The sequence below is a fragment of the Ylistrum balloti genome, unplaced genomic scaffold, assembly GCF_031769215.1.
Source record: "Ylistrum balloti isolate Yb309-2 unplaced genomic scaffold, AGI_CSIRO_Ybal_v1 Utg370824, whole genome shotgun sequence".
NCBI classification, from domain to species: domain Eukaryota; kingdom Metazoa; phylum Mollusca; class Bivalvia; order Pectinida; family Pectinidae; genus Ylistrum; species Ylistrum balloti.
Genome location: NW_026782476.1, coordinates 284,677 through 428,855, shown reverse-complemented (window position 1 = coordinate 428,855; position 144,179 = coordinate 284,677). Strand labels below are relative to the sequence as shown.

At 35.7% G+C, this 144,179-nt stretch overlaps 5 protein-coding genes across 13 annotated transcripts in view; 3 read left to right on the top strand and 2 right to left on the bottom strand.

Moving 5' to 3' along the window:
* Positions 1 to 11,076: 11,076 nt before the first annotated feature.
* Positions 11,077 to 28,285, bottom strand: LOC132558780 (cilium assembly protein DZIP1-like). Of its 2 annotated transcripts, none has more exons than XM_060223385.1 (23): positions 28,196 to 28,285; positions 26,679 to 26,944; positions 25,403 to 25,474; positions 25,043 to 25,108; positions 24,583 to 24,720; positions 23,688 to 23,906; positions 22,729 to 22,773; positions 22,039 to 22,236; positions 20,990 to 21,097; positions 20,491 to 20,580; positions 20,096 to 20,179; positions 18,942 to 19,044; positions 18,572 to 18,623; positions 17,946 to 18,075; positions 17,119 to 17,196; positions 16,289 to 16,394; positions 15,778 to 15,982; positions 15,047 to 15,295; positions 14,092 to 14,227; positions 13,408 to 13,470; positions 13,030 to 13,100; positions 12,498 to 12,583; positions 11,077 to 11,880 (listed from the first exon to the last, which is right to left on the bottom strand). In XM_060223385.1, exons 2-23 carry the CDS (start codon positions 26,937 to 26,939, stop codon positions 11,780 to 11,782), a joined length of 2,661 nt encoding a protein of 886 aa, XP_060079368.1. In that variant the 5' UTR covers positions 26,940 to 26,944; positions 28,196 to 28,285; the 3' UTR covers positions 11,077 to 11,779. The 2 variants fall into 2 exon arrangements, with proteins under 2 accessions (XP_060079368.1, XP_060079369.1); XM_060223386.1 differs by having other exon boundaries at positions 18,942 to 19,041.
* Positions 28,286 to 41,485: 13,200 nt separating this feature from the next.
* LOC132558773 (ATP-binding cassette sub-family C member 5-like) lies at positions 41,486 to 84,711 on the top strand. Its single transcript, XM_060223375.1, has 31 exons — positions 41,486 to 41,634; positions 42,345 to 42,464; positions 42,911 to 43,069; positions 44,232 to 44,379; positions 45,103 to 45,253; positions 47,671 to 47,756; positions 48,296 to 48,469; positions 50,104 to 50,166; positions 50,611 to 50,695; positions 51,633 to 51,781; positions 52,952 to 53,059; positions 62,029 to 62,168; positions 62,957 to 63,110; positions 63,429 to 63,500; positions 63,848 to 63,972; positions 64,100 to 64,172; positions 64,718 to 64,921; positions 65,640 to 65,805; positions 67,704 to 67,901; positions 69,123 to 69,310; positions 71,313 to 71,471; positions 71,825 to 71,954; positions 73,131 to 73,413; positions 74,021 to 74,207; positions 75,843 to 75,932; positions 77,240 to 77,429; positions 78,471 to 78,630; positions 80,082 to 80,160; positions 83,071 to 83,184; positions 84,054 to 84,218; positions 84,502 to 84,711. Exons 1-31 carry the CDS (start codon positions 41,486 to 41,488, stop codon positions 84,598 to 84,600), a joined length of 4,368 nt encoding a protein of 1,455 aa, XP_060079358.1. The 3' UTR covers positions 84,601 to 84,711.
* A 7,028-nt stretch (positions 84,712 to 91,739) lies between these two features.
* LOC132558782 (rhomboid-related protein 4-like) lies at positions 91,740 to 99,051 on the bottom strand. Its single transcript, XM_060223388.1, has 7 exons — positions 99,009 to 99,051; positions 97,891 to 98,504; positions 97,528 to 97,677; positions 96,860 to 96,940; positions 94,865 to 94,933; positions 94,177 to 94,353; positions 91,740 to 91,992 (listed from the first exon to the last, which is right to left on the bottom strand). The coding sequence occupies exons 2-7, from the start codon at positions 98,348 to 98,350 to the stop codon at positions 91,922 to 91,924; spliced, it is 1,008 nt and encodes a 335-aa protein (XP_060079371.1). The 5' UTR covers positions 98,351 to 98,504; positions 99,009 to 99,051; the 3' UTR covers positions 91,740 to 91,921.
* A 3,110-nt stretch (positions 99,052 to 102,161) lies between these two features.
* Positions 102,162 to 132,838, top strand: LOC132558779 (monocarboxylate transporter 12-like). 4 transcript variants are annotated; one of them, XM_060223380.1, is made up of 8 exons: positions 102,162 to 102,298; positions 120,860 to 121,089; positions 121,696 to 121,839; positions 123,345 to 124,079; positions 124,342 to 124,392; positions 125,114 to 125,297; positions 126,238 to 126,275; positions 129,040 to 132,838. In XM_060223380.1, the coding sequence occupies exons 2-7, from the start codon at positions 120,867 to 120,869 to the stop codon at positions 126,269 to 126,271; spliced, it is 1,371 nt and encodes a 456-aa protein (XP_060079363.1). In that variant the 5' UTR covers positions 102,162 to 102,298; positions 120,860 to 120,866; the 3' UTR covers positions 126,272 to 126,275; positions 129,040 to 132,838. The 4 variants fall into 4 exon arrangements, with proteins under 4 accessions (XP_060079363.1, XP_060079367.1, XP_060079365.1 ...); XM_060223382.1 differs by lacking the exon at positions 102,162 to 102,298 and adding an exon at positions 111,174 to 111,283; XM_060223381.1 differs by lacking the exon at positions 102,162 to 102,298 and adding an exon at positions 111,314 to 111,388.
* A 2,823-nt stretch (positions 132,839 to 135,661) lies between these two features.
* Positions 135,662 to 144,179, top strand: part of LOC132558766 (RNA-binding motif protein, X chromosome-like) — a 20,968-nt gene continuing 12,450 nt past the window's right edge. For 4 of the 5 annotated variants that reach the window (XR_009554569.1, XM_060223368.1, XM_060223367.1 and 1 more), the window contains exons 1-6: positions 135,662 to 135,702; positions 139,302 to 139,367; positions 140,922 to 141,048; positions 141,433 to 141,539; positions 141,871 to 142,160; positions 142,324 to 142,469. Coding sequence is in view for 4 of the 5 variants with exons in the window: in XM_060223368.1 (XP_060079351.1) it covers positions 140,928 to 141,048; positions 141,433 to 141,539; positions 141,871 to 142,160; positions 142,324 to 142,469 (664 nt within the window). In the remaining variant the exon portion in view is untranslated. The remainder of the gene's footprint in view (positions 135,703 to 139,301; positions 139,368 to 140,921; positions 141,049 to 141,432; positions 141,540 to 141,870; positions 142,161 to 142,323; positions 142,470 to 144,179) is intronic. The other variant, XM_060223366.1, reaches the window with a different exon arrangement.

Below are 144,179 nucleotides of genomic sequence, written 5' to 3'. Positions count from 1 at the left end.
ACACTGCGATAGACATAAACACAAGTAAAATGGTTAACTATTAGATATACCCACCGTAATACAAATTGCTTAACATAACGTATACTAAGTAGAACTAAGTTATCTAAAATTTATCATTTTCATTTCCGATTTAAAGTAATAGAGTGAATAGTTGAAAAAATTGTCAGAAAAATTAAGATAATTTACTAGGATTAAAATAATTTTGAGCTACTAGATCGTAACATCCGATGAAGTACTAAAAAGTAAATTAACATGTTTTAACAAAAATACATTGTCACTGTAGTTTCTTCTACTCTCCATGATTGGTAAGTGAAAATGGCGACATATCTGTAAATAGGAAATGTTGTTATTATCATAATTTGGTTTAAAACATAATTTTTTAAGAACTTTTTTTACACTGCTTCAAACTGGTGAATAACAATGGATTGGTATGGTGACCACATTTTAACACAGTGTTCCAGTTGACTACAAATCATACTTATATACAGAGATCGCATTATGGTGTATTTTAAAAATCCAGTTAACACTGACACACATCTAATGAGTGTGGAAAAGTTAAGATTTAAGTCGAGCCACACACCTATATATTTAACACATGTTTTCTTTTTATTACTTTTTTCAATCTCCATTCGTAATCTTAACTTATTTAAAAATAAAAACTAATGTAAAAACATTTCTTAATATCTACAGACATCTTCCAGGTATAAAACCAACCATAAACTCAGTCCATGTCTGACAACAATGGGAATATTACAATCAATAATAAAATATGTTTCCAGATGTTTTCCCAGCCATTCCTCTGATTTAACGCCCGAGCTGTCCCGTTATAGATTTGTCGATAACATATGGATAACGTCAAGATATTGGGACACTACTGTAGTGTAAACTTAAAATAACCACCATTATATACATATGATACGTACTGACAGAGTTAGAAACATTTTGTGTAACATTTCTCAGAGATGATGCTGTGGTCATTGGTTATCACAGTGATACTGATGTCATGTAAGGTTTCGCCAAGACCAGTGGTGACAGAATTAACAAGTAAGTGTTATCATGATTTACTTATCCTTAGTGTTATGTTTTGTACGGGAGATAACTCTAAAATACTGTTGTCAATCTTTAAAAATAAGTACGGGTAATATAAACGTGTCGACTTCAATTCTAACTTAAGGCTGCGGTTCGTAAACGTGACGATTACTCTCAATAATGCTGGGAAAAGTTGGACACAAGTTTGAAAAATATACATGTGTGTTTGTTTATTATGATTTGTTGACATCAAAAATAGCTTCACGTATTGTGTGATAGTACCGTCTTTTCCTGTTACAGGTGTATAAGCATGTTCATGAAATACAAGTAGATTCTAAAGAAAGTGATTATCGTTTGTACCTTCATTTTTATAGGTGATGTAGCTAGTGACGAACAGCCGTCGAGTACTGTACAGGATACATATCTCAGGTTTCAACCTAAGACGAGTTTTCATTATTCTCAGACAGAGAATACAGCTCAGGCTACCCTACCGTACAAAACTAAAGATATCAGTATCAATAATAATGTTAATGGCACACAGAACGCCCATACTAACAGTGGCATACAAAGCAAATCTACAGATGGAAAGATATCAGACGTTCCCAATAGCAGGAACGATAACTCTAACTATTACAGTTTAACAGAGGACACTGGACGAGAAAACTCATTGGCGGTAGTTCCAAGTAGTACGTATTATGATAACACAATAGCCTCTGTCGAAAATGGTGAGAGCAGAGCTACTTATAAGGCTGGTGATGGAAACGCAATCACAAGTAACACACCTCAGAATGTTAGTGATAGAAAGGTGTATAGCGATCAGGACACTGACGTGGTTGTCAGTGGGGATGACGTCATCTCAAGTAATATGGAGAGTAAAACAGAAGATAGGGAATCAATCCAAGGGTCAAATGAACCACCAGCTATAAACAATACGGAGAATATTGTCAATAGATTTATGTCTGACGATGGAGAGGTGAGGGAGGTCTACCAGGATACCACAGAGAAAGAAGATTTCCCTGGAGAGAACAGGCTAGTTACTGCAGAAACCGAAACGTCATCTAGCAATAGCGAAAACGATGATGAGGATTTGGAATTGACAGAATTTGGGGAACCGTTTGATATCAAGGACCTCGTAATTGCAATAGATCTATTAATTGATGGCGGAAAAGATGAATATGAAGACAGGATAACGATTACAGATACAGAAGGTCAGACATTTGTTTACTCTGATGATGACCTAACTGGCGAAGGACACCAAGATTCAGAACAAGTTTATTTACATGAACAGAGCCATAGCACAGAACCACAGGAGATAATACAGAAACCCATTAATGAGGAGAAGGCATACAAAAACGATCAACAATATCCGATTTTACATGTCATGATAGATTTTAATCAAGACCAGGGCAATGAAGTTGTTAATCTTGAGGATCTTTCCGAAACCTTCATTTCTGATGTTGAATCGTTCGCTAGACCACTTCTAGAGGTTGCACAAGACTTTCTCCCTCAAGAAGAAATTGATGAAAGCAGTAACGATGAACAAGAGCCCAGCTATGGAATCAACTTAGAATCAACAGTTGGCACTGAAGAAAATAACGAGAAAAGTGACGAAACTGTAAATACACCTTTTCATACTTTCAACGAGATAGCAATTATTTATTGACATTGAAATAACACATTCAAACTTATATTGCGCAATTATCATGACAGTGGAATAGATCTGTGCCAGATATGAAATGTTTTGGGTTTTTTAAGTGGATGCCCATAATTTTCAATTATCAGTTCGTTTTCGAAGAAACATATACTACTAAAATCGGACAAAAACTTTTTCCATCGTGCACCAAAGTTGGTTTAGATATGTTTGACGTCGAGATGTCAGTAAGGCTATTTAAAAGACCACATAAATACACTTAGTTGGATAATTGATAAGGGAAGACACGAAGTTAGGTACAGGTATGCGATCACGGATATCAGTATTTAAATAAGTACATTAATATATTATTTATACATTACATATATATGTACTACAATGAGATTGATAGGTGTCGTGTGAGTTTTCGTTGTTCATTTTTCCTTGTGGTGTGTTTATGTATGTAAACTTCAGAACAGCCGAGTGTCCTAGTGGGGGATATCATAGCGGTGTGATGGTTAAGCAGTCTGGGATTTCTTGCCTAAGCGATTTGGTGCCGTAGATCGCGAGTTCGAGGTCTTATCCATTACTATCCCGATGTTTTCATTACAACTCATATCCGATTATTTACATCTTCTATATAAAATACTATATGTAACACAGATAAATTCTTCATCACACAAATGTTCATAAACCCTTTTTTATAAAGCAAAGAACAAAAAGAAATACGAGTCCATTTTATTTTACGATCAGGTGTATATCAAGGTACATGTAAATATATCAATGATAAGTTAGATATGTAGGTGACTGGTTTTATCCTGGAAACGTTCAATATACTTTGCTAAACACAACTGCTACATATAAACGATATTCTGACTACAATTTGTCTTTAAGTATCGTCCGTATTAAAGTGAAGAAAAATACCAGTGTTTAGTTATTACTTAGCGAGCTTTTCTGAAATGTTTTGAGTTTGTAGGTTTTAGGGATTTAAGGGTTTTGAATTGTGAACAATTTATTCATGGGATTTTCACGTCAGATTTAAGACAAAAAATAAGATTAAGTTCTCTCCATGATAACGAAATTGGTTTTCAATATCAAGAATAGTAAAGTTGTAACAAAACAATGGCGTCTATATTTTCAAACGATTTTTTTTTCTATTTTCTTTTCTGATAAGTAATTTTAGATTGAAGAAATCTGAAGTATTCTGACTTTGTTTTCGTTTCCGTTTTTCTTTTCTTTTTTATGAATTACGCAATTGAGTATCAGGATGTATTTCTTCACATTAACCACAGCGGTCCATCCTATGCTACAGATATATGTTAGAGTGATCGATATATCACAACAGCTGTTGATTGCACAGCTTTGTCCGACGTCAGATTATCGATACTGTCGGATGACGGGGCGACGACACACGTAGCTGTCACCACGTATACAGACATTCAACGTAAACAACACAGTTAACAGTATGATAGCGTAACTGTTATTATACAGTAATAACGTGCTGAGACAGTTTGGTATAATCATATAAAAGGATTATCGACATCTATTTGGGGACGGATCTTAAATCATTGACGATGTGGCAAGATTATATCAGTGTGATTTTGGTTTTATTTCTACTGCAGTGGTCAGTTAACGGAAAACCAACGATAAAAGGTTCGTATGCTTGTCAGTAGTGATATAAACAACAAATAATTAAATGTCTTCTGTTTATATTCTTTGTAAGTTATCTCACCTTAACCTTAACGGCTCGTCTTACCGCTTCCCTAGAAGTATGAAATACTCTAGGAGATATTCAGAGCTCGTCATAAACTTATTTACGCTAGATAATTCACAACCCCAGGTCTCTGAAGTTCATTATAAACGTATTTATTCTAGATAACTAATACCTCCCAGGTCTCTGAAGTTCGTTATAAACGTATTTACTCTAGATAACTTGTATCTCCCAGGTCTCTGAAGTTCGTTATAAACGTATTTATTCTAGATAACTTATACCTCCCAGGTCTCTGAAGTTCGTTATAAACGTATTTACTCTAGATAACTTATATCTCTCAGGTCTGCGAAGTTCGTTATAAACGTATTTACTCTAGATAACATATACCTCCCAGGTGTGTGAAGTTCGTTATAAACGTATTTACTCTAGATAACGTACACCTCCCAGGTCTGCGAAGTTCATTATAAACGTATTTACTCTAGATAACTTTTATCTCTCAAGTGTCTGAAGTTCGTTATAAACGTATTTACTCTAGATAACGTACACCTCCCAGGTCTGTGAAGTTCGTTATAAACGTATTTACTCTAGATAACTTTTATCTCTCAAGTGTCTGAAGTTCGTTATAAACGTATTCCCTCATGATAAACTATATATCTATTACCTATCATTCTATTACTTGTTACACGACATTCAATGTAAGCTAAATACTTCGGGTTTCCTGGTGAATGCTATGAATTATTTGTACCTGTATACAATATGTTGTCAAAGCGATCTGTATAGTGTTTGTTTAATTCAGGGAAACTGGTTGGGCCGTGTGCTGACGCTGATGATCCCATGGCTTGTATGCATGGGATACTTATGCATGGAGACAAAACAAAGGGAGAGCAACACGACGCTGAGGATGCGTATCTCAGATTCAAGTCTAACCTAGAAACAGGAACAAAGGCCAAAGTAGGGCCTACAGATGCGGAAGAAATGTTCCATGGTGTGTTAATGCACGGCGATGACAACACGGATGCTGTACACGAACACAAGGACAATGCCGAGTTAAAACCAGAAAGTCCCAACAAAATCAATCTTCCTCAGGATATTGAGAATTACATGCATGGAGTGTTAATGCATGGCGATGACGAACCAGGACTTGACCACGAGAAAGAACACCAGAAAATGAAAGCAGATGAAGGTCAAAGTTCAAATATTGCTAAAGGACCTGACGATCTAGACGATATGATGCACAAACTCATGCATAATGATGGCGACAGATCACATGATCACGAGAAAACCGAGGTTCCAGATATTGCTAAGGGGCCTGAAGTTGACAACATGATGCACAAACTGATGCATAAGGATGGCGACATATCACATGATCACGAGAAAAACGAGGTTCCAGATATTGCTAAGGGGCCTGAAGTTGACAACACGATGCACAAACTGATGCATAAGGATGGCGACATATCACATGATCACGAGAAAAACGAGGTTCCAGATATTGCTAAGGGGCCTGAAGTTGACAACATGATGCACAAACTGATGCATAAGGATGGCGACATATCACATGATCACGATAAAGATTTGGACTCCAAAGTTGCGAAAGTGCAAGCCGACCTTGAAAATATGATGCACAAACTCATGCACGCAGATGGAGACATTTCACATGATGACGAAAAAAACAGCGACCAGAAGCAAGATTCAAAATTCGACAAAGGACCAGATGATATGGATGATATGATGCACCGAATGATGCATAAGGACGGGGATCTGTCCCATAACAAGGATAGGAACACAAATTCCGGTGAAGTCAAGAGTCCAGTGGACCCGGAGGATATGATGCATAAAATGATGCATAAAGATGGCGACACGTCCCACTCCAGTGATAGAGGACGTGATCGTCCGGTCGAAAACATAGGGCCTAACTCTGACGACCTGCACGGCGTGTTGATGCACGGGGACGAAGAAACCGGGCATGTGCATGAACACTCAAGCTGGCAAAAACCTTTCAAGATGGACAAAGATGCATTACGTAAACTAAATATTGACGAAGACATTTTGAAATCCGTAGGTTTGGGTGATATAATTCAGGATCTTGAAGATTATGACCAATGGAAGAAGGCCAAGGCAAATGAAGTTACAGACGATATGGATGATATATCCGAAAACATTTTGTCCGATATTGAGGCCATGAAGAGACGTTACCTCAAAAGGGCGCGTACAGTCGACTTCAAAGTCAACGAAGGAATAACAGAGAATGATGTCTTAGATCAAGTGGTGAAAACATCTAATCATGAGCACGTGGGTGATGACGCGACACATAACCTGGAGTTAATTGGTAGCACCGAACCACTCAGTGAGCGTCGAAAAGTATTTAAGGAGGGTAACTCCTGGGAAGATTTATAAAATGTAAAATTGACGATGTTAACGATTGAATACATTTATTGTCAATTCCAATATTATTATATTGTTTATACTGTTTTCATTGAATTATTTTTATAAAATATTACCTACAATCATGATGTTTCACTGTTTGACTGGTTTGTTTGTTTTCTATGTGTAAACTTATCAGAAAGCTTTCAAACTGGCAGGATAATCTCGTTAGTCTGCCTGTTGGTTCTGTAGTTGTATACTTTGTTCTCATGACGTGATATTACTTACTTGAATGGACCAAGATGTATATGGCAGGTATCATCAATGAAGCAAAAAATGCTTACTCTTCTGGAGCACCTGGTCTTTTTCAGAAAATCTTTCTTTTGTTCATATTTTGTCCCAGTTTTATTGAATCTGAGTTTGAATTATGATAAAGTTGACATGTTGGTATTTTCTCGTTATTTTTTCTGATCCTTGGATGTGTTACAATGCTTGAAGCATAAAAATGTTCCTTTACCGATACATTACTTCAGTGGACGTTTAGTGTCAGTGATTTGAAATAAGGAAAACCTATTGATCTTACAATGTATTGTTTCTGATAAGAATTGACAAAGATTTCTGAGGCCTGTATTAGGATCTCCAGATACTTCCCAATTTATGCCTGAAATGTTGACAACAATTTTATCTTCATAAACCAGGGTGGACAAAGTAATGATGGTGAGTAGCATCTGGGAATGAATATGTTATGAAGTCATAGTTGACGACTTTTTAAAAGAAGGTATATATAGCTAGAAATGAAAGAAAATGACATTTACCAGAAATAACACTACATTATGTATCCAATCTTACTGAAAGTCACACTAATATGCGTTTATCAAAGTCATACTCTTCATATTTACATAATCTTATATTTGTCCAAGTCTGTCATGGTCTTTCACTTAAAATCTTATCAAAACTCACGCTCACTCGGTTTATTCCCCGTCAACAAAAGCTCGTTACATATAAAAGTCACACTTTACATTGCATATGCATTAAAAGTTTCTTAAAAGTTTATCAAGTCATATTCTTAAACTCAAACACATATTCTTAAAGTTTATCAAGCCTTACTCATACACTCAAACACATATTCTTACACATTAATTAAAATCACACATACAAAAACTTATTTCAAGTGACAATCTTCAGAGATTATCAGCAGTAACACTCCTAAACCCATATTATAACCATACTCTTACCTATATGTAATTTGTACATAAAGTGACATTAAAAACAACACAAATTAAGTTAGAAATATTTGCTAATAATTTTATTAACAAATCAATGATCAGATGTATGTGTGTATAGATACAACCTATGAATAGTAAATGTATGGACTTGTGACCGCATTGTTTGTGATCATACATCATATATATTGGACAAGGCTAAATCTAAAATTCTAAGTTAAAGTAATCAACTAAAATATCATACACAAATAACTAAATACAAAAACTGTTTATTAAAATAGAGTTGACGAGTCCATTCAAAAATCTGAAATATTTCCATGCTTTTTCTTTTTGATTATGATTTTTAAGATTAAGTGTTCTGATAATGTTGAATTTGTTTTCAGGAAGTCATACAATTTATATGCAACAAGTACCTTTGCAACATTAATCGATTTCATTTAAGATAAGAAAGAGTATTCAATTCAAATTACAGAGAGGAATATGAGTTTATACACTAAAGTGAGAGCAAATTTTCTCTTTTATAGCATTTGAAGTTAAATATATTCAATTGGGCAGGTAACATATTTGTAACGGTGGGGAAGTCTAAACTGATAATTCTGGAATTGTCTAAATAAAACTGGAAATGTAAAATATTTGTTTATGATGTTACATCAGAAGTCATGTGACTCCTTAGTCAGAGCACCACAATATGTAATACCAGTATTTAAACACGATATAACGGCAACTGAGTTAAGTCTACAATTACAATTGATATGCCATTCAAACAAAACCAGGCCTAAAAATCATCAACATAATCGACATCTGAAAATACGGATAAAACGAAATTCCATGTCACCTATACAAGCTTTCAGAATATTGTTTGTTTTTTTTTAATTTAAGCATGATAAACATCAATAATAACAAAGCAAAAGTGACAACAACAGAATGTGATATGCATGTATGTACAAGTTATGATATACATCAACAGGTAATAGACAAATAGGTATCACAATAACAGGACAATATCATTCTAACAGAGAGTGTAAACCTTACTCATTGTTGGACGGACAAGTGGCGAGTAGGTAAAGGCAATAAAAAGTTTGTGAAATTCAATAAACAGGTTAACAGATAATTAATAGTCAGTATATCGTCATTAATGTGTAATAGTACCCTTTAATTAATCCAAATTTTCTACTTTTGACATATCATTTATTTAATGATGAAATTCCAGTATTAAGTTCAAATCAATCACATTCTTAAGTTTGTATTTGTTTCTAAAAGATCAGAACCATCCATAATCCATGTATGATTATCACTAAGAAATGTGTCACAGCTGATATGTAAAGCCAGTAACTTAATCTGAATGTATAATTATAATACCAGGCAATCCTTTACACATAATTATTGATTCTTATCAGTTTCACATAAATGAACTCGGAACTGAGAATTTAATGTTTGGTTGCATAATAAATTAACCTCAACAATATAAAGTTAGAACAGCCATGAATTACATGATATTAACAGAGGTGGTGATTGGCTGTCACACAATGGATGGAAGTTGTAAATATCAAGGTCATTCACAAGAGGCACAAAGGGAACAAAATCTGCAATAAATCACAACATTGCAATTTTAAGAAGAGTAAATATTAAAATCCCATTCAAATTCATTTTAAACACTTAAAGGAAACACTTTAAAATCAAAATTCAAAACAATTGTACATAAAAATTGTATGTAGAAACTGGAATACCAGTCAACATGTTATGTAGATAATATAGACACCACTTGTTAGGCTAATGATCACAAAACTCAAGGCCTCACGTGGTATTCCTAGAAATTTCCAACTATCATCTCCATACCAGGATATCTGTATTGTACTGAAGCAGGACGGAGCGGTAATGTTTACCCAGAAACTTTCTGATATGTATTATCTAAAATCTATTACATAACTGAAAATAAAAATTCACTTGGCGGAGGGAATCAATTTAAAATCATAATTATAGATAAACAGTATTTTGTGTAAAATCTGTATAACTTCATTTAATTCATCAAAAATGTTTGCTTTTATAAAGATTTTAATTCAAATTCTTCTTATCCCCAACTTAATTTTCTTTACAAGGGAAATTTATCAAGAACTAACTTAACAAATGCTAATTCAGAAACCATGTTATGAAAAATATCTATCACACAATTCAAAGGCTAAAACCACCTGTAAAAAAGAACATTTTGAGTATCACATTTTTCATATTAAAATTCTGATTGGCAAATGTTAAAAGCACTATTATGGCCAATGCACTTTTTGTGATATAAATAGAAATAATTCATTCAGCCCTTTATAAAATCACAAACAACTTATTTTTTCAAAGTTCATATCAGATAATGGGCATTTTTTTTAAAAAGTTAACCCATAAAAATATCTTTAACAACATATTTAAATTGAATTTAATGAAATAATTGATATTTCATTAAGGTTTACTTTTTGTGACACAACATTGATAGTTAACTACATATTGATATAGCTAAAATCTCTATTATTTACATATCTTATATTGTCTATATTTTGCAGTTGTCGTAACTGTACAACATATGGAACAACTTTTGAAGTCTACTTTTCAGATTTACAATGCTCCTCTAAAATACAGATTTTTTAGTCTGTAATTAAATCTATAGGTAAAGTCATTTGTACACAATTTTGGCTGTAACTACAGAGATTTGCTTTGCTCATACCTTAACAACATCTAAAGGCAATAGTAACTCATGCTGAGAAACATGCACATTACAGACAAACTAAGATATAGAATCAGTGTTGTCAACAAATAGCACAGCTTCACGTAAATCTGTTGAGGACAAAGTGTTCTTGATAAGAATCTGCAATAGTAATGTATGCATACAACAATCGGAACGGATAATATCTATCAGTCTTTTTCTACTGCAAAATACTTTATGTAGTTTTTATCAGACGTGTAGTCTCCCCAAAATACTAAGATAATCATTTTCTTCATAACAACAAATAAATATCATGCAGAAGGGAGATAATTCACAAATATTTCAAATTATTTTAATACAAATATCACAAATTTATCTTTAAAACGAACAGATTTTTAAAGGAAAAAGCTTCAAACTTATAAACTCCTTTTTTAAAAAAAAAAAAACATAGTATTGTTTCTGATAGTTATTAAATTTTTTTTTACCTTGAAGTAACATATTCAGTGAAGCAGTTTAAATTTTGTGTGCATAAAATTGAAAATTACGAACCTAACTCCAACTATGTTTGTAGTTAGATACCCAGAAAAGTCAGTCAATTTCCTATATAAGGATTTTATAAGTAAAGTCAGTAAGTAAACTTACTGTATAAAGTTGCACATAAACTAAAAATGAACTAATCTCTAATCATTAATTGATGTTGTATATGTATTGGACGGTATGTTGTAGCACAACCATAATTCACAGGAAATACAAATACATTTTCTAAGATTTCTGTAAATTGTCTTCTCGCTGAACTTGAGGTGAAAAGACAAGGTGAAAGAGTACAGATATCTGTCTGTCTCAGTACTAAAACCAAGTTTTACTGTACAGTTAATTAATCCATCTCTGTACAGGTATTTTTTCCATCATTGTACCAAATCATGAGTCAGAGAACTGGTATTCTGTCTGTCTCTGTACTGACAATGTGTCTTGGTGTAGGGAAGCTGTCTGTCCTTGGGTGGTTGGGTATATCATTTGCCCAATAAGGAAGGCCAAGAACCTGAATATTTCACAGTTTCATGCAAGTGGGCCATGACTGGCCACTGAGAGGTACTTTTTCTTGATATGGGAGTAAAAACATGGCAAGTATGTTGAACTTGGGTCTATATGTTGTCTAGGTCTAACTCATCATCTGAGCTCACATCTGTCACGCTGAAGTTTGATCCTCTAACAGCACTCGACCCAGCAGGTACAGTACTGGCAGCTGTAGACACAATGAAAAAATAGTCACAGGTGTGTGGACAACACCTAAACATATAATAAACTAAAAAGCAAAACATCACAAAAACACTGGTAAAAAACAGTATGTCCTGGGAAACATCATGAAAAATATAGTATGTGTTGAGTATTTGCAATGAGCTAATGGTTGATTATTTTACTTAAGGCTACAGGCTAACATACTTTGAAATAATTGGACAATCTACATTACAAGAGTTCTAAATAATAGTTAGAAAATGTAAACAAACCAAAACAATAATTTGAACCATTATAACTGTGGTATGATTTGATAACAATAATAAGAATATGCGATGAAGGGAGGTAATTTAATCCATACAATCATCTTATTGACGTGCGTTCCTGGATAGCACTACAATTTTGGTAGAAAATTAAACAACAGGAACTGTTAGAATCAAAAGTAACAATCATCGACAAGCATAAGGTCACACAGTAGGAGGGAAAATCTTACATGGTCAGGCACACAACCCAACACATTTTCATGTCAAATCCAGGATTCATACCTGGTTGTCTAGAGAAGAACTTAACCTTTAAGAGATAATTCTATTCTACTACTGGTTCTATCAGGTTTTGTAGGTGACTTACCTTTAGATGAGGACCCCCAGACACTTGTCCCATAGGTGTTAGAGGTGTCCGAGGCATGACTTCCTCTCACCGGTAATGGTGCTTTCCTGTAGAGGACAAAAGAAAGTAAAATCTACCAACTACCAAGCTATGAAGTTATAAATATATTTACACACTATGGATTAAATGTTTGAAAGATACTAGTAGTAAATAATGTATATACACATACACTTTTTGTGTTATCAAAAATCTAACTTCTGACAAGGATGGCTGAATGTTAACATTGGACTTACTTGGTAATAACTCTATTAGATATCTAATATTTGATTTACTTGAGAGCAGCTCTATTGGGCTTGTATGTCTAAAATTTTACTTACTTGGGAGCAGCTCTAGTGGGTGAGATATCTAATATTTGATTTACTTGGGAGGAGCTCTATAGGGTGAGATGTCTAATATTTGACTTACTTGGGAGCAACTGTATAGGGTGAGATGTCTAATATTTGACTTATTTGGGAGTAGTCCTATCGAGTTCAATGACAAATATTTGACTTACTTTGGAGCAGCTCTGGTGGGAGAGATGTCCTCTTCTACTGAAGATACATCCCAGTTACTATCAGACTCCTCCTGATGAAAGAGATAATAATTGTTATCTGTGACATTAGCTGAAAATTTTGTCACATGTTTTTGGGTTGAAAACAAGTTTGTTGAAGTGAAATACATCAAGTTTATATGGTAAGAGGATTTTCAGCCTGTGATATTGATGAAACTCTGTGTACAATTGCTGATTAACATAAACCAAATAACGCTTGAGTGTGCATCTTATTATGTACATGTGTTAAGTATATGGGGGTATCAGATAACAATACTATATCAAGATCCAGTGTGTGCTAACTATTGTTATCAGAGACACGTGTCAGGCCAATTGACCTACCTCATTGTTCTTTCCTTTAGACATCACATCTATCCCTCCTACCGGCTTTGCTGCTTTCCTCCCCTGCATCAGCAAACATAATATATTCTAAATTTTCTGAGTATAAGTATCAATTGAATACATAATACTTTATATCTTTATTTTAAAAGTTTACTTTGTTGTTGGTGAAACATTCCCATTTTTAGTTTGTTGATAAATCTTTCATAGCAATAAAAACTAACACTAAAAACATTCCAACAACAATACTTGAAAGACCTAAATGCCCCGATTACTAGGTCGATAGAAATAGAGTTTAATGCACTGTTAGGCAAAACTAAGACTGCAGCTTTTTGAACCAAAAAGGGTTTAAATGTCGAATATCTGAGACATTTTTCTAAATAACTTTACATTATAGTTAGTATATGAACAAACTCCATGCCAATACTGTATTACAAATTGCCAAAGTTGTTACATAGCTGGTGCCTAACTTAGGTCATATCACTGGAAATCTGTTAAATTCCTGTTGCTCATTTATAAAATACATGGCAGTACTTTTAAGTAAATGTGGTTGGAGATACTGACAGATGCAGTGCTAACTTCCTTGTACTGACTGATATTGCTGGGAAACAAGTTTCATCAAAAACACTTGAAACACATGAAGGAGTAACACCTTTTAGTACACAGATAACAACGGTGACAACTTACAGCTAACTGATACTCAATAGAGCGTGAGAGTTCGGCCACTTTTTGACCCTTGGGTTGCACACTGGATGGTCCTTTCATTGGCATGCTACTTGACCTCTGAATGGCTGGCTTACCAAATCCTCCATGATCCATTTCACTTGAAAACAAAAATTAAAATTTAGTTTTTTTTCATCATTTCATTTAATGAACCACAGAAATATAATTTTTTTGGAAGTGATTCTATCAACATTTTTCTTTCTTTACATTTCAATTTCATGTTATACAGATTGTGCCATTAATACCTGTGACTTACTTAATCTGAAGATGTGACATATCTAGATTTCATCCATACTGTTAAACAAGTACTTGTCTACCAACTCCATGGGAAGAAACCTTAACAGCCATTTTCATAAATGTCATAAGTGACTTGAAAACTGTATTTTGAATTCTGCTACATTGAGATCGGACTACATTTAGAAGACCAATATATTACTGATAGTTACTTAGAAAATGTTCTATTTCATTCTTCAATCTTTTGTTGTACTTTAATCAGGATTTATTAGATTATGATATCTAAATTAGGAAATGTTCTGCCAGTCAGAAGTATGGATGGTCATTTTACAAATCAGTTGGTGTAGTTTAACAAAACTTTCTGATTCAAAAAAGATTGAAGCATAACAAGGTTAATGTTTTCACAGGCCTTGTTTAGTGATAAACCTTTTGTAGTCATCAAATGAAATTTTTAAACTGCAAAAAGTTGACAGGACACATAATAGATGACAGATACTGATGATTAATCTCACAGACACTTCATAATAAGTGATCTTAAACATACATTTTTTATGGTTTTTTTCTGAATTCATATTGGAAACAATTTTTTAATGAAATAAGTATATGATTTAATTTTTGAGTTCTGCAAGAAAAAAATCTTTTAGATAAAGAAAGCTGAATCTTTGTTAATTTCTATTAAATCTACCTTTCATCATCATCCCAGTCATCATCATCATGTAAAGGTTTAGACATAACTGTTTTGACCTGTGGACCAGCGGTACGAGTCACAGGAGCTGGCTGATGGGGTGACGTTCTGGGCTTGGGTGATGGCGAGATGTTACGAGGTCCTGATTTTATCTGTGTAACATGTCTGAAGGCCTGTTCATCTTCACTTTCATCCTCATCATCATCATCATCTGAATCCCACTGTGTGCTGGTCCAGTCTACACTAGATCTGTCATGTAATATCAGAATAAGACATTAGCACTCATAAACAGAATGTCCCCTGTTCTTAGTTCTAATATGAAACAATTTCAAATCATATCATAATACACACCCAATATTTCATTTCAACAATTTTTTATTTTTTTAGTTGGGTAAGATGCTGTCATGGAGAACTTCAGAACACATACATAATATTCAGATCTGACAATTCTATAAATCCTCTACACTGGAACCTGCCTATGATAATCTAACTCATCTGTATTTCAGTTACTGTCCAAATGCCATGATTTTTTAATGATATGGCATGGTTGTGAAAATTGAATTCATGTACAAACATAATGAATAACTGTTTTCTTATAAAATAAAAACCCAAGAAGTACTAAAAATTACTTCACCATTTTCTTCATTCAAAAAATCTATAAGATATATTTGCTGTCATCAACCTTGATAACCTTGAGAAGGAAGTTTGATACAGTAAAGAAGCTAACATACCCAGTACGTCCTCCACTTGTAGTTCCTGTTGACTGCATAGTTCGTTGTGGGCTAGGGACTCGGGGTTGAGGTTTAGGGGCAGGGTGTTGATTCGGTCGAGTAGGACTTGCCTTTCCTGATGATTGTGGGGTCCTGCGTTGTGCTGCAGATTGGCCAGGTGGACTTACAGCTTGTGGTCTTTGAGGGCTTGTCGTTCGTGATCCAGCTTTGAAAGAATTTGTGAAGATTTTAAAATTGTGCCAAGGTATTTCACTGTCAATAAATGTTAGACATGAAACATCCATTTCTCAGCCTTCTGAGAAACACAAACTGCCAATGGTAGGGAGTGTCAAACCACACACCTTCGATCTTCACCTAAGGTGACGTAGGTCACCTGACCATCTAAGCAATCGTGGCTCTGACCCCCTCCCTTTAGTCATATTACTATACAATTAATGACATTTGAATACAAAGATATGAGATGGACAATTTTGATATCAAATATTGCAACAAATGTCATAAGGGTTCTCACCTGGAGATGTGACTGGAGAACGCTTCATCTCCTTCAGCCTTTCTTTAGCCTGCTGTTCTGCATAAGCATTACATTGTCGTCGAAACTCAGGAAAGATTGGGTACTTCTATAAGTCAAAAACAATTTACATATAACAATGTAATACTATTTTGAAATCCATCTGCAGTAACATTGAAATGTAATCATTTTTTTCACATATAAAATATCAGTGAATGTTTAATTGCCTGGTCATCTCTTTGCTAAGGGAAGCCACATAATAATTATGAAAACTCTCAGAATCAGAAAAACAAATGCTGCACGTCGATTTTCTATCAACAGAGAACTGATCTAGCAACCATTTCCATAGCATCAAAAAAAAAACTTGATATTCTTTAATATCTACACAGTGCTTAATTCAAAGACATTTGTTAATGAGATTTCTTGGCTTTAGTGACAGAATTTTTATGTTTTACTTGTAACAAGCTTTCATGAGTTACTTAGATCCATCAGCAGAAACATTTTAAGACTATGATATTCCAGGTTGTGTACCAGAGAAGACTTCAATTCATTACCAATCCAAAACTCAAAAATATGATTATGTAGGCAGACACACCTTCACAATAATTTGCCCCGGGTCGTTTTGTTTTATATTTAGAAATAGATATATCACTAGACTAAAACTTTTGAGCAAACTTCAAGAAACAATTCTCAGATCTGAATTATATTAATTAGATAACATATTATTTTTGTAGTATTCTTTCACTATTTCAAGTGAAAAAATAAACAAAATTTGTCTATTGATGACTTTAGATTACCTCCCTTTACCAAAATCCTCCCAACAATGTACAAACCTTTACAGTATCCAGTCGTCTAGTTTTCAGAAGACTCATCTTACTGACTAAAACGTCATCAGGAATACCTCTCATTTCCTAAATAAAAGGAAATATATATATTTTCAAAATATTTACGAACAAGTCCAGTAAATCAATATAGACACATTCAATTTGATTTTTTAATCAGACAGCATGCAGGATATAACAAAGTTACTGTTCCTTTCACATAATATAACTATTGTGTAAGCCTTTTAAGTAAAACACCAGATACAGGTCAGGATCATGGCTTATCTGAGGAATATTCAACATGTCCAGTATAAAGGGTCAGTTGTACTCGCTAATTTCATGTCTACGTTACCACACCACTCTAGGACGACATACACATATATTTCCAGGTAGTTGTATTCAAGACAGGTTTAAAAGCAATACATTTTAGGAATGTTCTGTCATTTTATCCTCTGCAGCAAATTCTCAAAGTGCACATTATGGCCTATAAATGTAACATTTGCCATATCCAGAATAGGTGTGTTCATTTACCTCTGAATATTTCTTTGCTGCCTTGATTCTTCAACTTGTTTATGTGAAAGCAGTTTTGGGGATGTTTGGGAAGATTTCTTGTAACATGACAGCTAGAGCTTGGTGTATAACTACACCAGCAAAGCAATGTTAAATCATACTTCACTATCAGGCCATTTTGTGATGATTATTAATAATATGACAGAGCCATATCTTGTACAGCAGCCTTACTTAGTAATTTTTCAGAATATTGGGGTCATTGTTTACCATTTGAAACAGGTGAGGGTTTATGATTAACCCAATCGCAGTATAATGTACAGGAGACTTACTGGAGGAATACCAATCTTCTGAAGATGGTCTTGTAGTAATGAGGCTAGTTCATCACGCATCACCTTCAGTGTAGGATTCTTACGTAATTCCTCCAGGAATTGGGTAGTTCTCAAAGTCAACTCTCCACTCCTACATAACAAACATAATCAATTACACAAAAGCTTTGAAACTTGTGCCTAGACATATTGATAACCACTACATCTTGTTTGGCAGAACTTTTTAAAGAGGCAATGTGACCCCTACTTTTCTATCCAGATCATGACAGAACGTTATAAATGCTAGCTAGAAACATCACACTCAGTGTTAATATTATATAATTTATTACTATTATTTTGTAATTTTGTTCATCACCTTGAGGCCTTGCATCAATTCCATCATGTCTAAGTAAGTTTATGTGTAGGGACAGGGTTGGACTACACATTCTCTGACCCACCTGTAGGTACTGTGTAGGGATTAGGTCGGACTACATTCTCTGACCCACCTGTAGGTACTGTGTAGGGACTAGGTTGGACTACATTCTCTGACCCACCTGTAGGTACTGTGTAGGGACTAGGTTGGACTACATTCTCTGACTCACCTGTAGGTACTGTGTAGGGACTAGGTCGGACTACATTCTCTGACTCACCTGTAGGTACTGTGTAGGGACTGGGTTAAGCTCTGGGATGCCGTGGCCATTTCTACAAAGATGGAAAATTATATTTCATGGTTAGAGAGTGTATAATTAAGAACCTCATTTTAATATAAGTATCTACATCATACAACTGAATCAGACTCAATGTCATTTGAATATACTATGTCATTTATCTGTTACAATTGAATGGAGTTTCAATGAAAGGTACAAATAATAAGTTGATCTTCAAATAGACAAACAAAGGTTTATCTTTAAACTAATTTTAATGGGGAAAACTGTAATGTCCTCAGTGTTCAATTTTTATCTTTTGAAAAAAAGATTTCAGGTCTTAATTCCCATCTGAATTCAAGTGATTCAATTTTACCTGTGGTTTCATCGTCTTCATCATCACTCGGCATCATCATACTCCTTCGTTGACTAGAATTTTCAAGACGAAGAGGCGTCACCTCACTCTGGGCTATTAACTGCTGAATAAGACATCAATATCAAGTGATACATTCACTTAAGTATGAGTAAACATGAACTGTGAAGTTCAGGAAATGGAATGGTGTTGTATAGCTATATAATGACAGTAGTAAACAGTACTTTTCTTGATAGTGAGGTTCAAGTTTACATCTTCATAATGAATAAAGTCTTACATTTAAGAGTAAAAACTGATTGTGAGATTTGTACTAAAAATTCAGTAAAATATTCACTCTACAGCTATATTAAAGTCTTGATATCTATAATGAAGGAAAGGAAAGTACAAATTTATAACATGGATTGAAATGTCTTTTCGATATATATATGTAACCTTAATGAAAATATCAAATCGCATTGATTCCTAACATGACAGAAGTCTGGTGGAGACAGTTCCTAACATGAAAGAAGTCTGGTGGAGACAGTTCCTAACATGACAGAAGTATGGTGGAGACAGTTCCTAACATGAAAAAGTCTGGTGGAGACAGTTCCTAAAATGACAGAAGTCTGGTGGAGACGGTTCCTAACATGACAGAAGTCTGGTGGAGACAGTTCCTAACATGACAGAAGTATGGTGGAGACAGTTCCTAACAGGACAGAAGTCTGGTGGAGACAGTTCCTAACATGACAGAAGTCTGGTGGAGATAGTTCCTAACATGACAGAAGTCTGGTGGAGACAGTTCCTAACATGACAGAAGTCTGGTGGAGACAGTTCCTAACAGGACAGAAGTCTGGTGGAGACAGTTCCTAACATGACAGAAGTCTGGTGGAGATAGTTCCTAACATGACAGAAGTCTGGTGGAGACAGTTCCTAACAGGACAGAAGTCTGGTGGAGACAGTTCCTAACATGACAGAAGTCTGGTGGAGATAGTTCCTAACATGACAGAAGTCTGGTGGAGACAGTTCCTAACATGACAGAAGTCTGTTGAAGACAGTTCCTAACATTACAGAAGTCTGTTGGAGACAGTTCCTAACCAAACAGAAGTCTGTTGGAGACAGTTTAAGTAATGACATTCGTAACTACATGACAGACAAAAAGTAGGAAATAGATATTATACCTCTTCCCTGTACATCTTTTCCACTTCATCCTCGTATCCCTGGCTTCCCTGACTCCTCAATAACTCCTCCTGTTCCTTGGATCGCTACAAAAAACAAAACAATAAGATTTGAAAGTGGTGATAAAAGTTCTCGAGATGCCATTTTACTAGTGGTCCTCAGCATAAAACCTTGTCTATTATCCAGTTACATTTGAACTTTAGAAAGATGTGCATATATTTCAGTTTAACATTTGATTCTCACAAAATCAAAAAGTCACTGTGACAGACATTCAATGTGTTCCTCTATTTGCATATATCAGATTTAAGAATATCTCATGATATAATAACATAATGCCAAAATATAAATATTGTCTCCCCAAATATCATCTTGATATTATTAATTTTTAGCTACTAACCTTAAGAACAGATTGCACCTCCTTTTGATGCTGGCGGCCGTCTTTATCATGGGCCAGAGCTTGCCCGGCTTTCTCAAGGACGATATTCAGCTGAATGAGATAGTTATAATCACATACATATTTTTTACCTTACAAATACAGTATTGTCAACATCACTATGTCTATACAACATGTTTTAAACATTAATGACTTCTAACCAGAACAGATACAGTTGAACAGTTGTTTGCTACCGGGGTAACTGCACAAGATTTTCAAATCACAATAATCCTTATCTTGATTCTTATATTTTGTTTATACTAATGTAAAAGAAAATATTGAGGTACTGACGATCAATTATAAAAATTTACAATGACTTAGCACATCAGACTAGGTTACTTTATGAGATATATGAATAAAGCTGATCATTGTCCCATCACTAGGTGGCACCCCGTATACATTTCTCCACTATATATTGCCTTCATCACTTCCTGATGACCAGTTGACTATATTACAGCCTTACCTTTCCTATATCATCTGCATGTTGGCGTGTCAAATTTTGAACCTTTTTCTGCCATTTTTTCTCCTGCTTTGCAAATCGAATCTCTACATCTGACTCGACAGATTTCACCTGTAATAATAGTATGATATATGAAAATAAAAATTAGTTATATAATAGAAAATTTTGTCTACCATTTTATTTCTTTTTTTATTTTTGCCTTGTTTGAGTCGAGAGTTATACTATGATGCACTCGCTGGCATTATCTCATGAAATATAGAAGATGAATTTATTCTGATTGGTAACAAGACAATGTAAAACCTCAAACTAGCTTACAATATCCAGACATTATAATAAACAGAACTTGTACAGGGATTGAAAATGTGTTCCAGATCTGATTATATAAGAAATAACACTTTAACTTATGAATGAAATCCTGAAGTAAAGCAGTGTGATGGTTCACCTCCAATTCAATGTTACATTGCATCTGATATATCCTATTTATTCTATGATATTTCTATAGCCATATGAATTTAGGAACAATACCTGGCTATCAGGATTTATCCTTACACCAAAAGCACATATACTGGAAGTCCTAGTATTTCAGTTTTCTTTTCACATATGTAAATTTTAGTAATTATTTCTGATGAACAATAGAATTGATATAATATTGTACAAACCAGTCCCCCCTCCCCACCTTGCCAACTTCCCCTTCCCCATGCCCTTCCACCCATTTGAAATGAGATAATACTTGTGAAATGACTTCCCTCCACAGCCTGAATACCAGATGGTACATGTATGCACAAGTGTTGCACCCGCAAATCAAGAGGTCATGGGTCATACACGATGAGCAAGGATGATTGATAGGTTGAAGTGATTATAAACTTTATCTGACAACTTCTTTTGATCATGATAAAGTCACACCTGACAAAAAATAGATCACTAATGAACTCCAACTACTACTAGTTATAATCCACCATTTTCTCTTATCTTCTTTCTGTATTAAAGAAAATCCTTCATAATTGCCTTTTTGATATCAACAATCCTAGTTATTATTAAGTTATTAAGCCTACCTTAGCTCCAAGCTCTTCTTTCAACATGGCAACTTCCTCACGCTGCTTGTGCAGTAGTTCTTTTTCAACTTCAATGTCATCTTCTAATTCACCCAGACCTGATCTCTTTGACAACTTCTCATTAAAAGCTCTTTCAAGCTCCCCAATTTTCTTATTAGATGCATTTATTTCTCTCTGGTACATTTCTTTCTCTGACTCCTAAATATCAATAAGAAAAATCCAATAAAAATAAAATTCAGTAAGTCGTAAAATCAAAATGAGAACAAATTACAGTGACTTGCTGTTGCCTTGATAAAACATAAAATGTAAGAAATAGAAATTGAAAAAATACTTCCAACTTTATTAAATAGTTCTTTAGATATACACATATCTACTGATAGATTTGTTTCATCTCTAAAATGATTTTGTACAATCACATACAGTTATTTGTTATAGACATGTAGCCTTTAAGACAGGTTCGTCACTAGATTCATTGAAAATGACATTTTGTATAACTTTCACCAGATCTAATTATGTAGGTACAGGTTGTATATTTTGTATCTATTGTTGTATGAAATGTAGTATAAATACACAGCTAAATGTACGTGTTTTGTTTCTTCACACTTTTATCATTATCTTCATCAAATGACCTGATCGCACTGTATTTCCAGAATGTGTTGCTACTAAACAGAACCATGATGCAGTACTTACAGAGATACCTTCTACTTGCTGTAGTTTCATTTTTCTCTCTTTTTCCTGGAAATATCAAATCAAATATTGCGATATAAAATCTCACTTGACAAAGCATTTTTATCGTTGTATATTAATTTATACAGATGTACACATACTATAACTTTCCTTTTTAACATTTCTCAAGTTGTGAATCTGTACACTTGTTTTCAGGTCAGGAAAAGTGCATAAACCAGACTAGGATTCAAAGTCTGGTGGTTAAAAGTTACAAAGAGACCAGGATTTGAACTCTGGACACCTAAACCATAGACAAATATTCTAACTAACAGTGCTCAGCTAGTTGGTCACAAATGACACCCTGTTCATCTCTGTTACATTCCACCCTCTTTCAACAAAGACTACAAATCCTGTGACACATGAAACTTTGTGTCACCTTTCTTAGATATATTAAATGTGATGTCAATGTGATATCAGCTATATCACACAACAGTAGCACAAATAAAAAAGTCAAGATATAAACTTAAATGAGTTTCCATTTCATATGTAATCTATGAAACAAGCCTATGAATTTTTCGTTTTCGTGAGCCTTTTGCAGGCTAAGATGAAATTTGTTTGAGTTTCGTAAATTGAATATCAATGGGAAACTCATTTCAGATTTTTTTATGATATGAGCAATGATTGTGGTAAACATTTCAGAAAAGATATTTTTTCATGTCAAATTTGAATTCCACTCAACTTTATTTAATTCTATGGTCGCCACTGTAACCTCCCTGTGTGTGAGGTCACTTCAATAATTAAGTTTAACATCACAAGAGTTTAATTAACAGGAGTTAACACACAAAATTATTACACAGTTTATTTACCAAATAAAACAGTACCCATGTAATAATACAGCTATGTCATATTTAGGACTATGTTTCAATATAACTACATGCATAATAATAATAAGGTATTGCTACTGCACAATACTTATACCATACCTGTTTGCGTTTGACTTTTTCCTGTTGTAGTTGAGTTTCAGTGGCATGTAGCCTCTCTCGGAGTTCATCCATCTGCAATTGGAATTCTGAAGGTTTCTCCGGCTCTGGTTGAGTTGGAGCTGTAATCACTGCTGAGTGGACAGACTGATCACCATGACGACGATTAATGTGAGATTGAAGGAAGGAACTGTTCAGAAATGCCTTTGAGCAAAATGGACACTGTAAACAAAAAAATGGATGCTTCATCAAATCAATGAAGAAACCAGAGAATATTTTCTCTGTGCATTGGATGTTAAGAATAGATTATAGAGCTGACTGATACAACCTTTATCTAATGTATTATAGAGCTGACTGATACAACCTTTACCTAATGTATTATAGAGCTGACTGATACAACCTTTACCTAATGTATCATAGAGCTGACAGATACAACCTTTACCAAATGTAGAGCTGACTGATACAAGCTTTACCTAATGTATTGTAGAGCTGACTGCTACAACCTTTACCTAATGTATTATAGAGCTGACAGATACAACCTTTACCTAATGTATTATAGAGCTGACTGATACAACCTTTACCTAATGTATTATAGAGCTGACTGATACAACCTTTACCTAATGTATTATAGAGCTGACTGATACAACCTTTACCTAATGTATTATAGAGCTGACTGATACAACCTTTACCTAATGTATTATAGAGCTGACTGATACAACCTTTACCTAATGTATTATAGAGCTGACTGATACAACCTTTACCTAATGTATTATAGAGCTGACAGATACAACCTTTACCTAATGTATTATAGAGCTGACTGATACAACCTTTACCTAATGTACTATAGAACTGACAGATACAACCTTAACCTGATGTTATACATGAATGATGCCTTTACCTTGTTATAACTACCAGAACCAGCATGAATCAACTGTTGTTGGGCCATGAGTAACTTCTTTCGCTTATGACTTTCTTTCTTTACGTCTGCTAATTGCTGTTTCAGCTTGTCTTCAGCCTGTTTCGTCTCATTTTGTTCCTATAATTTACAACATTAATTGTAAAATAGGTTAGAAGAGGGTGGTCATTTAGTACTGTGGCAACACATAGTTGTAACACACACTAGCAATATACTTGCCTTCCACCAAGTTGCATATATGTTCGGGTCAACAAGAGTGATCCTTTGAAATTGTTCTACATTATAACTTGTTTTAGGTTTAAAATTTGTAAATTTTAAAAAGTTGATATTCAAAGATATTGAAAAATTTGAAGTGCAAGTCATGCTTAAAGTAATAAACAGGGTCATAGATAAACAATTACATTTAAAATCTGACATCAAGTTTTTAAATAAATGTACAAACCTCCTGTGATTTCTTCACCTTTTCCTCCATAGAAGTTATCACACCTGTGAGGTATTCTTGAGAATGCTGTGAAAATTCAACTATTTCTTTACCCGAACCATGCACTTAATCATTACATCTCAAACACTTATACTGCTCTGTATAATTTTGTGAGATATATTACCTTATGATCTTCATCTGTTCAAATTTAACAGGCCAAATTTCATCAAAAGTTATTGTATCAAATAAGTATTATGCAGTTTTATTCAAGGCCTATACAAGGCTTGTAACTGGATGTTATGTTTTTCAATTACAATAAAACCCTATTTACAATGAATATCGAAAGCTTGCTATGAAGTTTGCTTTAATCTTTCTGCTTACCAGTAAGTACTCGATAGACAGCTGGGCTAGCTTGAATAACTTGACAAAGTTTGGGTCCACCATACGTAAATCCTGTCAAATAAAATGATGCTAAAAATCATAAAACATTCAACAGTTTGCATCAACATACTGAGCAGGTGTCAACAACATGTTTACAAAGTCAACAACATTTATTCCGAGTCAGCATACTGAGCCAACATCCAGTACACTAAGTCAAAATCATATTAACTCAACAACATTGATACTAAATCAATATCATATGTATTGATTCAACAACATACACTAAGTCTACTTTATGTATACTGAATCAACAACATGTGTATCGAGTCAACAAAAATACATGCCGAGTCTGCATCATGTATCTGAGTCAACAACTACATTGAGTCAACATCAAGTATGCAGAGTAAAAAGCATGTTTATGTATACTGAGTTGACAACATGTAAAATGAGTCAACACAATGTATACTACTTCAACAACATATGTAATGAGTAGTGATTTTTTTTTACTCAGATATTTGAGCACTGGGCTCATGATTTTCTTCTGGAACTCATTCAAACTTTTAGGACCAACCTTATCTCTTAGTAATGAGACTCATTGATTTGGAAACAGTGATTTTGAATCACTCAAAAATTCCTACAAGAATTACTACTGAGTGAACATCATGTATACTGAGTCAACATTATGTATACCGAGTCAACATTATGTTCACCGAGTCAATATCATGTATACTGAGTCAATATCATGTATGCTGAGTCAATATTATGCATATTGAGTCAATGCTATGCATAGTGAGTCGGTGTTATGCATTCTGAGTCAATATTATATATACTGAGTCAGGATTATGCAAACTGAGTCAACATTATGTATACTAATTTACAACATGTGTACTGAATCAACATTGTATTAGCTGAATCAACGACATGCATACTGAGTAAACAACACATAGAACTATATTGCAATTGATGTTGTAGGAGAAAATCTTTTCTGTGGTCTTGCACATTTATAGTGAAGGGTTACTTTAATTAGTCCCACTACTAACAGATATATTTATATAACAACTTGTGTCACATATATATATCCATTCAGTAGAATAAAAAAGAAATGCTGTTTCATTGTTCTGTACCAAGCTGAATGCATGACTGTTGGTACTCTGGGTTATTACAGGATTGCTATGTAGTAATATGTCATCATAATATGAGAGTTAATGTAGAGATATCTAGAATACATAAACCCTGATACAAAGATCATAAAAATTACTGTAGACTTACAACTTACCAACTCTGCTTCAATATTACAAAAAGTAATGTTCATGATGTTTTCTTGTAGGGCATTGAAGTCAAGAGTCTGTGCTATCTGATTTATGTCTACAGAAGCAATCTTTCTCCAATCCACTCTCTCAAATCTTTTCCTGAAGGCAAAGCTCTTTCCATTCTGCCTTGATCCATAGCCATTCAAGTGACTACCATAACTAGAGTTGCTGTAAGGACTCCCCATTGAAGGGTTGTGTATGTGGGAATACATGAATTCTGTTGCCATCTTTTCTGAAATTAGAGATAGTGTGCAATAAAAATATTAAGGATTTGAATACAATTCAAGAATATTATGTATACATTTTCTCTATATATTTGACGAGCTATGTTCATTGAAAATTAAGGCGAGATGGTTGTGTTCCAGGTTTAGTGAGGATTAATCAACAAACTATCTATGATAGTCGAGGAACAACTTATATATATTATATCTATCATTCATGGGAATCCCTGACAATAGCTATAAAGCAAGCCATCAAGATGATTAACAGGGCATTTGTGAACTATTTATGAGGAAAAGAAAATACACGGTAAGTCAGACTGTTAAACATATAAGCGTTTCAACGCTTCTTTGGGAAATCCTAGGATATATGTACTTTTGGCTTTATTTATAAATATCACTAGCTGATACATTAAAGATGTAGCAAACAACTTATTCATGATTATGTATAACATGTAATATGTGCCATTTATTCATATGTTTTGTATAAAAATCTGTGCATCTTTATTCTGAAGAAATTTTTTATTATTATAGATAATATCAACCTTTGATGTACTTCACCTTTCCTAAACTGTATTTAACATTGTTAGTTCTATATTTAAGTAGCACCAATGGTACATATTAAAGTGAATTTCTTTAACAGACATTAAAACAGGCAATAGCATTGCTCTGTATTAACTCAAAATTATTTATAAATACTGCTTTACAGTGCTAACAGATTGGAGTCAGTTGGAATTATAATTATGTACATATATGAAAAATCATGTTTAATCTGGTAACTCAGATGAACAGAAACTATACTTAAAAATCAATAATATAGTAGGTTATCTTTCATTCTTTTATAAATACTTACATTAAAAGTCACAATAATATTCCTCGAGTAAATTCATGCTATTCTTTGCAAGACGTCGTGTTGTAACATAAACATAAGGACATCGACACTTCGACTGCTAGTTGTTATCATGTGAAACGAGTCTCAACATGAAAACAGGGGCGCGTATTGCAAATTTCATAAACCAACCGTAATCTTTTTGTTATTAAAGATTGCTAATTCGCACTATACTTAGATGAGTGATCAGTTCCTTGAATCGCTGTAAGAAAATGACAAGGCAACTATCTTGGGCGGAGATAGCAAAACACAGGTAACATGCGACAACACCGTAACATCGTCACTCACAGGTGCGAATTTGACAGGTGTTGACAGTTTTGTAGCATACACGAAACATTTTACCTGAATGATATAACTAGTGTATGATATCACCTACCTGATCACGTTGAACCCATGCACTGCCTTCACAATCGGATTCCAAGTATCAGAGGGAAACAATGGAGTTTTCAGCGGGTGAAGCCGCCTTCGCGACAATCAACAGTTTTTAAGATTCCATGATGGAATTCGCATCTCGCTCACAACGAGATTTAACGTGAGTCAAAGTTTATGTTGAGTGCGTTCGATTCACAACATCTAGTACTAATTAATGTATGTCATATTTGCATGTAGGCCCTATACCACGGACTTAAAATCTAAATCCGTGTTGCTACAGTGTCTGAGAGATAAGATGTTGGAATAAATATTTCAAGACTGTACTGACTTAATCAAAAACGCAGAAACTTTAATAAAAAACTGGGTTTTAACAGAATGAACCCGTGTTTTTTTCATAATTACAATGTAACAAATTTTTAATATAATCACAGTAAATGCATACTGTATGGAAACAAAAAGATATCCCGACTATAGCTCGAACTTAGATCTATTTACGTCTGTGTTCTAGCTACATATTTGTAGAGCTATTCATTTTACGTCCAACGCGAGTAAATTGATATAAAGTGAAATATCCCAGCATGTAACATGAAAAAAGTTACAATACCTACAGATAGTAAATATATATATCATATGTAATTAAAGTTTCTTGTTAGTTATAAGGGCTAGGCAAATTGAACTATATTGTTTGATATATATGATTATATACACTGTACATATATTTAGATAGATAAGATCAAGTCACCATTAGACTTAGTCAGTGATAGCCTTCACACTTATAACTGGAATGAAGTACCTGAAGTGAATGCAATGTAGTTATATCATAGTAGTCTTCATATACATGACTATACATAGAATCAATAGCCTTGCAGTATATATAATACAGAGCATCTACAGATAACAATTGGAACAGTTAAGCCAACTTGTGTTGCCGTAAGGTACGAATGAAGTTGTGTAGACGAAGACGACATATGTGAAGTTAATTATTGATAGTCTTCCTAACACTGAACAACAAGTACATTATGATGTCGTCTATAAAGGGTTTATAGAACATTGCTGGTAATATCTATATATTTGAGTTACATCTCCGAATCGGTGGTGATTTCTCACTAAAACTACTGGATATTTTATCACACTTTTTCTCTCCCTTCCGTTTTTGTTTTAGTAGCTGTTAAATGATAAATCAAGCTAGATATACCATGGATACATAATTACATGTTGACAAATACCACTGTATACATTATTCATGTAGTCTAGCACCACGAAGATTCAGAAATGAAAGCACTAATACTTAAATCTACGTTTTCTTCAAGTTTATATATATATATATATATATGTATGACCACATCGTATACATAGAACAAAGATGAAGTCCTGAACTATATTCGAGAATGGCACTTGTGAATATATACTGACCGATTCACTTACAGTAAATAAAACAATAATGACGAATCCTGCAAGCATTATTGAAGAAGTGTACAATGTATTGGTGTTGATACTTACATGTACAATACTTTTTAACGAGAAGTGTACGATGCAGACATGATTATGTCAGGGACATTCATTCTTGGCATCGTTTTACCTGGGTTCATAATGTTTTCATATACTTTCGAGAATTTTAAAGAGGAAGGACGAATAGTCCATATAATATAATAATAGATATGAGAGCTATTCGATCAGATTTTCTGAAAAAGGTGTCCTGAAGTTATTAATTACAAGTCACTGCTAATTGCTTTGTTGTCCATTTGCTTTGTTTGTTTAGCATTTGTTTCTCAGTCAATATCCACGTTTCTATAACTTATTTGTAAAATCAGTTCCGTGTCAATAACGATCGGACGAGGTGGTCATTAGGTAATGACTGTTATTGTACAATTATTGCACTGTGCACGGTTATATAAAACATTTTCTCATTCGAATGATTTCATATCCGACTTTAATGAACTTATAGTCAAGTGCACACACATTAAAAATTCATTATATACCATGCCTATTTATATGCCCTTCCTATGAACGCATGTCCCTGTCCCGCTCCTCTGAAAGAGTAATTATTTTTCTTAAAATATTGTCATCATCTGTGCACAACTCATATTTCAAAGATTTGTCAACGCCACCCAAAAAAATGGCCCATGTACTGTTTGGCTCATCACCATTAAGTTTACCCTTTCCCCCAAAATACTAAATCGCCTCAAAAGTTTACTCGTCTGAATATGAATATTATCAGACATCGAATTACCATAACAAATGACACAGGGGAGCTAACTCTTCTGTATTTGTTGCCAAAGTCACTCAATTCGATTTTCCTTTTAATTTTTGAATTTTGAAAATTCCATTTTGGATTTCGAATTTTGTTTAACTATAAAGAATATAATGAATAGCCAAAAGTACCTTGTGAATGATATGAATTTGATATATGTCAATTAATTTTCTGCCCTTTACATGGCAATGAAGTAAACAATACATTTGTTGAGAGGCAAAAAAGCTCGTCATTTAATTATTTTTACAAATATATAAACACACTACTATAAAACATACAAATGTATAAAACATACAAATGTATCTACACAAAGACACGGAGACTGTTATGTATAGTCTGTATGTTTTGGGTATATGTTACACATTTACATAACAAGGCCGTTGATGTTGGAAATGGCATTCAGCAACTCGGAGATGATATCCGAGTCCTACTTCAGCCTGAGTCTCAAAATCTTCCCCTGAATTTCCTTAGTCGTGTTAATGTTCCCTCCGCTCCCATCTGTCGCTGTAGAGGAAGCCTGATTGCCTCCCGATGTTGATAGATGTGTATCTACTTTATCTTTAAATAAATTAAAACGCTCGATAGAATTGAATTAATTAGCTTCATATATATCGATTATTATGATGCAGTGTTTGAGTTCATAATTTTAAGTAATGACAACCTTAGATTTTTCACAATGATACAAATCTGAAGTCCAACTTCTTGTTCCTTTCTCCGTTTGCCTGGTTCCAGTGAAAGTTGCATCGTCGGATCAAAATCCCGTGGATGGTTTGTTGTACGGCTGCTCACGTGGCCGTTTCAAAATTGGCCACCAGAGTCTGTACAGAAGCGCGACGCGGTCACAAAGTAATTCCAATAGTTAAACATAAAACAGATACAAAGTTATAAACTAAAATTGAGATAAATAGTTGAATCACCATCTTTCATACCTTATCTTAATGGGATTTTTTTTCTCCCTTATAACGGGCCTTCGACGTCCATCAGCCGAAGGGATTATCGAGACACCTAAATCTACTCAACCGTTCTCTAATTTAGTTTTTTTCTTTGTTTTATGTTCTATGTATGTGATGTGATTTATGTATTATTTTGTGTTATATTTTGTTTCTTGATAATGAGACATATTGCCTCGAGAATTTGACTTGAAAATTCACTTGTATATAGTTCCAATCGAGATACGATTACAACATGATATAGTATTAGTGTGTCGTAAAGGTGGGCAGCTGGGTTAAAGAAGGGTTTGCCTTTCACAAGGTCAAGAAAGGAAAGAAATTAGCAAAGCTAACCCTATTTCCAGATGAATGTCTCTTGCTCACGTGTAATACTGATTATATGATAATAGTAGCATGGTAAGGCTATTACAGAAATATGGAATGCATACATTTTTGTATCCGTCAAAATATGTCACCAAATGGATTGAATTTAGATAATATTGAACCAATATTGCATACATGGTAAACAGCACGTCTTAAATATGTCGATATTAGCCTTTGTTGTCTGTTAAATAAAGAATATCATTATCAATATTTTTATTATCATCAATTAATTTCAGTATCAATAAGTGTTTACATTTATTCGATTATTCAAAAAACATTCATGCTCGTGCTTGTACCAAATTAATGTCGCCCTTTTAATTTGGCAAATTATGCTAATTTGGTGTGATTTTATTTCCAATTCGTAGGAAACGCCTATTTCTACAACATATGATAAGCTTTAATGCATTTTATCTCCATTTATGTTATGCATCATTGATCAGATTGCTGTCATACGAGTTTCCTTTTCAATGGCCAATTGTGTGACGTCACTCCAGGTATCGGTCTTGTAGTTAGCATTTAAATCATTATATAGTACATGTATATATGCATTATACAGGGCGTATGTTTCACATTTAGTCCAGTTAGCAATTATCTTTATTACACTGATGGCAAATAGGATAGGAAAAAATCTCAGTATGATTTTCGTGGCTTTTATTCTGTTCTAAATTTATAAACCAATTATATGTATTATGATAAATTATTAAAGTAAGAAGTAAATAAAAAAATGAAGTATTTTTTATAATAATATTTAATTTTATGTTAATGGCGGTAGTGATTATACAACAACTTATCTTATTACATTATGACAAGATTGGATGATCTGAGAACTCAGGGACATTGTACATAGTTTACCTGCCGAAATATTTAAATTCAAATCCATGCTGTCTGGAACTACCTTCATTTAACAAACGTTAATTGAACATTTCATTTATATTGATAACCATTAAATTGTTGATGACGAGGTAAGTGTAATCAAAAATCATATATTACCATAGTTTAGTATTATCTTTTAATGGATATTATAATCATTTGTGTATGTATGTTGTAACATGTTTCTTGATAGTTTGATAAGTGGTGTAATGAGGCAAAATATACCGCTACTCTCAGTTCTGGAAAAAAACTGTCTTCGAGATAGTTTATATGGGCCTTGAAATCAGCGTGGTAGGGAGATATTATAATGTAAATATTTTTCCATCTTAGTTATTATTAGAAAAGATGTATTGATATTTTGCTAATTGAAACATAGTCTAAAACGCTAACGGATGATATGTCGGAGATTTTTTTTTTTTTAAATATTTAAAGAAAACAGGGGATAGTCACGTCGATATTTAGATACAGCAATAATGTAGATACAATACATTTACTTAATGTGAATACCATAAGCTCTAAATTGACTAAACTAGTGATGGAGTAGAGGGACACTAACATTTCTTTTTAGGATGTAGTTGAACTGCATACAATTACTTTTAACCATTCTTCATTAAGAAGACTCATTGTCCCAGCTAAACAGGCTCTTAAATCCTCATAAAATAAAGTCGACTATTATTATTATTCAATGTGTATGAGAATAGATCGTTGATACAATTGAATACGTATGTATAACGCACGTCCCTGATGCAACAGGGAAGTTTTTTTTGTGTGTGTGAAAACCCTGGGGTTCATTATCCAGGATAATCGGTACGGGTTTGTGAACCAGATCTCTGGACCACGTGCAAGATTTCACATCTCATCGTAAAAGCGATCGATAACTTGATATCCCCTTTACTATAGACAGGGACGTATGATTTTAATTGGTTGGTTGTTTTGGTTGGTGGACAGGTTTTCTGTCACCGTAAATCCTCCCGTTGCCGGGTAACGTCTTACCAACATCCATAATGTACAATGAAAGTCAACTAACCAGTTTAAAAAGTGAACTACAGTGCACTACTTCCAACTCCATGTAATATATAACAAGTGCTCGAAGGAGATATCTCTTACATCATTTTTGTTCTAATTTATAAACTTTAACATACTGTTGAACGCCTGGTGGGTGTGGAAAGATTCACTAACTCAAACTATAATATTATTTATTAAACTATTCAAAGTTATCTGCTATTTTTATTTAGGTGTTGTATAATTATTTTGGATAGAGGGCTTGATGTAAGTTGGAAAACTTGTGTCAAAAGTAGGTTTTAATCAAAACACAAACAAGAGAGTTAAATAGCCCAAGGGAGGCAACTCTTGATTTTCAGACCACACACTATCTATATGAAAGTCCGTGTTCAAACACAGACAATATAAACTAAATGCTTTTACACTTCACGAAAAGAGTGTATGATTCATTAAAATCAAATTCACTTTCAATATATCATTTTTTTTTGATGAAGGTTGGTAATTTCTACAAGGCATAGCTTACCAACAATGTTATACAAATAATTCTTGTCAACATTCCCGTTTTTAGTCACGTAGTCGGTGACTCCCGATACAATGACCCTTGACCTCACAATGCAATCAGCAAACTGAAAGAAAAGTTCAGGAAGCAGGACATGTCTTCTTATGCTGCTGATGAAAGGCGATTGTCTCTTGTTTAAAAAATTGATCTGTGTTGGATGTGATCAGCTGGTGTTAATAAGATACATCGACCATGAGATGATTTGATTGATTAGCGTACTGAGGTGACTTGTAAAAAACAGCAGCTTGACAGGTAAAGATCCAATCTCCACCCCTTGTGTAAGGCTACGATGTACATGTGTGCAATGCACCAGATGACATGACCGTGGCCCGTCAACAATGTTACGGTCAGGTAACACACTGTCCACATTAATGATCAGGCGATTTTTACATGACATTTGTAGTAATTTTACGATATTACACAGTAAACAGATGCTGCTGTAGTAAGATGGTGTCACGTACAGGTACGCGTTATGTGGAATAATTAACTTTCTTTTTGTTTTGTTTTTGTTTTTGCATTGTCAGACAGTGGTGCATGTCACGATGATAAGAATTATGTAATATGTAACATATGTTTTACGAGTATGTCTGATGACCTATCTATAGTGTCTGCATAATATGTTCAAAGATTAATCTTTTTTGCAGACCAAACAAAATTTAGCTGCAGGTCATAAATATCACAATTGTTTAAAGTGTTGATAAGATGTTTATTGCAAATGTAGATCATAGGTAATCAGTGAGGATTACACTACTGAGGTCATTATCTATGTAATATAAGGGACAGACACCAGAGAATTACTCATGTAGTATTTTGTGTTTAAATTATTCTGATCTTCTGTCAGCATTTTTGTATTGATCTCACGCAGCACCAGTCAGATGTGGAAAAGGTTGATAAAAGTTCAACATATTTATTTGGACTATATATATATATTGTGTTTTTGTAATATTACATTGTCATTAAGTAAAAATGATATAACACTCATAAGTACAAGCATGAAAAGATGAGAAGCATGCCTGTGTATACTAATTACATTTATTTAATATAAGCATACATGATATATCCGCTTGTGTTTCAAAAGGAAAAGAAAAAACAAAATGTCACTCATATTATAGTGTTATAGGAATGGGTCGTGACTTGTATATAGTGTTGAATATCGTATCTGTCAGTCAGCTGATGGAGCATGCTTCTTTGCCTTAGTTGGTAGAGCTGGTTGATTATCACACCAGAGACACAGGTTGGATTCCTGGTGAGAGCACTCGATAAGAATGTGTATTTTCTCTGTTCTTTCACAATTGCAATAGTGAATTTAACAAACTTTTCACTTCACATGACATATTCTCAAGGTTTTAAATGTTAGATTTGAAATATTCCATGCTAAAGTACATCCTATCTAATGAGATCTAAATAATACCAAGATTTCTCACGACTGTTACCTCAAGTTTGAACAAGTTTTTTTATCCTATATGAGAGATGATTAGTAATTTAAAGAAAATGTCGCAGATTTGAGCTGAGAAATTATCAAAAACTCATTTCGGTTGCATTTCAAATAAGGATTTTAGGAAAACATGGATGTAACCTATGAAAAGCTCAAAGTTTTTATCCTTTTTGGGAGAATATAGTGTGAGTGCAAACTTAACAGAATTTAACTTACTTTTGGACAATTTACTGCCTCAACTTCAGAGAATTTCTATATTATATGTAGTGCATTCAATAGACAGTCACACATAATCTAGATATATACATGCAGATCTAGAGGCCCTGTTTGAGTTATGTCTCTTTTGAGAGTATTCAAGTAATTAATAACTTCTGTTACAGAGGTAGAAAAATAAAAAATAAATGTAGGTGTCAAGGACAATAGTTGGAAGGGACATGTCATAGACAGAGGTAAGAATGTATGTGTCACTGACAGTAGTAGTGAGGTATATGTCACAGACAGTACATTATGCATTTGGGAAGAAGGTGTCAAAGACAGTAGTTGAGAGAAACATGTCACAGACAGAGATGAGAATATATGTGTCACAGACAGTAGTAGTGAGGTATATGTCACAGACAGTAGTTGGGAGATAGGTGTCACAGACAGTAGTTGGGAGATAGGTGTCACAGACAGTAGTAGTGAGGTATATGTAATAGACAGTAATTGGGAGATTGGTGTCACAGACAGTAGCTGGGAGATAGATGTCACAGACAGTAGTTGGGAAGAACGTGTCAAAGACAGTAGTTGAGAGAAATATGTCACAGGCAGAGGTGAGAATGTATGTGTCACAGACAGTAGTAGTGAGGTATATGTCACAGACAGTAGTTGGGAGATAGGTGTCACAGACAGTAGTTGGGAGATAGGTGTCACAGACAGTAGTAGTGAGGTATATGTCACAGACAGTAATTGGGAGATTGGTGTCACAGACAGTAGTTGGGAGATAGGTGTCACAGACAGTAGTTGGGAGATAGGTGTCACAGACAGTAGTTGGGAGAAACATGTCACAGACAGAGGTGAGAATATATGTGTTATTGACAGTAGTAGAGAGTTGCATGTCACAGATAGTGCATTATGCATTTGAGAAGTAGGAAAACATTGTCAGAGATAAACATGTGTCAGAGATAAACATGTGTCACAGAAAAACATGTCACAGATAATACATACACAGATATGTCTCAGGTTAACATATGTAATAAATAAACATGTTAATGATATAAACATGTTTCACTGATAAACAGGTGTCACAGATAAATATTAAAGACAGACAGATAACACAGATAAATGTGTCACAGATAAACAGGTTTCAGATAAATATCAAAGACAGACAGATATCACAGATAAATGTGTCACAGATAAACAGGTGTCACAGATAAATATCAAAGATAGATAGATATCACAGATAAATGTGTCACAGATAAACAGGTTTCAGATAAATATCAAAGACAGACATATATCAGAGATAAATGTGTCACAGATAAACAGGTGTCACAGATAAATATTAAAGACAGACAGATATCACAGATAAATGTGTCACAGATAAACAGGTTTCAGATAAATATCAAAGACAGACATATATCAGAGATAAATGTGTCACAGACAAACAGGTGTCACAGATAAATATCAAAGACAGACAGATATCACAGATAAATGTGTCACAGATAAACAGGTGTCACAGATAAATATTAAACACAGACAGATATCACAGATAAATGTGACACAGATAAACAGGTGTCACAGATAAATATCAAAGACAGACAGATATCACAGATAAATGTGTCACAGATAAACAGGTGTCACAGATAAATATCAAAGATAGATAGATATCACAGATAAATGTGTCACAGATAAACAGGTGTCACAGATAAATATCAAAGATAGATAGATATCACAGATAAATGTGTCACAGATAAACAGGTTTCAGATAAATATCAAAGACAGACATATATCACAGATAAATGTATCACAGATAAACAGGTGTCACAGATAAATATCAAAGACAGACAGATATCACAGATAAATGTGTCACAGATAAATATCAAAGATAGATAGATATCACAGATAAATGTGTCACAGATAAACAGGTTTCAGATAAATATCAAAGACAGACATACATCAGAGATAAATGTGTCACAGACAAACAGGTGTCACAGATAAATATCAAAGACAGACAGATATCACAGATAAATGTGTCACAGATAAACAGGTTTCAGATAAATATTAAAGACAGACAGATATCACAGATAAATGTGACACAGATAAACAGGTGTCACAGATAAATATCAAAGACAGACAGATAACACAGATAAATGTGTCACAGATAAACAGGTTTCAGATAAATATCAAAGATAGACAGATATCACAGATAAATGTGTCACAGATAAACAGGTGTCACAGATAAATATCAAAGACAGACAGATATCACAGATAAATGTGTCACAGATAAACAGGTTTCAGATAAATATCAAAGACAGACAGATAACACAGATAAATGTGTCACAGATAAACAGGTGTCACAGATAAATATCAAAGACAGACAGATATCACAGATAAATGTGTCACAGATAAACAGGTGTCACAGATAAATATCAAAGATAGATAGATATCACAGATAAATGTGTCACAGATAAACAGGTTTCAGATAAATATCAAAGACAGACATATATCAGAGATAAATGTGTCACAGATAAACAGGTGTCACCAATAAATATTAAAGACAGACAGATATCACAGATAAATGTGTCACAGACAAACAGGTGTCACAGATAAATGGGTGTCTACAGATAAACATATATTTGTAACCTGAGTATAAAGTCTGGTAAGTTCCCTAGTGATTGGAAACTTGCAAAAGTTTTATTAATTTATAGAATGGATCTAAATCAGATGTGTACAATTTTAGACCCATATCTGTCTTAAATGCATTATCTAAGATTCGTGAGAGGCATGTACACCGTGAATTTTACAAATATCTATGTGCAAATAACCTGTTGGTGTCCTCTCAATCTGAAAAGATCACTCCTGTGAAACTGCCTTATTGAATATTGTTACCTCATGGACACAGGAAGTTGATCAAGGTAATATAAATGGTGTTGTATTTTTAGACTTAAGAAAAGTGTTTGACTGCGTAGATCATCATGTTTTAATCCAAAAAGTTGAAACTCTACCAGTGCAATGATTTAGCGGTGAGCTGGTTTAAATCCTATTTCACAAATAGACTACAAAAAGTAAGTATTTCAGGTGAATTGTCCCAAAGCATGACTATTACTCATGGAGTCCCTCAGGGATCTATATTGGGACCTCTTTTATTTTCTAATTTTATAAATGATCTTCCCTTAGAAATACAGTGTAAAACTGATATGTACGCTGATGACACAACTCTATCAGCTTCTGATTCTTCTATTTTAAATGTCCAAAATAAATTACAATGTGACCTAAATGCAGTCGAAAACTGGTGTACTGAAAATAGAATGATTATTAATGCTTACAAAACAAACTGTATAGTTATAACCATAAAGCAGAAACATAGTAGAAATGATTATGTCTTGGATCTGTCTTTAAACAATACAGAGCTTGGCCATGTACAATCTGCTAAACTGCTGGGTGTAAAAATTGATAAGTATTTAAGCTGGGAAGATCATGTCAACTATGTAATAGGAAAAATAAAGAATTAAGAAATACCTTCGAACTAACGCTGGAATCAAATATTTCAAAGCATGCGTTTTTCCCCACTTCCTGTATTGTTCAACAGTCTGGAGTGGATGTTCAAAAAAATCTGTCACAAAAGCTTTACAAAGCTCAAAATCAGGCAGCAAGGGTGATTTTAGATGTACCATATGACACTCCATCTGCTGATTTGTTTTGTGTTTTAAACTGGTTGCCTTTAGCTGATTTTTATCGCTACAGGACAGGTTCAATGGTATACAAATGTGTCCATCATCTTGTTCCAGAATATTTATGTAGTTTGTATAACTTATAGTCTGATATCCATACCAGATGTACAAGATCAAGCCATAGCAATATTTTACATATTCCTAAACATCGTACCTAGTTTTATGGCAATAATTTTGTAGTTGCAGGAAGCCAACTCTGGAACAATTTGCCAAATGAGATAAGGACAGCAACACGTTTTGCCTCCTTCAAACGTTCCCTCAGCAATCACCTCATGGAGCATTGATGATCACATTTCATAATAAAATTCTCTAAAGAACTGTTTTAAGTCTATTCAATATTTTAGCAGATTACTATCCTATTGTCTTACCTATAAAACTTTTAACCCGAAATTAACTGTTTATCCTCCAGCGTATTTTTTGTGTCAACATTGTAAACACATATTTTTATATTATTGGTATTTTCTTATGTCATTTTCATTTTTCTTTGCTACACTATTATATATGTGTAAAAGGCTGGAGCTGTTTAAATTAATGTAATATTATGTATGATATTTATGCATCCTGTGATATTCCAATCCAAATTGTTATCTGTGATATCTTGCTTTCTTACTACAGGTTAACTATGTATTTACAATATGTAACTAACACATATATACTGTATTTTACTAACAAGAGGACCATATGGAAGATTAGCCGTTGGCTAAATATGTAATCCTCAGACAATAAAGTTTATTATTATTATTAATAGATATAAATGACAGTCTGGTATCACAGAAAAACATGTGTCCCTAGTAGATAAACGGATGACACATGAATTGAATCTATGTCAGTATCGAATTATCACTGAATTTCATTACGTTCTTTTGATCGAACCACAGGAAGCATTTTCTAATAGGGACTTTTGTCTTTCATGACTGGTGTTGGAATTCATGGATCTGTAACGACCACTAGTGGGTGATTACATTCTACATGTAGGGGAACAGATAGATTGTCAGACTTATGTTAAACGTCCTTTATCAAAAATCCAATAAACTATTTATACATTTAAAGTAAACAAATCTGATGTTTTACCTTATTCACATCATAGTACATGTACTGACGTTGTGTATGACCGTAAGTCTAGTTTCTGATTCAATATGTTCAGGAAGTCGGGTAACGTATGATCGTAAGTCCAATTTCTGTTTCAATATGTTCAGAAAGTCGGGTAACGTTAGGGTCATTATTTGTGACATTATAAACCCTTAGTAAGGTCATTATAAAGACTGGTAGTGTTCAAAGCTGACATCACTATCTGTGTTGTCAATCCTAGTAGGGTTACTAACTAGACTGGGTCATTTTAAAGGTAGGGTTTAACACTCAGTTATTTGAACTGCACTCTATATAAGGAAGGAACTATCTGTACAGACATTGTTATCAATCTTCAGATTTAGATACCGTACTGTGTTGTGAGTTATCTGTGATTTCACTTACACGTTTACATAAATATCTTATTTAAGGTTTGTAGATACCAAACTGTATTGTAAGTAAGTTATATGTAAGTTCATTTACATAAATATCTTATTCAAGGTTTGTGGATATCAAACTGTATTGTATGTAAGTTATATGTAAGTTTCACATTTACATAAATATCTTATTCAAGGTTTTATGTAGGAGGAAGGAGAATAAGTGAGCTAAGTACACACACAATGACGTAGTTTACCTCTCTAGTTTAAGTGTTAATGTATGTATAAAATGATGTAAATATTTTTTAATGTTCTCAATGGAAGTCATTTACCTATTGTCTTTTCTTGGTATCAAATCTTTGACCTCTGTTACAGTATTGATATGAAAGGTTACAGGCGTTGATAGAGTGTAAGACAAAGAGTTAGATACAGCCTTAGCTCTGTTTACTACGATAAAACTAAAACAGGGTGATTGATATCATTGTAGAATTTTATGATGGACGATAAACAAGATGATGATGCTGACTTTGACACGATCACAGCAACTTCTCCACTCAAATCAAAAGAAGACACAGATGGAATACCTGATCATCTGAGGGAGGAAGAAGAGGAAGAAAATGATGATTCTGACAGTGATGATGCAGGGTAAATAAATTAAATAATTGTGTAGATAAACTGATTTTTAATCATTAATTATCTATGGTTGTGTTGATTTAGTAATATTTACTGGGTTAGTTGTCTGACTATTGTTGTGTGGATCAAGCGATGTTTTCTGTGTTAATTGTCTATTGTTGTGTAGATAAAGGATGTTTTCTGTGTTAATTGTCTATTGTTGTGTAGATAAAGGATGTTTTCTGTGTTAATTGTCTATTGTTGTGTAGATAAAGGATGTTTTCTGTGTTAATTGTCTATTGTTGTGTGGATAAAGGATGTTTTCTGTGTTAATTGTCTATTGTTGTGTGGATAAAGGATGTTTTCTGTGTTAATTGCCTATTGTTGTGTAGATTTTTTCTGTGTTAATTGTCTATTGTTGTGTGGATAAATGATGTTTTCTGTGTTAATTGTCTATTGTTGTGTAGATAAAGGATGTTTTCTGTGTTAATTGTCTATTGTTGTGTAGATAAAGGATGTTTTCTGTGTTAATTGTCTATTGTTGTGTAGATAAAGGATGTTTTCTGTGTTAATTGTCTATTGTTGTGTAGATAAAGGATGTTTTCTGTGTTAATTGTCTATTGTTGTGTAGATAAAGGATGTTTTCTGTGTTAATTGTCTATTGTTGTGTAGATAAAGTGATGTTTTCTGTGTTAATTGTCTATTTTTGTGTAGATAAACAGAATTAATGCTATTATTTGTAGGTTACTTGACCTTGAGTGTCAGATGGCATCTGGTCTGGATCTCAGTACCAGACAAAAGCGAGGGATTCGGAAGTACAGACATGCTCTTAATTCACTGAAGCCTTACAGGACAGCCAAAGCGTGAGTTATAAATAGCTATGTTTATTAATGAACTTGTACCATAAGTAATTTTAGAATTACCAGTTGTGTATTAGTTATTAAATCTGTACATGTATCAGATTGTTATCTCTATTAAGTTATCCTAAAGTGAAAGTATGACAATAACACATATGCATGCTTGTTTATGGCAGCAGTGTATGGTAGCCCTAATTTTGAATATCAGATTTTTGTACTCTAAGACTTGCAATTCAAGAAACACAGAATATGCTTTTACATAATAATGTTATCAGACTAAGTAAATACTGAAGCCATAAAACGGAAAAATAGATCACCCCTTTTTCTTTAAATTGCTGTTTTGCTCATGGTCCACAAATCTCAAAATGAAGTTTATGTCATTCAAAGATTGTGATATGTTTTTCAGTTTTGTTGTATGTAAATTTTTTTCTACACCTTTTGTTTATCTTAAGTCCCAAAGATGAACTTCCAGAGGCTACAGCAGGGTTTTTCTCTTTGCTTACCTATGCCTGGCTGACCCCCATCATGTGGAAGATCTACAAAAAAGGCTCCGGTTTCATCACCAACATGAGATGTAGCGACAAAAATAGAGCAGAAATTAACTCAGAAAGGTAAACAGAACATTGTAGCAGTGTTGACTTTTTAATCAGAGGTTTATATACAACAAGAACGCACAAGAACAGTTAAATGTTTATTACACTAAAGAAAATAGACAAGCTACGGTTTGGCGTAACAGGGGCTACTCACTCTATTCATAATCACTATTAACTACTAGAAAATTATAACTTAAAACAAGACTCTGAGCTGTTTCGGAGCTAGATTAAGAGTCCCTACAGAGAAGTTACTAGACCCTGGACGATACCAGAGAAGCTACTAGACTCTGCAAGTGGCCCTAGAAAAACAGCATTATAAATAGAATATTCACCACCAGCTAGACCCTCAACGATATGAGAGAAGCTGAAAATGTTAGCTAGACCCTCAACGATATGAGAGAAGCTGAAACAAATTGGGAATATTCTATTATTATGAATTGGGGGTAAAATTCCCCAAGAATTAAGAGCCAAAAAATGAACGTATGTTTTAACAGAGTGATAACACGCAGGTAAAACAGAGTGAGAGCCCCCAAGAGATAATAATAGATATTAAAATAAGCATAGTAAAATGCAACGCAAGGTTATAGGCCTAATTTAAACTCATAGTATGCTTAATAATACAATGTAGCAGTGTTGACTTTTTAATCAGAGGTGAGATAAATGATTCCTTTATCTCAGAAAGATAAAGAAAACATTGTAACAGCGTTGAATTTTAAATCAGATAAAGATAAGTGATTCCTTTACATCAGAAAGGTAAACAAAACGTTGTAGCAGTGTTTAAATTTAAATCAGAAAAATTTTAGATTATTCCTTTATCTGAAAAAGTAAACAAAACAGCAGTGTTGAAATTTAAATCAGAGTAAAGGTACTCGGTTCCTTGCTATATAGAGCACTAACATCAACTAAATTAATATTGTTATTAAAAGTATATTAAAGGAACAAAGATACACGTGTATTAAGAGATAAACATATACAATTTTGATCATACTTTATTAACAACCTATATGAATTAATCAGCTGATGATGTCAGTAACGGCACTTTTGTCAAAACTGTACAGGTTCAGTATTCTTTTGAGATTTAGTTGTTTCTATATTTATTTAAGAAAATATCAAGATAATGTGAAAGAGATCTGAAACACAGAATATAACACTTCTTAGGATTTTTTGCTGTCTGTTCCAGACTAGAAAAACTATGGAAAGAGGAGCTGAAGAGGAAGGGCCCGGAGAAGGCTTCTTTTGGCTGGGTGATTTTCAGGGCTGTAAGAACGCGTCTCTTCTTTGGTGGAATCACTTTCGTTTTATCTGTTAGCTTCAGCTTCTTTGCTCCTGTAAGTAAAAAAGCATGTAAAGAATTTAAACTGTATTTGAAATTTATTCTGTAAAAGATGAAATATTAATTTAAAAATCCCAGAACATTGTGACTTTAATGTAGCAGCAACTGGTGTCAAAATTGATGATAAATTACTTATCTACAGGTAAAACTGACAATAAATTACTTATCTACAGGTAAAACTGACAATAAATTACTTATCTACAGGTAAAACTGACAATAAATTACTTATCTACAGGTAAAACTGACAATAAATTGCTTATCTACAGGTAAAATTGATGATAAATTACTGATCTACAGATAAAACTGACATCAAATTACTGATCTACAGATAAAACTGACATTAAGTTACTCATCTACAGGTAAAACTGACATTAAGTTACTCATCTACAGGTAAAACTGACATTAAGTTACTCATCTACAGGTAAAACTGACATTAAGTTACTCATCTACAGGTAAAACTGACATTAAGTTACTCATCTACAGGTAAAACTGACATTAAGTTACTCATCTACAGGTAAAACTGACATTAAGTTACTCATCTACAGGTGTTATATGGCGTAGCAGGATTTTATTTCGCCATCACTGGATTCTTTTGGCAAATGACATCAAATTAAAAGACAAGATCTATATACATATAGCGAGTGTATTATATTATGTACAATGTACATTGTGTAATGGAAGCTGTATTTCAGTGTTAATTTCACACTCTCTATTTCAGGCAATAGTACTGAACAGGCTACTAAAGATTTTATCTGACAGAGAGAAATTTGACGTTGGTTATGGTGTGATGCTGGTGATTATTATCTCAGTGATGGAGTTCTGTCGGACATTGATGTTTGCCCTTGGCTGGATAACTAACTATACAACAGGTCAGTACTGATTGTGTCCTCACTGGTCAGAATACGTGTTCCGGTCTGTGACCTTATTTATTGTCAGTATGCCTAGGGAGCCCTTATTATATTTTACCTATAATCCAAAGACATTCCTACAGGACAATAAGCCCAGAATGCCAACATTTTACCACTGATCCAGTAATGAGATTGCCTTGATACAGGACAATAAGCCCAGGGTGGTGACATTTTACCACTGATCCAGTAATGAGATTGCCTTGATACAGGACAATAAACCCTGGGCGCTGACATTTTACCACTGATCCAGTAATGGGATTGCCTTGGTACAGGACAAAAAACCCTTTGCGCTGACATTTTACCACTGATCCAGTAATGGGATTGCCTTAGTACAGGACAATAAGCCCAGAATGCCAACATTTTACCACTGATCCAGTAATGGGATTGCCTTGATACAGGACAATAAGCCCAGGGTGCTGACATTTTACCACTGATCCAGTAATGGGATTGCCTTGGTACAGGACAATAAGCCCAGAATGCCAACATTTTACCACTGATCCAGTAATGGGATTGCCTTGATACAGGACAATAAGCCCAGGGTGCTGACATTTTACCACTGATCCAGTAATGGGATTGCCTTGGTACAGGACAAAAAACCCTTTGCGCTGACATTTTACCACTGATCCAGTAATGGGATTGCCTTGGTACAAGACAATAAGCCCTGGGCGCTGACATTTTACCACTGATCCAGTAATGGGATTGCCTTGGTACAGGACAAAAAACCCTTTGCGCTGACATTTTACCACTGATCCAGTAATGGGATTGCCTTGGTACAGGACAATAAGCCCTGGGCGCTGACATTTTACCACTGATCCAGTAATGGGATTGCCTTGGTACAGGACAATAAGCCCTGGGCGCTGACATTTTACCACTGATCCAGTAATGGGATTGCCTTGGTACAGGTCAATAAGCCCTGGGCTCTGACATTTTACCACTGATCCAGTAATGGGATTGCCTTGGTACAGGACAATAAGCCCTGGGCACTGACATTTTACCACTGATCCAGTAATGGGATTGCCTTGGTACAGGACAATAAGCCCTGGGCACTGACATTTTACCACTGATCCAGTAATGGATTGCCTTGGTACAGGACAATAAGCCCAGAATGCCAACATTTTACCACTGATCCAGTAATGAGATTGCCTTGATACAGGACAATAAGCCCAGGGTGGTGACATTTTACCACTGATCCAGTAATGGGATTGCCTTGGTACAGGACAATAAGCCCTGGGCGCTGACATTTTACCACTGATCCAGTAATGGGATTGCCTTGGTACAGGTCAATAAGCCCTGGGCTCTGACATTTTACCACTGATCCAGTAATGGGATTGCCTTGGTACAGGACAATAAGCCCTGGGCGCTGACATTTTACCACTGATCCAGTAATGGGATTGCCTTGGTACAGGACAATAAGCCTAGCGTTTGACAGTTTATTTAGAGAATTACCTCACAGTGTTTAGCAGTTTACTGAGAAGATTACCCCACAATGATTTGATAGTTTTCCCAGATAATTACCACAGTGATTTGACAGTTTATCAAGAAAATAACCCCACATGTTTTGACAGTTTATCAAGAAAATAACCCCACAGTGTTTTGACAGTTTTCCCAGATAATAACCCCGCAGTGTTTTGACAGCTTTCCCAGATATTAACCCCACAGTGTTTTGACAGCTTTCCCAGATAATAACCCCGCAGTGTTTTGACAGCTTTCCCAGATAATAACCCCGCAGTGTTTTGACAGCTTTCCCAGATAATAACCCCGCAGTGTTTTGACAGCTTTCCCAGATAATAACCCCACAGTGTTTTGACAGCTTTCCCAGATAATAACCCCACAGTGTTTTGACAGCTTTCCCAGATAATAACCCTGCAGTGTTTGGACGTTTGCAGTAATTTTGATTATATGTAATATGAATATTACAATTTTACTATTTTAATGTACAACATTATTAATGTGATATATGACACTAAATCTAAATCACAAAAGGATTATGTAATTAAAAATAAAAAAATTATAGTTTTATGCATAGTTTCCATAAATCTGTTCCATTCTGCTGTGGATAATTGTCAGTCGTTACATTGAGAATGAAATACTATTTTAGATAATTATGTTGTCATCATCGGTAATCCCTGAATTACATGGGCATATGGTCACTCATTAATATGTTACATTTCAAATAAATTTCATAGAAATGTGAACCATAGAGTTGAAATAATTATCCTTGGAAACAGGTGACTCAGTACTTACAGTAGCTTTAATGTAGATATCATTTTCTGTGTATTTTTATTTAAAAAAGAGGTTAAACACTTTTACTCTATAAATATACTGTAATATTTAAGTCTCACTTACTCCACCTTAACTCTCCCTGCTTTTATCTCTAGGTGTGAGACTCAGAGCAGCGACACTTAGCCTGATCTACAAGAAGATACTGAAACTGCGAAGCCTGAAGAATAAGTCTGTGGGAGAAGTAAGACTATTATAGTATAATACGACTCTCATTCTAAATATTTTTCAAATTTGCCAGACGTGTTGTCTTGAATCTTAAGTGGCTATATCATCACTGTAACAAAACAGTTGAGTGGTTATTGATGGAGGGAAACAATTGAAAATAATAGTTTAAAAAATGGAGGATTTGGCATATTGTTTGTCAGTTTGGGAAAAAAGGCTGTTAAAAGATTGAAAACTAAAACATAACCATTTTTTTCCTGGGACAAATGTGGCTATAGTAAAGATAATTGTTTTAGGTATGAACTAAAGCTGACAGACTCTCTCTAGAGAAAATTTGAAGGGATGACTGGCATACATTTATAATTCATATTTTCTGATGATTTTTAAACTAAGTATTTGATTGAAGACATTTGTCCACAAAATTCTGAATGAAGAGACATCTCCTGACTCAACCCAACATTTATTATAATAGTGTGTTGTATATACTGTAGCATACAACCCTAAAACCTAGACCAAAACAAGAAGACTTCATCAACACATTTATACTTTATGTTGTAGCTGGTAAACCTGTGTAGCAATGATGGTCAGCGAGTGTTTGAAGCAGCAGCCATAGGCCCCTTGTTGATTGGAGGGCCGGTGGTGTTATTGTATGGTGTCGTATACACAGTATACCTGATTGGACCATGGGCTCTTGTAGGGAGTGCCACCTACCTAGCATTTTACCCTTTCATGGTAAGTTATAATGGCAGATATGAAAAAACTCTATCATTTTTCCCCAATTTCAGATTCAAAAAATTAGTCAACATTTCCTTTTTCCCTACCCTCAAACTAAAACAATTGGTCTACATTTCCTTTTTCCCCATCCTTAGACTCAAACAATTTATTTTCATTTCCTTTTCCCCTACCCTCAAACTAAAACAATTAGCCAACATTTCCTTTCCTCCAACCCCCAGACTCAAACAAATGGTCTACATTTCCTTTCCTCCAACCCCAAGGCTCAAACAATTGGTCTACATTTCCTTTCCTCCAACCCCAAGGCTCAAACAATTGGTCTACATTTCCTTTCCTCCAACCCCAAGGCTCAAACAATTGGTCTACATTTCCTTTCCCCAACCCTCAGACTGCTGTTTTAAATTTTAAAAAATTTGATATATTTTAAAATTTACCTGGTATATGGTTTATTTTTACGAATGTTTATATTGTCAGGATAGATAGCACAAATAATGTGTTTTTAAAGACTTTTATGTCGTAATTGATAAAGGAGTTTTCATTTTGTAAATCCATATTTACCTGCATACAAATATTTGTATGATGTATATGCAGCATATAGACATACATGTACAAGTTGTATCATTGCATTTTGTTTCCATGCCCCCTGCCACGAAATATCTTGGCTCTAGTGTTGTCGTTAACTGTCATCATGATTTGGTTTCTATTCTGTTTACTGTATAACAGATGGAGTTATTAAATCCAAGTTAATGAGAGTATGAAACAGGCACTCCCTAAGAATGAGTATCTGACAATGCAATCAGTGCTATGAGATACATATTAACAAGTTTTGAGCCCTTGAGTCTTAAAGAAAGCATTTTGTATTTTGTATTTTCTGTAGGTTAGGATATTTTTTATAGGTCAGAAGGTCACAGTCCATACTTGTGAAAGTTACACCAAACCAGCTGTCCGAGTTTGATCAGAAACTGTCTGTTGGTTTTTGTTGTATTCTTTTGTAAACTACTTTGAGTCTCATTGCACAATACCATAAATTGTTTTCTATAGTGCTGCCATATTGTCACTCTCATTTCAAAATCTATAATAGCATCAGTGGGAAGGGAATTCATATTTGCTACATAGTAAAACAGTTTTCATGTTTAGATCGTCTTATGGATAGGGTGATAGCGAAAGTTGGGCTTCAGTAAGGAATCCAGAGGGAAAATAATAATAGGAAAGATAATTTGTGTTGGAGGGGACATCTTGATAATTTCTTCACTTTAACAAACCTTTCTATTAGGTGTTGTGTTCTCTGGTAACATTGTAGGTAATTATATGATGTTTATCTTGGTTCCTAAGTCACGACCCTTGAACTTTGACTGGAAAATTTCAGTTTATGTTCACTTTTAGCTTGTTGTTAGCTTTGGATTTCATTCTAGCTTGATCAAGCATTACTTGTCACAAATTTGATAATCATATGTACGCTTTCTATTTATAACAATAAAAAGCTCCATACTTTATATTGGTTGCTACTGGGGAGGAGGGGATGGTGGATCAAGTCTCTCAAACACACCTAGATCATACTTCAAGTGCATATTTAGTATATGATTGGTGTACGTAAGATATTGTACCAACTTTAAAGCATTGTATTCACATTTCAGGCAATGATTAGTAAACTGACAGCTTACTACAGGCGGAAAGGAATTAAGATCACAGACAAACGGGTAAGTGGTAAAAGGGACACTTTAGTATACAGCATCCACAGGGGAGACAATACATTATAACTACAAAGAGGAGACATATGAGTTACAAAGAAATGAAAGTGTTCCCTATATCTCCTATGTAGAATTGATGTAGACTCTGCTGGTATACTTGTACATTTACCCTGTGTCTTTTGGTACAGATAATGTTTATTGTACTTGTTCAAGATACTTTATATAAATACACTCTATAGACACAGGTATCACTAAACTGATGTCTTTTCTTGGTAAGATTCTTAAATCTCTCATTTTAGCTCATAGCTGTCACGATGAATTTGTAACCCTGTTATACTACTGAAGATACAAATGATTGATGTTGAAGCTACTTACCTGTACAAAACTAATCAATGATACAGGTACAAACGATAGTAAAACTACTGAACAGGTGTATTTCTAATTAAATTCCAGGTGCGAATGATGTCAGAACTACTTACCTGTATAAAACTCATCAAGATGTATGCCTGGGAAGTGCCATTTACCAAAAAAATATCAGGTAATATACAATTACTTATAATTTATTGAAGTTTTAAAAGTTGAAATTTTGCAGTAATCTGAGGCGATTCATTGTTACAATAATTTCTTATTGTTGTTGATTCTTAATACCAATTTAATTTCTGAAATTCTGAAATAATTAATTTGTATAAGTTTGTAAATTCAAGAAAATTGGCATAAATCCCATTTTGAGTGTTTATTTATGTAATAATCATCCTGAAACTGAAAGGGATGTTACAGTATATTTGTATTGTCATATGTATTGTCATATTGTCATATATATGGTTTGGTAATATGTATAATAACATGTACACTCGTTCATATATGGTCATGTATATTGTCATATGTATGGTCATTTAGTCATAGATATGATCAAATGACTAGTCTTATGGTTATGTGTATTGTTATATTATCCTATGTATGGTCCTATGATCATATGTATGGTCATGATTTAGATCAAACTTCACATTCATCTCGACAACCGTTATATCTCAAGTTCTAGTTTCAGGGTTGTAAGTGCTAGGTCAAAGTTGACATAAAGATATTAAAAATTCTTTTCAGCAATTTAGTAGCTTCATTCCTTCAGGGATTTTGATCAAAATGCACACAGATTTTATACAGGGCAATAATTGCTGTGACAAGTTTGAGTTGCAGGGGCAATGAGGTCAAGGTCACCATTACTTTATAGGCACACTAAGGGCTTCATTCCTTGAAGGCATTGGATCAAACTTCATGCACTTGGCAATCTTTCTACCTTCATATCAGTAAACATGAACTATGTAAGGCTCTGTAATGTTTGTGATGCTTTGTTCCAATCATTAATTTTATTTCTGACATATATAAATATATATATACAAATTGTTGACAATCTTACACATTGTATAACCTCTAGGATTGGTTGAAGCAGTTTACAGTGAGAATTGTCATGTGTTGTATAGGTATAAGGTCTGATGAGAGACATATACTAGAGAAAGCTGCTATAGTGCAGGGTATCAGCACATCCTCGGCCCCCATGGTGCCTGTTATGGCCTCTGCATTTGTCATTCTCGCACATGTGTTGACAGGAAATGATCTCACGGCAGCACAGGTAAGTACAAACATTTGAAATGTAGTAATGATTAACTGTAAAACAACTGATCAATCACAGTATGTAAAATTATCATGATTTGATTAAAATACACATTTAGAGATCAAGAAAATTTATCTATTAATTATTTAGAATTTTGAACTGTAGTCACAATTGATTGATTGAAAGTATTGTTATTATTGTATATTTGAGTCCAGTGTTGAGGATCTTAAATGATCCTGTATTGGTACATTATAATAAACTTAACTTATAAGTTGCCAGGCAAGTGAATGATAAAGGCCTAAAGGCCCCCCTGTTCTTAAAGCACATTTTCAATCATGAAAATGCAACACTTAATTTAGCAAAACTAGTAATTATATCAAAAATACAAATTCAGAGCTGAAAAAGTTAATAATACGTGAACCATTGTTATCTCATATTTATAGAATGTTCCTCACAATAAATTCATGAAAAGCCGGTGACACAATGTTACCGTCATCTGGTGTCACAATGTTACTGTCATCTGGTGTCACAATGTAACCCTGTCATCTGGTGTCACAATGTAACAATGTCATCAGATGTCACAATGTAACCCTGTCATCTGGTGTCACTATGTAACCCTGTCATCTGGTGTCACAATGTAACCCTGTCATCAGATGTCACATTGTAACCTTGTCATCAGATGTCACAATGTTACACTATCATCAGATGTCACAATGTAATACTATCATCAGATGTCACAATGTAACCCTGTCATCAGATGTCACATTGTTACACTATCATCAGGTGTCACAATGTAACCTTAAATTACAGAATTATTGCCCTTTGATTAAATTTTGTGTCTAATTAAGTTGTTTTCAGGGAGCATTCTTTTTGGATTGGCTGTATTTTTATTTGTTATTCCTTTTAAGAATGTAATAAAAAAGTGATGATTCCCATGAAATATCATATATATAACACTAGTATGGCAGAATATATCTATATTTTTCACTTGTGTTTCGCTTGTGTAAAAAGTATAGATATTCTATTATACTCAAGAAATATATATATGATATAAATGTAAAACCATCCAGTATCTTGTTTGTGTTTATACAAATGTATAAATAAGGCATGAACACTTGATTGGCTCTAAAACAAATCTATTAAATATTTTTTCATTCATCATTAAAAACTAATGGAAATTTTTTTCAGGCGTTTACTCTTTTAGCAGTTTTCAACTCCATGAGGTTTGCCCTCGGAGTTATTCCCTATGCAGTACGAGCGATTGCTGAAGCTCTAGTATCATTTACACGTTGTAAGGTAAAGCACTAGGTGTTGAGATAATACTTATGTCGGTGAGGTTTGTAATTCTGGTCTTCTAGACTGTTTTCTGTGTTGTAGCTTGCTTTTTATAGCTACCATTTTCAATTCCTCTGTACTAACAGGGTTTGAGGAACCTTCTCATCTTATCCCTTAAATCACTGACTTTCTACGTCTCAAACTTTCCTGTTTCCACACTTTGCATGGTGGCAAACACATTGTCAAGACCAACACATAAAATAGAGAAGCTGTATCATCAGTTTATATTCTTACACATCAGTTAGGCAAATACTTGTAACTAACTCTAAAGCCTTGTCATTCAATGACCTACTCATTCCTACACATCAGTTAGGCAAATACTTGTAACTAACTCTAAAGCCTTGTCATTCAATGACCTACTCATTCCTACACATCAGTTAGGCAAATACTTGTAACTAACTCTAAAGCCTTGTCATTCAATGACCTACTCATTCCTACACATCAGTTAGGCAAATACTTGTAACTAACTCTAAAGCCTTGTCATTCAATGACCTACTCATTCCTACACATCAGTTAGGCTTATAACCATTCATTCTTATTCATCAGTTAGGCAAATACTTGTAACTAACTCTAAAGCCTTGTCATTCAATGACCTACTCATTCCTACACATCAGTTAGGCAAATACTTGTAACTAACTCTAAAGCCTTGTCATTCAATGACCTACTCATTCCTACACATCAGTTAGGCAAATACTTGTAACTAACTCTAAAGCCTTGTCATTCAATGACCTACTCATTCCTACACATCAGTTAGGCTTATAACCATTCATTCTTATTCATCAGTTAGGCAAATACTTGTAACTAACTCTAAAGCCTTGTCATTCAATGACCTACTCATTCTTACACATCAGTTAGGCTTATAACCATTCATTCTTATTCATCAGTTAGGCAAATACTTGTAACTAACTCTAAAGCCTTGTCATTCAATGACCTACTCATTCCTACACATCAGTTAGGCAAATACTTGTAACTAACTCTAAAGCCTTGTCATTCAATGACCTACTCATTCCTACACATCAGTTAGGCAAATACTTGTAACTAACTCTAAAGCCTTGTCATTCAATGACCTACTCATTCCTACACATCAGTTAGGCAAATACTTGTAACTAACTCTAAAGCCTTGTCATTCAATGACCTACTCATTCTTACACATCAGTTAGGCAAATACTTGTAACTAACTCTAAAGCCTTGTCATTCAATGACCTACTCATTCCTACACATCAGTTAGGCAAATACTTGTAACTAACTCTAAAGCCTTGTCATTCAATGACCTACTCATTCCTACACATCAGTTAGGCAAATACTTGTAACTAACTCTAAAGCCTTGTCATTCAATGACCTACTCATTCTTACACATCAGTTAGGCTTATAACCATTCATTCTTATTCATCAGTTAGGCAAATACTTGTAACTAACTCTAAAGCCTTGTCATTCAATGACCTACTCATTCTTACACATCAGTTAGGCTTATAACCATTCATTCTTATTCATCAGTTAGGCAAATACTTGTAACTAACTCTAAAGCCTTGTCATTCAATGACCTACTCATTCCTACACATCAGTTAGGCAAATACTTGTAACTAACTCTAAAGCCTTGTCATTCAATGACCTACTCATTCCTACACATCAGTTAGGCAAATACTTGTAACTAACTCTAAAGCCTTGTCATTCAATGACCTACTCATTCCTACACATCAGTTAGGCAAATACTTGTAACTAACTCTAAAGCCTTGTCATTCAATGACCTACTCATTCCTACACATCAGTTAGGCAAATACTTGTAACTAACTCTAAAGCCTTGTCATTCAATGACCTACTCATTCCTACACATCAGTTAGGCAAATACTTGTAACTAACTCTAAAGCCTTGTCATTCAATGACCTACTCATTCTTACACATCAGTTAGGCAAATACTTGTAACTAACTCTAAAGCCTTGTCATTCAATGACCTACTCATTCCTACACATCAGTTAGGCAAATACTTGTAACTAACTCTAAAGCCTTGTCATTCAATGACCTACTCATTCTTACACATCAGTTAGGCTTATAACCAACTCATTTTTACACATCAGTAAGGCTTACAACCAACTCATTCCTACACATCAGTTAGGCTAATGACCAGTTTATTCTGACACATTAGCCAGTGACTGATCCTTTTTCATACTTTTGTTAGTGACCATTCTCTACATACACTGTATTATATAAGACTAGAGACGAAATTTTTATTTCATCTTTAGACTAATGACCAACTCATCACACTTTGACAAGTGACAAACTCGTCACACTTTGGTTAGTGACAAACTCATCACACTTTGACAAGTGACAAACTCATCACACTTTGACAAGTGACCAACTCATCACACTTTGACAAGTGACAAACTCATCACACTTTGACAAGTGACCAACTCATCACACTTTGATAAGTGACCAACTCATCACACTTTGACAAGTGACCAATTCATTCTGACAGACTTATCCTTTTCTCACCTTTCAGCAAACTACCATCATACTTTGTCCTGTGATATTTCCATGCTAAGGCCAGTGACCAACAATTCCTCTCACTGCAGTTGTTCCATTTCTGCTAGTCTGAGATGAGTTTTACATTGACTACTGAACCCCTAACGAGTTCAAAGATCCTTTTATAGTAACTCTCAGCTTAAAACAAGTTTTAGGATTTTTTTCTTTGGCAGGTGATTTAGGAATCTTATGTGACAGAGATTTCTGATGTGTCTACAGATTTTCTCTTTGACTGGTAATTTAGGAATCTTATGTGACAGAGATTTCTGATGTGTCTACAGATTTTCTCTTTGACTGGTAATTTAGGAATCTTATGTGACAGAGATTTCTGATGTGTCTACAGATTTTTCTCTTTGACTGGTAATTTAGGAATCTTATGTGACAGAGATTTCTGATGTGTCTACAGATTTTCTCTTTGACTGGTAATTTAGGAATCTTATGTGACAGAGATTTCTGATGTGTCTACAGATTTTCCAGGTGGCTGTTATTACAAATGTTCTTATTGACCTGACCGCTGACATTGATGATTCTCTCTGATTTGTCTGATTTCAAACACGTTGAAGAATTTTTTCTGGGTAGCTGGTGACTTCTGAGGAGTTTTCGGATTTCTCTCCCACGGGTTTTTTATTCGCATAATTAAATCTTAAGTGTTATTTCCAAATATTTTCTGAAATGATTTTAGGCATTCGTCCTGGTTGCCACCAACAACTCATTGAAGCGTACTATTGGTCAAATACCCAAACTAGTGAAAACTTATGCTGACGTAAAAGTGTCTGGGGAGAGGATCAAGGTCAGTGATAGGGAAGGCTTTAGTATTGTTTGTTGACGTGCCAGGTTGTTGAAATAGTATTACTTGTACTAGGCATATAAGCATACCCTGTTTTCCTTTGTTCCAGCCAACACATTATATGCAGACCTACATCCTCAATTAAAACTTACACCCCATGGTCACCTCTTTCCTCCATTTTATCACCCATACTTTTCTCTCATTTCTTTTTGAGGTACATCAATGTTGTCAGTTTTCTGGAAATAAACTTCTTACTTCTTGTAACCAGCTGGGGTATGAATCAGTATACATTGTCAGAGGTCAATAGTAAATGTTGTATTATAGAATTGGTGATACATCTGCTGTATGGTAGGGTGTGTTGAGTAGTAGGTGGTATGTAGAAGATATATCTTGAAGCCCTCAGCACATTTATTTATTTTCTATGCTGAAGTAAGGTTATACACATCCATCTTGAGGGCAAGCTCAGTGTTGGACCAAGCACATGTATGAAGGCAGGAATCAGTTGTGATTGAAATTGGATATTTTTTTAATGAAAATCTTGAATTATTGATGTTCAATCATAGATAAGCAATTGATATATAATGAAACTGGTATCATAACATGTGGTTCTTCTCACTAGGGTTTGGTGGTCAATAATTCCTTGTTAAAGGATTTAAGGTCACACTTTTGAAATAAAAGGTCAGGGATGTGTATCTGATATAATGCCTTGCTGTAAAAGGTAGCTTTTATTTTGAAACAATTATCAGGTTTCTGTGTGATCAGTTCCTTCAGGACTAACAACTGGTAGGATTTTGAAAAAATTGATTTGATTGTTTTAGGTCTGAATGCATTTTTTCCTGGGGTTCAATAGTCTTTTTCCTACTTGGTGAGCTGTTTCTTTCAGGCTAGTGCTGTTGCTTTGTGTGACATTGGTTACGTTCGATGTCACAGCTTTACGGAAACACCAGACCGAGAAGATATTTTAGCTTTACAGTTCTAAATCTCCATTCTGTTACTGATTCTGCAGGCTTTCACATTTCTCGCTATCCATAGTAAGCTTAAGCCTGCGATGGCTCAGATACCAGGGGCTGTGCGTACTCTTACAGATTTGAAGATTAGTGGCGCCAGATTTAAGGTATGGTGATAATCCTCTGTCTGTAAATAACAAACCTGAATGTACCTCATTGCACGTAGTCAGCCATTCAGGATAAGTCCACAGGCAAATGTGCTGATACCATCCCAAAGGAGACTGTTATATCAAGACAAAAATTTGGTCATCAGTTTGGATTTTTATCCAAAAGTAAAAGCTCCAAACAGTGACAAAATATGAAACTGGATTACCTTAATGAGTACATTGTATATCTTTCACCCGCTAGGCTAGGCTTCTTCAGATGATTGAAATTTGATCATGTTTAGTGTTTACATTGATAAAAGTGTGAGCTGAAGTACAAGAAAGCATTCATCATGGTATACATTTGAAAATCATTGGATAAGATATTTCAAATCTAACAGTCAGTCATATTTTGGATGTGTCTAGCAAAGGGCAGAGTATAAGTACTACAGCCAACATTTGCCTGGCTGTAACACTGAAGCTATAAAAACCCACAAATTGCTGACTTTACCAACTGCAGTTTTTATTAACAAGGAGTTGACTGATACAGTTAAGTTCTATCAAAGTAAAGAAATTGCTGTTTATTTAAGAAAGGGTGACAGGTGATGAGTGTGTCTTGTAAGGAAGGGTGACAGGTGATGGGTGTGTCTTGTAAGGAAGGGTGACAGGTGATGGGTGTGTCTTGTAAGGAAGGGTGACAGATGATGGGTGTGTCTTGTAAGGAAGGGTGACAGGTGATGGGTGTGTCTTGTAAGGAAGGGTGACAGGTGATGGGTGTGTCTTGTTAGGAAGGGTGACAGGTGATGGGTGTGTCTTGTTAGGAAGGGTGACAGGTGATGGGTGTGTCTTGTAAGGAAGGGTGACTGGTGATGGGTGTGTCTTGTTAGGAAGGGTGACAGGTGATGGGTGTGTCTTGTTAGGAAGGGTGACAGGTGATGGGTGTGTCTTGTTAGGAAGGGTGACAGGTGATGGGTGTGTCTTGTTAGGAAGGGTGACAGGTGATGGGTGTTTCTTGTAAGGAAGGGTGACAGGTGATGGGTGTGTCTTGTAAGGAAGGGTGACAGGTGATGGGTGTTTCTTGTTAGGAAGGGTGACAGGTGATGGGTGTTTCTTGTAAGGAAGGGTGACAGGTGATGGGTGTTTCTTGTTAGGAAGGGTGACAGGTGATGGGTGTGTCTTGTAAGGAAGGGTGACAGGTGATGGGTGTTTCTTGTTAGGAAGGGTGACAGGTGATAGGTGTTTCTTGTAAGGAAGGGTGACAGGTGATGGGTGTTTCTTGTAAGGAAGGGTGACAGGTGATGGGTGTTTCTTGTTAGGAAGGGTGACAGGTGATGGGTGTTTCTTGTTAGGACGGGTGACAGGTATGTCTTGTTAGGAAGGGTGACAGGTGACAGATGTTTCTTGTTAGGATTGGTGACAGGTATGTCTTGTTAGGAAGGGTGGCAGGTGTGTCTTGTTAGGAAGGATGACAGGTGTGTCTTCTTAGTGTGTCTTGTTAGGAAGGGTGGCAGGTGTGTCTTCTTAGGAAGGATGACAGGTGTGTCTTCTAAGGAAGGATGACAGGTGTGTCTTGTTAGGAAGGGTGGCAGGTGTGTCTTCTTAGGAAGGATGACAGGTGACAGATGTTTCTTGTTAGGATTGGTGACAGGTATGTCTTGTTAGGACGGGTGACAGGTATGTCTTGTTAGGAAGGGTGGCAGGTGTGTCTTGTTAGGAAGGATGACAGGTGTGTCTTCTTAGGAAGGTTGACATGTGTGTCTTGTTAGGTGTGTCTTGTTAGGAAGGATGACAGGTGTGTCTTCTTAGGAAGGTTGACATGTGTGTCTTGTTAGGAAGGGTGGCAGGTGTGTCTTGTTAGGAAGGATGACAGGTGTGTCTTCTTAGGAAGGTTGATAGGTTTGTCTTGTTAGGAAGGGTGGCAGGTGTGTCTTCTTAGGAAGGATGACAGGTGTGTCTTCTAAGGAAGGATGACAGGTGTGTCTTGTTAGGAAGGGTGGCAGGTGTGTCTTGTTAGGAAGGGTGACAGGTGACAGATGTTTCTTGTTAGGACGGGTGACAGGTATGTCTTGTTAGGACGGGTGATAGGTATGTCTTGTTAGGAAGGGTGGCAGGTGTGTCTTGTTAGGAAGGATGACAGGTGTGTCTTGTTAGGAAGGTTGACATGTGTGTCTTGTTAGGAAGGGTGGCAGGTGTGTCTTGTTAGGAAGGATGACAGGTGTGTCTTCTTAGGAAGGTTGACAGGTGTGTCTTCTTAGGAAGGGTGGCAGGTGTGTCTTCTTAGGAAGGATGACAGGTGTGTCTTCTTAGGAAGGATGACAGGTGTGTCTTGTTAGGAAGTTTGACAGGTGTGTCTTGTTAGGAAGGGTGGCAGGTGTGTCTTGTTAGGAAGGATGACAGGTGTGTCTTCTTAGGAAGGTTGACAGGTGTGTCTTGTTAGGAAGGGTGGCAGGTATGTCTTGTTAGGAAGGGTGGCAGGTGTGTCTTGTTAGGAAGAGTGACAGGTGTGTCTTGTTAGGAAGGATGACAGGTGTGTCTTGTCCTTATCAAGCAGTTGTTCTGTTCATAGTTCCTCAATCTCTCTGGATCTGTCCTTTAACAAGTGACACACTGTACTTACATGAGCAATAATGATTTAGACTGTGCTGTGAAAAGAGAAATGGCTTTCTTTGAACCTTGGTTGGCTGTGTTGTATTGACATCAAATTATGTGTTCTCAATTTCAGTTAGACACTTTTTTTCCACATTTTCAGTCTTTTTGAAACCGTGATCATTACACTTTGGTGTGTTTGGGTGTGTATTGGTCTGTCTGGTGACATGTTATAGACTTTTGAAAGGACATCTTTTGAGATGTCAAGCTTGATTTCTATCCCTGAAGTCCAGGTGATTCTGAAACATACAGACATACATTTTATGTGTGAGAAAATTTATGACTGTATTCTAATATTCTTAGAAAACTACAAGAATATACATATTCATACCTGACCTCTGACATTTGATGTGCCATTTAATGGCTGTGAAACACTATTCCTAATTCAATTTCAATTAGTATACACTGAAGCTAAGTCTTTAGTCAACCTTGCCCTTGCTTTTAGTTGCAACTTCCTTTTGGCCATTGTTCCCGTTTATTGAACACTGTTTCTGTTCATTAACGCTGTTTGTGGTTACTGAACACTGTTTCTGCTTATTAACACTGTTTCTGCTAACACTGTTTCTGCTTATTAACACTGTTTCTGGTTACTGAACATTCCTACTAATTATACATTGTTCCTGCCTATGGTATGTCATTCCTACTAATTATACATTGTTCCTGCCTATGGTATATCATTCCTACTAATTATACATTGTTCCTGCCTATGGTATATCATTCCTACTAATTATACATTGTTCCTGCCTATGGTATATCATTCCTACTAATTATACATTGTTCCTGCCTATAGTATATCATTCCTACTAATTATACATTGTTCCTGCCTATGGTATATCATTCCTACTAATTATACATTGTTCCTGCTTATTTTGCAGTATTGTTGCTAAATGAACATGCATAGTTAATTTAAGATATCCTGAATATTGAACATTTTTTGTACATTGTTCTTGCTGATAATACTATGGTACATTGTTCCTGCCTATAGTATATCATTCCTACTACACATTGTTCCTGCCTATGGTATATCATGGTTTCTCTTCATACATTTACTTTTTTTTGATATATTTGAACATTTTTCTTGCTGATAATACTTGGTTTCTCTTCATACATTTACTTTTTTTGATATTTTTGAACATTTTTCTTGCTTGTTCTACTTATTCTGAACCATTTTCTTGTAACTTTAACTGTAAACATGAACAAAACAAAAAGTTTATTATTCCCTTCAATCAAAATCAGTAAAGGATATTGTAATCAAATTTTACCATATTTCATTCTGCTCAGACTTTGACCATTGCTTCTTCAAGAATGAGCTTGCCAAAGGTCAAAAGTCAAGGTCACTGTTATTATAAATAGAAAATTGGTTTCCATATAATTTTTCAAGTAACTTGTGCAGATTAATCTCAGAAAGTGTGAGTTTGTGAAAGCATGCTTTTCAGAGTTTCAATAAACCCTGTATACAGTACTTTCCTGTAGTGATTAGAGCATTTATTATTTATCATGATAAACAGTTAACGGTTTTACATTAACCAAATGAACTTCTAACACGCCGATTGGATGAATTACTAAAGTATTATTGCTTTGCAATATCTTGTTTTGATTATTTCTAAGAGAGGATGGGGGTGACGTTATAACAATTCTAGTTGTATTTGGGAGTGGAAGGTTTGGGTTTTCTCGTTCAGTTTCAACTTTATAAATTCAGGAAAGACTAGATACATTTACATATACCTGTACAGACAGTAACTTGTACATACAGGAAACCTCTCATTGATTAGTAACATTTGACAAACTTAAAAGTCTAGCCACTCTCAGGAAATGAATTAACTGTTACTGCTTGTATCCTGTGTGGAATGATATTTCATAATGTGTTGCATGTAACTTTTGACCTTTCAGAGTGTACTGTTAATGGAGGATATCAAACCACATGCCTCCCAGATCACAAATCCAGACCATGTAATAGTGCTGAAGAAAGCCAGTTTTGGATGGGACGCCAGCAGCAGTAAGGAGGGCAACAATATGAAAGCCAAGAGTATGTACAATACAGAGTTATATATTTGTTTGCTGTGTTTTTTTTTTCTTTTTTTTATCATGTGAACAGCCATGGTCATTTTGAGGCAAAGCTCCTTGTTGTAGCTGATATTTACCTCTCTGAACAACATACAGGAGGCCCATCACATGTCATCTATAGTAATTACACTAAAGTGTCCCAAGGACACTACCTTAGACACACAAACCACTACAGGTATTGAGTGTCAAACCTGATGCACCTCTTCTCTAACCAATTGATCTATCACTCAGAAGTTAGGAGACTGAAAGTACCCACAGTGCAATAGGAGTTTTGGGCAGATACATAATTTCTTACGTAACCTAATAATGATATACATGTACATGTATTTCAAATCCTATAATTAAAAAAAATGGTTGATAGGCAGTGTTGATAATAACCTATACAAGTATATTAAAAATTCTTTTATAAATAGTGGTAGTTGTAAGGCTTGAGGGGTTCTGAATTAAATTTCACTTCTATAGTTTTAAAAGTCATTCATTAAGTTTCACTTTCAAAATTGGTGTCAGCACTGCTATTCAGGGAAAAGCAAGTTGTCCTGTGATATCAAATTTGATATTTTTGTTGCCCTTATGGTGTGGGATCGAAGGTTAAGGTCACCTTTGCTAACAGACCAAACTTTGAGTTCAGGAACATGTATCTTCAATGGCATTGCTTAAGCTTGTGGTGTCTGTGTTCATTAATTTGTAGCATTATAATTTGAGAGAGTAGCATCTAATGTAGTTTAAGAATTAGTGATAAAAATATAGACATAAGTTTTATTTTATATTTTCTTTTGACAGTTGCAAATGGAAAATCTAAGAATGGCAAGATTGAGGAAAAACAACGACTGCAAGATAATGAAGAGGTAGCAGATACGAATCCTGATGTTATACAAACCCTAACTGATCTCAACTTTGTACTGGAAAAGGTGAGAACATGCTATATGGTGTCTGTGTACTCAAGAGAAGGTGAGAACATGCTATATGGTGTCTGTGTACTCAGGAGAAGGTGAGAACATGCTATATGGTGTCTGTGTACTCAGGAGAAGGTGAGAACATGATATATGGTGTCTGTGTACTAGAGAAGGTGAGAACATACTATATGGTGTCTGTGTACTGGAGAAGGTAACGATAATTCTTGTTCTATGTGTGACAAATGTTTAGTCATTTGTTATGACACTGCTAGTGAACAAAATGTTGGTTGTGTTCCTCTCTTGGATCGCTAACTATTGATCTGCTCTTTGTAGGGAAAGTTGATTGGAGTCTGTGGAAGTGTTGGATGTGGGAAGAGCTCCCTAATCTCAGCTGTGATGGGACGGGCAAGTATTTGGATATATACTGGAGGGTTCCTGATCAGTCATTAATAATTTGAATTGTGATGTATTAATTTAAATCATGGGGCAAGTGAGGCAACATCTAGCAAGTTCATCAGTCCTTTATGTGAACAGGTCATCACTATAGTTAACTTTGATTATTAACACTTGTGCTTGCTTTAATTAGTGAAGAATTAACCTATGTAAGAGGTCAAGGTCAGTCTAATAAGTAGTTGTATTCTGAATCAATGATCACAGATTCTTGTTTTTCGTTAATCGCCATTTTGGATTGAACTTAGTGATGAAATAACCTTGTTTTTTTGTCATATTTGATCCCTCTCTGACCCTGACAGATGGTGCTTTTGTCGGGAAAAGTTGCTGTGAAAGGTAGTATAGCATACGTATCCCAGCAGGCCTGGATTATGAACGCATCTGCTCGTGAAAACATCTTATTTGGACAGGTCTATGATGAGGAGAAGTAAGTTCAAGTTTGTCTCCCTTAATCAGACTCATCTCATAAAACTTTTGTGTTGTCGATGATTCATTGTTCTTATTCTATAAATAAAAACCTCTTTCTGCGACTCACTCATGCTGTTACGTTATAGATACAAGAATGTGGTCCACGCTTGTTCCCTTGAAGAAGATTTTAAAGATTTTGTAGATGGAGATATGACAGAGGTATGTTCAGGTCTTGATTTATCATTTAACTTGGTGACATTTTGTGTCCTCCTTTGTCAACCAGATGTTAGAAATCTCTTAAATTTCTCTTAAACAAATGTTAGAATTTCAACCACATTTTGCATGGAGCATTCTAAAGCTAAGCTGACCAATTTAGTGCAAAACTCGCAGTAAATAGAACAGTAGAATTAAAATGGGTAAACAGGGATTAATTTCCAAAAGACTCATTGGATAAATTTTTAAGATATTTACAGATAGGTATTCAAATTGCCCTTAATATTTGGTGCATTGTTTGCCTGTTGTCTGTCCTTCCTAGTTTTATTATTATTTCACTGTTACTTGAAAAGTACAACATCATTAAGTTCTTTGTTCATTTCCATTATTACAGTTTCTGTTGGTTCTTTGTTGTGGTTGCTTTATTTCCAGACTGATCCAATAAACAAAAATAATGTGGATTCAACACTAACATTTTGTACAGTTTATAAACGTCTCACTTTGAAGGACTCAGTTTACATCTGGTACATGGGGGATGCTTTCCTTTATAGATTGGTGAGCGTGGTATCAATATGAGTGGTGGACAGAAGCAGAGAATCAGTCTGGCAAGAGCTGTGTATGCTGACAAGGATGTTTATCTTTTGGATGACCCTCTCTCTGCTGTCGACATCCATGTTGGCCGTCACATCTTCAGCCAGTGTCTCATCAAGTGTTTAAAAGGAAAAACTATTTTGTTTGTCACCCATCAGCTACAGGTAGGTCATGATTGGGTCCCATCATCTACAGGTAGGTCATGATTGGGTCCCATCATCTACAGGTAGGTCATGATTGGGTCCCATCATCTACAGGTAGGTCATGATTGGGTCCCATCATCTACAGGTAGGTCATGATTGGGTCCCATCATCTACAGGTAGGTCATGATTGGGTCCCATCATTTACAAGTAGCTCATGATTGGATCCCATCATTTACAAGTAGCTCATGATTGGATCCCATCATTTACAGGTAGGTCATGATTGGGTCCCATCATTTACAGGTAGGTCATGATTGGGTCCCATCATTTACAAGTAGCTCATGATTGGATCCCATCATTTACAGGTAGATCATGATTGGGTCCCATCATCTACAGGTAGGTCATGATTGGGTCCCATCATTTACAAGTAGCTCATGATTGGAATCCATCATCTACAGGTAGATCATGATTGTCAGCCATTGTGTTGTATGTTAACACATGCTAAGCTATACACTGCCATGAAGTTGTTGGATAAACCTATATATATGTCTATATATCCTGAACATTTTCCATAAAATCAAAGACGATTGAATGAATACATGTACTTGTGTGCAGGAAGAAAAGAGTCTGTGTAGGACACAAGAAAATACTTAGATGTAAAAAAAGTTATTGTAAGAGAGAAATAAATTGTGTATATATCCGTCATCTTAAACTGGACAACACTTTGTATTGTATGTTGTAGTACCTAAGTCACTGTGATGGTATAATTGTGATGAATGATGGTCAGATGATAGAGAGCGGTAAACATGACGAGCTCACCAAAAACAATGGTGAGTACGCCAACCTCATCACCACCTACTATTCAAAGGAAGAAAGTGACTCTGAGGAGGAAGGAGAGGAATTCAGAGGCAAGTAAATCATCAAATTATATAGATAATTAGTCCCCCTCTAGGTTCATGCAGAATTAAAAGATTTCCTTTCCTTCCTTTTAATCTTCTGTCTATCCTTTTCAATTTTCTACACTTTCCAACATCCATGTTTTCATATTATGTAATTTTATCAAATTTTGGTATTTAACTATATTAAAGACTAGGAACTTGACTGTAAGATTTGTTTCCTAGCAACCAGATTGATGCATCTGATTGGTTGAAATGACAGATTGTTGCTCTGTACTGAAATATATCTGTTACATTAGGAATACATTCCTGTGGTTTTTGGGAATTATATTAGTTAAAATATGAAATCTGCAAGTAAGAAGGGAATATTTGAACCATGTACATGCACATTGTGATATGTTTTTGAATGCATGTTGATATACACCTGCCTGATAACTTTGATGTATTTCATCAGTGACAGAAAATAGCTGCATTTTAGCGTGTGCATTAACTCAACAGTCTGAACAAATTCTTCTGATTTCTTTAAAGTAATATTGCAGAAAAAAAAACAACAATACTAAAGATAAGCAATTTCATTTTTTGGAATGAATTACATTATTTTAAAAAAAATTGTATTATCAGGTCATCAGACCCGAGGGGTCAAGATGACATATTGCTATCCTGTGTCGTCCGTCATCATGTGCTGTCAATATTTTTTTTTCCATGTAAACACTCCTGCTTAACACCTGGGCAAATTTCAACCAAATTTGGTCTGACATCATTGTGGATGGGGAATCAAAAGGGAAGTGATGCACTATTTTGCTCCAAAATGTTACTCTTCATTAATGCTTGAATGGATTTCTTTCATATCAAGTCTTAGAAACCAGTAAGATTAGACAATTAATTCTACTATTCAGAAAGTTTATTCAGCACCTTGTAGTATATTTTGCTTTAAAATGCTTCTCCTCCTCAATGCCTGGGTAGATTTCAACCAAATTTGGTCTGAAATTGCGTAGGAGAATCATTTCTTAAATTCAAAAAATTGAATCCACCACAGGGACCTTGGGCTAGGCTCTAAAGGAGTAAGTTATTTGATAGTTTGCTTCAAAATATTTTTTTTCCAAAATGCTTCAACGGTTTTCATTCAGATTAAGTCTGAAACATAATTTGGAGTGGGCAATTGATTCTTGAATTCAGAAATTTGATTCAGACGCTAGTGACTAAGGAAAGTCAAATAATATTTTGTGATAAAATGCCACTCTTTCTTAAGGCCTGAGTCCATTTCAACCATATTTGGTCTGGAACATTATTAGGGAGTGGCAATGATATCAAATGTGCATGATGTGGTTCTGAGATTGTCCTGACCAAATATCATTTTTCGGTTTGGAACAAATTGTCTGAACTACTTCTCAAGTTTCATTCACACCACTTAGAAAAACATTTGGAGTTTAGTTTTTAGGGAACAGAAACAAATGATACATTGTATGTTGTTGGTTTTCATCCTGAACAAAACTTTAACATGATAATCACAGTAGCCATTTTGTAACATGACATGTATGTGTTTTTGATACTTTTGAGGAATGTATATTATTTGAATTCATCATATTTCTGAGACCACCCTCAGCAAATTCTGTGATCTGTCCGTTGCCCTCTTGTTACTTGTTATGTTTGCTGAAGTTTGGAACTTTATATCCATGCAGACCATTATTTTGAAGTACATAAGGCATAATTCAATTAATTGTCAACATCAAGTAAACAAGTATTTTTCAATATACTGTTAAAGTTTCAATAATCAGAACTTTAATTCAGTGTTGCAGCATGAATAGAACATATGGTCAAAACACTTGATACTTTTATCTTTAATCACCCTTGCAAAAATACAGATTAATTTTTGAAGATGCTGACCGTGTTTTGTTGTTTATTCAATGCAGAGAGACTTGGATCATCACCTAAAAGTCCGAGGAAAAGGACATTTTCAGGCACACGACAGAGGAATTCATACGGCAGAGAACGCACCATGTCCTCAACTTCAAACCACTCCCAAAGGGGCGCAGCTAATGGCGTTGATAGACAAATAAGCACCATGTCTGCCATGAGTGATAATTCTGGAAAGCAGCCTGATCAAAATGGTAAAAATAAGAAATCAAATGAAGATCTTAAACCACTACAAGAGATTTTGTTAAATTACAAGAGATTACTAAGTGTAACCATTCCTAGGTGTAACCTTTACAGGTGTAACCATTACAAGGTGTAACTATTACAAGTGTAACCATTACAAGGTGTGACCATTACAAGGTGTAACCATTACAAGGTGTGACCATTACAAGGTGTAACCATTACAAGGTGTGACCATTACAATTGCAACCATTACAAGGTGTAACCATTACAAGTGTAACCATTACAAGGTGTAACCCTTACAAGGTGTGACCATTACAAGGTGTAACCATTACAAGGTGTGACCATTACAAGGTGTAACCATTACTAAGTGTAACCCTTACAAGGTGTGACCATTACAATTGCAACCATTACAAGGTGTAACCATTACAAGTGTAACCATTACAAGTGTAACCATTACAAGGTGTGACCATTACAAGGTGTAACCTTCACAAGTGACTGACATTACAGGTGACTGACATTATAGGTGACATTACAGGTGACTGACATTACAGGTGACTGACATTACAAGTGACTGACATTACATGTGACTGACATTACAAGTGACTGATATTACAGGTGACATTACAGGTGACTACAGGTGACTGACATTACAAGTGACTGACATTACAGGTGACTGACATTACAAGTGACTGACATTACAAGTGACTGACATTACAGGTGACTGACATTACAGGTGACTGACATTACAGGTGACATTACAGGTGACTGACATTACAAGTGACTGACATTACAGGTGACATTACAGGTGACTACAGGTGACTGACATTACAGGTGACTGACATTACAGGTGACTGACATTACAGGAGACTGACATTACAGGTGACTGACATTACAGGTGACTGCCATTACAGGTGACCGACATTACAGGTGACCGACACTACAGGTGACCGACACTACAGGTGACTGACATTACAAGTGACTGACATCACATATCTGTAAAATGTATGAAATGAAATAATTAGTAATAAGATAAAGCTATATAATAGAACTTTCCTTTGTTATGAGATGGTAGTTTGAGACTGGTACAATGTCTCTCACTAAAACCAGGCCCTGAAGTCTTGCAATTCTTGATCTTGAAGGGGAAACTTATGGTTGAAATCAGCACGTAGAATAATACATAATTATTGTTTTTTCGCACCTAATGTAGTTCATGAATTTGATTGCATTTCTAGCTGGGAAACTTATTGTCGCTGAGGAAAAGGCAAAGGGAAAGGTTACAGCCAGTACTTACTGGAACTATGTACAATCTGCTGGCGGGATCTGTGTGGCTCTTTTTGTGTTTCTCATATACCTCATCAGTGTTGGTGTCCAGAGTGGGACCAGCTGGTGGCTATCTTACTGGATAAATCAGGGCAGTGGGGTAAGTACTAGTTACATCAGTGCAGAAAGATCAGTACACGTCAAACAAGGCAATAGGGTAAGTACTGACTAAACCAGGGCAACGGGGTACAATGTCAGCACTGTCTAAAATGGGTACAATGCAAACACTGGCTAAACCTGGATGGTGGGGTCAGTACTGGCTAAACCAGGATTGCTTGGTAAGTACTGTCTAAAACAGAGCTGCAACATAAACACTGGCTAAACCAGGATGGCAGGGAAAGTACTAGCTAAACCAGGGCAATGGGGTACAATGTCAGCACTGTCTAAAACAGGGCTGCAACATAAACACTGGCTAAACCAGGATGGTGGGGAAAGTACTGGCTAAACCAGGGCAACAGGGTACAATGTCAGCACTGTCTAAAATAGGACAGCAATGCAAACACTGTCTAAACCTGGATGGTGGGGAAAGTACTGGCTAAACCAGTGCAATGGGGTACAATGTCAGCACTGTCTAAAACAGGGCTGCATCATAAACACTGGCTAAACCTGGATGGTGGGGAAAGTACTGGCTAAACCAGGGCAACAGGGTACAATGTCAGCACTGTCTAAAATGGGTACAATGCAAACACTGGCTAAACCTGGATGGTGGGGTCAGTACTGGCTAAACCAGGATTGCTTGGTAAGTACTGTCTAAAACAGAGCTGCAACATAAACACTGGCTAAACCAGGATGGCAGGGAAAGTACTAGCTAAACCAGGGCAATGGGGTACAATGTCAGCACTGTCTAAAACAGGGCTGCAACATAAACACTGGCTAAACCAGGATGGTGGGGAAAGTACTGGCTAAACCAGGGCAACAGGGTACAATGTCAGCACTGTCTAAAATAGGACAGCAATGCAAACACTGTCTAAACCTGGATGGTGGGGAAAGTACTGGCTAAACCAGTGCAATGGGGTACAATGTCAGCACTGTCTAAAACAGGGCTGCATCATAAACACTGGCTAAACCTGGATGGTGGGGAAAGTACTGGCTAAACCAGGGCAACAGGGTACAATGTCAGCACTGTCTAAAATAGGACAGCAATGCAAACACTGTCTAAACCTGGAAGATGGGGAAAGTACTGGCTAAACCAGGGCAATGGGGTACAATGTCAGCACTGTCTAAAACAGGACAGCAACACAAACACTGGCTAAACCTGGATGATAGGGTAAGTACTGGCTAAACCCAGATGGCAGGATAAGAATTGACTAAAACAAGATTGAGAGGTAAACACTGGTAAAACTGGGGTGGTGGTTTAAGTAAGGATTAAAAATGGCAGCAAGGTAAGTATTTGCTGAACAAGGGTAGTGGGGTTAGTTTTAGCTTAACAAGGATGTTGAGATAAGTATGGGCTAAATCAGGATGTAGGGGTAAGTACTGGCTAAATCAGGGTGTGTGGTTAGTCTTAGTTACACCAGGGCAGCAGGTTAAGTACTGGCTAAATCAGGGTGTGTGGTTAGTCCTAGTTACACCAGGGCAGCAGGTTAAGTACTGGCTAAACCAAGGTGATGTGATATCTTAAGTGTGATAAATAACAGCAAAACACTTGGTGGAGAGGAGTCAGTCGTTAAATACCATCTCAGAGTGTAGGAGACAGGGAGTGGGATGAGTGCTCAATACTGGCTCAGTGTGGAGGAGAGAGGGAAAATGATTAGTGCTAAATACTGGCTCAGTGTGGAGGAGACAGGGACTGGGATGAGTGCTAAATACTGGCTCAGTGTGGAGGAGAGAGGGACTGGGATACATGCTAAATACTGGCACAGTGTGGAGGAGAAATGGACTGGGATGAGTGCTCAATACTGGCTCAGTGTGGAGGAGAGAGGGACTGGGATTGGTGCTAAATACTGGCTCAGTGTGGAGGAGAGAGGGAAAGGGTATATTAGTGTTAAAATCTAATTTGATGTGGAGAAGAAAGGGTGAGGGGTGAATACTAGCTCAGTTAGTTGATAGTTAAGACTGGGTGATGGAGTAAATAAATGACAGATATTCTGTTTTGATTACAGAACACAACAGTTGAGATGATGCTTGGGAACACTACAGTGAACAGGACCAGTACAAACATTCGACACAATCCTGACATTAATTTCTACGCCATGATCTACGGGCTCTGCATTGTTGTTGTGCTTTTTTCAACACTTTTCAGGACTTTCCTTTTTATGAAAGTAAGACATTTTATATCGAGGCTAGTCAATAAAATTTCACAAATTTTACTGTTAAACAAATTCAGGTAATATATTGAATATCAGTCTTCACCTGTTACAACGGAATCTCATAACCTTACATTTCCAGGAAATTGTAATATTTATTAATTTTATTCATTTTACAACAATTGTGAAACAAGCTACAAGGTAATATTAATCTCTCTTGTTGGCCCAGATTAAAGGCGATACCACTTCATGTATAGTTAAAGGAAATAAAAACAAAATAAGAACAGTACCTCCCAACCACACATGAAAATGATTGGATGGTATTCACTGAGACTTATCAAATTTAATCAAACACTTATCTGTTTTAGGTAACACTTCATGCATCTAGCAAAATGCATGATACCATATTCAGAAAGGTGCTCTCCTGTCCAATGAAATTCTTTGACACAACTCCTGTAGGAAGAATCATCAACAGGTTCTCCTCAGATATGGACGAGAGTAGGTATCCTATTACAGTAACATTACTTTGCATCAGTTTCTATTTTTAGCTCACGATCATAAGATGGTGGGCTGTTCAAATCACCCTTTGTCTAATGTCAGTCTGTCCATATGTTCTTTAATCCTGAAGCATTTCTTGTAATTGTTATTTGTAGAGAAGTACTGGTTGGTGTAAGTCTCAAATTACACATAAAGGATTTCAATGGCCGCTACTTATGCCTAGTCCATTTTGGGACTGATCAGAATAAGAAGACAGCTATCTTGATTTTTGACAGTCACAGCTTCTTTAAGTGATATTATGGCAGACAATGTGCCACTTCTGTCCATCCCTCCGTCTGTCAACTTTTCTTAAAAATCACTACCAGTTATAAAGGCCTATGCAAATTGACAAAATTTGATCAGAAACAGGAAGTTAGCTCAAGTTTGTGTAAATGGTGGGACTGGTGAGGTAGACAGGTTGCCATCTTGGTATGTGACACTCATAGGGCACTATTGGTCATTCTGAAATCAGATTAAATTAGATCAAACTAGATATTAAGGTTCCTTTCATTCTTAGTTATTGATTTTGGGACTGATTGATTGAAAGGCGGCCATCTTGGTTTTTGTGATTGCTGTCTCTTGACATACTGTGGATGGGTCTTCTCCAAATTTAGTATGCAGGTTTCCAGTGGTGCCTAGTTATGACTGTTTAATTTTAGGAATGATCAAAATGATTTATAGGTGCCATCTTAGAATTTGACTATGAAAGTTATCACTGTTTCCTGAAAAGAAGTGGATAGATCATTCTCAGACATCAGGTAGGTTCTGCGAGGTACCTAGTTCTGCTGATTAGATTTAGGAACTTGTTTAAAAAGCAAAATGGTGGACAAACAGTCTGCTTGAATTTGACAGTTAATAATTGATATCACTGTAAAGAAGCTGGAGAAAATGAAGAAGAAAGATCTAACCCTAAATAAAACAGTGTTGGGTGCCATGATGCCTCTACAATCTCTTGTTAATGGTGTTAAATGTGATGTCATTTCTGTAGTGTAGCTGTAGTAGACAGGCCATGTAAGTACACATGAGAGGCTGTTCTGTCTGCCCTATATTATCTGTGTGTGGTTTATTTGGTTGATGTTCAATGTAATTGTTTTATTTTATACATGTTTGTAGCCTTTACTATACTTTTATTTACAGTTGATATCCGTCTGCCTGGGAGTGCTGAAGTTTTTCTTATGAACATCCTGACCATCATCTTCGCCCTTATTTCTATTTGTTATGTATCACTATGGTTTTTAATTGCCCTTGTTCCATTGATCGCTACCTTCATCGTGCTCAATGTCATCTTCACCTCGGGAGTACGAGAACTGAAACGACTGGATGCCACAACACGATCTCCATTGCTTAGTCATGTGACTGCTTCAATACAAGGAATTTCTACCATTCATGCATTTGGAAAATCACAAGAATTCTTAGATAGGTCAGTTCTTCAAAACATTTTGATATAGAAAATTTTAACGTAACAATGCCATTGACAATATGTGTAACAGCATCAAAAAAAAAATCAGTTACATGATAGTTAATGTGGTATATGATAATTAAGGTCAGTATGTAAGTCTGTTTATTTCCCTTGGCATTAAAATTAATTATTTCATATATTAATGATATCAGTTTTCATCAGTAATCAAGTGTAAATTTATTTTATATTTCCTTTAATTATTCATAAAATTCATTTTAAAGAGGATTGTAACATTTCAGTATATATTTCAGTCAATGTAATGAATCTACACATTTTAAATTGTCTCATTCTGATTTACCTTGAAAAGGAACAGATAACAATGACATGGCATTATTTTACTATTCCCAAAGGTTGTTCAGTTTGTCAAGGGAGATAACTGATTATTTTTATTGTTATTTGTAAGCTATATGTAATTACTGAAAAAAAGTATGTAAATTACAACAGTAAATATTTCTCCTACATAAAAAACAGAAGTAGATGAGGAAGTTTCTGTCAGAGGACAATCCTTAAAATCTAAAGGTCAAATTAACAGTGTTTTATTGATTTCCATTATTTTTGTTTCGGGTAGGTTTTACCGTCTAATGGACACCAATTCTGTACCATTCTTCCTGTTTTACTCATCCAATCGTTGGCTAGCAGTCAGACTTGACCTGTTAAGTGCACTAGTGATTGGGATAACAGGACTCCTGGTCATCCTTACCTATGAAAGCATGACACCAGCACTAGCTGGTATGGCCATGGCATTTGCTATACAGGTAGGTTCTGTGTACATTGTGTCACTCTTCGTATGATTTGTGTTACATTAGAGGTAAACTGTGTTAGTATACAGATATGTTTTGTTGCTATGCAGGTTAGTTGTTATGTTATGTCACTGTAAATGTAAGGTGTGTCACTTTAAAGGTAGGATGTGTCACTATACAGAGATATGTTGTGTCACTGTAAAGTAAGTTTGTTCACTATAAAGGTAGGATACCTATGCACAGGTAAGTTTTGTTGCTATGCAGGTTAGTTGGTATGTTGTGTCACTGTAAATGTAAGATGTGTCACTATACACAGGTAAGTTTTGTCACTCTACGCAATATATTGATAAGTAGCTTGGCTTTACAGTTATGCTTCATTAGGAATTTAAGGGTTGTGTCGCTCAAAATATACAGGGTCAATACACATGTAAGTTGGTATTTTGTGTTGTTGTTGTACAGGTAAATTGTGTCACTATACAGTTACATTTTGTCACTATACAGTTGCATTGTGTCACAATACAGGTGAGTTGTGTCAGTATACAGGTGAGTTATATCTATATACAGGTGAGTTGTGTCAGTATACAGGTGAGTTATGTCGGTATACAGGTGAGTTATGTCACTATACAGGTGAGTTATATCTGTATACAGGTGAGTTGTGTCAGTATACAGGTGTGTTGTGTCAGTAATACGGGTTTGTTGTGTCAGTATACAGGTGAGTTGTGACACTATACAGGTGAGTTATGTCAGTAAACAGGTGAGTTGTGACACTATACAGGTGATTTATGTCAGTATACTGGTGAGTTATATCTGTATACAGGTGAGTTGTGACATTATACAGGTGAGTTGTGACACTATACAGGTGAGTTATGTCAGTATACAGGTGAGTTGTGACACTATACAGGTGAGTTATGTCAGTATACAGGTGAGTTGTGACACTATACAGGTGAGTTGTGACACTATACAGGTGAGTTGTGACACTATACAGGTGAGTTGTGACACTATACAGGTGAGTTATGTCAGTACACAGGTGAGTTGTGACACTATACAGGTGAGTTGTGACACTATACAGGTGAGTTATGTCAGTATACAGGTGAGTTGTGACACTATACAGGTGAGTTGTGTCAGTATACAGATGAGTTGTGACACTATACAGGTAAGTTGTGACACTATACAGGTGAGTTATGTCAGTATACAGGTGAGTTGTGACACTATACAGGTGAGTTGTGACACTATACAGGTGAGTTATACAGGTGAGTTGTGACACTATACAGATGAGTTGTGACACTATACAGGTGAGTTATGTCAGTATACAGGTTAGTTATATTGCTGCTATATTTGTCTCATTTTTAGTCAGCATATCCTCCTTGAATTATAAATGAAGTATATATGTCATAAATTCTCAATATTTTCCTAATTTTTTATTTTGAATACTTAACTCTCAATTTTTGTTGACATTCCTTTAACTTAATATTCATACTATAGTTAAGTTCATCACATTGTTTTGAATATATCAGATCAGCAATTTAACACCACACATGGCATCAAACTTAGACTTCAAAATCAGTATCAGTTAACTTTTAAATTATTTTTAAGAAATTTAAACAATGTTTTCTATACAGGACTAAGCAGTGTTCACTATCTTAATTGTAGATGACAGGACTGTTCCAATTTACCATCAGAATGGCCATAGATACAGAGGCGAGGTTTGTGTCTGTAGAGAGACTACAACATTACTCAAAGGTAAGCAAAATCGGAGTCACTTCAATTAAAATGAGTCTCATTTCATAGTATTATATACAAATCTGAGTCACCTTCAGTAAACGAGTCTCATTACTTAATATTGTACAAAATCTGAGTCACCTTCAGTAAATGAGTCTCATTACTTAATATTGTACAAAATCTGAGTCACCTTCAGTAAATGAGTCTCATTACTTAATATTGTACAAAATCTGAGTCACCTTCAGTAAATGAGTCTCATTACTTAATATTGTACAAAATCTGAGTCACCTTCAGTAAATGAGTCTCATTACTTAATATTGTACAAAATCTAAGTCACCTTCAGTAAATGAGTCTCATTACTTAATATTGTACAAAATCTGAGTCACCTTCAGTAAATGAGTCTCATTACTTAATATTGTACAAAATCTGAGTCACCTTCAGTAAATGAGTCTCATTACTTAATATTGTACAAAATCTAAGTCACCTTCAGTAAATGAGTCTCATTACTTAATATTGTACAAAATCTGAGTCACCTTCAGTAAATGAGTCTCATTACTTAATATTGTACAAAATCTGAGTCACCTTCAGTAAATGAGTCTCATTACTTAATATTGTACAAAATCTGAGTCACCTTCAGTAAATGAGTCTCATTACTTAATATTGTACAAAATCTGAGTCACCTTCAGTAAATGAGTCTCATTACTTAATATTGTACAAAATCTAAGTCACCTTCAGTAAATGAGTCTCATTACTTAATATTGTACAAAATCTGAGTCACCTTCAGTAAATGAGTCTCATTACTTAATATTGTACAAAATCTGAGTCACCTTCAGTAAATGAGTCTCATTACTTAATATTGTACAAAATCTGAGTCTCTCATTACTTAATATTGTACAAAATCTAAGTCACCTTCAGTAAATGAGTCTCATTACTTAATATTGTACAAAATCTAAGTCACCTTAAGTAAATTAGTCTCATTGCATATACAAAATATGAGTCACCTTGTATGTAAATGAGTTTTATTACAAATACAGAACTAGAGTCAGTTTTAAGTACAGTCAAACTCTTATGACTCAAATTGCTATAATGGGACAGTGATGTTTACTGCTGCCATTGAGGTGTATCAACACCTACCTGTTGTTGTAGAAACACAGCTATGTTTGGAATATATAATCGCCTTACTGGGTCGCTATACAATAGTGATCTCTGTAAATCTGTATAATTTGTCATGTAGGTTTAAAACATCAGCAGAGAAAATAACTTCACAATGTTTGTCAATATTATTCAGTTGTTGGGTCTATATCACAAAGAGTTACTTATCATTGTAGGAAGTTGAGTCAGAAGCACCTGCCGTCATCAAGAACAATCGTCCTATATCTACTTGGCCACATGATGGTTCTATATCATTCAAGAAAGTGAAAATGCGCTATAGAGAAAATTTGCCTTATGCTTTAAGAGGAGTGTCATTTGATGTCCTTCCCAGAGAAAAGATTGGTATTGTAGGAAGATCTGGATCTGGTAAGCATTAAGTGTTAATTACTGTACTCTATAAATGTCTGTACAGACAACAAATATGTGTAAAGATTTACCTACAAATTTATTTCTGGTACATAACTGCATGAGTTTTGATAATTTTCTCTTAATCTTGGTAGACTGTCTCTTTCCCATGTAAACGAATCTCCTGAAAGTATGTCTAAGTCAGTATTAGTAGTCTCTTTGTCAGGTAAATTCATCCTCCCTAGGTGTGTCTGAATCAGTATAAATTGTAAATTTCCCCAAGTTAATTCTTTCTAGTTGTATTTGAGTCAGTAATAATTGTCTCTTTCTCTAGGTAAATCCTCCCTGGGTGTGGCTGAGTCAGTAATTATTGTCTCTTTCTCTAGGTAAATCCTCCTTGGGTGTGATTGAGTCAGTAATGATTGTCTCTTTCTCTAGGTAAATCCTCCCTGGGTGTGATTGAGTCAGTAATAATTGTCTCTTTCTCTAGGTAAATCCTCCCTGGGTGTGATTGAGTCAGTAATAATTGTCTCTTTCTCTAGGTAAATCCTCCCTGGGTGTGACTGAGTCAGTAATAATTGTCTCTTTCTCCAGGTAAATCCTCCCTTGGTGTGATTGAGTCAGTAATAATTGTCTCTTTCTCTAGGTAAATCCTCCCTGGGTGTGACTGAGTCAGTAATAATTGTCTGTTTCTCTAGGTAAATCCTCCCTGGGTGTGACTGAGTCAGTAATAATTGTCTCTTTCTCTAGGTAAATCCTCCCTGGGTGTGACTGAGTCAGTAATAATTGTCTCTTTCTCTAGGTAAATCCTCCCTGGGTGTGACTGAGTCAGTAATAATTGTCTCTTTCTCTAGGTAAATCCTCCCTGGGTGTGATTGAGTCAGTAATAATTGTCTCTTTCTCCAGGTAAATCCTCCCTTGGTGTGATTGAGTCAGTAATAATTGTCTGTTTCTCTAGGTAAATCCTCCCTGGGTGTGACTGAGTCAGTAATAATTGTCTGTTTCTCTAGGTAAATCCTCCCTGGGTGTGACTGAGTCAGTAATAATTGTCTGTTTCTCTAGGTAAATCCTCCCTGGGTGTGGCATTGTTTCGTCTGGTTGAGGCGGATTCAGGCACCATCTTCATTGACAAAATGGACATCAGTAGCATTGGTCTGGATGACCTGAGATCGAAACTGGCCATTATTCCTCAGGATCCTGTCTTGTTTGTTGGAACGGTCAGGTACGTAACATTCTGTAACCTTCAGATTTGTCAATAAGCCAGGTCCAATCCTTGACACTTTTGGTATTAAAAGTCAATTTTTTCAATGAATCATTAAAAGATACACTGACATTCATGTGAATGCAAATTTATTGATTGATAGATAAAAGGCTGATTTTCTGTTATATATATATATATATCCATACTTGTCACACTCATTATTTTAAATTTCTCCTCTGACTACAAGTCAAGGTCACCAGGCCAATATTCAAGGTCAAAGTTTTACCAATAGATATTCTTTTTTGATGCTATGACACAAAGTTGACCATAGTGATATTGAGGAAGTACCTGATCAGTGACAAGCTCAACAGACTCAAGGTCACATTTTGTATTTCTAAATCATTAAATATATTATGAACCACAGCTTATCAGCTAGAATATCACCAAAATTCAAGGTCACTAGGTTGAAGGTCAGGATAAGATATTTATACTGGGAAGAACTTTGTTATGACATGAAAAATATGAAAATCAAAATAAAACATCACCTTGATGTCAATGTCAGCATTCTATTTCTGAAATGATAAATTGTTTTGTCCAAATATAATGAATCGTCTTTGATTGAATTGAATTAAGAGTCACTCTGCAGAAGGAGGATAATAAAGGATAAGAATCACAAGGTAGAGGTCATTCCATGAAAAATTCTGTGCTCAACTTTTGAGCACTTTCTAAAGTTTGTTTGAACATGGTCATGCCCGTGCACAAGATATCATTCTCATCATGGCGGCAGCACGTTTCATACAGAAGAGAGAAAGCCATGAAATAATCTTTCAAATTTATTTATCATTTGTTTATGGGGGTAAAAGTGGTGTTTTAAGTATTTACATGAGTTTCTTATACCTACAACTTTAACATATCGCTGATCTCTTTTCCTTTTTGTAGTCAGTTTGATGGCTCCAGAACCAGTCATTGATCCAAACAGTACGTCCTCATTGGCATGTACTGCTTGGCTCAAGGAAGTTTCTTCCACTGTACTCCACACATTTTTGTTTTCCTAGTAGCCATTATTCTAACTTCTGCACAAATAGAGTTGCGCATATGAGAAAAATCGCGAGACATACAAAACAATTTCCAAACACCAGAGAGCTCCCTTGGTTACTGTGCTGTGCAGAGTACATTCTTTGAAAGTGTGATGAATACAAATTTCGAGTACATTCTCACTGGAGCACAGACTTGTGACATGAGCACAAAAGTTGAGATTGAGCATGATAACAGTTTCATTGATATGGACCCAGGTGTAGAGTCCGACACATTGGGGCCCTTTCTGACACACCAGTGACTCATTATAGTTTAAATCAGCATTTTGAAGACCAGCACATGTACATGATTTTGAAAAGTGATCCTAAAAATAGTCAATAAATAATACACTGTTATCTGTCTGATTCTATGCCAGCTATATTTTCCTGTGTTGACAGGTACAACCTGGATCCATTCCAGCAGTATACAGACCCACAGTTGTGGGATGCCTTAGAAAAATGTCATATCAAAGAAACAGTGAGTACTACATTGATTTGCCATTAGAAATAATTAAAATTTTCTTGATATCTTTAACCATGCCTTTTTTTAATGTTATTTGAAATAACAAAATAGGTATTATTTGATTCATTGTGTTTGTGTGTGGGTATAGTTGAAATGTCCCATAGTTTATCCTCCTCCTGTGAAATATTTATATTTTGCCCTGTGAAATAGCTCAAACTATTCCACAGGATTATGTGAAGTAATCCACAGTTTTAGGGGACAAACTGTAGGTATGAACCTACACACTGAGGGATAATATTCCTCATTTGACAAAAGATTAAGAGTTAATCAAAAGTCACCTCCAATACCTAAACACTCCTAAGCATTCCACGGATGTAGATTATATAACTCAGAGCTAGTTAATCAAACGTCACCTCCAGTACCTAAACACTCCTAAGCATTCCACGGATGTAGATTATATAACTCAGAGCTAGTTAATCAAACGTCACCTCCAGTACCTCCAGTACCTAAACACTCCTAAGCATTCCACGGATGTAGATTATATAACTCAGAGCTAGTTAATCAAACGTCACCTCCAGTACCTAAACACTCCTAAGCATTCCACGGATGTAGATTATATAACTCAGAGCTAGTTAATCAAACGTCACCTCCAGTACCTAAACACTCCTAAGCATTCCATGGATGTAGATTATATAACTCAGAGCTAGTTAATCAAACGTCACCTCCAGTACCTAAACACTCCTAAGCATTCCATGGATGTAGATTATATAACTCAGAGCTAGTTAATCAAAAGTCACCTCCAGTACCTAAACACTCCTAAGCATTCCTTTGATGTTGTTTTTATATAACTCAGAGCTAGTTAATCAAACGTCACCTCCAGTACCTAAACACTCCTAAGCATTCCACGGATATAGATTATATAACTCAGAGCTCCATGGATGTAGATTATATAACTCAGAGCTAGTTAATCAAAAGTCACCTCCAGTACCTAAACACTCCTAAGCATTCCATGGATGTAGATTATATAACTCAGAGCTAGTTAATCAAAAGTCACCTCCAGTACCTAAACACTCCTAAGCATTCCACGGATGTAGATTATATAACTCAGAGCTAGTTAATCAAACGTTACCTCCAGTACCTAAACACTCCTAAGCATTCCATGGATGTAGATTATATAACTCAGAGCTAGTGTACCTAAACACTCCTAAGATTATATAAGCATTCCATGGATGTAGATTATATAACTCAGAGCTAGTTAATCAAACGTCACCTCCAGTACCTAAACACTCCTAAGCATTCCATGGATGTAGATTATATAACTCAGAGCTAGTTAATCAAACGTCACCTCCAGTACCTAAACACTCCTAAGCATTCCATGGATGTAGATTATATAACTCTCAAAAGTCAGTACCTAAACACTCCTAAGCATTCCATGGATGTAGATTATATAACTCAGAGCTAGTTAATCAAAAGTCACCTCCAGTACCTAAACACTCCTAAGCATTCCATGGATGTAGATTATATAACTCAGATAGTATCATACCTCCAGTACCTAAACACTCCTAAGCATTCCATGGATGTAGATTATATAACTCAGAGCTAGTTAATCAAACGTCACCTCCAGTACCTAAACACTCCTAAGCATTCCATGGATGTAGATTATATAACTCAGAGCTAGTTAATCAAACGTCACCTCCAGTACCTAAACACTCCTAAGCATTCCATGGATGTAGATTATATAACTCAGAGCTAGTTAATCAAACGTCACCTCCAGTACCTAAACACTCCTAAGCATTCCATGGATGTAGATTATATAACTCAGAGCTAGTTAATCAAACGTCACCTCCAGTACCCAAACACTCCTAAGCATTCCATGGATGTAGATTATATAACTCAGAGTTAATCTAGTACCTAATCAAATTCCATGTCACCTCCAGTACCTAAACACTCCTAAGCATTCCATGGATGTAGATTATATAACTCAGAGCTAGTTAATCAAACGTCACCTCCAGTACCTAAACACTCCTAAGCATTCCATGGATGTAGATTATATAACTCAGAGCTAGTTAATCAAACGTCACCTCCAGTACCTAAACACTCCTAAGCATTCCATGGATGTAGTTAATCAAACGTCATTATATAACTCAGAGCTAGTTAATCAAACGTCACCTCCAGTACCTAAACACTCCTAAGCATTCCATGGATGTAGATTATATAACTCAGAGCTAGTTAATCAAACGTCACCTCCAGTACCTAAACACTCCTAAGCATTCCATGGATGTAGATTATATAACTCAGAGCTAGTTAATCAAACGTCACCTCCAGTACCTAAACACTCCTAAGCATTCCATGGATGTAGATTATATAACTCAGAGCTAGTTAATCAAACGTCACCTCCAGTACCTAAACACTCCTAAGCATTCCATGGATGTAGATTATATAACTCAGAGCTAGTTAATCAAACGTCACCTCCAGTACCTAAACACTCCTAAGCATTCCATGGATGTAGATTATATAACTCAGAACTAGTTAATCAAATGTCACATCCAGTACCTAAACACTCCTAAGCATTCCATGGATGTAGATTATATAACTCAGAGCTACATCCAAGCATATGATTTCTATTTTCATCAAAAACTCAGGATTTCCATTGCCTTTAATCATACATTTCCAGGAATAATGCAATGTAAAAGAATTATAACTTTAAAATTTCTCACATCCATTTCTCCAATAATGATATTGATTTGTGTTATTTTCAGCATCCTGACACTATTCCTAGGGTTGTTCATCTGTGTTGCTATTCATTGGTTTTATGTATACTTATATAACTCCTTACAGCTGTTAATCATTTTCCCCTTTTTGTACACAAGAAGTAAATGTGGAAATGACTCTTCCACTTTAGCTACAATAAATGTTATCTTACAGATTGTCAGTCTGGAGCAGCAGCTAGACTCCCCTGTAGTAGAGAATGGAGAAAACTTCTCTGTTGGTGAAAGGCAACTCATGTGTTTAGCCAGGGCACTGCTTCGTCATAGTAAGGTACACACTGTTTATATCATGTGTCTAGTCAGGGTTCTACTATGTCATAGTAAGGTACACACTGTTTATATCACATGTCTAGTCAGGGTTTTACTACGTCATAGTAAGGTACACACTGTTTATATCATGTGTCTAGTCAGGGATTTACTACGTCATAATAAGGTACACACAGTTTATATCACATGTCTAGTCAGGGTTTTACTATGTCATGGTAAGGTACACACAGTTTATATCACATGTCTAGTCAGGGTTTTACTATGTCATGGTAAGGTACACACAGCTTATATCATGTGTCTAGTCAGGGTTTTACTATGTCATAGTAAGGTACACACAGCTTATATCACGTGTCTAGTCAGGGTTCTACTATGTCACAATGAGGTACACACATTTTATATCACGTGTCTAGTCAGGGTTCTACTATGTCACAATGAGGTACACACAGTTTATATCATGTGTCTACACAGGGTTTTACTATGTCATAGTAAGGTACATACTGTTTATATCATGTGTCTAGTCATGGTATGACTACAACACAATGAGGTACACACAGTTTATTTCATGTGTCTGTCCAGGGTATGTATATATGTATCACATTTGCCATTCTTCCAACCTGATCTGGAAGGAGATTAAAAACTTTTCACTGGAATTTAGACATAAATTTTCTGTAAATTTTATGAGAGAGTGTTGCTTCATCACAGTGACTTGGTTTGTTGAAAGAATGTCTTCAGAAGAATGTACTTTTCCAAAGCATCTCATCCAGAAAATTACATAATTAATCTCATTGTTTTACAAATCAAAACATTTCACACTACCAAATAAAAATAAAATGTATGTAGTGCCACAGTGTGCAATCATGGTGATTGTTACAGATTCTGATGCTTGATGAAGCGACAGCAGCCATTGATACAGAGACTGACGCACTGGTACAGACCACCATTAAGGAGGCGTTCGCTGACTGTACCATGTTAATCATTGCCCACAGACTAAACACTGTTCTCAACTGTAGCAGGATTCTGGTAATGGAGGATGGCAAGGTGAGTTGATACAAAACGTTGTTCTCAAAGAACAAATGATAAAAACAATTAACAGATTTTTACATGATAAATCTGCTTATAGACTACAAGTTCAATTGTTTCCATGATAAGTGGGACCTTCCATAATGATAAAGACAGCACTATTTTTCCAAATTTAAATTTTATTTTGACTAATTCTTGAACTAACAAAAGCAGATTTTTAAGAAATAATTCTACTAAGTGAAATGGATTACGTACTAAATTTCATTGGAATGTTTACCGTGAGAATGTTATGATTTTCCAGATTGTTGAATATGGGACTCCATCTTCCTTGACATCAAATCCAAAGTCCAAGTTTAAGATGATGCTAGATGCTACAGAAGGTCAACATGAACCTAGATGATCAAAGGCTAGCTTTAGGAACCTTTATAATTAGTGTCATATAATAAATTGTCAGAATGCTTGTATCATTCCTGATCAAGTAGATATTAGTGATCTTAATGCAAGGATTGAAAACTCTGTATTATCAAGGAAATTGTCCTGTTTAATGGTCCAGTACAGATGTTGATGTGCTGTTACTCTGTGGGTCAAGTCTCACTATGCCAAGATACAAAAAACAAACATGGCATTTGATCTTTATGATAGCACTTGTTATATCTCACTTTTATGATTTACTGTTGTAAGTTCCTAACTCCAGTATTAATCAAATCTTTACTGTCCATATTACCTTTTGGTAAAAACTGAAGGAATTATTTCTAAGCTCTTTAGGAAATGTTCTTAAGATCTAGCTATGCTTTTCAAGGGACAAACTAGCAGAGCGTCTCAACACTGGGGTAAAAAGACGATTGTGTCTGTAAAATGTTTACTTCAAATATCTTGTATCTGTCTTATCGTAGTTTATCATACCCTTGCGACATGTCGTTAAGGTTATATAGGAAAACACCCTGTACATATGTTCATACGTAAAAAAAAAACAAGTTGGTGCTGTATACGCTGCAATTCTCATCCCAACGTCACGAAATTCCACACTCATAATTACAAACATCAGTTCTTGTAGGAGTTCGACTTCAAACCATGTGTGGTCACAAACTAGGTCACCGGTACTATAAATGGAAATCAACAGAAATTTTAACTTCACTGCTCTACAGACTGCACTTCTGAACTGATCATTACAAAACTCCATACACATGATCACAAACATCACTTCTTGTACAAGCTTGACTTCCAATAAAAAATCCAGTAAAAAACTAGGTCGCTGATACTATATATAGAAATCAACAAGTTTATATGTTACGGCTCTTCAGGCTGCATTTTTAAACTAAGTACAAGACTCCACACACATGATTACAAACATCACTGCTCTACGAGTTCAACTTCCAACCTTGTGCTGTCAAATACTTGGTCACTGTTACTGTAAATAGAAACTTTAAAAATTTTCACATCATTGCTCTAAATTAAGGCTCCATTGCTTCCCTGATTTGTACCAAACTTCACACATAGTTTTTACAAAGGTCGCCTTTTCTACGCATTCAGTTTTTGACCTTTGGTGGTTGAAAGCTAGGTCATCTTTACTATAAAAAGAAATTGGCAGAAGTTTGGATGTCACCTACAGCTCTACAGAATGTAATTTGACTACCAGGAAACTTCAGTTGTGACATTTATAAAATGCCAAATACATTGTCATCCATAAAAACCACCAGTAACATATCAAGTTACCTACCCATCATTTTGGTAGTTTATTAGACCATATCTACACCAGACACATTCATCCTGTCAAATCAGGCATCATCTTCAAGTATTACACAGACCACACTGCCATTTATACAGCATTTAACAAAAGGTACACAATTGTACTTATCTATAGTAACTGTAACCTACATTTGCCCCGCAGAAGGTACTAACACAAACCCTTACAAGAGGTGATGTTTGTGAACATGTGTAGGTTTCTATAAACTCTTTCCATGTCATATATATTTGAGGTACGAGGGTATTTGCATCATGTGTGATGCCTTGTATTATACATTTTTTTCATATTTTGTATAACATTTCCTTATTTACTACAATGTTGCTTTTTGCACTTAATAATAATAGAGTGTACATTACCATCACCATGACATAAAAAAAAATGACTTACCATTGAATTAGAAGCAAAGAAAACACTCTTTGAAAGTCAATAAAAGATGGAACTATAAGTATTGACTTTGTAAATCCTGAGACTTTGCTGTCAGATTAGCCTCGTGCCAATTACATTTGTATGTTCAATGAGTTTACAGAGAAGGCAACATAACTTAACACTCGTGTCTCGATGTGGTAATTCAATAGAGTAGAAATGTTCCAGTTGTTATTTTAGATCTTGGATAGGTCAGAGGGGTCAAATACGTTAAGACTGTAGAATAATTTCATATCATTAATCAAAAGCCTGTTATATTGGGATTGCTGATATTGGGACTGTAGCATGCTGAGATGAAGGGCTACCAAATCTGTTCAAATTAATTATCTAACTTTCTTCCATGTTCAAAGTGGTCAAATGTTTAACGAAAAATCTGTAAACAACATCTTGTATGTAGTGAAAAGGTCCAGGATGCTGACATTTGGCCTGTAGCATAATGGATGATGGGCTACCAAATACGTTCAAAGGAATGACCTTGGCCCACTTTCAAAGACAGAAATCAAAGTTGTTAAAATCTTCAAATAACATATAGCCCAGGGAAGTGATACTGGGCCTATAACATATATATTTGGATTAAGGGCTATCAAGTTTGTTAAAATAGATAATTTTACTCTTTTTCAAGGTCACAGGGGTCAAATGTCTTAAAACATAACATCTTCTCAATATGCTATAGGCCCAGGGTACTGATATTGGGCTTACAGCATGCTGGAATGAAAAGCTACAAAGTTTTTTTTTTTTTAATAAAATGACCTAGACCCACTTTCAAAGTCACCAGAATGGGATGTTTTAATGAACTTAAAATTTCTTCTTTTCAACAAGCAATAAGACCTCAGTCATGGCATTTGTGTGGTAGCATGCTTTGGGGATAGGCTTTGAAGATTTCAGAATCTGACTTAATGATCCACCTTTTCTGTTGAATCTGTAGAACAGCTCAGTGATTTGGCCTGCAAGGCTTCTTGTTATTTGGTTATACAGGGTACAGTTGTCAAGTAAGAAGTAGAGGCACATTGACCAGTCAAGTTAGGGACATGACACAAATGTGTTTGAATGTCTTTTTTTTCAGCCCTAATAGCAATTACTTTTACCTTAGATTTATTGCTTCGTTTGTGACATAGGTCATTTCATCGGTCCAGGATCAAAATATTTTGTATACATATATATTATTAAAAATATATTATTTTTTGTTATCATGAATGGCCATTATCAATCTACCATGTTGTGAATCACAAAGATGTATTTTTGTCAAACTATTTTTGCAGCCTATTATTTGATGTTTTTCTCATTAATATGTTTAAATAATATATCGGTGTAGTATGGTGCTAATGTGTGTACTTAATGTACAAATATCCCTCTTACAAATTGAATGCCCCCTGCTGTCAGTAGTTGATATACTGGATTATGATATCTGTTATATTATAATCAAATATTTAAACTAATTTATTGATATCTATTCTTGATTCATATTCATAAAACCTTTGTCATACTTCAAAAAATGCCAGATATTCTCATTTGTCATATCCAGGTACATGTGGCAATCTTTGGGTGATGTTTTTGTAGACATATCTGGCTGTGTATATGTACCTGCATGCTATCAAACAGTCCATAGGAGGCAATTCTCATTGTAGAATCTATAGTGAAAGTGTATAATGCTGTAAATTATGACTTTGTGGCTTACAATATATTTATTTTGTTGTGAATGTTGTCATGGTTACTGACTTAACCTTACTACAAATTTGTTGAGACAAGGTATATACAGCCTCATAACCCTGGGCAGGATCCTAAATACCCTGCAGCTCATGCTGCATAGATTAGATCTAGCTGGGAACATGGGACCTTTTACCTTGCAAAATAATTATCTTATTATATCATCTTATATCATATTATCTTATCACTTTTACAGTGATTGTTCAAAGTATCTTGCAAAGCTTTGGTTGGTTGTGTACTATCTTCTGTATGGAGTAAATGTCATACTTTATTATATTAATTTGACTAGCCAAGACATATCATACATAGGAAAGGATATAAATCAAAATCTTACTATTTCTATGGTTAAAGTACATAGAATTGTTCAAAACACTGAAATCTTTCATAAAATTTCAACAAATTTTTAGAGGTTTATGACTCCAACATTGAAACTTTGATAATTTGTAAGATTACCTCCCTTTGCTGATACTACATGTCATGGCAGATGTAGAAGGGCATATTGTATGATCATGATCTAGTCAGCCGTTGAGGGTTTTCAGTATTATCAGTAGAGCACTGAATCTGTTTGGCCAGGATATTACTTAACCACTCAAGTGATATAGTACACATAACTGTCTCTCAATTTTTTTTATTATCAGTTGTGTTCCAAATGTATATGTTTACCTTTATCTATAATATACATATTTTACTTAATGTTTCAGATTGTAACCTTAATTAAGTGTAATATATGTAAGTCAATGAAAAGAGCCAACTTTACTTCTTTTTTGAAATCAAAATGTCAACATACTGGAGAGCTTCATGTAGGTGTGCATAATGCTGTCATTGTATATCAACTTGTATGCTGATAACAATCATATACATATTGTATAGAGGATATATATAAAGCAATATACCAGGGCATTGAGGTCAACATGTATGATACATATAATAGTGTTATTATTTCATCTGTACCACCGTGCTCCTGTTACACATTGTATGGCTTCAAAGGAGGAATTATGTACATTTCATTGCTGTAGTTTTAATCATTTCTGTTGAAAATTGTTGTATCGTGTTAAACTTAAATTGATTATGTAGGAAATTATCACCTGTAATTGCTTGATACTGATCATGTTAATTTTCAAATAAATTATTTCAATTATTAGTAATTTTTTAAAATTTTCAAATCATAATAATTTATTTGATATCATATTTTAAAAAATAATGAGGGATAGTGAGGTGATCGTTAGATGTAGATTTATTGATGGGAAGTATTGATGGTAATGTGTGTGTGAATTTGAAGTAGTTAAAGAAAAAAGTAAAATTCATACCAACAAACTCCATAACATGAGTCTGCTTCAACAGCTTGGTCACTGGAACATTTTTCACAGATCGACTTTTTGTCCATTGATTGGTTGGCAAGTATTTTGATCTACTAAAAAAATGGATATCCTTTCAAGCTTAAATTGTTGAAATAAAGAAATACTTAATGTTTAAAGTAATTCACATGGAGTGTATAAGTCTACCCATTATTGGTTTGAAAAAAAAAAAGAAAATTAGCCAAATCTGATTACTTTATTTTCAGTTTAAGGCTCAAGAACCTTGGTTAATTTCCGTGAAGAAGATTCGGAAGGTTCAAGGTTTGGTACGGAACTCTCATATAAGTAGCTTTATTTGGTTATTTTATTGCATAGATTTAATAAAATATCAGAAATATCAGTTTTTAATTTTCTTCATCAATATATGCAGGAATGCGTGTAGTCATGAAACACATTATAAAATTATGTGAATATATATCAATATATATATACACATATATATGTGGTGTGAATGTGTGTATTAAAGGGTATTGTATTGATCAAACTGCACTAAGTCTTGCTTTGTTACATTAAATTCTGTTTGTGGTAATTTCTTACAGTTAATTATTTGAGGGATGAAATGATATGAATGGTTGATGAAGATTTAAAGCAAAATGGTCAAACAGTGATGGGAATGAAAGTTGATAACTATTATAGTTTCCTCTACCAATTAAAAGAAAGATTGTGTGTTTCCTGGTGCTAAATTATCACCTAGTGTTGTCACTGGTAGTTTTTTAAATACCTAAGTTTTTACATCATTTGCAAACATGGTGCATTTTGTTTGTTATTAGCCCATTGTTTGTTGTGTGTGTTGAATCTGCAATTAAACATGGTTAATCAGCTTCTCAATCAGCTGTTAATTTATCTTTAACAAATTAGGAATTAAATGTGATTGTGATAAATTTCACGACGATTCTTTATTTTGTCATGTTTAATATATTTTGATGCAGTAAATAAGAATGATTTTCAGTAATTATATTTGAAATGCTATCATTATTTAAAAATCAAAATAATTTTTATTCTTGACAAAATGGGAGTACTTCTACATGCACTTTTTGTATTCAAAATTAGCATTGGTCAGCACTGTCAGGTATGTAACAGGTCAGAAACCTGCAGTTTAGTCTCCTTACAAATAGAGCAATGTATATCAGTGTTTTTCTTTGACACGTATGAGAATGAACTCTTTATCTTCAATGTATATTATTGATAAAGTTATCAAGTATCAAATGTGTGGAACAAAAATACCTAAATTATATCTTGATGTTGCCATTTATTGCTCTGTGTATTAAAACCTCACTTCCAGATTACAAAGTTGAAATGTTTAGAATCATGAAATAATTTCTATTGAGCACAAAAGTGCCTGGAGTAACAACATTTCACATAAAACCTCCTTTGAAGACTTCAAATGGTTTATGATAAATTATTCAACATGTCACACTTAATCTAGATCATTGAAAATTTTCTTGTTAAATGTTTCAGTCTATAGAAACATCTGGAGCAAAGTTAGGCTGACATAAATTTGGATCGGTTTACATTGTAGATTCCATTGTTGTTAAAGTTAGAGTTTTAAAACCAATAAAATCAATCATTAATCTTGAATGGCTGTTGTTTGAGATTAATTTTCTCTCACCAAGGAGGAGCTGCGAAGCCTGGCTGTAAGTATGGACGTTCAAACAGAAATATATATGTCAACCTGAAAGTAAGAGTTAGTATTTTGATGTGGAATCCTAGTGTCTTTCACTGTTTACACATGTAGTTATGAGTTGTACTGTATACAGTTATGAGGTGCAGACCAGAAAAATTTTAGACACACTATTCACTGCTACAGACCTACAGGTGAAAAGTTTTTAGACAGACAATTCACTGCTACAGACCAACAGGAGAAAAGTTTTTAGACAGACAATTCACCGTTACAGACCAACAGGAACCTATCCATGAAATTTGAGAATAATCCTTTCACTACTTCTCTAGAAATGGCAGAAAACCACACTACAATTTGGTAGATATCAAAATCCAAGATGGACGCTTATCGGGTATCAGCCATTTTGTTTTTTTGATTCGTGCTAAAATGAACAATGCACAACTATAAACCAAGAGAAAAATATGTATTGAACGTAAGAATGACCCATTCTTTACTTTGTTCTCAAATAATCACAATAAAAGAACTCTTTAGGACACAAGACAGGTGATTTGAACAATCGACAATTATCACATCAGTAACAGTAACTGGTCAGGAAGCAAAGCAATGAAAACATAGTTCTACGCTTATTACATGTAACCTTGTCTGTTGAAAGGCTTTCACGGTAACAGATATAAAACTTTCAACACAACGAATATAAACATTAACATTTTATTAGAGAGTTTATATGAAAATAAAACAATGCATGGATGGTCTGGTTCCGTGATGAATTTTTTGTTTCTTAGGTAGAAATGATAGGAGAGATATGATCTTTATGGACAGTATGTATAATCATCTGTTATCAAATAAGACAGGAGGTAAAGTGCCCCTGGATGTCTCACTGGTATCGGTTCTGACGTCTCTGTCGTAAATCTTCTAAATCTGGATACAGTCTGTCCTGATTTCCACCTGTCAATGACAAAGAAGATTTTCTCTGAGACAAACCATTACACATTTTCCGTTATATTTTAGAAAATGAAATCAATATGAATGTAAAGTATGTAAGCTCAATCATACACAAAACTCAAAAATCTAACCAAACATTTAAATTAAGCAGGTTTTAGCCAAATAACAAGTATGGATCAGATTTGTCCCATTCCAGCCTCACCTGTTTCAAAGAGCAAATTTTATATAAATGCTGGGTATCAGCCCCCAAGGGCTTGAGAGGCAGGACCCAATATGGGTAAATAGTACAAATTCTTTAAAATCATACTCCATCATTGAATTTTGTCCAAATTTGGTCTGATGTATTCTTGAGTGAAGAGGAATCAATTTTGTATAAATGGTTGGTCTAGGCCCCAGGGGACAGGAGAGTTGGGGCTCAATAAGGTAAACAGAACACATTATTTAAAATCATACTTTTCCTGAAAGTTTTGCCCAAATTTTATCTTAAGCATTTCTGAGTAAATTTAATCAGATTCGTATCAGCGGTGGGTCTAAAACCCTGTGTAAAACCCTTGGGATCGGAGGGACAGGACCCATTTAAAAGGAAATAGGACAAGTTCTTTAAAAATCTTCTTCTGCAGGAATGGCAAGATTATGGTCCCAATTTGGTATGAAGCATAAATTGTTTGGCTGACCCCTAAGGACAGGGGTGGGGCCCAATGGATAAATAGGTATAGTGCATGTTACTTTAAAAATTAGAATTTTCCTTTTGTTTAAATGAAGCAATTTCAGTCAAACAAAGCCAGATGAGGGATGAGTCCTATGAATGTCAGGTTTATTTTTCTCAGTAAAACATCAATGTTAGAGCCCCCAATAAACTCCAAGAGAACAATCAGAATCCTTACGATAATTTCAAGAACAAATTTCCAAGCTAACTTTATGAAATGAATGATGAATTAACAAATAAGGATTGCTTAATATGTTTATGCTGATTTCATGTCAAGATAATAAAAATGAAGATTTTGTTGAACAATAATGAAATTCCTGCTCTTTTGTGTGTATTACCTGAAAATAATCGACAGATCACAAGCTAAACCTAGTATATTAGCAGTTAACACAGATTCAATGAGAAATAAGGACAAGAGGACCATGGCCCTTAACGGTCATCTGACAATCTATGAATGGATAGACAAACCACAGAATTCCCTGATGGTAGTCTGATAAATCTGATGAATTCGAATTTTGAACATTCCTTGAAACTATCAGAAAGTAGGTTCTGTGCATGTAAAACAGTTGCACTATCATATTACAAAATGACTACTCAGTATTTTGGTTACTGTGTTGAAGTTTTGATCAGATTGAAAGTAGCAACAAATCACCTCTTTCTTTTCTTTAAAAAAATCAAACTCCAACTGTTTTCCTCACTGGTGTAAATGAAACATGACAAGAAGTTCAGACTAATTGTTCTAGATGAGTTATTTTGGAATTTGGACCAAAACGTAAACATATGTTTGATATCATTGCCACTCCCTGATAACGTTTCAGGTCAAATCTGGTTGAAATCTACCCAGGCATTAAGAAGGAGAAGCATTTTGAAGCAAAATATTTGTCTAATTTCCTTGTTTGGGACTACATCCCCAAGTCCCTAGAGGCCCAATAAAATTTTCTGAATTTAAAAATGATTAGCCAGTCCCTACTGAGGTTACTGACAAAATTTGAATGAACTTCATTCAAGCATATAGGGAAGAGTAGCACTTTAATTGAAGTATTGTCTAACTGCCCTTTTGGAACCCCATCTCCATGTCCTTAGGAACCGAATCAAATTTCTGAATTTAAGGAATGATCCCCCACCTCCAGTGATATTTCAGACCAAATTTGGTTGAAATCCGCCAAGGCATTAAGCAGACATTGTGTTTCAAAGGAAAAGTTTACGGACAGCTAATAGCGCACGACGACAGACCTTGCACGATAGCATCTTGACCCTTTGAGTCAGATAACCTAAAAATGCCTATAATGAAAAGTCTATCTGTTAAAATACCATTTTTACCATACATAGGCTAACTGTTGGATAAATTCATAATGACAAGTATGAATCCCAAATCTGAATTTTTGGTCACTTATAGGTCACTTTAGTATACTGTCTCCTTCCAGTATAAACAAAGAAGTTTTTAACTGTTAATCAGCCTGCCAAGTAGTCTTGATTATTACCTCTGTTCTGACGAAGACTCTCCTCTGTGGCTCTCCGTGTTTGTTCCTCCTCGCTGAGTCCACCAGTGTAGTCACTATAGTCCCCTTCCCCTTGGGCATTCCCATTTGAGTTCCAACCATATCCTCTAGGTGGCGCCCGAGCCTGCTGGTTTGGATCTCTGTAGCCAGATCTTTGTCCTGTATTAACATATCAAAAGGGAAATTTATCTTGAGTGCCCATTGAGCTGTGTGTTATTGTAATTATCCTGGTTATAGTGATGTTTGTCTCTGAATGAATGTCATAAATTAAAACTGCAACCATAAACACTTTGTAAACCATAAAATGAAAATGCAAGGAAGACTTTCAGTAATTATCAAAGCAAGTGGTGAATTTTGTGCACCTAAAGTATTTGAAATAACTTATTTCAGATTGGCAAAAATTTAGACATATGTTACTTTGAATGGTTTATCGCCCAATCAACATCCAGGGTCGTTTTGAGGGAGTATTTCCTTGTAGCAACTGGTGGCTACCTCACTGAACAATATACAGAAGGCCCATTGTATACCATCCTGATCAATTAGAGTAATGCACCTTTCCAAAAGATAAAATCACAACAACAGAATGCAGTACATGGTTTCAGCTTCCTTCGAAAGCCAAACAACTTTTTGGTAAAAATCAGGTTGGTTTTCTGGTACAAATAATACTTACCAGGGCCTGCCCCATAATTGTACCTTGTGTTGTAACCACTTGTCTGGGAGGTGTAAGTGTAGGATGGCACTACAACACAGAGAAGACATTCTATTTTACACCCTGTTAACATGTCAGAAACTTTGAACTCCCACATATGTACCAACTCTGTAAAGGAGAATTTCTCTCAATCTACAAAGGGCAAGACAAGCAAAGGTAGTGAAATGAATAATGACCTCTATTACATATGTAAAGAAATTTGAGCTACAGAGAAGTTATACATTGGAAAAATATAAACAATAGATGTACATGCACTTTTCAGTTCAACCAACTTTCTTCAGTGGTTTGAATTTGATAAGTATGGATTCTATTAAGATTAATACAACAGATATACATTACTTATATCTAAACAATGATCTTAGGTACCAAACTATCTTTAATGGACTTAAATCAAGGTTTTATGTAGAGTAGACCAAATACCTGTGGGTACAAAGCTATCCATGAGGGGTTTCAGTGGACCTTTAATGTAGAGTAGACCAAATACCTGTGGGTACAAAGCTATCCATGAGGGGTTTCAGTGGACCTTTAATGTAGAGTAGACCAAATACCTGTGGGTACAAAGCTATCCATGAGGGGTTTCAGTGGACCTTTAATGTAGAGAAGACCAAATACCTGTGGGTACAAAGCTATCCATGAGGGGTTTCAGTGGACCTTTAATGTAGAGAAGACCAAATACCTGTGGGTACAAAGCTATCCATGAGGGGTTTCAGTGGACCTTTAATGTAGAGAAGACCAAATACCTGTGGGTACAAAGCTATCCATGAGGGGTTTCAGTGGACCTTTAATGTAGAGTAGACCAAATACCTGTGGGTACAAAGCTATCCATGAGGGGTTTCAGTGGACCTTTAATGTAGAGAAGACCAAATACCTGTGGGTACAAAGCTATCCATGAGGGGTTTCAGTGGACCTTTAATGTAGAGTAGACCAAATACCTGTGGGTACAAAGCTATCCATGAGGGGTTTCAGTGGACCTTTAATGTAGAGTAGACCAAATACCTGTGGGTACAAAGCTATCCATGAGGGACTTCAGTGGACCTTTAATGTAGAGAAGACCAAATACCTGTGGGTACAAAGCTATCCATAAGGGGTTTCAGTGGACCTTTAATGTAGAGTAGACCAAATACCTGTGGGTACAAAGCTATCCATGAGGGGTTTCAGTGGACCTTTAATGTAGAGAAGACCAAATACCTGTGGGTACAAAGCTATCCATGAGGGGTTTCAATGGACCTTTAATGTAGAGTAGACCAAATACCTGTGGGTACAAAGCTATCCATGAGGGGTTTCAGTGGACCTTTAATGTAGAGAAGACCAAATACCTGTGGGTACAAAGCTATCCATGAGGGGTTTCAGTGGACCTTTAATGTAGAGAAGACCAAATACCTGTGGGTACAAAGCTATCCATGAGGGGTTTCAGTGGACCTTTAATGTAGAGTAGACCAAATACCTGTGGGTACAAAGCTATCCATGAGGGGTTTCAGTAGACATTTAATGTAGAGTAGACCAAATACCTGTGGGTACAAAGCTATCCATGAGGGGTTTCAGTGGACCTTTAATGTAGAGAAGACCAAATACCTGTGGGTACAAAGCTATCCATGAGGGGTTTCAGTGGACCTTTAATGTAGAGTAGACCAAATACCTGTGGGTACAAAGCTATCCATGAGGGGTTTCAGTGGACCTTTAATGTAGAGTAGACCAAATACCTGTGGGTACAAAGCTATCCATGAGGGGTTTCAGTGGACCTTTAATGTAGAGTAGACCAAATACCTGTGGGTACAAAGCTATCCATGAGGGGTTTCAGTGGACCTTTAATGTAGAGAAGACCAAATACCTGTGGGTACAAAGCTATCCATGAGGGGTTTCAATGGACCTTTAATGTAGAGTAGACCAAATACCTGTGGGTACAAAGCTATCCATGAGGGGTTTCAATGGACCTTTAATGTAGAGAAGACCAAATACCTGTGGGTACAAAGCTATCCATGAGGGGTTTCAATGGACCTTTAATGTAGAGTAGACCAACCAGTATCCCAGCCAGGTGTCCTTTAACAAAAGTACAAATAAAATCCAATTTAAGTCATCTGAGAGTGATATTACAACAAAATATTGAGTAAAACATCCAAAGCCTCTTAAGTTATTATTATGTACTAGAAATAGAGGGAATGTAGTAGTTTGGTGGAGAACATATAATAGTGTGAATTGTACGTCTCAGTGTGGACAGTAAAAGTAATAGTGTGGATAGTACATAATATTGTAAAAGGGATATTTTAGTGCTGTTGTTACATAATAGTAATTAGCTAACATAATAGTATGAAAGGTATAAAACAGTGTGGAGGGTATATACTAGTTTTGAGGGTATATAATACAGTGGAGAGTATATGTATTAGTGTGGAGGGTATATACTAATTTTGAGGGTATAGAATACAGTGGAGGGTATATGTATTAGTGTGGAGGGTATATAATTCTCGTAAATAATAATGGTAAATCAGACATCCATTGTTCAATTTCCATCAGGAGAAATGAAAATGTGTCACACAAAGTGCATCATTAATACTCTAGGTTTAGTGCACAATGAATAGTATGTAATGGAACAAATACATATTTTTTATTAAAAACGTCACACTGCTTACCTGTAAATGAGGCATGAGGGGTGATGATTTGTATGAGAACCAACTCTGCCCAGAAGACCTGGCGACTGGGAACAGGGATGAATCCCATTATATACTGTGTACCTCGGGGACTGTAGTGACTCACTAGTACTTTTAGGGCAAACAGCACACCTGTAATATCAAGAGACTAATGTTAGTTGGTACGAAACATAAGTCACGGAGAGTACTACAAAAAATGTCTCAGGTATGGTTGTATCTGTTAAGTGATAGTAATATTTGACCTTATCTCAAAAGAAATAGTTTTTATACTTTATCACTTATCACGGTGCTGGCAAGGTTGATTTGAATGTGAAATGGATAGCAACATCACATACAATTTATTACCTGAGAATCCAACAGCGCATGTTAACTCATATGACTGGTCATCTGTGATGAAGGTGAAGGCCATATTAAGGGCTACATAGGCAATCCCACTCAGTATTGTAAATATTGCCAAAAGAAAGGCAAAGTATACGCTTTTAAATTTTCTTTCCAGTTGTCTCCCCTTCCACAGCATTGATGCCATATTATAGTAGAGATGTATATCATCACCATGTGTAAGAGCAGCCAGTATCAAAAGCTTCCAGTATCCTTTATACCAGACTTTGTACACACTCATACAGACACTCTGAGGATGGCCAAACCATTTTGGAAGGTCACCTAATTGTAAATATATGGCCACCTGTAAGGCCACTGTCGCCAAGGTGACTGGAGGAATGTTATGTACTCCCATCCTCATCACCTGGGCCCCCAACAGTAGAACTCCAAAATTACCCCTCCCTCCACGCCTCCGCCCTGAAAACATGGTCCTTAAGTTGTTCTGATGCCAACACTTGAGATACTGTTGTATAAATTTGTGTCTTTTGAAACTTTCTATAGTGAGGTGTAATCTTCTTTAACCAGTTTGATAGCATCCACTCTGAAGATACATGACCAGGTGTGAAAACAGTATCTCCTTCCTGAAATGGAACAGGTGAAAAAAATAATATCAATTGAATAGAAAACATCAAAAATACAGTCGGATCACACGGAATGTCGGTGGATTAGTTCTAACTTACGTGTTTATTACATAATAGTTATTACATTTTACAAGTTACAGTATATAAACAATAATTTAGTACGTTATACCTACTACAAATAATACACGTAATTAAACTTTTAAACACTCATACTTCAGATATATTTTCTGAAATTGAAAATAAAAGCGAAGGAATAAAGCCTAAGGCTGGTACCGGGCTACAAAGTAGAATATAGACAGGTAAGTATACATACATATAGTACACATGTGCGTGATCTCTATTCCTAGCAGAGCTAAGTAACTGTGTATAACATGTATATTACAGTGACAGCGCTAGCCTTATTATCATCTATGAAGTATTTCATGAATTGTATCTTAATTCCACGTCACTGTTCTACGATGATAAAACTAATTTGAATATTTCGACAAATGTAAACACATTTACCAATTACGTCATCTAATGTGAAAGTAAGATATGGGCGCCGCCATATTGCTAATGTACATATTTTGACCAATCAAATCATCACACTGACGTGTAGTTCAGTTCATCTTCTAACTAGAGTTGTCGTTCCTTACAAATAGTTCCTATGATTTCCAGTCATCGGGTCTTCTCCATGAGTTTTGGTTATTTTCATAGATTCAAATTAATGCCATTGACATTGTGTTTTTTTTCAAAAGGGGAAATAAAGCAAGGTAGCAGGTATTTTATAAACAGAGCACTTCAGATAGTTCAATGAATTATTAAATGTTTCATTTATTTGTTTTTCCCTACTGAAACATTTTACAGAAGTTGCTCTAAGATTATGAAAAAACAACAATATCTTCCAAAAACGTTTAAGTAAAACTCTGATCACGAAAATTGAAACGTGGAATTTTTCATTGTTGTTCTTGTCAACAAGAACAAAAAAAATCTTGTTGAAGATGTACGTTACCGTAGTAACTTACAGTCGCTGTGCTAGTAAATATAAAGGTCTGTTAGAGATGTGTTATACGTCCATGTTGATAAACACAAACAAATATTCCTTGACGAAAATAAGTTTCACGCAAATGTACAATATAATGCCATCGCTTGAAAATATCTTATTTAGATTTCAGAGGGTTTTTTTTTCAAAATAGAATTAAGATTGTGTGGCCTGACCATTGGTTGGGGTGAATATTTTAAGAGTACAAACGCTTTGTAAAATCTGTGATCCGTCAGTAGATTACGTATTGATTTTCCTGTAGCAAATGTTAAAGTACTACTTTACATAAAGAAAAAAAATCGAATACAATTGCTTTCAATACGGAGTTGATACTTCATACCAGACTAGTTATTCAATAAACGGCCAATAGGAGAAGAGATGGATCTGACATTGTATTTTACGGTTTTGATAACTTGGCACTTGGCATATTTTAATACTTCTACACAAGACCACTTTGTGTGTGTGTGTGTGTGTGTGTGTGTGTGTGTGTGTGTGTGTGTGTGTGTGTGTGTGTGTGTGTGTTAGTCACCAAAGCAATATTGGATATGTGCCACATGGAGAGTATCTTCCTCATTACCCATCGGGTATACAAAGTGTAGTCTATTATTGTTTTCATCGGCGTAGTAAGATTTACATTGTATGATGTAGGTTATTATATAGATCAGTCACTATGACTCTTAACCACTAATTAGTACATTCCTTGTCTTTGCAGTTTCTGGGGTTGTGTATCAACTTCATCCGACTCATATTCTGCTTCATCTAGCAGAGTTTTTTTTTCGAGCAAATTTCTTCTTCCATTTTCATGCAAATGTAGAAGGGTTGAAAAGTCTATCAGAGTACTATTTTACGTCTAAAATAGCAAAGTAGGAACGGATGTGAATTGTGAATGATTCATAGAGATTCGTCTAGCAGGACAGAATTCTAAGTAGTGGCTACTGGGTTTCAACAGAATCATAAATGGTTGGGATATTTTATCAAATCTGAAATAGTTTTAAATCAAATAACTATCCAAGCAAAATGCTGATTTTAAGTTGAAGTCAGATTTGCTTGGTTACAATAAACTCAAAACTGGAAAAAATAGAACCATGCTAAAACACAATAAATTTAAGGTTAGGACGTTTTGTTTGGTAGACTAAGTCAAGTGGGTCAGGATTAAGATGGATCCGGAAACATCAGCTCAGAAAGGTATTAGGCATTACACGTCCAGATGCACTCGAAGCTTATATTCAACACTGACTATGTTTGTCGGCAAAACCGTGTCATTCATAACGACCATAAATGCTATAAAAGGACAAATCCATGTTTACGCTTACATTCCCTATCCGTGTATTTTACATGTGCTGATTATAACTGGGTTTATAATAATAATTATTATTATCTATTATAACATTATCGACCGAGTAATCGGTCAAGTGGAACAGCAGTTTTGTTGTCGTTTCTTTGTCAACAGTAAATTATGATGTCACTTATAAGTTAAAAAAAAAAGAAACAAAAATGTAAACCGATACGGTATTATTCAGTCACCGATATTGTCTCACTTACCACACTCTGACCACACGTCATCCTATTGTTAGTTTACATTGTGGCATTGCGAAGCAAACTTAAATATAGATGACTCGCCATACTGTAAAGACTAACAAGTGCTTTAATTGTCCAGCTTGCCTTAGTACATGCGGCTTTTTTCACGCATACATGTACTTATATAAACGCATATAAACGAACTCTTATGCGTCTACCAAGGTACACCCGTGCACTATTTTGGAATTTAAGGGAGATAACTCCCATACCAGAAACTATACCGAAAGAGTAGCAAAATGACTTGAATGGAAATAATTCGCTATACAGGTATATAGACAGTTTCATGTTTAATGTCAATATCTTACTTACCCAGTCATAAGGACGTATACCCTACCAAAGACAAAGACGAAGTGTATATATTACACAAGTTTTGTATGTTGAGAGGAAATTAAGGAACTTCCTCATTAACCCTAGGATTTCATTTACACTACCAGGAAACCACCCCCTGGATAGTATATATGTACATAAACACCCCACCAATCAATTTATACTGATTCATATGCTTATTTATTCGATCTTTTTATTACGAATAACAATGTATTTGTGATGTGAATCGAACCAATTTTACATTGTAAATGTGGACATTGAAATAACAAATTAGTCAAAACTATTCTGACATTCTATTGATTTTTTATATTGATCTGTATGTAAAATTGCGGTTGAACGTCAGAAAAGTTCGGCTTAGTAAATATTACATTCAGCTGTGAAATTTGATATTCAAATGAATATATTGAAATAGGATTCCGCTATAAACAATCTTTACTCTTGTGATAGATGTAAATCAATAGATACAATTTATAAACTTTTATAATAACAAAGTAATATTTAAAAAAAAATAGAGCTGGGGATTATATAGCGTGCTAGGAGTAAACATTGTAACAAAATGGGACTTAGGCTACAACCGTCTCCACAAACAGTCTGGTCTGGTCATCATATAGGGCGGTCAAACGGTCACAGTCACAGTCTGTTACACCGTTGCGCGGTTTCACATTAACATAGTCAGTGCTTTACTCCAAAGTAACTTCCGTTGTACATTAACCAACACACACGTGTCAGGGAAGGTTTGCCATATGTGTAACTGTAACCACGTGTACAGTGTATAGCGACACACACTCATGGATCTATCATCATCATGGTGCTGTTGACTTGACGGATTATTTAACATTACATCAGATTTTGCCGAGATGTGTATGGGGTAGGTATAAATACCGAATCTACAAACCGTGACTGGTTTGTAGCGATAGATACATAGTGTAACAGTCGTGGGACAGGTGCTCGGTTCTATTGTTCCTTACAGTATATCGAACAGTATGGAAATTATATCACAGTCTCATTTCATGCCCTTTCTCCCGAAATGAAGATTTTAAAATGATTTACCACAATCCGTGATCAGCTACACCGGAACATTATGGTTGTATAAAGTATTTATCAACAGTTTCTGCACGTGACAACGGATGGTATAGACACACTCGTGGCCACTGTATAACGTTGCACGTGTCAGTTGTTGTCACAGGGACTTCGCACGTATATTATGAGCCGTGGGTTTGGATCTGTACCAAGTCCCAGTGTTTGCTATCAATAACATGTAGTTTATCTAACACATATATGATTTCTGAGATGGTTGTGCTGTACCATCCTCGGTCCCAGGTGAAAATTGCACTATTTTCACATGGGACCGAGGATGATCTTTGTACTGTATATTTTGCAATATATAATAATTTGGACCTGTATAGAGGCTCAGCGTGGAGGACTTTGAAACAGATTCAAGTGTTCCGTGAAGTGGCAACTCTGTTTCCTTTCTATGTAATTTAGGTGATAACAAAAAAAATATTTTGAGAGAGAATTCATATCGTATATCCAAAATAGGCTGTAGTATAAGGGAAAATCGTGATAATTTGTCGATAATGTTTTGCATCGTGATGATTTGTCACAACGTGATAATTCGATGGAGTGTAAAATACACATAATGGACTCCGTTGTGTTTTACCTTGTATTATAAATGTAACGAAAACTCCGTCTAAATGTGGTTGTAGCTATGTTTACCTTGCTCTAACACTGGGCTAATATAGAACCACTTACACTCTCAGTACAGGCCACTCAGCTACCTGTATAGACAGTTCAGACACAAGAATATGTCGGTTTTATGGATTTCTATTAATAGAGTAAACCTTGTCACGTTGTAGTACGTCAGCCGTTTAATGTTTGCTTAATTTAATGTTGAAAATAAGAGTATTTATTTTGCGTCCCAAGGACAAACTTGACAGTGAAACGCATGAAAGCATTTTCAGACTACAGTAGTCAAAATCAAATCTCTTCATACAGAAAGTGTCTTCAGATAAGAGAGTCAGTGTGATATTCCTTCGAAGACATCGTATTTTGAAACCCATGACCAATTGGAAACTGTGCCATTTCTCAACCATATTCATGTTATTGTATAACCTGTCGATGCTTCAACTAAAACAATGGCATAGATAGCTCAGGGTTGACGATTATCTGATGACGTCCTTCGGTTTACACCTATAAACGATAGATATCATTTCTGGCGTAGGTTACACCGAGTTCGTGAAGTACAATATAGCATGTATATGTATATTGATATAGCCCAAGGTTTTTGTATAATTGCTGCAGTAGCATATGCACGCATGGAACTGTACTACAAACGATACCGCATTCCTCCTGTATAACGTCCACAAAATGTTCGCCTGCTGTGGTACGAATTGGTGTCAGGAATTGACGAGTACATCTGCATTTTACTTCGGGTATGTACCAATTAAATCGAACGTCTTCACTCTAATGTAAATGTAGACCAGAACATCAGAATTAATTATTTAGATAGGATGAAATAACAAAGTCTACTCTTCATACTTCTCGGGAACAGGGGATTGTGTCCGTCCGCCCGTCCGTCCTTCTGCTATCTTGTCCGGACTCCTTCACTGCTTGTTACTGGAACTTAATATTTTGGGTATGGTTCCTCGTGTTGAGGTATTGTGTAATGTGTCAAAAGTAGGTCACTCTATGCGAACTACACTTTGACCTTTGACCTACATCAAAGAAAACGTTTTCTGGACACTAACTGCACTACTTGTCCTCGGAACTACATACTTGAGGTATGGGTTCACTTTGGTGATGCGATATGCCATCTATCAAAAGTAGGTGATTCTGATGTACATTTTTACCATTGACCCACATCAAAGGAAAACTAAGTTGTCTGAGTTCAATATGCTACAGTATTCGTCACTGAAACTTCATACTTGGAGTATGGGTTCCCCTCGGTGAGGTAGTGTGCCCTCAGAAGACAGTAGGCCGCCGTCTTTTGTTTTGTTTCGTTCCTATTCTGCGAATGACACGTACCAAAACTGTACTCTGTAACTATATATATCTATGATAATTATGGTAATTATACATGGCACGAGCTTAACTGTACATGATACATGCAGGAACTGTTCTTGGTACGTGTCGAAAGTGTACATGACACGAGCTATAGCTATATTTGGTACATGCCGTAATTGAACTGCACGTGAAACCCTCCAGGGTCCGGTATGGTTACATATGTTAGTTTAGTTTAAACATTGTTTTAATACAGTTCCGATATGATTTTACGTTTTGTATTGTACAGATTACTATTCAGTAAGAGTCCAGGAAAGGAGAAGTTCTCTAGTGCCTGTCTTAATTGTACCTCAAAATTACAGGTCCCTGTGTTGATTGTTCCAGATGTTCTCTGATGCCTGTCTTCATTGTACCAAAATATCGCGGGTCCCTGTGTTAGTTGTACCACAAGATCGCGGGTCCCTGTGGCTGTTGTACCAAAAGATCTTGGGTCCCTGTGTCAGTTGTTTCCGAAGTTCTCTAGTGTCCGTCTTCATTGTACCACAAGATCGCGGGTCCCTGTGGTAGTTGTACCAAAAGATCTTGGGTCCCTGTGTCAGTTGTTTCCGAAGTTCTCTAGTGTCCGTCTTCATTGTACCACAAGATCACGGGTCCTTGTGTTCATTGTACCACAAAATTACAGGTCCATGTGTTGATTGTTCCAGATGTTCTCTGATGCCTGTCTTCATTGTACCAAAATATCGCGGGTCCCTGTGTTAGTTGTACCACAAGATCTTGGGTCCCTGTGTCAGTTGTTTCCGAAGTTCTACCAACAAGATCTTGGGTCCCTGTGTCAGTTGTTTCCGAAGTTCTCTAGTGTCCGTCTTCATTGTACCACAAGATCTTGGGTCCCTGTGTCAGTTGTTTCCGAAGTTCTCTAGTGTCCGTCTTCATTGTACCACAAGATCACGGGTCCTTGTGTTGATTGTTCCAGATGTTCTCTGATGCCTGTCTTCATTGTACCACAAGATTTCGGGTCCCTGTGTAAGTTGTACCACAAGGTTTCGGGTCCCTGTGTTAGTTGTACCACAAGGTTTCGGGTCCCTGTGTTAGTTGTACCATAAGGTTTCTGGTCCCTGTGTTAGTTGTACCACAAGATCTTGGGTCCCTGTGTTAGTTGTATGACAAGATCTCGGGTCCCTGTGTTAGTTGTATGACAAGATCTCGGGTCCCTGTGTTAGTTGTATGACAAGATCTCGCGTCCCTGTGGTAGTTCTAGAAATTCTCGGGCGTGCGTTAATCTAGGAACTCCCGGGTCCCTCTGGTAGTATTCCAAATTATTCTGACATTCTGTCGACTTTTAAATATCGTTTGGAGTCGACTTAAGACGGTCTATAAAAATCGATAGAACGTTAGGATAATTTGGATTACTGCGTTCGTGGTACCAGAGGTTTTGGTGTCCTTAGGTATTTGTAACAGAAGTTCTCGGGTCCCTGTGATAGTTATGACAGAAGTTGTCGGGTCCCTGTGATAGTTATGACAGAAGTTCTCGGGTCCCAGTGATAGTTATGACAGAAGTTGTCGGGTCCCAGTGATAGTTATGACAGAAGTTCTCGGGTCCCAGTGATAGTTATGACAGAAGTTGTCGGGTCCCTGTGATAGTTATGACAGAAGTTGTCGGGTCCCTGTGATAGTTATGACAGAAGTTGTCGGGTCCCAGTGATAGTTATGACAGAAGTTGTCGGGTCCCAGTGATAGTTATGACAGAAGTTGTCGGGTCCCAGTGATAGTTATGACAGAAGTTGTCGGGTCCCAGTGATAGTTATGACAGAAGTTGTCGGGTCCCAGTGATAGTTAAGACAGAAGTTCTCGGGTTCTAGTGGTAGTTGAACCAGAAATTCTTGTGTCCCTTTGTTGGTTGTACCAGCAGTTTTCGGGGCCCTGTGATGGTTGTAACACACGCAGCCTCGTGACGTTTGATTTAATGCTGAATCACGCTGTCTGATTCATTAAATCATGTGAATTTACTTCCGCTGTCATTTTCATTGTGCCTTAAACTTGTAACCTATGTGTAGTATGACGGGAGTTTTTGTACGACATTTTACTCTCCCTGTTTATAAGTTGTTCTTGTTATAAATAAAAATGTTTTAAAAGTTTGCTTGCATGTGTAGCTGGATTATCATAGAAATAACTGTTACTAGTTGCACGGACTCTGTGCTAATTGTGAGTGCAGACATACTTATTTGATTTAAATAGGAATGCGGAGATGAACCCAGGATCGTCCGAGAGCCTCTGTTAAAAAGAAATTGATACATTGATACATGTCAAGGACCATTAATATTGATAATATTCAAATATGAGCCCATTGGGCCGGTACAAGTGTCACGTGACATGGTGAGTTCGCATGTGCATACGGATGTGTAGGCCTACTATAGAGATGTAAACATGCAAACCTTCTATACAAGGGTGTAAGTGTCCGACATGTGGATTCACATGCAATATTCTATCATTACATAAATAGGAATACACGTGTATGTACAATATACTGTGATCCGTGATATACGTGTTTTCGAAATGTAAAAAGCTTCTTGGAAACCTCAGCGATGGTACTTAGTGGGGTTAATTGTTCTTATTCCTTCTAATTACAGATTTGGCCACTGACCATTGACCACCCATAGGGTACAAGCTATAGATAGAGATGGAGATATCGATTCTTTGTTGTCGATGTCTTCGGAGTCGAAGACTTTGTGAAGGAGGGAGTAGTGTAGAAGTTGAGAGTACAGGTTGCCTTATGCTAATGGGAATTTCCTTGTGGTCTAGCGGCGGGGTGTCCGGCTAGAGACCGAAGGGTTGCCAGTTCGAACCCCAGCTGTGGCAGGGTATTTTTCCATTACGCTTTCCTGTTACAAAAATGTAGTTACATGTATAAACACTGTTTAAAACAAAGCATGTTGATCTATCTAGGTGTTGGAAAATATACTTCCGGATAACCTAATATCCAATCTAGAACTTTCATCAAAACTTGTAGTCAAAAAACTCCTGCCGAAATTATTGTTAAATGATACTCGTGAATAGCAAGCTCAGCTTTATTACGACCGTAATAATGTGAACGGAAACATGTTTCGTACATATAGACATTGCAAGAATGACGTTATTGTCGAATGTTACGTCCGAATGGACATACAAAGACATCACTGACGTAACCTTGCCCTTTTTCGAGCGAGCTCACTTCCTCTGGTCGCCCGTTCAGCTAGTGGACAGATTTCGTACCAATGTTGACCAGTGTAAAATGGGGTATGAAACATAGAATGATATGACTAGAAACTACTTCTTTAGAAAAATGTTCTTCTGTCATTGACGAGTTCTTTAGCGTGGACACGGAAAATGAATTCATAAATATAAGGAATAATGGCGACCTCCAGCCAGCAAAAGCGAGCAATATTACGATTTTCTTTGATAGAAATGTTGTAGAGTACGAGTCCTAGATGGAAGGAACTGTTGTATGATGCAACTTAATCCTTTGTTTGACTCTGCTGTATCCAGTTCGATATTGATGTTGCAATGTGCTATTCACGTGTGTGTGTTTTTACAATGTTAAAAAACAGAACAGCGGAGTTATAGCACCATTTCAATATTATGTTACTATGTTGTGTATTAAATGTCTTCTTTCCTGCATGTCTCTTAACACAAGGAAAAAAAATAAACAGATGAATACAAATTTGTGCGTTCCGCATTTATTGTAAGTTAGTCATAAAGGAAGAGCGTGCTCGATGCTCGTGATAACGAGCTCGAACTCGCATAGAAAACTTAGTAATTCAAGAAAAACATATCCTACTATTAGAATGTAATTCTATTGTATGTTAATTATTATACAGGTGCAAACCGCATTACGCACGATCCGTCCCATTTACTCAACCATGTGATTCCCGCCGTCTGCCGTAACCAGTGTGACTGGCTTGCTGAGAACCTTTAGGTATTGTTAGATGTTCTACTCGTGTGTCAGTTATCAGGATACTCAAGTCATGTCACGCAAGTCTAAATAACGAAATGATAAAACTATAAATAGAATTAAAAAATAAGGACCGTAATTATTGCACAGTTTAAAAAAAGAACGTTTGAGGATCAATTTGTCTCATAAATACACCAGTCCTTTACAAGATATTTCATAGGTTGATAATATGAAACGACAGGCGGAAACAAAACATGTTGTAAGTTATTTCATCTAAGATGACATTAAAAAAAAAGGTTTAACCTAGGAATTAGATAACTGGATTTCCCTCCTTCGTGTGAATAAACCTCGTTGGAGATATCCGAACAAATGAGTAGATATTACAAGTGTAGGTTTTGCTATACTTGGGGGTATGAAGTATATATCTTATACAGGGTAATTATGTTCGGTACTGTGTATCTGTTTTCCATCACAAAACCTTTCTTGGTCACCGTTCAAGTAAAATATTTGAATTGAATTTGCATTATTTTGCATTAATTGGCACGTGTGTTTGTCTCCTTGCAGTAGACAGGGTGTATTATGCTGACCTATGCTTTCAAAAGCATTGCACATTTAAACTCCGATCGTTTATGTGATCACGGCTCTTTGTCCCCGAATGATAATATATCTAATTAAGCTAAATAATAGCTACCGTTCTATGGCTAAATATACCCGGAGACACTGTCCTAGAGACACACATAACACATATACATTACAACTTGTATTGTATACCTGTCAATGTTGACACAGAGACATACATAATAACAAATATATGTTATAACTTTTTCATATACCCGTCAACATTGACACAGGCATACATAATAACAAATATATGTTACAACTTTTTCATATACCCGTCAACATTGACACAGACATACATAATAACAAATATATGTTACAACTTTTTCATATACCCGTCAACATTGACACAGACATACATAATAACAAATATATGTTACAACTGTTTCATATACCCGTCAACATTGACACAGACATACATAATAGCAAATATATGTTATATCTTTTTCATATACCCGTCAACATTGACACAGAGACATACATGATAAATATAATTACTTATGTGTGATATATGAGACCCATGTCTGTCTACATCTAATACTTGTTGTCTGTACCCATTAATTAGTTTTAACATGCTTTATGTAACTTGTATGGTATATGTACGCAATGCCGTACACATGTACTCGCCTATACACATACTGCTCCTGGTAAACTTTTTATAATTTCAGTACACATTTTGACTTTAAACTGATATAAAATTCCGTATGTATCCTATATCAGTCAGCAAGAAGTACATCAAACCATTTAATAGTATATATATATCTGTATTTTAAAGGACGAGATTGTCGTCGGCGTTAAACAAATCTTAATCGCATGACCAGTCAAGCTCGAATTCGTTTAATTTATTAAGACCAATCTCCGGTCATTCATTGAAATATCACTATTGGCAAAATGGCGGATATCTTACAGCCGTTGAGTTTACTACACAACAACAGTGATTTGAAACAGATTGATCGATTTTGACAGAAGGTTAGTAATTTCTCTTAAATTAATCTGCGACCAGGAGACACTGATTGTAACGTTAATAGTATCTAAAGCACGTAACTTGAAATTAAAGTGTGTGTGGGTGTACGTGTTTCCACTTCAATCTCTTTCATTATCCTCGAAATACCGCCAATTCCGCTCTCGATATTAAGGGATTGAGGCCCTTGGATTGTTAGTACAGCTTATAGAAAGTATATCTCAACCATAGCGAGGATGACCCAAGTCTGTATTTTGAAATTTCCTTCATCTGGTCATCTTGTTGACCTCACGGGATACTGTTGATACGAAGTCCCTGTACGTTTTTCTGTGTTACTTTCAAACTAACTAATGAAGACTTATTTAGGAGGTGTGTTTGATTTCTATCATATAAAATTCAGGCAAACCACGTCGCAAACGGTTTCTACCAACTCGAGCTGGTTAACATAAATTTCCAACCATGACCAGATGAAGTACACAAGGGTATTCAACTAATTATATTTGGTACACTTTAGGAAATCTCGAACGAGAACACACCTGCCAAAAGTAGTACACCTGCCAATTGAACCAGTTTACCTAGCTTTCATAACGTGTACAGTATACTTATACTATACATATATTCGTATGTGACTATTACATATCATATAATCCCATTCGCACGACTTACTTATAAAAGGGTGTATTGCCAAACAAAACGACAATATCAATTTTCACCTTGTGATCAATCTAGATGGAATCCATACTTCCGTTTAAGTATAATTTACTGCCATACACGTGTTAAATGTATATATATATATTGATTGTGCTTTAGGAACGATGTCAACATTAACGCCCTTGTAGAGAACGTTAAAAAGAATGGAGCGAAATGTTTTAAATCTTCCACTTATTTTTTTGTAAATTATAATGGAAATTATGAGTGGGTATATATGAAATGGAAATTTAACATATGCGTCAGGGTTTTTTTGTGTGTGTGGTTTTTAAATTTAGATTCATCGATATATATTCCAATAAATATTAAACGTATTCCGGTATTATTAAAGAAAATGAAATACATTTTTGTAAGTATCAATAAATGTGTGTGTAATTTAAGTCTGATGAAATGGTTCACCATTACATGGTCGTTTCAACGCGGTACGTCATAAATCTATTTATAGAAGCCGCTGATGTAAACAAAGCTACCACGTGACCCTCGGTGTACTGTGTTATGACCTAGTAATGAGCACACAAGAATCAGCTGTTTGCTGTCCCTGCTGATCTAGTAGACTTTAGCCAATCTGTGTTTGTTGAACATTACAGTGTTTTACACAATGGGGATGTGATGTTGGGAGCCTGTTACGTCACTACACGGTAAGAATCTACACTGACATACGGCTCCATAATGGAGGTTCGTCTTTGTTCGACGTGGTGTAGGATGGCGATGTGTATTCACGTTTGTCTGTCGTGTTGCTGCAGGTAACTATCAGTTAATTAACTGGGTTTTATGTATCTATCTATATCCACGTATATATATATTGTTAAATCTAGGTATGGTATTGTCATGTCCGTTTAGTATTTACCCTTTTATGTTAATTGCAGTGTGTGTATATTCAGCTAACAGTTCAGTCTTCACCCCCCGGGCGCGAGCATCTACATGGGCACATTTTATACACGTTTGGTCTCGTACCTTTAACACCGTCTAAATTGCTCATTTATATCGATCACCGAGGTCCGGGTATACTACATGCGTGTTATGAGGTCATGGAGTTCGTCAGCACAGGGGCTTGACTACTTCTAATACGTACATCCTCATTCCATCACGGAAAGATGATAAAAATATGTTAAACTTGATCGTGATGTTCCATTGAATGTTTATAGCAATTCGTGATAGAACGATACGAAAGAAATCTCTAACATCATATATTATGTATGTATGTATACTTGACGTTCTTTGGATTTTAATCAACACTAAACCGTACCCCGATGACGTGTTACATAATATACTGCTAAAGGTACATACCGTGCTTGTAACTGGATATGAAATTGTAATACAATAACATACTAATCTAGTCCATACCGTGCTTGTAACTGGATATGAAATTGCAATACAATAACATACAAATCAAGTCCATACTGTACTTGTAACTGGATATGAAATCTAGTCCATACCGTGCTTGTAACTGGATATGAAATTGTAATACAATAACATACAAATCAAGTGCATACTGTACTTGTAACTGGATATGAAATCTAGTCCATACTGTACTTGTAACTGGATATGAAATCTAGTCCATACCGTGCTTGTAACTGGATATGAAATTGCAATACAATAACATACAAATCAAGTCCATACTGTACTTGTAACTGGATATGAAATCTAGTCCATACCGTGCTTGTAACTGGATATGAAATTGTAATACAATAACATACAAATCAAGTCCATACTGTACTTGTAACTGGATATGAAATCTAGTCCATACTGTACTTGTAACTGGATATGAAATCTAGTCCATACTGTACTTGTAACTGGATATGAAATCTAGTCCATACCGTACTTGTAACTGGATATGAAATTGTAATACAATAACATACAAATCAAGTCCATACTGTACTTGTAACTGGATATGAAATCTAGTCCATACTGTACTTGTAACTGGGCATGAAATTGTAATACAATAACATACAAATCTAGTCCATACTGTACTTGTAACTGGATATGAAATTTAGTCCATACCGTACTTGTAACTGGATGTGAAATCTAGTCCATACCGTACTTGTAACTGGATATGAAATTGTAATACCATAACATACAAATCTAGTCCATACCGTACTTGTAACTGGATATGAAATCTAGTCCATACTGTACTTGTAACTGGATGTGAAATCTAGTCCATACCGTACTTGTAATTGGATATGAAATTGTAATACAATAACATACAAATCTAGTCCATATTATACTTGTAACTGGATATGAAATCTAGTCCATACCGTACTTGTAACTGGATATGAAATTGTAATACAATAACATACAAATCTAGTCCATGCTGTACTTGTAACTGGATATGAAACTTGTAACTGGATATGAAATCTAGTCCATACCGTGCTTGTAACTGGATATGAAATTGTAATACAATATCATACAAATCTAGTCCATGCTGTACTTGTAACTGGATGTGAAATCTAGTCCATACTGTACTTGTAACTGGATATGAAATCTAGTCCATACCGTGCTTGTAACTGGATATGAAATCTAGTCCATACTGTACTTATAACTGGATATGAAATCTAGTCCATACTGTACTTGTAACTGGATATGAAATCTAATCCATACCGTACTTGTAACTGGGCATGAAATGAACAACATAGACAATTTATCGGAGTTATTGTATTAAAACAATATAATGCCGATATACCTGTTGGAACCATATCGATAAAAATGTCGATTTTCAAGGTTCTTTGTAGCTCTTTCTGTATAACAGAAATCGATTTTAATTTAAACGAATCCCTGGTAAAAATCCAGTTTCACAATTTGACACCAAATTGCAATAGTTAGTGCATAGGTTCAGTGGCAGACTTTTGTGGGTTACAATGGATTTACGTTCAGTGACGTGGCATGGATTCCACAGACTTAGACACATAAGGTTAGTGCTAACGCCAGTACACCTTCACACCAAACGTTCACCATTTCTGTAATTGTGTCTAATTAGCCCTGTAATACCACGTGTTTTTCCTTACATACAAACATAACGTGGTCACATATTTATCATTATAACATGGCGGTGTATATGTTTGATAAATTTCGATATAGTTCATATATCTAACGTCAATTATTATTATCGTGTTTGTGGACATGGACAAAGTGACCGTACACCAGTTGGAAATTTTGTCCCGTCCGTTCGTACGTACGTACGTAATACGGTTTATCCGCTGGTCCAATAAACGATAAAATCAGTGCATTAAACAACTTCCTGTATCGAACAACAACTTCCTGTATTAAACAACAACTTCCACTTCCCGTATTTAACCATGAATTCCTTGTAGAATAAAACTTCCAACAAAGAACAAAAAGTCTGTACAATTAGTAGAAGACAACTCTTATAGTATTTATAAAAATTCTTACTCACGTGAGGAAAAAATATAAATAACCTGTACATGAAAAAAAAACTTGATTTTTTTGTTTGACAGTTTGGTTCGCGAGTGAAGACTCGTCACGTGTAAATAACGAATTCATTTATCAAGGACAACCTCCTCAGTTGAAAAGGATATCCTAAAGTAGAAACATCCACGGAAAAGCCAATACAGAAATATGAACATCGAAATTGGTTTGGAATGAGTGAGAGCTTTGTACAAACTTAAGCAATCAATTACTGTAACTAACCATTAATTTATTAAGGTGCCACGCAATAGATACGTCAAAGTGTCATATAGTTTACTCAAAATAGATATCAAAATCTTTTGAAAAGTGAAAAAACCGGAGACTCTACTGGAAGTTTGAACTTAGTTTAAGTTTTCAACAAAGTTGTCAGACGAAGTCATAGTTAAGAAATAATCAGTTTAAATAGTGTCTTGTTCGATAAGAGCTATCGCACCTTGAAGCCTGTAACTCTTAGGCCTTACACAATGATCTCGGGTTATGGTCTTTCACACGATTGACGGCGTGTGGAAAACAGCTTAAGGGCCTTAAAATGATACCGAATGAGACAATTCTTAACGATAATTTATGCATTTTTAGCACTTGATCTCTTTGTCGAAGAGCAGGAGCTCCTTTGTCATGGCCTAGCGTACGTCTGTCCATCCATCCTTTCGTACGTCAGTAAACAGTATCATGTTGTGCTCGATCATACTCTTGAATTGTTGTTGGTCATGAGAGAGAGAGAGAGAGACAGAGAGGGAGACAGAGAAAGAGAGAGAGAGAGCGAGGGAGAGACAGAGAGATTTAGTTGTTTGGTGTAATCCTCAGTTTCATGACTTTGTTTCCTGTTTTAAAAAAAAATTTTATGGATGTGAATTGACCTTTCTGCACCGTACTAAGTGACATTGTGACATTACTGTGAAGCCACTACTGTTCAATTGAAACAGCTGTCAGACAAGCTAAACTCTGTTTCAAATACCTACCAACTGGCATTGCAGTGCTAACGAAGTAGGCAAACATTGCTGTACAAACCTTGGCCAACTGATAATGAAACCATCCAGTATGATCTACGTGTATGTTAAAGCGTCGACAGCCTTGTGCCATCGGTCTGTAGTGTTTAGTGGCATTCACCCAAGTGAGTATAGAAATGAAGGACTACACAGAAGCACGAGATACATCGATATTGCTAACTTACGAGCTTACAGGTATGTTTACAAGCTGTGAAGGCATGTTTGAGCTAAGTGGTATGCGAGAAATGTGTACACTGATGTAGGGATACAAGAGAGCATGTTTGAACACATAATGATTATGGCAATATCAGAAAGTATATAAAGACAAGATGGCACCAAGCTGATAAAATTCTTTTTGAAGATTAAAGGTACCATTGATTCTGAAATAGCACAGAAATCACGAGGATGTTTACAAGTATGACAACATGTTTCACAGAATTAGAACGAACAGGTCTCTGTCACTCACGCCCGATATAAGTCATTACTTATTGATCCATTCGATTTCTCTTCGTTCTGTTCTGACTTCCAGCGTCCCTTTTTAAAATTTTTGACTGAATTCCTTCTGAAATACATCCACTTCCGGTTGACATTCTAGTGTCCCTTTTTATTAATATTGCAATGATTTTTTACGTCGGAAAAGATTCTTGATAGGAATTTCTCTAAACTTTAGAGAAATTCCTATCAAGAATCTTTTCCGTTAATACATATCCTAAGTGCAAACAAAATTCATTTCTACAGGTATTTTAAGAGACTTTACTAAAGTCTCTTAAAATACCTGTAGAAATGAATTTTGTTTGCACTTAGGATATGTATTAATATAAAGATATCAACCCCAATCAGGTCTACATTCAGGGTACCGAAGCCAAGGTCATCTTACTATGTAGGAAAATGTGCTGATTTTATAAGACTTACTGTGGAATTTGTATACAATGAAAATATCTAGTTGTTACATAATTTATATGCCAGCAACGTGACCGCTTTTCCAGGCCCTAAGGTCAAGGTAACTTCTGATGTGTTTTTTTTAATTAGCGAAAAGCGGTGATAACATTATTCATGGCCATGTCAACCAAGTGGTATGGTGCAGTTCAAGTCATTGCTTAACATACGTAGGTGTTTAATAGTAAGTTGTATTGTAAGGTGTTATATGCACGTATGATGTGTCACCATTCCATTTTGTCGGCCATTTGCATCAACCAGTTTTGTTCGATATATCGCGTCTTCTACCATGCAGTGATACTAGTAAACACTCACCAATACAACCTATTACATAAAAAACCGTGACAGAGTTGTTATAAAACGAAACTTGATTATATATTATTTATACTATCGTATAGTAATCTACAGTCAGTGGCGTAGCGAGGCCTTCATTCAATTGCATGCTTGGGGGTGCAGGGGCGGCAGCTGAAGGTATTTTGATAAAGAAAACATGTTTTCTCGAATTTTATTCTTGCATGCTTGAGCATGCAAGCATGCACGGACGCTACGCCACTGACAGTACTGGCCTGAGACAAGCTTTGTAATAACATTGCCGCTCTTGACATCGTACCATTACAGGGTCAAAGTACGATGCGGAAACATTGATGGACAGGGTCACACTCTTAATCGACAGGTCAAGTGGCGTCGTTGAACTCCATTATACTATACCAGTCTGTAGTGTTTATTAAAAATGTTGCTTTTTCACTTTCACATATATTCGCAGATATTTTCTCTAGCTCGTTCGAGAAGAAAAGATTGATGATTCAATATTGAATGAAATAATAATCGATTTCCTTGTTAGTTATTGTCTATCCTACAATATGTTCATTTCAATGAAGGTTATGACATTTATTTATCGGCGTCTATATTTACTAACTGGCATGGCCTCACCTACCCCAATCTGGTCAAGGTCATTGATGTAGCTCACCCCATGTCACGTGAAATACCCACGTGTAGAACGGTAATGAAAATAACAATGGGACATCGTGCCTTCCTAAACCGATTAAAGGACAGACCGTCACTTATGTACGGTAAATGTATGTGTCTTCATCAGACTGATTACGACCCCGGGATGCTGAGTAGGCGATTTTCAAGTAGGAATGTAATCAAATAACCATATGAACAATACAAGGATTAGACGTGAGGTTTCTATAAGATTCGGTAGAACTGAGTAGTTTGGCCAGACTCCGTATAAGTGTGAACTGTGTAAGGGAAACACTAGATATATATATTTTCTGTTTAAACTAAAACCGTGTTAATGATGATGACATATATCATTATTAATGTGTTTAACTCTTAGCGATTTAAATACATGACATAAGATCATCACCCCATATATCAGAAACGAGTTTAACCTGACTGATGACACAAAAACAGTTTCACAATGTAGATAAATGTATATCGTAATGCATACGGTTTGCTTACGCGGGTGCGGATGTTTTGTTACCAAAGTCCAGCATGACAGTGATACATTACCATTATATAATGACGGTAATTAGGAATATTTGCCTTTGTCATTTCATTTGTACAAGCAGATGTACACTAAATAGGTCAAAGATTATTACAGAAGTTGATTGTGAATCTGCTATCGTGATCAGTGTGACGACTGTGTATAGATAACTGATATGTAACAGAGAGCCTGGTATCCGTACCAGTCTGATTACTTCTGTGGATGTTGTACCTGCGCTGTATGATGGAAACCAGAGACTACATACAACATCATGACTGTAGGTTACAATGTCTTATTAATTATTTCTGAGGAAGACTATAGAATTTTACCATCTGTTGTAATTGATTTTCAGTAAAGATAGGGATTTCTGTCAGACATGCGACTGGATTTGAACCTATGAATGAAAGTGGGACTTAAGTTGACTCTGCTAATATACATGGGACGACTTTGTCCTACTAGAGGAAGTGGGACTTCATTATAATTCTGCTGTGTTTGTGGAAGCAAGGATGTGTGTGGGCCATACGTGGGACGAATCGGTCCTACTGTTTAAAGTGATATTAGGATTTATCCCGAGAACATGAAATTTGGACTGCTTCTACTGGGTGTGGGACGTATCAGTTTTACTAATGAATACATCATGCGGTACTGCAGTGTGTCTTACAGTGAAGTACTAATGGCTATTAAAACTGATGGAAGTGGAATGTGTTGGTTTGACGAAAGGAGGCGCAACATTTTTGGTCTTACGAAGGAAAGTTGGACGTGTTGGTTTCCCTTATGCTAATTGGACGCATTGGTCTTACTGGTGAAATTGGAATGTGTTACTCTGACTCAATTAAAATGTGGATGTGTCTGTCGTACAATGATTGGATATGTTGGTCTTCCTTATGAAAGTGGGACGTGATGGTCTTCCAACGAGAATGGGGCATGTTTGTCGTCCAATAAAAACGTGTTGGTCTGTCAATGTCTGAAAATGATATATGAGGTATAGGTCTGACTAAAAGAGTGGAACTCGTTGGTCTGACTAATGAAAGTGATACATGTTGGTCTGGCTAATGAAAGTGGGACGTGTTGGTCTGACTAATGAAAGTGGGACGTGTTGGTCTGGCTAATGAAAGTGGGACGTGTTGGTCTGTCTAATGAAAGTGGAACGTGTTGGTCTGATTTATGAAAAAGGGAGGTATAGGTCTGACTAATTTAGAGTGGGACTCGTTGGTCTGACTAATGAAAGTGGGACGTGTTGGTCTGGCTAATGAAAGTGGGACGTGTTGGTCTGACTAATGAAAAAGGGGGTGTAGGTCTGACTAATTAAAGTGGGACGTGTTTGTCTGGCTAATGAAACTGGGACGCGTTAGCCTTCGTATTGGTCTTGTCATAATGAAAGTAGGACTTGTTGGTATTATTGATGAAAGTGTGACGTGTTGATCTCCTAATACAAACGTGGCGTATTGTCTTCCTATCATGAAAGTGGGACGTGTTGGTATGACTAATGAAATTTGGACGTGTTGATTTGGCTGGTGAAAGTAGTACGTATCGGTCGTTCTAATGAGAGATGGACGTGTTGGTCGTTCTAATGAGAGATGGACGTGTTGGTCGTTCTAATGAGAGATGGACATGTTGGTCGTGCTAATGACAGTTGGACGTGTTGGTCGTTCTAATGAGAGATGGACGTGTTTGTCGTTCTAATGAGAGATGGACGTGTTGGTCGTTCTAATGGGAGATGGACATGTTGGTCGTGCTAATGAAAGTTGGACGTGTTGGTCGTTATAATGAGAGATGGACGTGTTGGTCGTTCTAATGAGAGATGGACGTGTTGGTCGTTCTAATGAGAGATGGACATGTTAGTCGTGCTAATGAAAGTTGGACGTGTTGGTCGTTCTAATGAGAGATTGACGTGTTGGTCGTTCTAATGAGAGATGGACGTGTTGGTCGTTCTAATGAGAGATGGACATGTTGGTCGTTCTAATGAGAGATGGACATGTTAGTCGTTTTAATGTGAGATGGACGTGTTGGTCGTTCTAATGAGAGATGGACATGTTGGTCGTTCTAATGGGAGATGGACATGTTGGTCGTTCTAGTGAAAGTTTGACGTGTTGGTCGTTCTAATGGGAGATGGACATGTTGGTCGTTCTAATGAGAGATGGACGTGTTGGTCGTTCTAATGAAAGTTGGACGTGTTGATCGTACTCTGAAATTAGAATTTATAGACATATAAAGAATGAAAGTTGAGGATATCACAACCAGTCGTCGGAGCCTGTTGAATTTTGAATGAAAACAAATATCCAGGCTGATGACGCGTTATCTTTCACCAGTAATTATTACGAGGTGTTTGAACGGGAAAGAACGTTTTCTTTCTGCTTTACATAATGTGTTAAGCCACTAGTGTACTCAATTTATTATAAAGCGGAAGTGGGAATGTTATGAAAATAACAGAAACACTTTTTAAGATTAAGTTAGTTCTGAAGGTTATTATCCCAAAATAACTGATAAGTATAGAACTGTTTAAGCACTATAAACACGTCGTTTATATAAATGTAGATAATAATGCGATGTTTTAAAACACATGTGAGGAGTTCCGCTGTCAATATTCCAGGTCTCGACTTTACTGTATGTATAATATTTTAATCCCTATACATAAACATCATAACGTGCATCCTGTATCTAGTTGTGTGTTCCCTATGTCGTTACTTTATCACATTCAGCCAGTTAACATTGAGACAGGACACTTATCAATAAATCTTTAATGAATCAAAGTAGAGTTCGTTGAGGACTTCTAGATCATCTATAGAAAACAGCGATAAGAACTGGTTTAAACTGAAATCGGTATGAATCACATTATGTAACGTGTGTAGAAACGTTTCTTCAGAAAATAGCACACGAGGATAGTGTACACTACAAAAGACTGGTTAAGCAGACACATGGATATGGGATATACACGGAGTTTTATGTTTATATGTGTATGTATCGTGTGCATTCTCACAAGCCTTTATAAAATGTGTGGTTTGTATATGCTTCAGTGATAGGTTGGTTATGTCACCGAGCCAAGTTATTGTCTTTTTGAACTGTGAAAGAACAGGAAAAACACGCATTCCTGTCAAGTTCCCCGACAAGGAATCGAACCCCGTGTAAAAATCGACCGGCTCTACCAACTGAGGCAAAGAAGCATGCTCTGTCAGCTGAGTGTCAGAGACCGTATTTAACACTATGTGCAAGCCACACCGACCCGCCAGCTGAGTGACAGAGACCGTATATTTTACACTATATACAAGCTACACCGACCCTATCTTTTTAACAGAACGATGAAAACTTCCCATCATCTTTGCAGCTTATATTGTGTTCTTGTGTTTGATTTGTGAATCAACTGTTAAAACTTTCTCTTGCAGGTTCTAAATGATTACGGTCACGTGGGACGATAAGAATAAGATGCAGCGGGAAGAAGAGGGCGCCCGGAAGTGGGTGGTTGTGGTGGCCGCTTTCTTCGTCCAGTTTATTATATGTGGGATCACGTACAGTTTGGGCATTTTTCATCACGTATTCCAACAGGTGTTTGAACACGATCACTTCGACACGTCATGGGCGGGTTCTATTCTTTTGTATGTGACCGCTCTTACAAGTAAGTAAATTACTGATGTTACTAACAATTCTGTTTTAGAATCTAATTTTATTAGGACAGTTTTCCTCGGTATGCACTCCAGATCTACAGTCAATTGTGGAATACCATTTTCACAAGAAACTGCCATTGGAAAAGTTATTGTGTATGCAATATCGATGATCGACTTGAAGGGATGACTGCTTAATGTCATGTGATGACATTGCTGTCTAGATTCTCAAGTTCCCTTAAACGTTAAGGTTTACTGGCAGTGCCATAAGGGAAAACGAGAGAGATAAATGCTAGTTGATTTAACTGGTTTTACAACTGTTACCAAATAATCGATTTACATAGAGAAAAGATAAGCAGATGAATATATAATCATCTTTAATGGTCACGACTTATGTTATTATGTCACTGCCTACAACGTACATGTCTATTGTATGACTGTATATGGTGTTGTTCAGGTTTGCTATGGCGAGATGGCATTGTTAGCTTTAAGGAAAGGTGAAACATTATGGTATTGTGTATGAAAGACATTGGGGTTATGTTGCTGTATGAAATAAGGCAAAAACAGCGTGTTGTTGCAAAACACACAACTGACAAAGGATAACTTGCTCTGCATTGTAGGTGTCGTTATGCGCTGTTTTATGAAGTCATTTGGCTGTCGGATCAGTGTGATGCTAGGTGGAGTATTATCAGCAACTGGCCTCGCACTGGGAATGGTCGTGACTGACCTCTACCAGGTTTACCTGACCTATGGTGTATTAACAGGTAAAATGATTATACTGGGGTAAATATATTCTCAGTAGCTTACTTTTGATTTAATGGAATCAGTTAATCAACGTAGTCAATGTGTATAGCTGTATTGTTATTGACATATTTACATCTATCACTTAACAATCAGACATTGCCCTCTCTAATGATAGCTCTGTGTGGATAATGATAACTCCTGATTGCCAATAATTCATACAGAATGCCAACCGACATTACCGCTCCTATCCTATATTAAACATGTGTGATAATACATTGTCCACACTACTGACCACTCCGTTGTATTGTAAGTGGAAAGCCATAACAACGACCGATACGATTTTTACGTCATTCAAGTAATTAGAGCGACCCAAATGACAAACATATCCTAAAATTGATATGTATCCAATGAAAATATATGTGTTATTCATATGCAATTTGCCCTTTGTCAAACATAGAACAGTATCATTTTCATAAAAGAAATCAGAATAGATTCTGCTAACCGCGGTACTATACTTAGTACCATTCTTCACATTAGCTATACCCCTGGCCAAGCACATTAGCTATACCCCTGGCCCAGCACATCAGCTATACCCCTGGCCCAGCACATTAGCTATACCCCTGGCCCAGCACATTAGCTATACCCCTGGCCCAGCACATTAGCTATACCCCTGGCAAAGCACATTAGCTATACCCCTGGCCCAGCACATTAGCTATACCCCTAGCAAAGCACATTAGCTATACCCCTGGCCCAGCACATCAGCTATACCCCTGGCCCAGCACATCAGCTATACCCCTGGCCAAGCACATTAGCTATACCCCTGGCCCAGCACATTAGCTATACCCCTGGCCAAGCACATTAGCTATACCCCTAGCAAAGCACATTAGCTATACCCCTGGCCAAGCACATTAGCTATACCCCTGGCCAAGCACATCAGCTATACCCCTAGCAAAGCACATTAGCTATACCCCTGGCCCAGCACATCAGCTATACCCCTGGCCCAGCACATTAGCTATACTCCTGGCCAAGCACATTAGCTATACCCCTGGCCAAGCACATTAGCTATACCCCTGGCCCAGCACATCAGCTATACTCCTAGCAAAGCACATTAGCTATACCCCTGGTCAAGCACATTAGCTATACCCCTGGCCCAGCACATTAGCTATACCCCTGGCCAAGCACATTAGCTATACCCGTGGCCCAGCACATCAGCTATACCCCTAGCAAAGCACATTAGCTATACCCCTAGCCCAACACATCAGCTATACCCCTGGCCAAGCACATTATCTATACCTCTAGCCCACCACATTAGCTATACCCCTAGCCCAACACATCAGCTATACCCCTGGCCCCAGCACACAAACTATGACCCATGGCTCTACACATTATCATTCTTACCCTTCACCTTGTCCTTACCCTCAATATTATCTAGTAGTGATTGTTGAGTGATGGCGGTTGAAACTATCTTGATATTGTTAGGTACTTTTCCCCCTACGTTTGTCATTTTCTTTTCGCACTGTTACAGGTATCGGTTTCGGTCTGGCGTGCACGCCTTCTATCATGATAGTGGAGCAGCACTTCTACGAGGGTCGATTTGAGGCCCTAAGTGTTGTGTTAGGAGGGGTTGGTGCCGGTATGATCACATTTCCAATTGTCATTCGTACCATGCTAGAATATATGGCATGGAGGGGCACCCTATGGATGCTAGCTGGGTGTGCTCTAAATATTTGTGTGTGTGGCGCGCTCATGAAGCCCGCTAAGAACGCCAAGGAAATGCATTTGATGCCCCTACTCTCATGCGTGCCGTTAAGGAACGTGATATTCTTGGGTCTGTGCATTGCTAACTTGTTCTGGAGCTTTGGATCCACGATAATCTACATGTACCTGCCATCCTATTCACTTGAGCAGGGCACGGACTTTGGGCTGTCCAGTTTCCTAATCGCGTGCGTTGGCATGTCTAGTTTTACGTCACGCATGATATTTGCCTTCATGGGGAACAATAGCACCTTGGACGATATGACGTCATTACTGTGTTCGGTTGGACTAGGTGTGGTAGTAACAGGAATTTGCCCATTGCTGTTTGAGGACTTTGCCGGACAGATTGGCTACACACTATTGTTTGGATTCTACAGTGGATACTGGACTACTTTCCTGTCACAAGCTGCACGTGAACTTGTAGGACCAGAATATATTGCCATGGGCAACGGCTACTTGTCATTTATGATCGCCCTTGGATCTCTAATGGGTGGACCCGCAGCAGGTAATTGGCACCCCATTTAACTCCTCAGAGTTTGTCTTTCCTGGAATACACAAACATCCACAATTACATTCTATGTCAATGAACATTTTATAATGAAATGTAAATCAAATGCATTGTATAATGAATTATAACTGTTTAGCACGCCAATCGACTCCCTTATCACGCTTGTTTTGTTGACTGTTATATGATTTTCTAAATTATTTTTAGTAAATAGGACTTAAACAATGACGATATGCTAATAAAATGTCTATTCCGATTTTAGGTCTGTTGGTACAAGAAGAAAATGAGTTTAAATATGTTTTTTACCTTGCCGGTAAGTGTCATTTGAATGTTCCAAAACGCAGACTAAAAATATCAGAGTAGATTTAATTAGCCAATTTTCCAGTCACTTCCTATATTTCATCACGTGAGGCCATTAACGTCACTGACATGTCCTAGTATAATGACAAAACAGCTGTATGATGCGGTTGAATTCATTATTTAGGTCCAATTTTAAGTTTTATTGGAAAATGTAAATCTTTTTTAAATCCTTATAAGCCCAATTTTAATACTTCTTTTCTGCGTTCTTTGTATGACTATTTGCTGTGATATGGTGTGATATTATTAGGACTTGCACTATGACAAGAATCAGAATCAATAACAATAGTTTTTAACAAACGAGTCAGCGATTCCCGTTTCTGTGGAATTGGTCAACACACGCTTACTGAAGTTATGTCAATCGAATCCTGGCATAGTTCATAATATACACACGTACTTTATGGTTTTTTTTAATTATCGTAAATATAAGACTTTCGAAATTTATCGACAATTCTTGGGTTTTCCTCATTCCCCTCATAGGCCCTCAGCATCTTTGACTAATCATAGAAGAACGAAATCTCTACATGTTGCAGTTAATATTTTTATTTGGCGCCATTAATTTGTTTGTGATTTGCATAATCTTGGTGGACCTACTGGACAAATACAATTTAATTAATTATATTTAACACCATATCTCGGACCAACTTTGGTAACAATTTTTTCGCCATTTTCAACAGGTTCCTGCCTATTGTGGAGCTCAATTATAATGATGTTATTCAAATATCAGAAATGTGGTTATCTGACCATGGGTAAAGAGCAAGAAGAACGACCTTCACACGAACAGAAGGTTCCCCTCGTCTCCATGTTAGAGGACAACAACAAGGAAAAGGGCATTAATCTAAACGAAAAAACGGTCTTCGTGTAAGTGGTAGCGTGATTGTGTTTGGTGTGACAAATAAGGTAAATGTAGTTTTTATCAAGTACTTCCGGTGCACTGATATAGCCGACCTAACATAAACCAGCTGTATGACGTCTCGGTTACGACAGGCGAAGATTTCAGTTTTAGAAAATTAATGCATTCAGTTGGTATTTGAAGTTGAACCGCCACTTTGTCGGTAACCGGGACTGTTCACTACAAATGGATTTTATACCAAGATCTAACACTGACCTCGGGAACGGATTTATAATACTCCTGCAAGTTTAAGGTGCTTGAAGCTGGGAAAAGATACCTATTTTATCAAGCTGTAGAAAGACAGCTGATAGACACGTGTTATCTGAAAACGTCACTACCTACTTTACATTATTACCGCCTGCACTTCATACAGCAAATCCATTGTATTCGAATATCATCATTGCTTATTCACACTATTAATGTTGAGTTGTCTATACAACAGCATATACGTTTAAGAGCAAGAAAGAAAATTAAGCAGTCATCCGCTGGTGACAAAACCGAGTATCCAGTTCACATCTGCAATAACATGGCTTCTAGACACGCTACTGCAATATCCTACCTCCGTCCAAACCTAACGCAAGAAAATATAGGACACTGTATTTCACTATACATATGATTTGTAAACTCTTCCTTCGAACTTATTTATATATATATTAGTATATCAAGAACATACCATTACAAATGCTGCGAGACCGATATTCCTTGAGGATTATCAAAATCACAATTGTATGTAAATAATATTCTCTGCTTTAATGAAGACAGTTTGTAATATCTTGGGGGAAAATACCAACTTTCAAACCTAAAAAAATCAAATTGAAAACTTCAAAAGGAACAAAAGAATCTATACACTTGAAAGTGCCTTCCCACTAGGCTAAGAGTCGTATTTAACAGGCAAATGTCTAATTTCAGACATGAAAATGGCGAAGCCAATGGAAAACCATAACATGGTAGGTTCTCTGTTCTATGGTAGCCATAGGTGTTTGTTGTCTGCATGCGTCTCCATACATACATAATGTATCTGTATATATATATTAGTTAGTATATTATATATACATGTAGTATTTAGTATGCTCTCTCCTATACTTAAATGTTACCTTTCTAACATTAGATGTGCTTTGTTGTCACGAAATGATTTGACAGACCGACCCGCATTATATCTACATATTACAGTATGCCTTTTAAACAAGACATATTTTAACGCCATTTTTTATCCAAAATAAACCAAAACAAATTAAAACTTGTGGCGTACTTTTATATTACTCATTTTCTAAAGTGTGCCATACCTTTGTGTCCTGTTATGTCTCACATTTAATGTTTAATCAGTGCAACATCTCAAATCCGATCACCTCTTGAAACCGAACGAAATAGCGTTTACTTTGTACACCATACCTATCTTGATATGTAACGTTACTTCCGAACTCGCCGAGCAATGTGCAGATTTCTTGTGCACTTCAGCCATTTTACCGAAACGGTTTTACTTGTCAAGCTTTTTCTTCTGTATTCAGTTGGACAAGTGTAGTCTAAATGCAGTAAGAGAACGGATGTAATGTACAGAACGGAATCGGTTCAAGAATACATCCGATTCCCGATCGGTCAACTTTCTTGACTCCTACAAATCGAAATATCCATGCCTTGTGCATGGTCGGTTTGGAGAAGTTATATCGTAGAAGATCACGCGCCATACTTTTGTGACCTGTCATTTCTCACATGTAATGTTTGCAGTAAACCCTGCGTCATATTTTGGTGTTCTGCCTTTTCTTTCATTTGATGTTCTGCTTTTTCTGACATTTTTTTTATTTATAGATGTCCTGTCATTTCTCACTGTTAATATTGAGAGGAAGCCATGCTTCAAACTTTAATGTCCTGCCATTTCTATCATTTAATGTTAACAGAAAACCATGCGTCATACTTTGATGCTCTGCCTTTTCTTACATCTGATTGTCTGCTTTATCATACAACATACTTTAATTTCATGCCTTTTCTTATGTTTGATGGTCTGCTTTTTCTTATATTCATCTTACATTTATTATTTATAGAAAACCATGTGTTGTATTTTAATGGCCTGTCAGTTCTTACGTTTAATGTTTATAAAAACTCATTCGCCATTATTAGATATTGTGCATTTCTTTGTTTAAAATTATTGAGTCCATGGGCTACATTTCAAACTTGTGCTTTTGGTAGCATCGAATATATGTTAATCCTATACTTAAAAAAGTTTGGTTATTAGCATCAAAAGTCCTAGAAGGACGAAACACCTTTATGATGTAGTTTAGTTCATTGCTTTATTCTATCGTATTTAACACTAAATTTGTATTTAAAGGTGTTTCACTTGTCTTCAAAGGGAATGTATTTTGTGGTGAATTGATGTCCTGTTCTACACAGTAGTTATGCATTAATGTCTCGGTAATGAGTCTTAGTTACCAATTTGTCAACGTTGAAATTATTTTACAGATGATTAGAATCCCACTGGGGCATTGACAGAATAACCGAAATAGATAAGTCCATGTTATATTTTTACCTTCATTATATCATTACAACGGTAACATCCGGCATTTGAGTACACGATTGTGTGGAAATAGTATCATAATCTTTCATAATAATTATTATAAGTCAATTTTATTACTTTTACTGAAAACCTTGTGTTTTCTTGCGTTTCAAAATTTACAGTTTTAGAAGTACTAGTCTAGGGATGTCAGGACGGTGACTCATATAATAGTAATAGGAATAAATCTTTAATGTCATACTTATATTTTGAATTCAAGTCAAAGACGATTGAATCATAGTTGCTTTCATCAAGGTCTTGTATTTGATTTGCCAAATCTTAGTTGAAGGGGAAAGAATTTTGAATGTTTCATTCATAAATTGGGCTTCAGATCAGTCAGATCTAAAATGAATTAAAGGTTATAGTATTATGCGTGAGCAAACTGCTTGAATATTCTGTTAATAGTTTTATGAAATGTTTCTGTTGATACTCTTTTACCGAATGAGTGTATAGGACAAAAGCGCTTGGCAAGCACAGATTGCCCAAATAGGCACAACAGCTGAATATTAGCCCTGCTATACACAAATGATTATGGCGACATGTTGGTAATAGCGTCGTCAGACATGTTTTACGTTAATTCCTTTTCTCAATGTATACGAAAATGATAATGTACTTGCGCAATATCATATATATGATTTTCATCATATCTGGCCCAAAGAGAACGCCGCCTTCAGTAGGATATTTGTAGATATTTTAGGTCATAGTTCAGACGTCAGTCACTACGGAAAACAATGCATAATTGCTAACATTCGCGGGGGGTTTGTTTTGTTATATTCGTGGTCAATAAAGATAAAGTAAAAACAGCATACGATTTCCGGTGATTAAAAAGCTGGGGAATTATATAAATATGAGTTAAATTTAATACAAGCGACTTACCAAAACATATCTTCCCTAGCCAAGGGTTCCCTCATATACACCCATTACCGAATTAGTGGAAAGGAGACGAAACATTGACTAGCGTTTGTTATAGAAAAAATATATGAAAAATCTCAAAATTGTAAGTACACATTTGTATAATCTTCATATTTTAGCTCATCCATCTGTATTTTCATGACTCATAATGTATGATTGTTAAACGTTGCCTAGCAAGATGCGGGAATTACTATTTCATTTTTGTACTTATAGTATATAATGTAATTGTGTCTACAATCACGCGATTTCTTTTGTAGGGAAGCAATGGTCACCTCGATCTGAAGGTCCAGGCGAGAAGGAAACAGATTCACAGACAATAAGAGGCATTCCTTTACTAGTCGACATGGCTGGACAGTCAATTGAGTGAAATAAAGAATGGTCGTGAAATGGCATGATGTGCAATTCATGCATATTTAGTATATCGCCATGACTGTGTAGATTGTAGCATTCCAGAATTGCTGTTTGTATTTATTATATATAGATATTTATATGGAGACCTGAAAGAAGTCAGAAACGTCTGTGATAAATCGAGTGTGATACCTATTACATCATGTTGGCCTTGACAGAAACAACTAGGCTTCCATAGCCACTTAGGAATTACAGAAATATTACCAGTGATATTTAGTATTGTCCTCGAAACATTGTATTATTACTAGTCTAAAAATTCACTATGTTCAAACGTGAGAACATATTGTACGGGATACAATTTTTAGATATAATCGACAGTTCTCTAATAAGGACAAATATTGGATATATCCTGAATTTGACCACCCCGTTTTCATCACTAATACGTTCGAACAGTTTTTCGGGACAATATCGGCAATTGACACAACAGTTCGTATCGCATACCTCTCCGCTAAGTTTGGGACCAATTTGGAAACAACTCAAATTTTGATAGTTTTAATATTTATCATCATTAATTATGCAGTATATTTGAGAGTACAATCACAGATGACCTAAATTTGGATTTCATTATCTTATCTGAGTTTATTGATAACGTCAGGTTGGAGGCCCCAGTTTAACCCAGGTGAGGTTAGTAGTTGATGTATAAGTAAACATATTAGCGATATGATGAAGGCTGACTGGAGCCAGACCTAAATCAGTAAAGTGAACAATCTTTTCCATGTACTCATCATCTCTACATAGGACCAAAGACCTGGAAAAAGGTCTAAAATCTAAATATACAAGTATTCCTGAAATCTGAAAAACAAAACTTCTGAGAACGCCGATAATGGTTACTGTTTATTACAAGATCACAGGCGCCATAAAATGGATCCACGGAGACTGATATGGACCAGAAATATTTCAGCAACATTTCTTTCGAGATGAATGACAAGTATAAACTTTTAGGTGTTAATGTACTTACACTCAGACCAGGGTTAACGATTCATTTCCAACAATCTGTACAGTATATTTGGAAAACCATGGCGTGGATCATTCTTGTTTTATACAGCTAGTCTCTATGGTGACACATGGTGGTACATAGAGATGTGTGTATGATTGTTGGTTGTCTATTTCATGTGTTTACTTGAACTTGTAATCATATTAGGTGTTGCTTTTATTACGCATTCATATTTTGTTAAATTAATATGAAGAGCACAGTACTGCTCTGTGACTTGGGCGGCTTGCCAAAAGTGCTTTCGTGTCCATCATAATTAAATATACGTTGGTGATTAGGTATGCTATCGTGAAGGGCTGTAGTTTGAAGCTTTTGATCGCCCAGAATTGTTTGCCCTTTTTTCTTATCCGTATATGAAATAAGTGTGATAATGAAGAGTACCATATACTACAGTATCATTATTACGCGAAACAATTTGTTAATAATAAGAATTATTTAAGGTCTGAGGTATGGTCCATTGTTAGAGGAAGTACCTGTTGCTACGGAATCATTAGTGTTACAAAGTTCGAATTATCAATGATGTAGGAGAGTTGTTCAGTTTTGGTTATCCTTCCATTCCGTGCGGTCCAATAGGGAATTTTTTAAACAATCCGAGTTATTCTGTAGATAAGATACTGCAAATAATATGTTATTCTTATACTTCACTTTCTCATCTTTACTGTTCTCACAGTCCGAGTAGATAGGATTTGATGTTCAGTACCATTATGACAATATTTTTCTCCATTCATACGTTCTTTAAACTTGTATTGTTAATATTTTTGTTGGTGATCTATACATGTTGCGAGGTTTGTCGTTTGAGGACTTTTATCCATGCTGTATGTGTATTGCAGTTTTTTTTATATATGGTCTTCTTGTATATGTACAGAATCGCAAAAGATAAAAATTGGTTTGATTTTCATAAACAATAGTTTATGTACTATTATGTAAAAAGTGCATGCCTGGCGGTAATTAACTGTTCAGTTTGTTTGTATAATCTGCAACGATCAATGCAATGTTCACAGTAGGCAGACCTCAGGAGATTATCACTGCCAAGCACTGCTGTGTAAAGCCTTCCATACAGCGCCAACTCCCTTCTGTCTCTACCATGGTTGTCGTTCTTTGCACCTACAAACGTATCGTAACGCTCTCTTGAATGTATAACATCTCCCTGCTCAATTTGGAGCAGTCTAGCGATGTTACTAAATTTGATAAAATGTTTTAAGATGAAGTTTGCTATTTGGTGAACTATTTTTATACTTCACATCATTTGCTTTGATTGGTTTGGTTTTTTCTGTTCATGTGCAAGTCACAAAATCTGATAAAATCGCTGTATTGAAGATTTTACACAACAGTGTTATAAACGCAGGAATCGACGGTATCATTTCTCCACGCTCTCTCTCTCTGTTAAAAAGGTGACACCAGTTTCCGTATATTCCGAATTGTGACAAAATCGATTTTATTTAACCGCAATTTAAAATTAAATGTTTCGGATTTTTGTATCCCTCTAATCCATTGTTTGATGAGGAAGCTATTGTTTGTTTAGGTACTTCGGCTTCGGAATTAGAGTGAGCGATGTAGGAATAGACTTCGATTATTAATACTTTTACTTTTGTAAATATGTCAAAAATATATGACGGATGTTATCTATTTGTAGACGTGTTATTTGTGTGTATATAGTGAATGCGTGTAAACAGATATTTGGATATGCACTGTATATTCTTATATTAGTGTATATCACTATGCTTAAGAAACTTTGTCGTTTTTTTTTTTTTTTTTGTCATTACCGAGTTGTCTGCTCTTTTTGTTAAGTCGTAAACAAGTAATTTGTTGTTTTACCTTTGAGCAATTGACAAGAAATGTGAATTGGACATTTGTATAGTAAATATTATCTCAGAGCTTAACACAAAAACTATACAATGTACATAATACAGTATTTTACTTTCTTCTCAATGTTTATACTGTTCGGAGAATTTGATGGGAACAAATGGTCGTTATAATGCTACATTTTTATTGTCGTAGACTACACCACAGTGTTATTGAACAGAAGGTTCGGGAATACTACACCAGACGGCACCAGTTAACTAACGTTCGTATTATGTTCTTGTTTTTTATGGTTTTACTTGAAATATGAAATGTGTCGATTCGGTTCGGGTACTTTAAGAGACAGCAAAAGCGATGTTTTTAGATGTTTCCCCTTACAACCCAGAAGTTCTTTTCCCCAGACAATATCCAAATTATTATTGGTGCCACTTCTTTTGCATTGTCTACTCATTGATTGTCTGTTGTAACGCCCCAGATAAAAAATATATCACCGAAAGTTATTAAAACTTGTCGGTTACGTAATAAAACACACGTTTGATTATTTATAAATTAAACAAGCAAGTAATTGAGTGCTATTTTAATTTAGTGTTAGATGTCGTTTCATTTTGTATCATTTTAAATAAGATGTGCCAGATGTGCATAAAGCAATTTAAGCATTTGTTCTAAAAACATGATTGTTATGTTTGAATAGTTCGATAGTTTGATACTGAGTGGTTCGGAAATGTTCTGATCATACGTTACATATATATTAAGATTGTTAGAGATGAATGTTACTGTTCTCAATTTCGGTTATGTAAAGTACAGCACATGTTTGGATATCATGGTGTCTATTGAAGTAAATCTTTCCCCGGAATCAATTGTGGTTTTTTTTCATTTATTTATTACTGATGTATATTTTATTTATTCTGTTATGAAGATTAATATTAATGACGCAACACAATTTATGTCACTTTCGAACATTCATGGGTCACGATCATTGAAGAGTATTACATATTGAACACCGCTGACTTGTGGAGACGAGTCGTGTAAGGAATTTATGAAATGTGTAGACAAGGGCAAACACAATACACATTGGATCAGAAGTGTAGGCAGACACGCAGAAGTACAAAAAAATATAATTATAACGAAAAGGGACTGGAAGCGTCAACACGTGTTCGTATTGTTAAAGATCAACATTTTGATAGGCGGCAGGTCCGTATATTGTGTTGGTCAAACCATGGAAACATTGACAGAGTGCGGAAATATTGTGTGATCAACATTTTATGGGAAGAAGTTGGAAGGATTTCGAGTATTCGGGATATTTGTATGTGAGCATCGATACCGAGGCAGACAAAAATAACATCGCGGATAGATAGTAAGAGGACATTGTACATAGGTCATCTTGGAACGGATGATAGAACAGTGGACAGATTCTAGGTCTAGAGAGTTGTCGAGGTGTGAGGAAATAAGAAAATATCGAAGTGTGGAAACGTGGCTTAATTTGAACAAAGAAGGAAATGAGAAGAATGTCAGATGCATGTTCCGAAAGGATGAGCGTCTTCTTTATTGGTGCCATGTAAATCTCTGTGAATATAAGTAAGTAACGTCACGTTCTGAAATAAGAATAAGGCCCGATGAATGTTGCGAAAGGGTGAGCTTCTTCTTTATCGGTGCCACGTAAATATTTGTGAATATAGGTAAGTAATGTCACGTTCTGAAATGAGAAGAAAGTAATATCACAATGTAGAAACGTTGGTAAATAAAGAAGAATGGTAGCTGTGTGTTTTGAAAGTGTGAGCGTCTTCTTCATCGGCAACACCCGCCATGTATTTTTTTGTGAATCTAAGAAATTAATGTCACATGAGCATGTGTAACCTGGACCAGCGCGACTAGCATCGCTGATATAAGAATGGCACAAACACCAAATATACAATATCTACAAGACTTTATTGCACTATGTACACCCGTATATATGTCCACTGATGTTCTCTTAATCCTTCCCATTGACGATGGCTGCTCCAGTCGCAATACACTACGACACAGAAATATGGTGATCTGCTCCTACACCGACAGTATAAGTTACCAATAAAGTCATCCACGTAAACGCTTTCCTACATCCATCACATCTATCATGACAGTCAACATGTCATCTGTTCACACAGGACATGTGGAGGAATTACATGGTTGTCCACACAGATAATGAATCATACAGCTGTCTACACAGGACCTCGTACAGCAGTCGAACTGCCCACACAGGACTGCGTTTACTAACAACTTCGCTCACACAGGACTGTATAAATGGCCGTCTTGCCCAAAAATAGGAACTATATTTACATACAGTTTTCTTGTCCACACAGGACTACATCTGTAACAAAGCATTTGGTATCATTAGGGGCCGCCTTTAGCACGAACGATCATGGCGAAAGGAAAGAAGACCAATCTCCATATCCAAGACATCATGGATTTACTAGAATTTGTGCTTACGACAATATATTTTTCTTTCCTATATAACATCTATCAGCTGCTGTTTGGCGCCATGAGCATTCTAGTTTATCCGATTGTGACGAACCTATCCACGAAGCACTTGGAGTAGCAGGCTATAGACAAATTCAAATGTTGAGAGGAATCGATGGTAGTACGCTGTTCCTTGACAATCCTTTAGTAAAGAAAGATGACGGTACTATCAAAATATTGGTCTATAGAAAGACACACACGTACCAATACCTCAACTTCCGATCGCACCACCCTTTACACCAAAAGCTGGGTATTGTACGAACTTTGCTCAGTTGATGTACCGGTTATGATATCGTAGTGCCGTGAAAACATGTGGATATCCTGTAGATAGCCAGCAAGTGGGCGATGAACTCGTAAGAAACAAGAGATGGAATACCGGGGAAACATCCCTTAAAAGCCTGGCGGGAACCATTCAATGGATTTACTGTTGTCATGGTATTGCAACAGTCACGAAAACCTCACAAGATTCCACGAAATATCCTAGTCCATCCTAAGGATAAAACACTCTAAGAAAACGTCGCAAAAAAATGCATTCAAAATCAGATGCGAAGAATTGCTTAACGGAGAACGGGAGATCTGGGGTCCGACTAAATAAACACCAGAAAGACGCAGAATCCCAAGAAGGCAGATAATTTACATTTAAAGACCATTTCTTTCAAACAAAATGCTCGCTCTTGCAACTTACAGAGTTTGTCAGTATAAATACCCATTGATTTTCCATTAAATGCTCGTCCGTTGAAAGATCGAAAGGTCGTTACCGTAATAGTTTATATAGCAATTTAAACTTAGTAAGAGGATTCAATTGTAAAATATCTTATAAGGAGATAAATATGTTCTTTAAGTGGCCGATACGTTGTTTAAAATTGCATAGACTCATTAAAAGGCTCTAATTATATATTATAATGTTATCGATCTTATTCAAATCATTGGAAATACGAATGAAAATTGGTGTATCATCTGGCTTGTTTTATACTACAAATATTGAAAATGAACTTTTAATACATAAACTTAATCACGAAAGTATTTTCCTGTAGGTACATGTGAAGTGATCGATTTCCTTTGTACCGAAGGCAAAATCCTGAAACGGGCTATAACATCGTGGTCGTTCGCATGATTCCGTTATTTCACGAGATTTGCCGAGTCTAAACAAAGCACTTACGCGTACCCCGCATGCGCAACATCCGGTAAATCAACAAATCCTCCATGTTGGATGAGGCGATAACAGCTTGTAAGTAAATTGCTCTTAGGCGATTTTAAAGGTTCAAGTAATCTAGTAACAGTCCACAGTCCTCTCATCAGTATAATAATTGACGTATCAGATTCAGAATATATTGCACTATGGTCACCTAAACAGTATAAAATGTTGACGAAACGGCGCCGGCTTGCGGAGAAAACTGATCTGCAAGCCAAAAGGAGACGCACTGAATATAACAGACACTAACTAGACCTATATGAACACTTTTGAATGGGTCGTAAGATTACGTGATTGATATGGTTGACAAATTAATGGTTTATGAGTTCACAAAGCTCCAAGTTAAAAGTGTGATCCTGCTTGGACTTCTAGTCTGGCTAATGTCCTAGTGAAATTTGATACACTAACACATCCCATGCTGGCCATGATTATGTTTTCAATGCTCTGTTTATTATGACATAAAATTAAGTCGCAGATACATAGTAAGAACCCCTAGAACTGACATTAATCATTTCCATTAATACTTTGACTAATCAGAAGTTGTTCTTGACCATCCCAAAAGGTTCTGGCTGTCTGTGATTTAATTTTTGTCTTGGTTGCAATCGATAGTAATGAGTTATTTTTCTGGAAAAAATTTTTTTAGTGACCTGTGCATGTGTTGGCATTAGGGCAGTGTTTTATACAGTCTCTCTATGCATTCCGTGTTAAACGTAACATTTTTGTCAATCTAGCAAGTGTACTTTTTTTGGAGGTTTACAACAATGTAGATTCCATATAGTGATGTTAATATTGTTAATATGCAGGAAACAAAATTTGTTAGGCATAAAGAACGGAGATACTTTGTTGACAGCATTTTTTCGCTTTGACACACATGGAAGTGTTTCATCTTTATTTCATCTTTAATCTTTACTCAGGTTACCAAGATTGTGTGTTTTTGTATAGAGAGGAATTCTGACTGTCGACTGTTACCGAAACAAAAATGAATGGTGGATAGATGGTCAGAACCCTTCGGATTATTCTTGGCCTGCAATTGCGAAAATGAAAACATCATACCTGCCAACTTTCGTGATTCAGTTGAAAGTTTTCCTATTTTCACTCCCCAGCCCTATCTCCCAATCATATGGATCAAAATTGGGGTAATCTCCTGATTTCCGAGATCTTGTTATATTTGTCATATTGGTAAGGCTGACCACCTGGCCATTTAATCAAGGCCCATCTAGTTGATAATACTGCCCAATTATCTAAATAGGATTACCCAATTCAAGTTAAAATCTTGGGGGGTGGGGGGAGGGTCAATTGTTCCCTACCAAATTAACGTCAGGACTCTGGAGCGGGCACTGGTAAATGAATGGGTAAGATGAATTCATTATACAGAAAATGAGTATAATAAGTAGTTATTTCCATGTTGTTAATACATATTCGGTCAAAAAACAAATTCAACAAGAAAGTTTGAAAATGATCTTTATGATGTAACAATGTGCAAGCATTCCACAATCAAAACCAATAATTCAACCACAACAGTCCTTAAAAAAAACAACTAAGTTGACATCATGAGTGAAAAATCACATCAAACATTTCACTCACTGAAAAGTTGACGAAAATTGCAAGCATGTTAGGTTCTCCCAAAAAACAAGACAGGACATAGCTACACTTATGCAAAATAGGAACGGATTCAGACCAAATTTCCAGATTTGAATCTGTCTGCAGTTATTTTCCAAATATGTATTTCACAGTAAATACAAAAATTCAAATTAGATTTAGATCAAAACATTTTTAATTTTATGAAAGTTATCATTTATCATATCAATCATTTATCTGATATTTTAATCAAATGATAGCTTTTACTTTCATGAGATGAATCATTAATATCATTCCTCATTTCAATTGAACAAATTCTTTCATAAGCATCATATTTGGAAATGCATATCCTTACTGACAATCAAATTGATAGTTATAAATCTTAAAGGGACTAAATGGTTAGATTTTGTGAATTTTCCACATGCTTTTGATTTCAGGCAAGCATTGTTATACTTAAAATTAGACTACTCACAAAATTATAAAACACTCTGAAAGAAATTGATAAAGATTATCAACTTTAAACTAACGCTAGTCGACACTTACTGTTGTGTCTACCACCCATAGCCGTTTTGATCAGCAATAGCCGAGTTCATCATATGACCTTTCGGAGCCTTGTTTTAACCTGCCGTTGTGACATGATTTTTTCCTATGTATAATGATGTAACTAGCCAAAACTTAATTTGCTAGCCATGTTTCAATTCTTACTTTGTGAAATGACCTCTTGTTTCACGCTGTACTCACGACGAGTGAAATGAATTTGAATTAATCTGAATTTAAAACTGTATGCACAAAGACATTGTTTACATACTCTCCCGAGTGGTAATTATATGAATTAATGTTGGGCCACTCCTATTTTGTTTAATTTTTTTACTAACTAAAATGGCTATGCAAACTTTAAAATATCATAATGAACAGAAAGTACACAATTTTGAACAGATGTTTAGAGGTTATAATGCTTTTTATCAGAGATGAAATAAATAGCTAACCATTTAGTCCCTTTAATATCTGTTATATTGTGTGAGTTCAATGAATATTGAGAATTTAAACTTGATCCTAATTAAAACTAGGTGATTTTTATTTGTTATAGTATTGTAAAGCATGTAGTTTATCAATTTACAGTTATCTAGAAGTATTTATGAAACATGCATTCATTAATTTTTCCTTTGTGACAAGTGTCAAAACGTACAAGGTATCATTGCAAGTCAAAAATGTTGTTCACACACTCATAAGAATTTTGTAAAGTTGGCAGGTATGAAACATGCATGTAATCAAGTGAATGTGAAATGATTATGAAAAGCATTACACCGAAAAAGGAGTAAGGAAGCTAACAGATCTGTGCACTGTAGAAAAAGAGAGAAACACAAAGTGAAAGGGATGTAGGCATGTTAGATAAATGTTGATTTCCATGAAGTAGACATTAGAAAATTAATTTCTCAAGCCAAACATAAGGGATAGCAGATAATTACTCTTTAAACAGCATTGTTTATTTCCAAAAAAAAAAAAGCTTTCTTGGAAAGGGAGTATTTTCTTGGCTACAGGAGGAATATACAAAGTCTTTGATTAATACATTATCCTTTATTCAGCAAGTATGGAGGACTAGACAACATCCATAGAAAGAATTAAAACTGTTAAAAAGTTGAGATGTTTAGGCATACTAGTATGCTGTCCCCAGAACCTCAGGTTCTGGTCCTCTCTACTTGCTGTTTACACACCTTTGAACTGGACTCTTGTATTCCGATAGGAATCCATCTAGGAAGACTGCCAATATTACCGAATCTACCAGACCAGACATTGGATCTTGATTTCTTTGTATTATCCTATATTCGTTATTTGTATATGATGTTCATGAATTACATTTTACACTATTTATATATCAATATTTCTGGTCTTTCCTATGAAATCTAATAACAAGAGTCTTGTGATTGTTTTTCTGTCCATTAAAGATTCATAAATACAGATTTAGAGATTCATTCAATTTATTATCAAGATAAATCTCCAACATTTCTATACAATATCTCATTTCAATGATATACTCAAAACTCTTCTCTTTTTTGTAGGTATACTTTTCTAAAATCCAGTAAAAAGAAATCACATTTTTGGCTTTCCTAGATCACCTCAGAAATGTAGGTACACATTGCCTTTCAAGTCACAATTTGCATGAAGGTATAAGGAAATCAAAGTATGGTGTGAGAAGAGATAAGAGTGTGAAATCAATCTTATTTTGTATACCAGACAGTTTTGTAATGGCATGATGTAGTTAAATGGTAATGGGCATGCTTTATTAAAAGGTGAAAGGCTTTATATATATAACACACGTAATGACATATATGTTGTAGTGAATTTTATCTGGTGGGTAGTTCAAATTCAAACGATGTTCTATCAAGTTGGTCTAGAGCCAACTCCAGACTGAAATAAAAAAAGAAATGAATAGAAAGTCAGAATCAGTCAGACTTATGTATAGATTGCTGATCATATTCTAATACTGTTAGATTTACACAGGTAACATCTTCGGAACATCCCTATTTGCATGTTAGTTGTCAGTTTGTTTTATAGCGATCTTAGAAACTTTCAAATTGTTCTTGAGTCCTTTTAGCTGTTGCTTAGTTTCATAATTCATTGTAGAAATTGAGAATACCGTATTTTCCAGGTTATATATTATTTATCAAGATTGTCAGTGAAACATAAATGAATTATACACCGATAATCTTCCGTTTTATTGATGTGTTTCAAAAACTTAAAATAGCAATTATTGAACTCATTTGGCTTGGAAACCTGCAAAGATTGTCCATGCACAGATATAGGGCCATAAGTTATGTACAATTTACTTACAATATCTCCATCTGTGTCTATACTGTTAAATATTAGCGAAGGTCCATGCATTCTTACAAAACTCTTATAGTCCCATATTATTTCATGTAAGTTACACTAAACCATTCTTATTGTAAACCAAATCATCCTGTGTACGGGTGCAAATAATGGTTACAGGCAATCTGTTTCAGTCACAAGCACGTGATTGACAGGTACTCATAAAAAACTTGGTACTTACATCTCGTACAGGTACTCATACAAATTTTGGTACCTACATCTCGTACAAGTACTCCTATAAATTTTGGTACCTACGTCTCGTACCTAGTCCATGTGATATGCAACAACAAAATCGCCGTTCTGAAATAAGTCGGAAACTGATGTCCAGACAATGCAGTTCATTGATTTTTTTCATTTTGAAAATTTTTTTGCCTGCATATAAGCCACACTGGTATATAATCCGGACTGCTGAGGGAAAAAGCTGTGACATATAATCAGGAAAATACGGTATACAGTGAAGATTAAGTTATTCCTTTGGGAATGGGAGAATTTTGGCTCATTTTCAGACCATGCTTAATCACAATTGTTGATAAAGAGTGTTTCATGGCCTCAGTTTAAATCTTTAGACTTCTGCTATGTACAAACTCCAGTGATATGATATTGAATTGTCACTTTTGTAAACTAACATATAATTCTGCATTATCTAATTTTGCATCAATGATCACTGACAGATTTCATAATGTGTCTAGTAGATTGTGACAGCTGCATGCATGTATACATACACAATTGGAAAGATATTGATTTGAAGGTACCTGTAGATGCATGTACTTATTTTGAAATTTATGGATTGAATGCTCTTGCATTTCTTATAGACCCTGATGCCGAGTGATGCAATAGAAAAAGATCGACCTGGCAAAGTGTTTGTGGGTGGGTTACCAACAGATGTAGACGAAAAGGCATTGGAAGAAAAATTTTCTAAATTTGGCCGCTTGACAGAGAGTAAGTTGGAGTTGGGAGCTTTTTATTGCAGCCTTAGGGTCAGACAGTTGTTACTTAATGTATGTGTTTATTCTACATTTTAAGACGATGTGAGGAAAAATATCAATTTTATTGTAATCATAAAACATGTGTCCGGGACAACCATTTTTGCAAATTTGAAACAAGGTGAAACACCATAATGTGGTGGATTTCACGTGGGTGGGGGGGGGTGGGGGATGGTCAAACTTAGTACACTTAAATACTCTTGATGGATGGAAGGGTCTGAATGTGCCTATACATTTCCTTCACGGTGTTACAATGTTGACTTTTGTTTATATTTCTTAATGATCACATATTCAGCCTACATATATTTTTGTTTGAAAATATATTTCTTTACATCTGCAGCAATTTTGATCAGAGACAAAGTAAATAATAAATCAAGAGGATTTGGTTTTGTCACATTTGAAAATCCATTGGATGGTGAAGACGCAGTGAAGACTTTAAACGGACAGGTAACTGTACAGAGCTGATCTTATTGAACAGATCTAAGACATGTAGGAGACCTGGCAAACAAAGTCTGATGGTAAAATAGATATGATAAAGGAAGATTATTGTACACAATTTTAAATGTATGCAATGATTGTTTTTTTTTATCCTTGCTGTTCAGACAAATTTTTACATGATGTAGAAAACCCATATATATGGATGCTCGTAGCTGTTGTATCTTGCCCTATATTTGCACATTTTTGTTTGGCAAATAAGTAAGATTTATTATTCTTATGGAGAATTATGTTTTGAGCTGTTTTGCATTTGAATTTTGCAACAGAAAATATCTTTATACAGGAACTTAAGGGCAAAACTATCCACGTAGAACAGGCAACTAAGCCACATAGAGCAAGGCCAAGTCGTAACTCGTCTGATCGAAGTAAGGCACGCAGCAGGTCTCCAGTTAGAAGACGCTCAGTCTCTGACAGAGACAGAAGAATGAGGGCACCAAGACCAGGAGGCCCCACAAGGGGTGGCAGTTCAATGGGGCCACGAAGAGGAAGTGGTGTTGACAGACGTGGTGGAGGTGGAAGTTACAGAGGTAGTCGAGGGGCCCCAAGGGGGCGTGGAGGATACAGTGGTGGAAGGTAGTTTATTAATTAAACTTTTGATAAATTAAGTTTCTTCAAAGACAACTTTTGATTTTAAAAAATTTTGACATGAAGATTGTCGTGTTAGTTCCTCGGACTTTCAGTTATTTGGAGTTGAAGGTTGGTTTTTCGTGTAACATTTTGTATATTTCTTTTGTAGTTCCTACAGCTCTTACAATAGAGATTCATTTGAGGATCGAAAACCGATGGGGATGAAAGGTGGGATGGACAGATCAGAGAGACCAATGTTTGGATCAGGCCCAAGAAGGGGACCTCCTCAATCACACGATAGTCCACCAAGGCGAGGTAAAAATTGGGAAAGATGAAACACATTAAGATAGTATTCACATACTTCATTTGAATAGGTCCAAGTTATATTAGAAATAAGTACAAAGAAAGAGACATTCAGATTTGATGGTAAGTTTTCTTATTCTTCCTATAAGGTATGTTGTTTTAGCAATTTATTGGAATTAAAAACCAGAGGCCTGCTTTTATGTTTAAGTTGTCATCAATCAAACATTGTTTTTAAGAAACATTATTTAAAGGGAATTTTTTTGCACTTATACAATTTTTTAAAGTCACGAAAATAAAAATGCACAATTTGCCTATTACCTTGGTATTGTAAATGCGTTGGTAATGCATCCTTTGAGCTGACTTACCAGAACACTTTTTAGCAGTAAATGCTTCTGTAATAAATAAATACTAGTTGGTATATAAATCTCTTTGTTTAGTAAGATCTCCAATTAGAATCTACATGGGTTTATATGTAAGCTATGACCATTTTGATGTATTCAACTTCTTCAAAAGAAGCCTTTCAAACTTGTGAGATGATGAAATTACAAAAAAAGAAATTGAAAAAATTTTAAAGGTACATTTTTGGGATTTTTGCAAAAATTGCATGACACAAAAATATTGCAATATACATGAGTGTATCTTTGTAAATTATTCACTGGCTAAAAGATATATTTATACATAAATGATAAATTAATTGATTAATTAATACTGATATATTAATGGACTTTTTTTTTTAAAATTGAATATTTAATCTTAAAGCTCCTAGATGCATAACCTTAAGAAAAAATATAAAAGTGAAAAAATATATTAATGTAGATATAATGAAAATGAATTTATATGAGCACTACTGAAGAAATTATCTATAATATTGATCTTAACATTCCTCCATTAACTATTATCACTGAATGAAAGTCGCCAAATCCTTCCTAAGGTGTTTCAGTAAAAGATTTGTAATTCATTTATAAACATGTATGTGTCCCATTCAAATTACACAGTGTGCTCTCAAATGACTATGCACCTGGTGCCTATTTGTCTGTGGACAGACCATACGTAACAAAAGTAACACTTTAGATATAAATAGGGACGGACGTGCAAATATTATGCAGTCCTTGAAAGGCTTAGTCAAAGTTCATTAGAAAGCAAAATAAAATCAGTAGGTCTGTCCTTATTTCAAAACAAACAAACGTTGTCCAACTGGTCAGACCTACAGACAAAACTTGCCCTGAATTCTACTTTTGCAGTGACATTAAGGAAAATGTGGAGCATGTGTGATACTGCACTTTACATGTAAATATGCCTACTGAAACTTCATTATACATTTGTTTGTATTTTTAGTAGAACTTACTACGATGATGGGCTATTCAAATTGTCCGTCGTCTGTCCATAAACAATTGTTGTTATTGTTATTTCTTGAGAAGAACTGGATGGATCTGTCTCAGATTTCATATGTAGGTTTCCCTTTGTCCCTAGTTGTGTCCATTTGATTATAGGACAGATCAGAATAACAAAATGGCTGACAGACGGCCATCTTTGATTTTCACTTTGAAAGTTTGTTATCTCCATTTCTGGATAATTAATGCATAGATCTTTCTCAAATTTCAAGAATAGGGGCCCCTTGGGTCTGATCAGAAAAACGAAGTGGCCGACTGGATTTTACTTGGAAAGTTTGTTATTGCTATTTCTTGAGAACTACAGCATAGGTTTTTCTCAAGTTTCATGTAT

Bases quoted from the DNA above. Each gene is read 5' to 3' on its own strand.
- LOC132558780 (XM_060223385.1), bottom strand. From the start codon at position 26,939: ATGGCAACAGAATTCATGTATTCCCACATACACAACCCTTCAATGGGG. The intron at 22,237-22,728 runs GTAAGTACTGCA...ATTGATATTTAG, and splicing joins AGCAAGTAGAAGGTATCTCT to GAGTCAGAGAAAGAAATGTA. The intron at 19,045-20,095 runs GTATAATATCTA...TGTCTTATTCAG, and splicing joins AAAAGATGTACAGGGAAGAG to CAGTTAATAGCCCAGAGTGA.
- LOC132558779 (XM_060223380.1), top strand. From the start codon at position 120,867: ATGATTACGGTCACGTGGGACGATAAGAATAAGATGCAGCGGGAAGAA. The intron at 124,080-124,341 runs GTAATTGGCACC...TTCCGATTTTAG, and splicing joins AATGGGTGGACCCGCAGCAG to GTCTGTTGGTACAAGAAGAA. The intron at 125,298-126,237 runs GTAAGTGGTAGC...GTCTAATTTCAG, and splicing joins AACGAAAAAACGGTCTTCGT to ACATGAAAATGGCGAAGCCA.
- LOC132558773 (XM_060223375.1), top strand. From the start codon at position 41,486: ATGGACGATAAACAAGATGATGATGCTGACTTTGACACGATCACAGCA. The intron at 63,973-64,099 runs GTAAGTTCAAGT...GTTACGTTATAG, and splicing joins CAGGTCTATGATGAGGAGAA to ATACAAGAATGTGGTCCACG. The intron at 69,311-71,312 runs GTAAGTACTAGT...TTTTGATTACAG, and splicing joins GGATAAATCAGGGCAGTGGG to AACACAACAGTTGAGATGAT.
- LOC132558782 (XM_060223388.1), bottom strand. From the start codon at position 98,350: ATGTTTTCAGGGCGGAGGCGTGGAGGGAGGGGTAATTTTGGAGTTCTA. The intron at 97,678-97,890 runs GTAATAAATTGT...TTGATATTACAG, and splicing joins ATGCGCTGTTGGATTCTCAG to GTGTGCTGTTTGCCCTAAAA. The intron at 94,354-94,864 runs GTAAGTATTATT...ATGTTAATACAG, and splicing joins CAATTATGGGGCAGGCCCTG to GACAAAGATCTGGCTACAGA.